Raw genomic sequence first — 144,179 nt, 5'->3', positions numbered from 1 at the left:
ACGAAAGCTGTGAAAAAAAAAAAAAAAAAAATCAAAAAAATAAATCAAAAAAATCAAAAGTAATCAAATGTAATGATATAAACTCAGCTACAGATTCTGGGATTCTCATGCATTTCATCACATGCTTGCGCCAGATGCTTCCTTTTTCTGATTGTTTTGGGTATTTCATGTCTTTTGCAAATCCTCGGTGTCGTTTAAGAGATACCAAAGGCAAGACTCAAGGCTTTGTGTGCGTTTAAGCCAATAGTTTCAGTTCATTTATATTTTTTCCACAGTAACAAAACATGCAGGTGAGATGCTAAACAGTGATATGGTATTGGACACTGAATTCCTCATTGCTTTGAATGTGTTTGTCTGTGAGTGTTTCCTTGTATTTTGCCCAAAATGCATGCTGGGATTTGTTCCAGCCACCTGTAACCCTGTAAGGGAAGAAGTGCTTATGGAGGGTGGATGGATGATTGAATAATACAATGATAAATTAAAATAAAAAAGCGGCAATTACCAGTGTAAGCAAGAGAGGAAAAAAAATGTTATTCAAATGCGGAGACGTGTGTTAACAGCCGATTTCACAGGTGGGAAATGTTACAAACAGATCCATAAAGTGACAAAATGAATTTGCACCAATGCAGGAAACCATATAGGGAAGTTACTCAGTGGGAGTGTGTGTGTGTGTGTGTGTGTGTGTGTGTGTGTGTGAGTGTGAGTGTGTGTGTGTGTGTGTGTGTGTGTGTGTGTGTGTGTGTGTGTATGTGTGTGTGTGTGTGTGTGTGTGTGTGTGTGTGCTGGCAATGTGTACATGTGCACATGGAGAACATAGAATTATTGAGAGATAATTAAGAAATGCAGATTCACTGGCAGTGTTGATGCAACTATTACATCATTACCCTCTATATTTTATTCAGAACTGATAGTTTGTGTGTGTGTGTGTGTGTGTGTGTTCCTCCAGCAGGGTTTAAAGTCTACACACTGGTTGCAGTGAGCTTCGGCCTGCTGTGCATCTTGCAGTCCATTCTCAACATTTCCCTGCGGCTGGGAGTGTGTGAGTATCAGCCTGAGTTTCATGTTTCACACCACAGACCAAAGGAAAACCGCAGTTAAACAGCTCATGACCGATAATAACCAACAAAGTCCTCAACATTCAGAAACCACACAGCTGATGATTGGCTGTGGAAAGCAAAACGTTTCCCCGCTTAGGGACTATTTTCCCTGGCGGAGGAGGAGGAGGGAGCGTTTCAGTTTGAAGTCCTGAAAAGCCAACAGTGCTGCTGCTTTTAGGAAAACTCATGTGGAGGACTTTATTCCGCTGATGGAAAACTGGAGTGAAGAAAGTTCATTTTCATTTCATTGTGGAATCAATGCTAACAGCTGGATAAAAGGGAGGAAAAATGATACTGGATTTCTAAAATACCACTGCTGAAGATTAGCAGTATGCAAAGTGTATATATTTGATTGATTGATTGATTGATTCTTTTATTTAAGTGCCATGCTTCACTTTCAGAAGCCCAGCCCATATGGACTTACAAGACACTGTTGTACACATTACAAACCATGCTCAAACATACAACAACAACAACAAAAAAAATAAACATCAGAATAAATCAGGAATACAAAGTCAAATCCAAATCCAGGCACTTCCAAAATATACCCCTCAGGTTTTGCATTAATTAAACAAAATATGCTGCCTTCTGTTCCAGGCCTTAGAAATAACATTTGCAGTCTTAAAAACTTCAGAGCCATTTCAGTTTCTGGCCATCATCTGCCCAGAATTGCTCAGGTTTTTGGTTTTGCATGGCCTCAAATAAAGGGACCCTCAAGTCGTCATACAGTATGTATTTTGTAGATATGGAACAAAACATGCAAAGATGTTCACGAGAACAAGAATTGTCCACTTAAAGCGATGAACCACAAAGAGGAACCTCTGTGTTTTTTTTTTATTTGCCTTCACAGACAGAGGGTTTGACGGCACCACCCAGATGTCGACTGATGAGCTACAGAAAACATGCAAACAGCTAAATGACAGTAACATCGCCCTGACTGAGGACATAGAGGACTTGCAGAGCCGTTACTATGAGTGCATCAGTGCCCTGGACAACATGTTGCCCAATGTCTATCGGCAGCGCATAATGGCTTTGACCAAAGACAAGATGATCTTGGAGAGAACAGCCAGCCGACAAGAAAGAGAAATTAAGGCACTTCAGGAGGAAAGAAGCAGGCTGCTAGAGAAGATTTCTGAACTAGGTGAGTGAGTGTTTTTTTTCTTCTCCCACTAAAAAAGTGGAGTTCAATGTTCTGCTCAAAGGCGACTTGATGCTTTCTCCGACTCACGCACTAGAAGACATGCAACCTCAGCCATTCAATTTGTACATATTTAGTTCTTAATTTTTTTTTTCATCATCCCCTGCTTGCTTCTCTTCTTTTCTGTTTCTGTATTCGGTCCGCTCCTGTCACATCTCTTTCCTGTTCCATTTCATCCTGTTCTCTCCTGTTTTGCTCCGTCTTTTTCTGTAATTTTTCATCCTGTCCTGTCCCGTCCTGTCCCATCTCGCTCTCTCCTCCTGTCCTGCTCCTCTGCTCTGTCCTTTTCCTGAGCAGAAGAAATCGCTTACCTGACGTGTCCTCGTGGCTGGTTGGCACGCGCGTCCAGCTGTTACGTGATCTCGTCTGAAACAAAAACCTGGGATGAAGCCCAGCAATACTGTCAGGCGAAAAGAGCTCACCTGGTGGTCATTAATGATGCAGAGGAACAGGTGTGTGTGTGTGTGTGTGTGTGTGTGTGTGTGAGAGAGAGAGAGAGAGAGAGAGAGAGAGTGCACATACTGCATATCAAAATGTACAAATCTCTCTCAGCAGAAAATAGTCACGAATTTGGGTAACGCTCTGGACACCGTGTGGATCGGCTTAAGCGGTATGTCACAGATATTCAGGCCAATCAACTGGACATGGGTGAACGGAGACTTGCTGACATTCAAGTAAGATATTTTTAATGCAAGACTGCAAAAAAAAAATAATAATAAAAATTTAAAAAAATGCTAATGACGATCCTAATTACTTAATTGCGTTGTCTTAAGTGTATACTGTGAAAAAACAACTCAAAATCCTATGGAGTGTTTTATTGTTTCTTTAATATGCAATCAAACGGCACAGCTTTGCAATCAAAAAGTAGATCTCAGGGCAAAACTATCAACACGGCAATCAAAAAAGGGTTTTATTGCAAGAAAAATTGTGATGTGAATCCAAACGTTCTGTTTGTGAATGAAGAAGTTTTGTGTGCAGAGTTTTTTTTTTTGTTTGTTTTTGTTTGTAAATCCACAAATTATGTATGCAAATGTAAAAAGTCTGTTTGCAAATCCAAGGAGTTTTGGTCTCAAATCCAACATTTGTTGCTTGTTGCTGCACTCACTTTAATTCACGGTGGACACAGACGTCAGAGGTGAGCCTGACGTCAGCGTGTTAACGGGTCATGTCTTGCCGTGTCTTGCAGGCACTGGGACGGTAAGCAGACAACGAAAGGGGAGATCGGCAGAATCTGCGTCCTCTCGGACCGAGGGCTGGCGGGGATGTGGCGTGGCGCCGCCTGTCAGGCATCGCACCGCTTTTTATGTGAGAGAGAGCTGCAGGAACACGTCTAACGTCCCTGACACTCACACAGCGTCACACACACACACACACACACACACACACACACACACACACACACACACACGAAAAAACAACATAAAAGCACAGCAGGACATGGTTTTAGGTGGTGAGTGTGGATATGATCCAGACGTGTGGAGAAACCTCATCTACCTCATTATCCTTCATCTGTAGATCAAATAAAGTGTAAAAAAATGATTAATCAGCAGAGCAGAAAAAAGGAGTGTAGTTTAATTAGCATTATGATAAAAAAAATAACAGAAGGAATCAAAATAAATGACCGAGTTGCAACCTGGCAGAAAAAGAGGAGAAGAGAGAAACTGGCCTGAGTGAGAAGGGGAAGAATGAAAAAATGAATTCCCAGAGAATTAAAAAAAAAAAAAAAAAAAAAAAACTTAAAATAGAGCAAACGCATGAAATTGAGTCATGGGGGAAATGAAGTAATGTAATGGTGTAATGGCTGTGGGTGTGTGTGTGGGTGTGTGTGTGTGTGTATGTGTGTGTGTGTGTGTGTGTGTGTGTGTGCGCGCTATCACACAGCATGATTTTGGAACACCCTTATTGGTAACACTTTACAATAAGAGTACAACAATTAACGTTAGTTAAGGCCGTAATAAACATGAAGTAACAGGTAATAAACATTAAGTAACAGGTAATAAACATTAAGTAACAGTTAACTAACCGTTAACTAATGTGTCTAAGAATCATGTACTAATGCTGTTCATGCTAAGGTATTAATTTATATGTTATTTAAGAGTTATTGTAGATATTATTAACATTAGTAAATGCCATAATAATCATTAACTAACAGTTAATTAACCATTACGGCATTAACTAACGTTAATTGTTGTACTGTTACTGCACTTATTTTTCATTCTCTGTCTTGATTGTCTAGTTTGATTGTTGAACTTTTCTCTCATAAATTTACGACTGTAACTTTAATAAATTTGCCAGCTTTTTCTTGTCAACTTGCCAGCTTTAATCTCAAAGAATATCCTGCAGCGTAACGTGAAGCCTAAAAGAAATTTTAAGTGTGGTAATGAATAATCAGGGTGAATTCACCAATTTGGGTGCCAAACAAGCAATTAAACCTGTCAGTAATTACTCAGGGCAGCAATTTAGGTCTCACATGTTTTACTGAGAGATACAAATTTATGACTTTAATTTCAGAAATTCAGAGTTTGTTTCTCTAAATATTACCCCCTCTCTCAGCTCTTTTTTAATTTTTGTCCTCGCTACATTGGCTCAGGCAAACAGAGCTCATAAGTAAGTAAATTAATATGGAAGTAAATGAATGAATGAATGAATGAATGGTCAAGTGACTGAGATCTAAAGCAGAGTGGGTTCACGGCGATAAAGCCTGTAGTCTCAGCCTTTTTAAACTGGAACAACTCATATTCACTTCCTGGGTCACGGACTGAAATAACCCTGGATTCATCTTAATCTAGGTTTAAATTGTCATCATCTGACTCCCAGATTAGTGTTTGTCCTGAAGCAAATGAAGGTTAAAGTTAAATCTTTAGGTTCTGTGCATTTCTGAGGTTTTCTAGATGAAGCCCAGTTGTCATGAGCATCAGCTGGCTTTCAAATTTGACCAATAAAACAGGGAACGTGTGGATTATCACATTAAATCCCAGAGTCCAGAAGTAACTGAGGTTCAGATGTGTTTCAGAAAGCCAGTTTTTGGTGCATAATGTGCTTAATTTCCAGATTAAGGCCAAGTCCTGTCTTGATCAAACCCTGTCGAGGAAACTGCTCCTTAAGTTGTTCATACTGCACAGAATATAATCTTAAATGCAGTGGTGTATTAAACAGGGGACTAAATGCAGCTCACAGGATCATTTGAGACACCAAAAACGGCTCTTGTTGCAAGCCTGTACGCACCACCGATGACCACTAGAGGACCCCGTCGTAACACTTTTTGCTTGGTGAAACCAGCAGCAGAGAGAGAGACTTCGTTTTGTTTTGACACTTTGACTCAAGTTCATTTTCATTCTCACAAAAATCAGTTTGAATGTGCTTTTCAGGATTTAGACGCTACTATGTTTATGTTTATGTTTATGTTTATGTTTTGTTTTTTGTTTTTTTAATCTCCATACATGCCCCGAAGAGTTACATTTATAAGTTTACACATTAAAAAAATGTATGCAATATATTCACTTTTATAACCAGTGATGAATCAAATACAGCTGCTTGATTTCACTGTTTACAGATAAGCAAATGTTTTTTTTTTTCCTTGTAAGAAGAGAAACTGAGTGGTGCTGCAAACAACTTCAGGTGCACATGATTTATCTCCACTTGCATGTAAAAAAAAAAAAAAAAAAAAACCCGAAAATATAAACAATAAATGAAATATTTACTTGTTTCCATGAATATGTGTCTGTCCACTCTTTACTGCACTGTATGGTGAAGGCGATGTGAAGGGCATCATATTCATAATGAGAACTCATTTTTCCCAGTCACCTGAAAGCCCGTGAAGTGGTTCAGCGTGTGTTCAGTGTCCAGTTTGATCCCCGGCTCCTCCAGAGTGTGTCAAAGCTTAGGCTTCAGCCTACACCTTTTTGGTCTGTTCTCTCTATGAAAGTGAAAGAAAATTGTAGTGTATTAACTTACTCTCAAATGACCAAATAAAACTACTACTACTACTACTACTAAAGTGTCCTTGAGCAAGACACTGAACCCCTCACCGCTCCTGATGGACAGCTAGGCGCCTTGCATGGTAGCCTCTGCCATCTGTGTGTGAGAATGTGAGGCAAACATTGTAAAGCGCTATAGAAATGCAGTACATTTACATTCTGATCAGCTAAAATGTACACATAGATTACTATCAGATGATGTTTGAATCCATATTGACTCAGTAACATTGTTTCAATGTAAAATCAACTAAAATTTTTATGTAGATTCCCATGTAGATGATGGTTGAAGCAACACGTGATTCAGTGTCAGCTGTGGTTGAAAAGCCAACATTGATTCAACGTAAAACCTCAGGGACACTTTCTGTATACTTTCAATGTCGGGCTTCAACGTGGATTCAGTATTTCTTCCTGACCACATTTCAACAGTGTTTCAATCACATTTTGCTACCTGGGTATCTGGCTGACAGGAGAAGCATCTTTTTGTTTGGTGAGTTTATTTCCTGCCTGTGTTGTGTGCATGGAGAACTCGAGGCACACCACCAATGAAAGTGCTTGTTTTTGCTAATGACCGGCTCAGATGGTCACAGTCAGTGTCTGATAACATGGAGCTAAAAGCGCTTTGGAGTGTGTGGATGCATCTGCAGCACAAGCAGCCACAGCGTCAGTCAGTCCCCATCCAACCAGAGTGGACTGTGAAAGCTTTTGCTGCCACAACTCAGAAACGCACAGGCATGAACTATTGTTTTTAATCTTTTAAATGAAGCACTTTCTGTACTGATTTCTGTTGACGTGGCGCACACCTCTGTTTCTGCAGGGATCCTTTCCATGAGGCTGTCGCACACTTTGAACACCAGTCTGAGTCTGAGCACCCGGTTTCCTCTCGTACATCGATAAAGTATTTTCTGTTTCTGATTTTCATCGATGTAATTTCAGTTCCCAGAAAGTTTTGTCGGCCATTTGGACTCCAAAAGGTGGAAAATAACCTTTAACTGCTCCGAGAAATGATCTCACTCTGTGAATCCCAGGTGGATGAAGTGGACGCTCGAACGAAGACGACTGATTCTGTTTTCAGGACAAAGAATAAAGTTTGAATTAGAACTGCACTGATCGCAGCCACTGACTCAGAAATCAGACACACACACACACTCACACACACATACACATACATTTATACGTGTATTATTATGCATGCAATAATAATGCATCCTTTCGTTTTCTCCCAGCTGGATGCTTTGGCTCACACGTGACCTTAAGTGTGTGTGTGTGTGTGTGTGCATGTGTGTATACATGCTGTGTGTGTGTGTGTGTGTGACAGACAGAAGAGAGAGCATGTGATCGCACCTTAATGCAATCAAACTATTTTGTGGTGATCGCTCCTCGCACGTGTCCATTTTTATTCATGTAGATTGTGTGTGTGTGTGTGTGTGTGTGTGTGTGTGTGTGTGTACACTATACACGTGTAGCTTTTGTGTATGTATTTAGGGGGTGTTTGTATGGTTTTGCCTGTGTGTGTGTGTGTGTGGAGCGTGCGTCTGTGTGAACTTGCAGGATGACTCTGACTTCCTGTCACCTCGGCAGCTGCTGATTAGATTGTGTGAATGAAAATGTACGCCTGTGTGTGTGTGTGTGTGTGTGTGTGTGTGTGTGTGTGTAAGTGTGTGTGTAAGTGTGTGTTTGTGCATGCACACAAAAAAAACCCAGAGACAACTTTTATTTGATTTAAATTTTTTTATATTCAGATAAAAGGGTTCCTAAGCAATCAATTAAACTATTAACTTAAAAAATAATAAAATTAGTTTATAACAGCTTTAAAATGTCTTTTATTGCCTCAGATTTCATGACCTCGTGACGACTCGAAGCTCTCGGTTGTGTTATCGAGCTGCTGTGATCTGACCCTTGACCTCCGTACGACCGGTCGCCTGCCGTGTTGTGATCAGTGAACATAATCGTGTTCGACTTTCTGTATTTCAGGGCGAGTCGCTCTGGACGGGAGCGGAAGCCAAACGACCGAAATGTAAAAAAACGTCCCTGAAAAGAACAGCACGTCCCCGTTTCTACTTCCTGTCAATAGAAATCAGACAGGAAGTCAAACGAAAGGTCAGTGTCCTGCCCTTCATCAAGGCCTCGTCCATCAGCAGCCGTCCACCCACCTCAGCGCTGTGAGGCAACATCCTGAGCAGCACACACACACACACACACACACACACACACACACACACACTGTTCCCACCGTGGCATTTAGTGAGTCCTTGTGACCTTAAACAAAAAATGTCCCATGAGACACGAGCGATGGTGAATTTCAAATCTCTGAAACATTTTATAACGTCAATAAAGGCCGAATGAGTTCGATTTTCCAGAAAAAACAAAACAAAAACAAAAACAATATACAGACTCGTACACAAATAACCAGTCATGACCTGTGGGCCACTAGAACTGTGTGTGTGTGTGTTGGTGTGTGTGTCTGCATGGACCCTGTTCCCCGCCTGGAATTGCTTGTCTTGCTGAGCTCGGGACTCCTCCGGGCTCTCAGCCAATCACAGCGCCGCATCCAATCAGACGCTGCAAAAATCACAAACGTGAAAAAAAAAAAAAAGAAATCTAGCAAGTCGAGACACCCGGCGGACGAAGCTCGATCCACAGCGAGAGTGAATCCGGGTTGGCTTTCACCCGCCGCCGAGCACTTTTTTCCTAAGACGGCGATGGATGGGATGTTTCATTCCGTCGCCATCCTAGGAAAATAAAACTAGATAAAACTGGGTGCCAGCGGTTAGCTTAGGATTTTGAGTGCTATCCTCCTCATTCTGCCTTCAAACAGAAATATTTGTAATGTGTCAGGAGTCAGTGTTAGTGTTAAGGTTGTTACACACCGGCATGCGTAGCGAAATAGCGGAACGAAAGTGCGAAAAAACTCACTGGCGAAAATTTGGCCTTTAACTTTTCACACCAATCAGCGATGTGAATGTGCGTATTACGAAATATGAATCCCACAGAAAAAACATGGAGTCAACTTCGTCCTCCGATGAGGACCTTGTCATTATTGAATCGTTTACCCGTCCAAAGAGGAGATTTTGGCTACACCCGTTTTTACAGAGCAGGGACAGAGAAGGGGAATCCCACCTGCTGATACAGGAATTAAAACTGTATCATGACCGTTTCCTAACTTATTTTCGGATGTCTGTGGGATAATTCGAGACTCTCCTGGGTCTGCTGGCACCGCATCCAGAGAGACAGAGAACCAACTATGGGGATCCCATTGACCCAGAGCAGCGACTGACTGTCTGTTTGAGGTGGGCTGTCAGAATGTTTTAGTGGGCAACTACTGAGGAGAGACGCTGCCTCTCATGCAGGCACTGACCTAATGTTGTTGTTGTGAATGGAGACTGGTGATTGGCTGCTGCAGTTTGTTCACCTAGAAAAATCGAGCTTGTTGCGAAAAATAAATCTCTCGCATTTCGACTTTTCGTATTTCGCGTTCTATGTGCAAGTACTGATGGCATGTTATGAGTTTGAAAAAATACGAAATATTCGCACGAAAATACCGCTGTTGGTGTGTAAGGACCTTTAGTGTTACAGCTGGACGGGCTAAAGGTGTTAACATGTCTTGTATGTACATGTATTGTTGTCTTGAGGCCATGTTTCCACTCTGGGCATGGAGCCGTCACTTTCACAGCCACTCACACCGAGCAACAGAATCAGCTTTTAAAAGTCTGAGCAGACAGTATTCGTCTGCGCTGCCCCGGGTGCGGCCACAGCCTGACAACACACACATTGTTTGCGCCGCACATTCAATTACGTTTTGCATTTCAGGCATTTAGCTGACGCTCCTATTACCGGGGGCCACAGTGAAGTTAAGCTCCGTGTCTTAGATCATCAAGTTTACAAGCAAAGCACAGAGAGACAAAGCAGCAGCAGTGGCCCGACAAGAAAGAACAGAAAAGAAAAAAACACAAAATGAATTTCCATGAATCGGCTCTATCAGCGCAGTGCCACTTAGCTCGACAGAACGCCGTGTTTCCTCTGGATTAGAGGGAATCTGCTGACGGCGTCCTGTCGCAGCTCGTCCAACATGAGGGCTGGAGGAGCTCACATATGTGGGATATTGCATAAAACAAATATGATAAGAGGGATTATTCTGCATCAAGAAAGAAAACGTCACGCCTCCCTCTTTCTTTATCACTCCAAACCCCCCACAGAGTCCTCGTCTGTCCTGTACATTCACTTCATCTCTGAAAGAAGCTTACACACCCTAACCCACACTCCACATTCACACTGGGAGGATTATTGATCATTATTGATTATTGAGCTTCCTCTTCGATTTCCATTCCTTTACCTTCAGCAGCCACGTTTGATCACACTACACAGATTCAACCTGCTTTTGACATCTTTGCGTCTTCTGGCCGTGAAATTTGCAGCGTCGAGCCCAGATACGGACTGTGACCTTTTCCAAGAAGAGTTCCAGTTTCCAGGAAGAGTTTTTCTTCTTTTTTTTGTCTTTTGTTCCTCCACCATGTTTCCCGCCTGTCAGACGGTTCACTTGTTGCTCCTCCTCCAGCACCACCTGTGGACGTAGCGTGTACTGCACTGTCACACACACAGGTACAGCAGGAGTCCATTTCTCTCCCATAAGCTACAATTTAAACAAATGTCCTCCTGTGTGGCTGATTATTAGACCTCAAGGTAATTATGTGAACCTTTTGTCAGAGAAGAGGTCCATAAATGTTCGCAAACAGTAAAAGGTGCATATATATACCATTTACTGTAAATGTTAAGGTACAATATCAGGATGTTAGGCCAAATACAATGAATTAATACATACATATATAAATTAATATCTCAATAAATAAATAAATGATCTAAAATATTAATTTAACTCCGTGACCTTCCTTCTTACCTGGAGAATCCTCCATTAGAACAGCAGCCCACCAAGGTGTGACACACCTGCATGTTACACCCAAAACACAGCCAGGATTCATGAAGAGACTCAGGACAAGCCTTTTCAACCAGCCATTTTCCCTTTTTTTAAAAAAAATACACTACTCACAAAAAGTTAGGGATATTTGGCTTTTGGGTGAAATTTATGGAAAATGTAAAAAGGTCACGCTACAGTGATATTATATCATGAAAGTAGGGCATTTAAGTAGAAGCATGCACTGGTGATTTCCTCATCTCAAACAATTTCTTGAAACAAAAGCCAACAACAGTGGTGGATATACCACAACAAAAAATGTCAGTGTCAATAACTTGTCATGTGCCCTTGAGCATCAATCACAGCTTGACAACGACGTCTCATGCTGTTCACAAGTCGACTTATTGTCTGCTGAGGCATGGCATCCCACTCTTCTTGAAGGGCGGCCCTCAGGACATTGAGGTTCTGGGGTACAGAGCTCCGAGCCTCTACACGGCGACTCAGCTGATCCCATAGGTTTTCTATGGGATTCAGGTCTGAGAAAGTGCAGGCCACTCCATCTGAGGTACCCCAGTCTCCAGCAGCCGTTCCCTAATGATACGACCTCGATGAGCTGGAGCATCAAACACCTGATGTGAATTTTGCCGTTAAGCTCCTTGTTAGAGAACAGCAACTTGTGCAAAAAGTACTGAAACATTGAACAGTTGGACATGTGCATTCAAAAGTTTACAGAAGGTCACATTAAGTTCACCTGTAAAAGTTATAATGCATTTTAGGTTCATCCTGAAATTTCACCCGGAAGCCGAATATCCCTAACTTTTTGTGAGTAGTGTAGTCAAAGTGGGCTTGCACATGCACTAAATACACCTGCACTGATTGTTAGATTGTTAAAATAGAACCCAAAGTATTTAGAACAGACTGTAGCTATATGATCTGGACATCATGTAAATAATAATTGTTTTATATACATCAGCGACTTGGCGTAGCATGATGGACATATATTTAAATGAGAATGGTGCCACTTATTTTCACTGTAAAATAAATACAACAGAATTACCGAATGTCATTTCACCCACGGCTGAATTCTTCATTTTGTTTCCGGTCGCCTGTAATGCAATCTATCCTCCACATGTCACCTTGTCAATTTACTTTGTGAAGACAGATATGGCTATATGTCATGCTGACAGCAAGCCAATCATATATATACACACACACACACACATGCAGGGACACACAGAGGTGTGTGTTGGGGGCGGTGAGACGGGGGTTGTGACCGAGGTTTTGGAGGAGTGTGAGGACACCGGAGTGTGTTTGTTCCCCTGCTGGAATGAGTTTGACACATCCTGCTATTCAGACAAATCACCAGCAGCACAGAACATGCTGACAGGACGCAGGATATCCTTCAGGCCTGACAGGCTCGGAGACACACACACACACACACACACACACACACACACACACACACACACACACACACACACACACACACACACACAGGATGAGGTAGCTTTTAAGGTGATAGACATCCTGCATCTGTGTGTTCACCTTCACTCTCACCTTCACTTTCAGGTGGTGTTACTCACCTCTGCTGGTCCTTTACTCTTTGAAAGAAATTGCAGAAGTGAAAGTGTTTCCATCCCAGCTCAGAATATGGCACAATTACCAATATGACAATAATTAAGTGCATTTACTCACATACTGTATTTGTAAAATCATGAGGTGAGACTGACTCTGCTTTTCCTGAGCTGCCAGCCAGCAGGATGTGGAGCAGTTGGAGCTACAACATTAAAATACTTCTTACAGCTTAATGCATCAATGACTGAACTCTCTTTTTTTTTCCATTACGGTATTACAACTTCGACCTAAGTAGAGAATTTGAGTACATTTTCCACAGTTGCATTCATCCGTGCCACTCACAGTGAAATTACAAACGCAGAATATCCTGTTTATTAGCTGCTCTAATCCAAAGCGCATTACAGTTTTATGAGTGCGCGGCGTTTCAGCAGGGGGGGAAACCCCAAACACTGAGCCGCCGAACCACCTGTGTTGGAAGATGTGGCGGCTTTGATTATTTAAAGTATTAAGCTGTGAGTCAAATCCAGGAGGCTGACCTACTTTTCATGTGTCAAAAGCTCTTAAAGGAATACTCCAACGTTTTGGGCAAAATACTGTTTTCCAGACTTCCCCAGCCTGAGGCCAGATGTTGGACACCATTTCCACCTCTGTACATCCATAGGTTCAGTTCCTAATGGTAGCATTTCATGTTAGCTTAGCATAAACACTTGAAGTCTATGGGAGTTTTAGCATGGCCCCATCAAAGTGGAAGAATAAACCTTACAGCAACGCTAAAGCTCTGTCTGATTTACACAGCGGATCATGTTTATTTGAAATACACATCTTGGAATTGAAAAAAAAAAAAAAAGAATAAGAGTGAAGAATAAGAGTTTTAGGAGAAGTTAATTTGTGGTGGATCATCATGATAAACAGAAGGAGAAATGTGTTCAGCGGTTACAGTTCCAACATCTGTCTTCTCCTGAAACGCCTCTCATTTAAAAAAAAAAAAAAAAAAAATTCCAAGAAATGTATTTCAAATCCACATGATCCACTGTGAACATCAGACCCCTTCAGGGCTGCTGGAAGGTTTATATATTATATCTATCTAAAAAAAAAAAAAAAAAAAAAAAAAAAAAAAAACAATTTCCCTGGTTGGGATCAATAAAGTATATCTATCTATCTATCTATCTATCTATTTTTTCACTTTAACAAAGCCAGGCTAACGACTACCATTGAATTCATGTCTTTATGCTAAGCTAACATGAAATGCTACCCACAGGAACCAAGCCAGCAGACATACAGAGGTGAAAATGGTGTCGGACATCTTGACCCTGTTTCCACCTGGTATTAAGATCCGTCCTGAGGCTGCCACCTGTAAGTTCAGGTGGAAACAGCAGCAATGCGTCCTGAGTGATCAGATCTGAGGACGCGCTCGGAGGCGGTCTGGGACGCTTGTGTCCACATCGCATTAGAGGTGTAAACTGACACGTGTCCCAGGACCTGATGTCCTCTGTCTTGACCAGCCCAACACCCCAAACACCAAACAGACCACCACTGAACTGTCAGCTGATGGATCAAATCAAATTAAAGTGCAGCTCGGCTGTAAAGCAGCTGGTTTATGAAGAAAAACTCCCCTTAATGAAACATGAGCTCCACTAAAAACATGATGCAAGACATTTTGGGCGTCTCTAAACTATGTACTGACAACATGCATGGTGGTTTTTCCTCCCATATAAAATTTGGAGGCGAACACACATCAAATTTCGCGCCCCGGCAGATTAAACACATTCTTTCTAACCCCAGACGTGACAGAGTTACTACAGGAATACAACAGACATATTACTGGTTGATTTATCCCCGTTGGCGGAAAACCCGACCCTCTCAGAGCCGCTGGAGTAATTCAATAATCTGAGCGTGAAGGTGATCGGGTCTTCAGTGATTGACAGCTCATTAAAACAAGGCTGCAGTGAGCGAGGACGTCGCCTTTTGTTAAATACCTGCTGCCTGTAAAATGGCATTTTATTTTTATTTTTTGAGCGGAAAGAGTACTAGCAAATTGTTCGGTGTAACTGTCTGTTTGACTGTGCATATGACAATCACAGTCTCTCTCTCTCACTTTGCACTGAGAGCAGGAAAGTGAGATCCGGTCTCAGGTGGGCAGGGGAGTCGCAGGTGGAGACGCATGTTAAGGCCAGGTGTGGACGGATGGACTGACAGCTGTCCTCGTGTGTCCGGATCAACCAAGACACCATTTTAACACCAGGTGGGAACAAGTCAGGGGGAGTCAGAAAAAAAAGACTATTTTGGCCAGATCATGCACTCTGTGATTTTATCTGACCACTAGATGGCATCGAGAGCAGCAAGTTTGTATGAAAAGTCCCACATTATCATTGTTATGTATTTATTTGAGGTGGTTATGGTTAGGTACTGCGGTTAAGGTTAGGGTTACGGACAAGGAGCTCATGTGGGATGTGGTGGAATACGGGTAGGAATAAAACAACACCTCCCTCTGCCTGTCTGTCTCCAGAAGTCTGTCTTTTCAGCACAGAGGCCAGTTCAGGACAGCCTCTGCTAAGCCCTCTTTCTGCAGGCGAATAGCTAAAATAAACCCGATAAGTCTGGCAGGTTACTAATCTCGCTTTCCTGCGCTGTGAGTTTTGGACGCCGGGCCGCTGCGTCAGCCTCGGGCCTCCAGGCGAAGCTCAGGCTCGAGTTATGCAACCTGTCCAGCGGTCACCTCAGGTCTCCATCCCGCCCGCATCCACCTCTCCTCCCTCTGCTCTCGCCGCTTTCTCCTCCAGCGAGCAGGGGGAATGAAAACAAGATGTGACGTCTGTGTGTGTGTGTGTCTGCCTGAGCACATGTGCGCACACAGGCCCCGTGTCCCTCTGCCTATCTGAGATGATTGAGGGTGGATGGGAATGTTGATGTTTTCTTGTTCCATCTGACGAGGACTTTATGTCTTCAGTGAGGGAACAAAGTCGAGTTTTTATTTTATCAAGTTTTATTCTGAGAGGGAAACTACCAGCAGCCGCCGCCGCCGCTATCCAGATCCTGTGAAATCTCTGATAGGCACTGATAAATCAATCCTGTCTGCCAGCTGGTGGGAACGACGATAACATGGGGTGAAATGCAGTGAGAGTGAAAGGTAAGGAGTTTTTAGAGAAGAGGACATCGCTCCATGTGATCGCTCCCATGTAATTGTTAAAGGACGAGGGCGCAGAGTTCAAAGCAGATTCTCTGAAATGGAAAACCGAGAAATGACTCGAGAAAGGCGACTTCCCCCTTCCGCCGGACCGTTCCCTGGAAACGGAAACACAGTTTGTCAGTTCTCAGTGTGAGTCGCTGCGATTAGTTCCGTTCCTCCTTCTCAGATAAGCAGCGATGAGACTGTCTTTCTGTTTCCATAACGGGAGTTCATGAGTTTGCATTTGCATTTATACATTTAGTAAGAGTACAGTGTCATTTTTTAAAAATTATTTTACATACTAATAGGTGAAAATGTGAGACAACGACAACTTGCAGTAAATTGAGTAAATAATCTCTCAGTTTTGTGAATGGGACTAATAAAACTTACACAAACTACAATATGAAAATGAGGTTAAATCCCTGTTTCCACAGGATGTGAGCATGTTGGGTCATGAGTTACAGCTGATTTCAAGGTTGCTCATCAGAAACTGGCCACCAAATTTATTTTGCATTAAAAGTAAATGATACTCTAGATTTTACATGTATGAATATACAAGACATATTATAAAAACACTGGTCATTTTTCTTTTTTCAATTTTTTCATTTTTTTTCAATTTATTTCTCCATTATTTTTAAAACCTTTAAAACCTTTTTTTTTTTAAAACCTTTTCCCCATTTTTTTTTCAATTTTGTCCCTTTTTATTTTTTTCAGTTTTTTTTTTTTTTTTTTTTTTTTGTCAAAATTTTCCCCAATTTTTCCCCCCATTTTTTTTCTCTTTTTTTGGACTTTCAGTGATGCCGGTGTCTTACCATCACGCTACACGGTGTACGTTCAAATGTCAGCATGCAGCCCCGGTGCCACTGATCTACACTGGATACAAATATGAAGACTGTGTTGTATCTGAACACTAATATTAGTCCAACACTCAGGTGTTTCCTGCTTACCTGCCCCTCACGTAGACTTGCCATTTTTATCTTTTTACCACAGACTGCTTTACCCAGATCCAGATAGCGATGGGTTGAGATCCTTTTTGATGCTGTTGTTTCAACTTCAAATCTGTGCTGGGGCAACAAAGTGGTGATAACGAGGCCTCTGAGGTTTTAGCAGCAAGAGAAGAAGACTGCGATGTTTTGTGAAAGCAGGGAGGATTAACGGGTAAATCATGACATTAAAGGATATATCCAGCCTCAGATTCTCTACCAGCATCCGTTTGTGATGTCCAGTGCAGTCCAGGAGGGATTTAACTGAGGGGTTAACCCATTTTCCCTCAACCTGCCTCATCTACTTTCACTTAACTTTGGGATTCCTTACATTTCCCAGATTTCTTCTCAACTTCCCCCTCGAGAGCCAGCCTGAACTTGTTTTATGGAGTTGGACGTGGAGCTGGTGAAGTGATGGTGACTGTGATACCGATAAGAACGAGAGCAAGAGGGGACAGTTTTTACTCCCAACACAACAAACCCTGTGGCTGCAGTGCATTGTGGTCCACTGCTCCCTGAGGCGCTGACACCGAAATCTGATTTTTTCTGCTGATGTTTTAGTAATTTCCTGTCCATCTCTAAAGAAGGTGATGGAAACAGTTCTGAAATGATTAGTCAGCTCATCCATTAGTTGCTAGATTGTCTTATTTCTCTCCAGAATGTGCACTCAGGGTTTTTGTGGCTGCTGGTCAGACTCAGGAAACAATTTGAATCAGTTCTGCCTCTAATCGCTTCCCATGACATTAATCTATTTATCAGATAATAATCGGCTGATTGACAAATAATCATTAGCTGTAGCCCAACGCGAGATACCTGGATGTGGTGTTGCATTGTCTATGTTTGGCCAGCCATCTGCAGGAATAAGAAAAATACAGCAAAAACAGCAAAATGGTTCAGAAATATTAAAAAAACACAAACATCACTCATAGCTGGGTTTTTAACAGAGCTGAAGAATCGAAGGATTTTTTTGTTTTCTGTGAAACTGACAGGTTCAGGAGTTCAGTTTCCACCCAGGCCTCTTGTACTCAGTCCCAGCTCAGGGCAGGGGTGCAGCTTTGGGCTGGTAAGAGTTCACACCAGCTCTCCTAATGATGCCTTAATGATTAATGAGGCTAAAGAAAGTCTTTTCTAACCAAAATATTAGAAAGTCAATTTTCCCAGCAGCCATTTTATCCATCAACAACCATTTGTTCTTTTATGTGGAAGCCTTACATGCTCCCTTGTAAATAATAATAATAATAATAATAATAATAATAATAATGAAAAAACTTCTGCTAAATGTCTAAAATGTTAACATAAAATGAAATGTTGAAGCATTTCTCCTGCCCCTCCTCTCCAGATGATGCAGAGTATTTTAATGATCAGAGTGTGCGGTCTGCAGAGCGTGGTGCACGTAGGTCTGCTGTTTTAACAGACCAGGCTCCTGGTTCTAAAGGCTTTCACTGAGTCTCTTCATTAATCCTGGCTGTGTTTTGGGTGTAAACCAGAGCACCATCTCCCATCCCCTTTAAAAGCCAGGTGTGTCACACCTTGATGCGTTGTTGTTATAATGGTGGATTTTCCAGGTAAGAAGGAAGGCTTCTCTGCAGAAGAGACGGATCTGCTCGTGCACCGAGTGAAAGCTCACGAGCAGATCTGTGACTTTGCGGTTTCCACAACGTGGGCGTTGGACGGAGAAGTGACAACTGAGCCGCTGGAAAACAAGAAAAGACACTTGCGTTGTGCTTTGCATCACTTTGCACCGGGTATATCCTTCTTTCAGTCAATAACTCTTTAGATTTTTCCTGATATTTTTACTTATGAATCACTTTATTAATGTAAATCATCTGTCAGTCAGTCTGTGGATCGGTCAGCAGGTACTGATGGTCCTCCAAAACTGTGTGGTGGATCACCATGAAATTTGGTGTCACCATTCATGTCACCTGGAGAATGAAATCAGGCAATTTTTGTGACCTTATGACCTTTCCTCTAGCTCCACCAACAGGCCCAGTGGGGTATGTGCTCTTACAATAACACATTTGTTTCCTAAGTGTTGCTGTTGGCCAGGGAATAAAAGATTGTTTAGCTTTAGGTTTTATTTAATAAAAAAAAACTTTAAAGGAAGAGATTCATGAAGGCTGTCAGAAAAGAGGTAGGTCCTGACCGCAACAGCAGGAAGACTCCAGAAACTGCAGGATGATCTGATCTCTGTGTTGCTTGAAGCACCTCAAGGCCCACTTCAGCTTTCACTGAGCTAAACATGTGTTTAGGGTAACAGCACCTTTAGCTGCCTCAGTGTTAATGATGTGTGTTACAACTGAGGATAGAGAAACTTTGAGCCAAGGTGCCAGAGTGTCGAGAACAAAGAACCAAAACTAATTTATCATCCGGCCCAGACAGGCTCGCCTGGACGAGGCTGAGAGAGAAACATGACGGACAGAGTCGAGGTGGAGAACAAGGCAAGAGGCAGAGAGCGGTCGGTGTTATTGGTGTGAAGCAGATAAAGAAGTGCTTCAGAGAAACTCTTGCAATGCACCAATCAAATGTTCAGTATACAAATAAATAAAGAGATAAAGCTGTTAGCGATCTGAGCGGCCTGCGTGTCCGGCTGCCTCCCACAGCTCCCTGGCATGTGGCTCGTTCAGTCTCCAACGCAAATTAAAATGTTCCTTACATGCCGCCGCTTGCACAATGTTTCTGAGAGCCACGGTTACGGCATCGACGCCGTCTCTGAAGCGCTTCACTCTGACTTCAGGACAATGGGAGCTTTTCAGACGCAGATCAAGACGTTACATCACGACCGAGGCTGCGTTCAGGAATCAGGAGGTCTCGTGTCTAATTTCCAAGTACAATACATTTACAGGAATTTGTCTTCTTGGAAATCCTGCAGTTATATTTTGTTTACTTATACAGTCCCACAAGATACATCGACACACATTACAGGCCAACAGACCTCCAACACACTGAAGTGCACGTTATATTTCAATGAAATGAATCGACACTATTTGACTGCCTCACCATCGCAACTTTGCATCATGCGTATGCGAAGTCATGCGCTCTGATTGGTTGATCATAAGGGGATATATCCATATGGGAATGGGATCAATCATCAGTGCATAAGTATAAAACATTCACTGTTAATGCCACTGCCCTCTTTATATTTGCGCTTTACATTTATGCTATATTTCACAATAAAATGCACAGCAGTACAGCGCATTTTTTATTCATTTTTAACACAAAGGGACCAGGTAAGTCATTTTAATGACAGTGCACCAGAGCAGTGGTTCAAACTGTTTTCAATGATGTACCCCCTTTTTTTTTTTTCCCAGCCAGGTACCCCCTAACCAGTGGAAAAAAGCCAAATGTTGTGATATCTTAAGTTATTAAAGTGAAAGTCCATCCTGAAACTCTAATTAAAAACAGCTCTTGGCCATGCACTTCACATTTTGTTGTATTTATCTTATTCTCATGGATAAACAGGAGAACATATATGGGATAACAACATCAGGAGAGATAAGAAATATGAGAAATAACCATCAACACAGTCACACATTTTGATTTGTAGTTTCAGCCATGTAGTGCACTCTCTTACCCAGAGCAGCTAACTGCTGTACAAGTTATTTAATGAACGGATGAATCGTACTACTCCAAGATAAATCCTCTGTATGCTTAATAAAGTCAGTGCCATTTTATCCAGTTGTCAAACTCTCTCACAAGACGTTCTAAGTTATATTTTCTGTGATAATAGCGGTTCTCTGTGTGATGCTTCTTTGTACAGCTTTCTAGCCGATCTGCTTTGAATGCAACAGCAGAATAATTAAGGCTAATTTGTTTGATCAGCAACATTACTGTCAGTCCCATGTGGAGAGCAGCAGGTTCACAGCAGGTCCCGTCTTGGGAACGGGGATCAAGACATTAGTTGGAATAAAATGTGGAAAATTGTGATTTTGTAGCAGGCTCTTACTTCGTGGAATCGCCTGCTCTCTTATCTCTGAGTCGAAGGAGAGTCCATGCGGAAGACGGAGAGCTTCTTGGTTGTGAACTTGTTTCTTAACCCAAATTTGTCTGGGAAGGATTTCAGCTGAGCGTGTAAGCCGCTTTCCAGCATCACAACCACGCAAACAAGAGATTTGAACCGGCAACCTTCTGGATTAACGCCCATTTCCCCTAATCTATTGGCTCCCGCCGCACCAAATGGTGTAGAAATAATAGGATATTGTGTTGTGGCAGTTCAACTATTAAACCAAGCAGGCTCTGTGTGTCATGCACTGCGTGTTCACAGTTTCAGCAACACCTTCCTGACTTTGAGTTGCATTTCTGTTTGCACAATAAATGACGTGAACTGTGCAGAGGGATTATGCCTGACGTCTCAGTTTCTCAAGACTCACAACTCATAACAAAAAGGAAACACACTCAAAGGAAAGCGATTAAAACAAAATGAATACAATAAAATAAAACTCCCAAGAGGCACCGCAAGATTAAAAACCACAAAATCAAAGTCTGTAAAAGTGCATTTAAAATGTGATTCATAAGATGAGTCATCACATGATACTCAGTGCACCATCTGTAATGCAAAGTGCAGTCACGTCTCAGCTGCCAGGAGAGGGAGAGGAGGCTGGGAGGGTACGGGGGCTTGTTAATGCCACGGAGAAGCACAAAGACGAGACGCTGAAGTGTCACTGGATGGGAGTGAATGGATTTTATTAGGAACGAATAAAGAAGGAAAAGGAAAATCCAAATCCCACTATCTGAACAGAGATGCTGCTAAACAATAAAACACTTTGCATAATACAACCTGCTGGTTTTTGTCAAGTGTGTGTGCATTTGTTGTCCTTGTGGTTGGATGCAAATCATCGGGAGTCAGTCCAGCAGGCACATTTATTTTGTAAAATGTGTTCTGTTTTGAAATGGCAGAGCTATGGTGGTTTCTGTTTTTATTTTCCCTGCCTGTCCCGTTCACTTCAACGCTGTGATGTCTCAGCCTGGGATTTTTTAGAAAGCTGCTCTTCTTAAAAAGCGTTTATGGCCTGAGATTCTGAAATAACAGAGAATATGGCTCCATTTTCTCTGAGGCTAAAATGAAACAGAGCGGACTTATGGGTAGATACCGTCCTAACGAGGCCTGAACCCTCCACCAGTTCATCGTCTTCACCTCAGATTAGACATCGCAGGAAAATGTCATGTTAGCAGATTTTCCGTCGCACTGAAGCCGTGGCTGCTCAGGATGCTCATTGGTTCTTATTGCTGCATAGGTGTTGCTTCTTGACCTTTGACCCCACCTGCACCGCAGTGATCACGTGTTTGTTTTGAAGAGCAAGAAGAAGAAGCATGAGGATCTTTCCAAAGCTTTATCACAACTGAAGTCACATTTCAAGAAAATAAATTAGACTCAAACTCTAAAGTTGTTAAAGTAAAGTTGGCCCATTTTATTTTTTCACAGAATTAAATTCATGTCAGAATCAGAATCAGAAATACTTTATTGATCCCTGAGGGGAAACTGGGTCAGCTGCAGCTGCTCACATCCTCAAAAGAATTAAATTATAAGAAATACAAATAGAAATATAAAAATATGTGCCTTACAAATTGGTAAGAAGTATGCACCTTATGTATAAAGTTGTATCAAAGTATGTGCATTATGTACAATAAGTCTCAACATCTAATTGACTACGGAGCAGGCGAGTATTTGTGAAATTTGAGACTTAATAATCTCATTTAGTTTTTGTTTTTTCTCTCATAGATTTGTGATTTTAGAATCTCAGAATTTTCATGTTCTTTTTCATAAATTTGTGAGATTTTTCTCGTAGATTCCCCACTTTAATCTAAGAGAATAATTTTTTTTTTTTTTTCTCGTAAATTTACAGATTTACTCTCGGAATATTAACCTCTCTCTCCTCGGCTCTGTAATATTTTTTTTCCCTCCTGCAGAGGCCCTAATACTCAGCACATGACGCTTCTCCGCTTCTCTTTTTGTTTCTGCGGCACTCTCCGCCCCCCGTACCGGCTGCGGGCGGCGGGAGGGGGCGGTCCCGTCCGCAGCCCCGGCGCGGCTCCGCGGCGCGGCGCAGGCACTCTGCTGCTGGAGGGGAGCGGAGGAGGACGGCGCTCGGCTCCCGACACACTCCTTGGAACACCAACATGCTCCTCTAGGAGACACGGTGTCTTTGAAGCGCAGCTGAACTGAACAGGAAAAAGAGAGAAAGAAAGACAGAAAAAGGAGGGAATAAGAAAAAGGAAAGCCGCTGAAGCCGCTGAGTCCAGCTCGCCGTCAGGCTCCGTCTCCGCTCCGTGTGTCTGGACTGGCTTTTGTTCGCCTCTGACTCCCGTCCCCTGTCAGCATGGACCAGGCGGAGAAGGAGAGCAGGTCGGACGAGGAGGCCGAGTACGAGGACGAGGAGGTGGACCCGAGGATCCAGGTAAGCCGCGCTCACGGGGCTGATCAGAGGTTTAATTGATAAGGCAGCGGGGACTAATTGGGAATCAGCCCGCAGCCAATAAGAGCCGTCCGTCTGCAGCCACAGAGCGCGCGGACAGCAGCGTCTGCAGAATCAGCTTGTGCCTGCAGGCTTTTGCATGAGCTGATTCCTCTCACTGGGTCCTATGACTGGTCATAAACACAAAGTGGCTGAAATAAACTTCACTGTTTTCAGTTTACAGGCTATCGGGAATAATTGATCATCTGTAGTCTGATTGGCTGCAGTGCACGGGCTGATCCATCAGTGATGGTACTGGTTCAGGGATCCAGTTTAGACCAGTGATTTATTTAAAGAAAAGGAAGAGTGAAGTGCGACCTTCAGTTTGTCACCATAAAAAGACAACCACCAAAACAGTTCCAGCTAAACAAAGCACCACAACAGCAACAACAATAATAATAGCACTACATCCTTATTTTTATAGCACTTTTCAAAACAAAGTGACAGACTGCCTCCCAGTTGAGAAAAATAAAAGGCTGAAGGAGTGTATAACAGAAAGGAATCAGAAAGGAGAATAAGGCAACAGTGGTAAGAAATATTTAAAAAATGATTTAAATAGTCCTAAACCACAGAGGCGCAGAAATGGAATAAACAAAGAAAAGACAAAGCAATAAGACTCAAAGTGAGTGGAAGGTTAAGGTGACAGAAAGGTCTAATAATGACAGTGTTTTGTTTGAAGAGGAGAATTAAAAGATGAAGCTGATGAGTACTCTAGACACATATGACCAGTTTGAATGATGATTACCATCGAGTTATGTCATATTTTCAGCCTTTAAAACATGGCAAAACACAGTTAAAGTGGGTTTCCACCCCAGTCATCCACAAGTCCAGATTTTCTTTTATTCATTCATTCATTGTGGTTTTCACCGCAAATGGAAGCAAGAATTGGTCAGCTGATCTTGACCAATGAACAAACAAACAAACACATTGTTGTCTGTTAGTTAGCATAGTTTTGTCCTATAAAACCTTGCAGCAGGGTCATTTGCACAGTAGAAGCACCAGAGTCTTGTCTTTACTTTCTTTATTCGAGTCGACTTGGTTTTCAAACCCGCTGCTGCCCCCCGATGTGTTTTCTGGTCACGTTGTCTTGATTCACTCCAGATGTTGCTCCCCCCCCCCCCCCAACCAAGATATGGATTACATTCCTCTGTTCCACCGCTCCTCCTCTGTGTCCTCCTCATTTTCCCTCTCTTGCTTCATCCTCCCTAACACACTCTCTCTCTCTCTCTCTCTTGCAGGGAGAGCTGGAGAAACTCAACCAATCTACCGATGACATCAACAGATGCGAGACTGAGCTGGAGGTGAGGGTGCTGAATACACACACACACACACTCACGGACACACTGCAGCTGTGTGTGTGTGTGCCCCCAGCAGGTTCACTCAGACGGTGTGTTGACTGACAGTGTGTGAGATGAGGCTGACAGCTTGGCCGTGCTAACACAGAGCGCTGCATCACATGACAAGTCCCTCTGTTTTCCTCAGTTTATTGTTTTGGTTTTTGCTAGAGAGCAGACTTTCATGGCGCTTCAGTACCATCAGGTATCGAGAAGTGACATGGTACCCAGGGACGAGTCCATCGTCTGTTTTCTTCTGTGTCTTTGGAGGACAAGTTAGAAGTGAAAAGACTCGGGGCACCTCATCCAAATGATGTTCAAATAAGTTTTGTATCTTGGTTTCAAAGAAAGGACCGGCTAACGGCCAGCGTAGCCAAGAATTCACATTTCTGCTTCCCATGCTCGCTTTTTGGAGGCGAGGCGGCTTGGAGTCAACAAAGAGTTATGGATTTGAAATGGTGTTTTTTATAGCATTTGCTATAATAAGTATAGATGTATCATCCAGTGGAGCAAGAGCAAATCCCAACAGCGTCATTGAGCCAATAAGCATGCAGCGTGCTTGCAGTAAGATCTACTAAAGCTGGTGATTGGCTGTTATAGAAGCGTGCAGGAAAAGCACACAGATGTTATAGAATTGACTTTATAACGACATTTCATAAACTTGGTAATGGAAAAAAAAAGTATTGTTCAAGGTTTTGTTCAAATTTCTGAAAGACACCCAGCTCTGTTCCCAAGGCAAAGTGTTCAGACAGTTCATATCTTGGTCTCGGTCCAGGTGTTTGAATAATTGCTAATATCTGCTTGGTTCGCAGCATATTACCCAGAGTTCATATTACCCAGAAATCCCGCTCACAGTGCCCGTCAGTGTGTGCTGTGTTCCTGTGCTGGTTGGACTTCACTGACAGTGAAATATTTTTAATAGTAAGACCGTCTTTTGTGTTTGCACAGCCGGAGCCAAGGAGAGTCTGATTTGTTGTGCTGTCAGCTGGCAGCTCTCTGAAACCCGACACACTTTTATTTTATTGGCAGAGTTTACCGAGTGTTGTCGCAGAAAGCTGCTCCAGTTTCAGGCTGTGTGTGTGTGTATGTTTTTTTTTTTTATTTTTATTTTTATCACATGACAATATGGATCACACGGCAGGCTGTATTTTCATCTCGTCTTAAATTTCATGGTTTTATTTTTATCACGTGTGAGCTGTTGGTGTATAAATGCTTTTTTCAGCCAGATGAGGAATGAAACAGCTGCTGTTTTTACTGGTTAAAGTGAAGATCTGCAGACTCTTGACTTTGATTGCACCTGATTGAGAGCGAGTGTGCACTTTATGGATCATGGACATAAATTCCTGAGACTCAGCTGGTGTTTGTGTGCGGGCCAAACTGTGATTTTGGGCCATTGAGCCCATTTAAGTTGCATAACTCTGATCTTTGGATGCTGTTACATGCATGTAAAGGCCGGTGGCTTACATTTATGTAGGGCAGTTATGTTGTATGGAACTGTTTTATTGGGGTGAAAGTCTTCGCCAGGCTGCAGGGATCAAGTTCAAAGTGTCTCCACGCTCCAGTTGGCTGCCTGTAGAGTGGGGAAGATAAACTCCTGAGGTCAAAGTGAACCTGAGTTCATTAGTTGAGTAGAGTCTTTTGAAGGGTTTTGTTCCTTAATGACAGATTTGTTATTTTAGGAAAAAAGTGACAGCCACCCTGACAAAATGACTGACAGCTTAAAATCAACACAAGTTGCAGTGATAGTTGCTAAGAGGAATAATCGTTTGGTTAAAAACAAAATGGTGACAGATTTGAGGTTGGATCGTGTATTAATAGCATTCTGCTCCATCAGCACATGGCGATTTTTGCTAGAAAGTGAGAGGTGATTGTGCAAAGTTAACAGATTGTAATTAAAGGAAAGCCTCAGCCCGTGAGCTGCACTGGGTATAAGGTTGGAAATGCATGTGGCATCATTAATACTCAGTCCCCAGTAAAAAAAAAAAAAAACACAGCAGAGAAATGAATTATTCCTTGTTTAGTGACATCTTAAACATTTAGAAACAGGACCGGCTGTTGCCTAGAGCTGAGGCCTCCAACATGGCTGCCGGACAGTGAAATATTCTGCTTTTCCTGCCCAAATTTGATTCATGCCTCTATGGGACAGACCTTTTTTTTGTTTGTTTGTTGTGAATACAGAGACTTCCTAATCTCATTGAGGAGCTCTCCTCTCCGTCGCTGTGGTTTTTTGCAAGCCAGCAGGTCAATTAGGCTTATTTGCGTCCTGCCCTGTGAATCGCTGGCCGTGTGCCCCTCGGTGTCATCAGTGCATCTTTGAAGCTCGACCAAAACTGGATCATGGCCTTTCGTGACGGCTCCTTGGACTGAAAACAACACAAGTCCAGTTGTTTTCGTGTCTGACAGAGACGGCTGCTGTTGGGGACTGTGACAGAAAGAAAGACACAAAAACAGTCACAGCACCACTGGATAAATAAATAAAGAGCAACCCTTTGGCCTTTTCCACCAAAAAAAGTTCTCAAACTGGTTTGGTGCAAGATTCTTGGAACTGGCCCGCATTTCGGCCAGTTTTTGGAGTTAAACCATCTCATCATCGACGGTGGGCGTGCACAACAAAATGTAATACCCTGGCAGTGCTTGACCGTGCTGTTTTGGTGCTGGCAAAAACATTTTTAACCAGACTACACTGTTTCTCGGTGGTCGTCTCCATATTTCCTTGTAGAAAAATACACATCCAGTCGGTTCACCCTTGAGAACGACCAATTTCTGGTTCCAGCTGTGAACCAACTTTTCCGTTCGGGAACCGATCTGTATGTGGTGGAAATGCAAAGACGGTGTTTTCCTGTGCTGATGAGCTGAAGCTGAGAGTCGGACACAAACCTGGTGCAAAAAAAAATTTTCACCAGAAACAAAACAACTCCTTTTGGAAACAGGCAGGGCAGATCTTGGAAAATGATTGATGCCAATAACAACAACAAAAATTAATCTCACTTTTTAAAAAATAGTTGATAATTTAGAAGTCAACTGGAAAAAAAAACACTTTTTTTTTAATCAGATCCTGTTTGTTGTAAAGATACTGAAAGACAGAAACCATCTTGTAGTAATATTGTGATAATCAGGAAATTCTCTCTGTTTCCCCTCTTGAAGGAGGTTCAGAGGTCAGGGTCTGAAACTGGAAGGGATTCAGTTTCTTGCTCAAGGACACTTCAGCAGGTCTGGTGTTTGCCATCATGTGGACTTGTTGTTCTGTTTTTTTTTTTTTTTTCTGGTCTGGTCTGCTTGTTCTTTGCGGCCCTTACAGACACACAAACCTCCTCGCGGCGGGACATTTGCTCCAGCCTGTTCTCACATTTAAGCTTTTGAAAAAGGACGTTTGGCTGAGTGTCCTGTGGCGCTGCACACAGATTAGGGTTGTCTCGTCGTGTGCAGACATCATCCTGCCTGTCCCCAATCAGCTGTTTACTGAAGTTGTTTATCTCTGATGAGAGGCATGGGAGGGGAGGGCTGAGGAGCTGCTGACAATGAAGGAAAAAACAAAACAAAACAAAAAAATGATGAGAAATAGTCGCCGTCACCGCCGCACACTGATGGAGAGTGATGCAGGTAATATTAGATTCCAGGCGGTAAGCGGTGAGATGGAGACGCAGCGCTGCAGGGGGCTAACATGTTGACGAGGTGAAGTGCGTCACCGTGTGAGCGCTCGACCCCGAAGTGTGAGGACAGAGAGACTGCACTGCAGCTTCTGCATCAACATCATTATCCAGACACAGAGAGAGAGAGAGAGGGAGAGGGCAGAGAGGAAAAAAGGGAAAAGAGATGCAGATCAGAAGTGAAAGGGTAGAGACTTGATGGATAAATCCAGGGAAATGCAGCATTTTCCCGCTTACATCGAAGCTGTTTCTCTGATGCTCTCGTCCTGAGTGGCACACAGTTAATTCAACAGCAGAATAAGGTTCATTTCCAACTTCATAGTTCAAATTAGAGGTAAAAAAAAAAATGCTCCTGTGGCTCTTGAATATCCATGTTTAAATGCTAGAGAAGACCTGGAGCTTAAGATGGCAGCCAAACCTAATGATCCCACAAGAAATGCACCATCGTGTTGGAAATGTCATGTATCAGGGCCGAGTCACGGCTCTGTGTGGGCTCTGGTCTCAGATTTTACCTCATTTCCATTCTGAATCAATGGAATTTGGATATTTGCTGTCTCAAAGCATGGATCAATGAAATGATTTGGTAAATATAGGAGTAAGTTTTGGATTTGCTTTTTTTTCCTTGATGCAAGTTTTCAAATAAGACAATTTTTTGCAGATATATTACATAATGAATCTACAAATGTTTCTTCAAAATATGTGAGCAACCCCCAAACTTCCTCCAAGCAGGATGGACTGGGCTTAGATTTTCCATCATCTGTCCACTGTAATCCAAAGGTGGCAGGCGGTACACGATCAGTTAGCAGCCTGAAGGCAAATTCCTGCTTTGTAAATGTGAGGATTTATAGTCTTTCCAGTCGTGTTGGGGTCGGGTTCGGACAGACTTTTCTCAGACTTTGGTCAGGTCAGGTTTAACGTTTGGTTCTGGCGGTTGGGTTCAGGTCAGATGGTGACAAAATTCTCTCAGCCATTGTTGGGTTGTGTTCAAAATACAGACTCAGGCCCAATTCAAGCTCCACCGGGTGTGGAAATGGGGGTCACACAGAGCAGACAGACGAGAGGGATGTGTCTCGGAGGTGATGAAGACAACAGTCAGGGAGGAGGAGGATGGAAGAGGACGGATGCACTGGAGAGACAAGGACTGAAAGTCAAATTGGAGAGGAAAAGAGATCGATTTATACGATCGTGGAGGGCGGGATAAGATCAGAGCGATGGTGAAACAGAGATCAGGGGAACCCGACATCAGTGAAAACAAACCTCACAGCACCTTTGGTTTCAGGGTTTCAGCCCGAGGCCACGGGGCGAGCTCAACTGTGCTGAAGGCCACAGTTTGATGCACCGCTACACTAAAGACAGCCTCTCCATCACACATTTTATTGAGCTGTCATGTAGGAAAGCATCTCCCTAAGACAAAAGGATTTGTATATCTCGATATACGGCGCAGGCTGTTGATGAAATGCATAGCTGCTGCTTGTGAATTCCTGCATGACTGACAGTGCAAGGCGAAAAGTAAAAACACTTTTATGGAGCAAAACAGAATAATTTCCATCGTCCCGTGCGAGCAGAGACAGAAATATGAGAGAGGACTCGGGGAAACAGTGTGTGATTGTCTGCGTCTCACACAAAGCTCTGCTGATGCTGTCGATGAAGTCGAGCGCTGCGTGTCCTCACAGCCCTTCTCTCTCAGCTGTCTGTTTCCTCTTTTTTTTTGTTTTGTGTGGCTGTGTCCCGCTGCTTCGATGAAATGCTAATGCTCCTCGAAAAACAGGGAAATTCAGCTTAAGCTTTCATCTCAGAAGTTTTTCGGTATCTATAGTGCTGTCGGTCTCTTTGGCAGCTGTATGTTAAACTGAGTCTTCAAAAGTTTTTCAAACGAGTTTAACTTGATTTTTTAAATACTATGACTTAACTGTTATCTTTTTATATGAACTGAATTCTGCCTTCAGAAGTTCGTTCACATGCACACGCTAATAATTCTTGGACTCTTGGATCAATTAAGACAATAGTTGGACGTTGCTGAAATGAATATTTTCCTGTGCAAGTAACAAAACACATCAGATTTCTGCTCAGTATTTGTTTAATATGACATGTTAATGCCAGCATCAGATTTTTTGTAGCTTTTCAGTCGTGGCAGGTCAACCCAGATGTCGATTTACATGAACCATGTAAGCCCTATAATCGAAAAATATCATCTTATGCTGATGATATCGTATTTATGTGCATGTAAATGTCCGACATTAAAAATCCATCTGTTCCCACTTCACTGAGACGTTTTCGTGGATCTTTATCCTGAAAGACCCCGAGTGTCTCCGTCTTCTCCAAACACACACACACACACACACATCCTCTCCATAGTCTTGTTATGTTTCAGAGTGAAATAATGAGATTCAGCTCCTCTCCTCTCAGCTTAGAAGTTCATCAAAAGGTTGTTTTTCCACGGTCGAGAGACGTCCTGTCTTTCAGCCACATCGACAGTAATCTCCTTAGAAATTCACATGAGCATTGTGCGGTAAACAAACACCGAGTTGTGCAGGAATATAAATCACCGCAGCACCGAGGTCGCTCTGCTTCCACCTGATTATTCTCCTGCCACGTTTAAAAATCTGTTTCTTCTCTCCCGGCTCATATTTATTTACCGAGCTCTACCAAGCGCTTATCTGTTAGGCGTGAACTTTGTAGATGCACAGGAATATGGGTTTAATCTCTTTTCAAAAACCATTGCTTTCTGACCTTTAACCTCCTCACTGCTGGTTGTTTGTAGTCCTGTAAATGAAAAATGTAAAATCTATCAATCAGTCTTGTGTTTGACTTGAAGGTCCTTTATGGCTGGAGATTTTAGACAAAACTGTCTTTATTGGCTATTTTTTTAGTTGCATAAATGCTGTACAAATACGCTGATGTTCTTAAGTTATAAATGGAAGTTGAAACACCAGCAATTCAACGATAATAAAGAGGAGTTGAACCACTCTGATGTTCTTGTTAGAAAAGGCGTGATAGAAATGCCGAGAGTCGATCTTTTAGTCTTGGATTTGCAGAGAGCGCAGGAAAACCAGACAGAAATGAGAGGATTGATCCACTCGCTACAGGAATTACAGAGCAGCTAATCCAGAAACTATAATATCGGAAAGACAAAACAAAGTCTGTGATGATATTGAGCTTGTGTGTGTGCTGTGACACATCAGCACGGTGTACAAACTTCCTGAAAATGGTATTTCACTTAATTATAGGCACAAGTATAGACAAGCAAGCATCTCTGAATTGAAGAAAACCTCTCTCAGGTCAAACACAGCCATATTTATTTATTGTGAATGTTATTCTCTAGATTAGATTGTTGGATTGCTTTCATTGCAAACATTATCTGCTGTATGAGTATTTTAGCCTTTGGTGTCTCAGGTTTTAGATGCTGCGGTTCTTCCCTGCAGTGACTCACAGTGAAGGAAACGCTGGAGTAAAGTAATGTTGCTGAGATCAGCAGTGTCACCAGCGGCCTGGAGGAAGGAGGTCAGAGGTCGCATGTTCCCGTGTCTCACAGCTGTGACGATCATGACCCATGGAGAAGTGCGAGGGGAAATGAATCAGAGCTGTATTTTTAAAGCAAGATGATTTCTAGGAGTAGAATAGGAAGAAAGGGGAAGAGAGATTCTACAGGCAGGAGGTGGGAAAACCAGCGGAGGATCGTACGAGTGCAGCACGAAGCCGAGACAGACCTCCTCTGTGTGTCTCCTCGTCCGGGACAGTCCCGCTCTCCGTGAGGACACACTAATGAAGTTAATGCAGTTGTTGAGCGTCTGGGCCTCGGACGGAGGGCTAACACGGGGCAGCTGAGATAAAACTTTTATTAGATTGATGGAAAGCGAGGTAGAAGTCAAACAACAAGCATCAACGAATGTCATGGCTGTCTGTGTCGACCGCTTGACCTGGCAGAGCGTCGGGAAAACATCTAGCTTTCAGTCAGTGTTGTTCCACTCACTCCACGTTAAGCCTGAACGACATGATGAGAAAATCATACGGCAGTTAATTTGACAGACGTTGCAATTGCAATATGGTTAATAATTTTGGTAGGAATGATCATTTGTTTGCATTATAATTTTCACTTTCACTGAAAAAGCTGTTAAAATGGTGATGGCAAGATTTTTTTTTATTGTAATTTTTTTTTTTTGGCAGGGTTCTGTGCTTAAAAAAAATATGTCTTCTTACGTCTGAAAAATACAATTAGCAATCTAGGGTGTCTCTCTAGCATCATATTGCACCTATTGCACTTGACCATATTGCGATTTTAATAATATTTACTTTAATTGCGCTCATGTGTTACCACCGAGCCAATGGCTTCAGTCTTTGAGTTGACTGAGTCGGCATTTCAAAGTGTTTCTGTCCAAGTCAAAGTGAAATGCATTCATGGATTCTGTTTTTTGCCCAATTTTTTTTTAGATGTAGAACTCTTTGAAAATCTCCAGAACACACAAGTGAGGCCGAAATGCAAATGCAGTCTTGTGTTATTATTCTGTTTGCTGTGTTTTCCCAGCGATGGCTCTCTCTCTCTCTTTCCCAGCAGCGTCACTTTTCATGCACTTTGTGCTCTGGTCCCAGCTGGACCAGAGTCCTGTGCCGAGCAGCTGCCGCGGCGTTTAGTGCCGCTGCCGAAGGAGCAGAGGGAAGAGAGGGCATCTTGTTCTCTATCCAACTGTGGGTGTCGTGAATTACTTTTCATGCCACATTCAGCTGCGGCACAAAAAAATTATTTGGATGGAACTGACCTACATTTCATGGCTCATGTTAAAAAAAATCATTTCCAAAACACAAATCTGCATTTTGAGGTTGGAAAAAAAAATAATTGCTTGAAGATGATCACTCAAAATCTCCAGTCTGTTTGTCGTGTGTGTTTTGTCAATGAACAATGTTAGATAAAAGATCCACATCCAGACCATTTTATCTGTCTGTTAAAATATTCTGCATATGTAACTGCAAACGGCAGATAATAAGGCACTTTGGCCTGCATGTAAAGATGCCGTTTATTCAGGAAAAGCTCACATACGCCTGCAGGACGGTGTGGGCCTTCAGCATCGATCTGTGTCGGGGAATGTCTCATTTTATGGCAGAATGCTCCACAGATTGCATCGATGTGAGTTTCTGAAGCATTTCCCTCTTTCCCTCTTGTCTCTTTTCACCGTCAGGATGCGAGGCAGAAGTTCCGCTCGGTGCTGGTGGAGGCCACGGTCAAGCTGGACGAACTGGTGAAGAAGATCGGCAAGGCGGTGGAGGAGTCCAAGCCTTACTGGGAGGCCCGCCGGGTGGCCAGGCAGGTCAGAGCCCAGGGCTGGGTGGGCTTTAAAACAAAAACAAGAGATGATGAATGGCGTGAGAGTGAGTTGTGGGTGGTTGATATTGGAATGGTTGGATATGAATGGATGAATGGATGGCCGATGGGTTGATGTGAAGGTAATCGATTAGCTTTTGTCGCCATGTTTTGAAAGAAATCAACTGACTATGCTCAAGTTTCGAACGGTTATTTGCATCCTTTTTTGAGTTTTTTGCCCCCATGGTAAATTAATTTGACTGCCTCTTATCTCAGGCATAAACTCTGCAAAGCAAACACAGAATTGTTATGTTGTCCTCTCACCCCTTCATTAAATAATCTGATTTTCTTTGGAGTTTATTTGGCTTTGTCATGCTGGCATCATAGTGTCTCTTGACCTGCCATTTTTCTTGACCCGAAAAATCTACCTGCCTCTGCATATGTTCACCTGCATTTGACCTGATTACCGAGCTACAAATTATCCAGAGCTTTCCTTGATTTTCAAGCGCGGCGGCTCATGGATTCTCAAGGTTTTTGCATGGCCCGTTCTGATTGGTTTACACAGTCGCCACCTCTTGCTGTTGGCTGAAACTACAGAAAAATAAAGAAACTCTGACACAAATTTACACCTGATTAGTCGCCTGTCTGAAAACACCTCTCCAGCCTCTGTATGCCGCGAGTGGATAAAAGTGAATTACCTGCATGACCTTTTCTCTAATTGGCTGAACACAGCCGGTTGCCGGGGCTTGAGAACGGGTTCCGAGGAAGGAGGCAATTATTTGAGACTGATCTCCCTGTTCAGCCTCGCCTGACCAACTTTGTGTGTGTAAATTAATGGTTTGCAGCCGGCTGCACATCTAGATAAGGGCCGCACTGCTGCAGGCGCACACCCGGGAAGCAAGGGGACTGACTTGAGTTTCAGAGGGATTTGTTCTGTCCTTCCTCTCCTCCCTCACCGGCGGCATCGCTCATGCCGGACAGCTGCCGATACGTTCACCTTTTCATGAGCGCATGAGGAATCAGTGTAACCGGGCTGTGCGGGTTTCTGTGGCGTGCCGAAACACAGTCACATTGTGAAAGCGCTTCTGTGAAATGACAGTGCACTTTGACTTCCTTTTTCAGACCCATGCCCTGCTTTAACCCAGCTAAGCCACATGAAGTCTTCTGAGGCCACAGCTGCTGTTGTGTGTTATGATTACCAGTAACGCAGGGATGTGAATACGGTGTATGATGAAGCCTTTTTCCTGAATATTGGACCTCCATATTACATTATCGTCTCATTTTTCCATATCAAAAACCACATTCAGCATCATTAGTACCTACATTTTTAGCATCAGGGGTCCAGTGGGAAACAGACCCCTAACCCTGTCAGAGGAACCGCCTCGCTCTATCCGTTGAGTTGTCTAGAGACGAGCAGAAATGTCCCGTGTGGTTGTGGTATTCCAAGCAAACCCCGACTCAAAACCATGAAGTTCCTCAGGGGAACTGAAACGAGGAAGTTGGCGATTGCTCTAGTTCTCTTCTACCTGTCAGCTCACCTGCTGGTCCGGTTTATTTCTGTCGCTTCGTGACATTGAATTTCACTTTTTTAAATGTATGTATCTGGAGTGACTTTCAAGGAGTTCAGCGGTAGAAAAGGTCAAACCTCGAGACTGACAATTTGGTGTAAAGTGAGGAATACAAGGCTTACAACATCCAGGCAACAGATAGATTTTAAAAAAAGAGAGAGAGAGAGAGAGAAAGAAAGGTCATGACTGGTAGAGAGGTAATTGGTTAGGGCATAAGCGCCAGGAGGAAGACGGGGAAGAGGAAGGGTGTAATTTGATGGGGGAAAAAGAAAGTATAAATGCAGAAGTGGGGCAAGGAAATCTGAGGTGGATCGCAGGTCAGGCAGAGTTCGTGCTTCACTCCAGGGAGAGGGAATTAAAGTTTTAAAAGCACCACCATTTCCAACCCCCCTGCAGCTCTTTTTCCTCTGTAAGGGGAACTACACAGGTTAGTCCATTATGAACAGTGTGGAGGGTGTGGAGGATGTCTGTCATGCTGCGACTACTTGAGTTCAGAAATGACCTTGCTCGTCATTGGACCCTCATAGAAGTTAGGTTCAGCTCACTCAAACCCTTACAAACTTTGGTTTCTCTGTTTGGTGGCTTTACCTCTCACATCCAACCTGCCTACAAAGTGCTTTGAAGGTTGGAAAGTGCTTTGATGATGAATTTGTCCCCTCGGTTTATCAGTCAGTCTTTGTTCTGAACACCACAAACTTTGTTTATTCACTGAAGGAATGAGAAGTGGCTGCAGTGAGGTTCGTCTCAGTTTCTGGTTCAGGTAGCCGGATATTCAGACTGAATGATCGTTCCTGTTTTCACTTCTTCGTTCAGTCTGAAATTGCCCCCATATTCGCCAATTTCTACTGGTGGTGGGATTTGAGTCCTGCTAACCATGATAGCTGCATTAGCCAGTTTATCGCATATTATTCTAACTTTGAAATGTCAGTTTGTTGGTGAAAGAGCTCTATATTTCCAAATAACTGATGAAAAAACTTTTGGACAAACGATTCAGTGAATTTGGGCCCAGGGGACTTTTCCAGTGCGGGGTAGTCGATAAAATAAAACATCTTCTCTTCTCAGAAATGCCAATGATGCTCTGCTTTGAGTGTTTTAAGAAGCAGCACTTGTAACTTCCATTTACTCCGTTTTGTCATGTCCGCTAATATGCTGTAATCTATGAAAGACTGTCCCACCCAACAGCAGCGCTGATTGGCCCGGTTTGGCTTTCAGTCGAGGTGTCACCGGACCCAGTGAATCGGTCAAAAACTTGTTTAAAATGAAGTGATTCGCAGATCTGGAGTCAGCCTAAATGTGAGGGCGAGGCGTTCCAGCGATCTTGGCGTTGAGCAGCTGGAAGAGAGCCCAGTTCAGGTGGTTCAGGGCACCTGGAGGCCCCTGAGTTCATCTTCAGAGGTGTTTGACTGCATCTCCCAGCATGCCTTGGGACCCTTCAGGGGCATTTAGAGAAGGTTATTACGGGTGAAAGGACATCTGGGTGGCGCTGTTTGCCCCTTTCGCGATCCTGACTCTGACCCAGATAAGTGGCTAGAAACTGGATTTATTGATTGGATGGACACACAAAAGAAATTATAAATACTCCAGAATGTGCAGCGCAGACATCCATGGCTCGTTCTGAGTGAATGTGCACTTGATTGCCCGTTATATTATTTAGTGAGCACAGCCATTATCTCTCCATTTTCCTCTGATTGCTGTTATCTTAGTCGATGTTTCATTGAACTGAACTTCTTCACTCCTGCGATGACCAGAGCAGAAACAAGGTGCAGGTCTGCTGATGTTGGCCTCTCTCTGAGCAGCTGTGGGTTAAGCTCCTTGCTCAAGGGCGCCTTGACAGGAGTTGTTTATGAAGGTACGGGAGGTTGTTGCTCATTGACCCCCCTCCAACACCTCCACCACACCCAGGTGTTTCCAGCTGATCTGGGAATTCAGACCATGTGACTTTCCGGCGACAGCCACCTTCCGCAAACTTTAGTCTGTTACCACACCATCGCTACAGCCAGTGACCTAATTCAACAGTATATGTCGTGTATCTGAGCGTTTCCACTGCTTTGTAGGTTAGAGTCGGCCTGTGTTATATTGCACACCAACAGAGAGGGATGATGTAATTGCCGGTTTTCGTAAGCTGGCCTTGTTCTGCTCTCAGATCTTGCCTATTTCTCTCCCTGTTCCTCCCACTTGCTCGCTCTCTCTCTTTGTCTTTCCCCCTCTCTGTCAGCTTCAGACTGCAGTGGAGTTTTTATCAGATCTCTCTCTCTCTCTCTCTCTCTCTCTCTCTCTGCAGTCGCACACTGCAGCAGCACCCGAGCCGCTAAAGCCGATCTCACGCTCGACTCTCACAGCGGGTGTTGCTTTAGTCTGTGATGCTCCAGATGAGATTGCTTGGCGGCTGCTTGTTCTATAGACGAGCCACAGTATTTCCCAACTTGGCGGACATTATGGGAGATGTGCTCCTCTTCGCAAAACCAGTGACCTTGTAGTCCAGTCCTTTTGCACAGAGGTCTGAACAGGACCCCGAATCTCTAGCAGCTCCAGTGGCTCACTAATGAAGCCGATCCTGCAGGCTTACCTTGCCGTGGAAGCATGGAGTGAACAGAAGTGGCTAAATACAGCATTAACCACACTATTGACCATTTGAAACCTGTGAATTCACCCGATTTCTGTCAGAAACACGGGGGAGGTTTCGCAGAAAGATTACCAGAAAACAAGCAATAAATTATTCAAAAGAAACCGCAGCCAGACAAGAAAAATTGCAAAAAATGAAAGAAATTGTAATTACAAAACCAAAAACACGAGTCAAGAAAACAATAACCCAAGACCAAGCTCTCCACCCAGAGAAAGATGGTTGATGGTTGAACCTCCTCAACACCTCCACCTCCACTTGGTACGGAGAAGACGTCATTTCGTGATTTCTCGAGTTTGGAGCGACCGGAGCGCAAAGTTTCCGAATGAAACTTTCACAACAGCTTGACCTGAAACCTAAAACTCTGGGTGTTGTGATACTGCAGGGCGCATTTCACCTCTTTACTCGGTTTTATGAGATAGATTATTCCCGTTTGCCGTAAACGTAAGGCACATGTGAGGAAAAACTGTGTCAAGGTCATTACCGTATAGCTGCCAGGAATGCGAATCCAAAGTGCACCACTGGGACTGGTTGAAGAATAGCGTCGTCGATTGTAGTCCTGAAGATATGACTGAGATTTCAGATTACCTTAATTTGAACAAATCAGCCTGTACTTCCCCCCGTGGAATTATGAAGTGTCATTTGGGATGGGTAATCATCCGCTGTATCTGTGTGTCCATCAGTGTAATGGGGCTGTGTATCTGCCCCTTGAAGGCACTCCAGTTATCAGAATGAAGATAAGAGGCCTTTGCCAATTTCCTGGTTAACACTGCAATTTTTAGAGATTTACAAGAGGGCAAGAGCGAGAATTTTCTGAACAGATTGAAAATGGAAATTGGTTCGTGTCGGTCCCAAACTCCCAATTTCCTCCCGAGGTTTGTCTCATCTCGTCTTGTCTTGTTTTTCTTGTCCTTCTTATCTAATCAAGCTCGAAATGAGCCACTACAAGGCATTGTCGTCATGACAAAGACGATGTAATCCTGCCCCAACTCCCCGATTAGCTCTGCGCTGCTTGGGAGGTTTTTAAGGTGGAGGATGAAGGATAACATTTCCTGAGCAGATGGAAGAAAATGGGCACCGAGCCCCAAATAGCAAGAGCGGACCCAAAGACAAACAATCGCCTGTTAGCAGCTGGGAGTCTTGTTTTCAAAAAGAGCAACAGTCACGTTAATGGCGTTTAATTTCATTAGCGGAGCCGCCGTCAGCTCGTGAGAATGTAGTAAATGACCCCCGACACAATTAGGAGAGCTCATAAATCCCCATAACGTCATTTAACTTTAATGAGCGATCTAAAAATAACTCGACAGACAACAGAAACAATGGCTGCTCTAATGTTTGCTGTCTTCGTTTCATCGCTTTGCATCGATCACACCTCCTGCCGGCGGCTCCCGCTCAGATGGTCGCTGCCTTCGCTGCTCGACTTGAGTAGAAAATTTGATTATGTAAGCAGAGATTTTCTTACTTTGCGCTTTGTTATTGACTCAGCTTGAAAAAAGTAGCCTTTCTTCCTTTTTCCCCCATCTTTCTTTTTTCTTCCCTTTCTTTGTATTCTTTCCTTTCTTCATTCGCTCCTTCCTTTTCCTTTCCTCACTGTGTTCTTTATCTCGGCTCGGGCTCGGCCTGCTCTATTGTTATGTCGTCTTTGAGTGACACCGTGGATGTTGCTGATATTTTAGCTTGAGTCATTGTTAAATTGCCAGATTAGAAAAAAAAAAAATCCCTCTCTGTGGCTTCGCCCCTCATTTTGATAAGAAACACATTATTTGCGGTGGCAGATAAGCAGCGGCGCCCAGGGGAGTGGCGTCAGGCGAAGAAAAAGGACTTGGCTTAACCTTGACTCCCGATAGAAGATAAACTGCAGAACTATAGCTCCGTATAATCTGCATTTACGTATCAGGCATCGAGCCGGCAGCTAATCCAGGGTGATTCATGAAGAAACAGTGGAATGAGGTGTTTCCCTGCTGGGCGCCCCTGGGCACGGCAAGAGAAAAAAAAAAAATCCTTGAAAGCGCGCGGGCTTTACAGAGATAAAATAAGGCCTTTCTAAAGGTTTTTCAGAATTAATGGATGGCCTTGGAAATACGTGAGTTTTGTTTACACATCCTGAGGAAAACCCTGAGATGGATATTTGTGTTGGTTTCGCCGCCATGTGCAGTTTTACAGTCTTTAAGGAGTGATGTCACCATCGACAAAACAACAACAAAAGGAATAAAAAATTAAAAACAAAATCTGTCCTTTAATTTGATAAACAGGTGAGTGTGGGAGCCAGGTTTCCACCATGAGAAGCAGCCAGTAGTCAGGAGGTCAGAGGTCAAGGCGCCCACAGTGACAGAGTGACAGAGAGGTGCGATGAAAAGAAGTAAAACGAGAGCAAGAGAAGTACCGTGGAAGGAATTTTTCGAGAGTGAGTGGAGGAGTTTGGAGATCACTCAGATGTCAAGTGCCGCTTCAACAGATGAGCTTTCAGTCTGCGACAGAAAAAAACCCAAAACAAAACAAAAAAAAAACAAGGAGCTGACCGGAGCTGAACTGACGTCTCATCGCATCTGCGCTCCCAGTGACTTCCCGTTAACCTGATGTTCAGGGCAAAAAAAGAGATGTAGGAGAAGTCACTACATTATAAATCACGGCTCTTCAGCAGGCGAATGAGAAGATTAAACTGCCTGACATGAAAATAGCCACCAAAAAAAAAAAAAAAATAAATAAAAAAATCCATCAAAATAATACAATTAAATAGTTAAATAAAAATAATTAAATGAAACAATTAGTAATAGTACAATTAAATTAAATTAAATAATAAAACACAAATAATTAAATAAAACAATTGAATAATATAAATTAAAATAATTAAATTAAATAAAGACAAATAATTACATAATTACATAAAATAAAATAAAATAAAAAAAAAAATTAAAAATAAAATGTGTTAAAGCCTGTTTTTGAAAGTAATTGAAAAAAATTGCTCCTGCCTTTTCCAGTCGAGGCTCCTCAGGCAGGTCAACCAGAAGTTTCCATTATTCAGTGCAAATGTGTCAAATACAGAACACATTAGTTTTTATGTTTAGGCTGTGATGCCTGTGTTTTGGCTGTTGTGAGGATCAGACCTGAGACCTTGTGATTACAAGACAGTCACGCTTGCATCTCAGTGGGTCTATACACTTTATAATTCTCTAAAAAAAACTTGTGCTTAAATAGAGAAGCTGAGAATGACGGGGCAGATGGGAGTCAAGTTGTTTTCCTAAAAGCCCAGTGAGTCACATGGATCCAACCTGGGACTGATTTAAGTCACAGGTTTTTAAAAGCCCTTCTTTTCCCCTTGATCTCCCTCGTGGAGCCACGGCAGGCTCGGGCACAGAAATGAAGACTTTCACCTTGCAGGCGGGTCGGGGTGACCGGGTTAAAAAGTTGGCGAGGCAAAGATCGCTCGAGTGCGCTTCAGCTCAAACAGGTTTGTAAGTGCCGACTCAGCTGGGAGGGAGCTGGGTCACGGTATCTGAAGCCACAGCTAGTTTTTAAACTCACAGAAGTTTTTTCTGACATCATGAAATATGGATTGCATCCGTTTTTTTTTTTTATTGCACTTCACCTCCTCAGCCTCAGCTAAGGCTGCAGAGCAGGCGGTCGGGGGTTTTCCGGGGGGTTGAGTGTGTGTGGGTCTGCGGAGGAAATCGAAAGCTACAGCATGGGCCTTGTTTTTGCATAATCTTGTGGCACTTGTGGTAATTCTGTTCTACAAGCAAATGTGAAAGGCATCTGACAGATGGAAAATCCTCTCTCACTTTCACTTCTTCGCCTCCTCCTCAGTTCACCTTCTTAGTGTATTAAAATGACAGACACGTTTGAAAAATTCCTCTCCAAAAGGCTCTCTATAAAAACAAAAAAAAAAAAAAAAAAAAAGTGAACACCTGAAGTTTAAGGGAATCGCTAAAATGCAGTGGATCCAGATGCTAAATCATTTCATCAAACATGGTTTTTAATACAGCTAGAATACGTTTTCATATTGGATCTCACATTTTGGAATGAAACCACCTGTTTTCCCTGGTGACTCTTTCTTTTTTAGCATACGGGGCAGAAGATTCAATGTTAAATAAATAACAGTCGCATGTTGTGATGGAAAATAAGGGCTCACAGAGCGGAGGATGATTATAATTCTTATTTATGGCATCTTCAGCAGCAGAGAGGGGGGATTCAGGGACAGGGAGCACACAGGGATGAGGAATGAAGGAAGTTTGGAAGGAGTTTTTGGGGTGAGTGTGGCGGCTGAGTCTGACACAATGATGCCGAGATGCAAAACAGGCCCAGTTTCTGGAAGCGGAGGCTGACACGGCCCAGCAGCGGAGAAGGAGGGGTGTTGGAGACGTACTGGAAACTTAACCGGGTTACGAAACTAAAACCAAGATCGTCCACCTGGCATGAAGGCATCACAGCAAACAGTTTGACGTTGGACAGGTGTCGATCCGACCGCCTGCACTCACAATGAAAACCAGTTTCGATATGATGCTGGAACAAAAGACGACATCATGTCATCGTCTGTAGCGGCTACCTGCATCGTTTTGGTAAATCTGGACATGGATCTTGCTCTGGTTTGTGTTGTAAGTGGTTTCCAAACCTCCTTTAGTATGAATTCTCACCATGCCAAAGCATCAAATAGTGAAAAATTTGTTTTTTTTTCTGTGTTGATGTTGAACTTTCCTCTTGCACATGGCTGCCCCTCAAGTGATGGTTGTGAAGCTCACCAGTGACCGTGACCGTGGCCTGTGGTTACATCAGCGGTTTAGTGGAGACAGGAAGGAAGGAGGGGAGAGGAAAGGAAGAAAGGAAGGAAGGAAGGAAAGGGAGAAGCAACAGAGCAAACCCCCGACCCTTGAGAGGGTGTTACAGGACGGTGGATTGGCGGGTGACGATGTGATGCAGCTGGAACAGATCGCTGTCAGGAGGGAGGGGAGGGGACAGACGGACGGGTGGAGGACAGACGGAGACACGCTGGACTTGATGGATGGGATGGTCGCGGCTCGGTGTCGGCGGGCAGGCGGGAGCCAAAAGCGCCGCCGCTTCCCTGACGTCCAGTCAGACAGCTGGCGCACGGAGGGAGGCGGAGCCACGCTGTCACTTTCTGCCATGAGACCAACAAAGATCCATACAAGGTGAAGCTCACCTGCCTTATTGAGAGCAGTAGAAACGGCACCGCAAAAAAAACAAACAAAAAAAAACGTCCTAACAAAGACCAGTGAAAGTCCTCCAGACGTGGAGTCAGCGCTTATGAAACCCTGCAGCATCAGACTGAGAAACAGGTTGAATCCCAGGAGAGAGAGGTGGCTATTCTCTGTATTATAGCCGTCCTGATATCAGATTAAAACAAGAATTCACAATAATGATATTACTATAACATCTGTTGAACATTTGAAGGGGAAGAAAATGCCATGAAATGCATTTATTGTTTGATTATTGTGGGTTTGGTCTCTTTCTTGGCATGAAAATACAAGATCAGCGAGGTAATGAGAGTCTGGAACCATGTCAGGTGTGTGTGTGTGTGTGTGTGCGCGCGCGCGCTATTAGGGGAGGAAGAGAAAATGAGAACAGAGAAACAAATGATTTAACAGGTGCATGACATGAATATTTCAGTTTTTAAATATCACTCTTATCATCAGTACCAGTATTTCTCCACACTCCTCTACATACTGATATTTGGGTTATTAATGCATTGGTTTGATGTTTGCCTGCACTGATTCTTAGCATGAATATGTTTATTGTTATCCAGCCTTTATTTGTGTGTGTGTGTGTGTGTGTGTGTGTGTGTGTGTGTGTGTGTGTGTGTCTTTCCACCATGACAAGAATAATTTCTGCACAAAATACTAACTTCTTGTGATTCTTTTCGGAAACCATTTTACTCTTTTATTACAAATATTAAATCTAAACATTGGACTCATTTCTGATGAACTGTCATACGTCCATAGATTCTGCAGAGACGGGACTGTTAACTTTATTATTAACGAAATCATACACTGTGCTCGAGAAAGAGGGTCCAAATACACAAAAAGCCTCAAGCATTTCTTAATAACAGGCTGCACATTTGACAACAAATCTCACACCTCTTGCTGAAGTGGATGTAAATGTAAATGTAAAGTAAATCTGGGGACCTTAACACATCTGTGAGTGAGCTATAAAAACCATAAAAAAACAAAAAGCCACACCATTTTGCGCCGTGAAAAATTGCACCTCCAGATTGTGGCTGGTCCCGTTGGTTTTAAAGGCTAATGAACCCCAAACATGTTCAGCCAATCAGCAGCTTCAGTCTGCTGTGAATGTCAAACCCTAACACACACACATGCACACGCCACATATGAGCCTGTTGCTCTTTTACACCGTAATCTCTCCGTTCATGTCAGTGTTTAGCCACCAAGCTGTAAATGCGTCCACCTGCCAGCAGGAAATTAAAATCATCAGTCCAGAGATAATTTAGGTTTGAAGGATGTCACGCTGCTTCACCGCGGAACGTTCCAGACATGAGGAGCCGCGTGCCAGTCAGACGCTCGGAGGCTCCCTGCCCTGTTTGGCGGAGGAGCGGCAGAGCGGCCCGTCTGTCGCTCTGCGGGTCGCGTCGACTGCCGCTGTGTCGAGCCGCCCCCGCCGCTAAGTGAAGGCCATCTGCGACCTGCCGTGCTCTCTGCTCCTCTCGTGCTGCAGAGCCTCCGTCCGTCCTGCATGCGTTCTCATGACTCTCATTTTGTTTATTCAGTCTTCACATCAGGCTCTTTGGTCTTGTTTCTGCGCGGGCTTGTGCCGCTAAAAGCTCCGGCCTCGTTTCCTTCTTTGGGCGCCGGCATCAGGGCATCAGGGATTTCTAGCATCATGCTCATGAATCATGAAGCAGAAGTTGGTGGTTTTCGATCGGCTGGCTTTAAACATCGTTGTCTGACATGTTCAGAGAAGTGAGATTTGACGACGTGAAGTCCAGAATTTTATTTTATTTTTCTTTTGTCCCACTAGTGCCACAATGCATTCTCACACCCAGGGCGTCATATACCAACCCTGTAACCAGAGATGGGGACTTGAGTCATTGCGACTTGGACTTGAGTCGACTCAAGTCGCTGTTTTAATGACTTGTCACTTGACTTGACAAAAAATAAAAAACTTGAGACTCGACTTGGACTCGGAAGTTTAAGACTTGGTACTTGACTCGACTTGAGACTCGATGACTTGAATGACTTGATTGTTGTTCACTTCATGTTTTCAGTTTGAATATAAAATAATATCTCTAGCCTGTAATATTACCCGATATTAGAGCGCACGCTGGGAATGGTGTTGTAATGATTGGATAACGACCTTGTCAATCAGTCATGCCCTCTCCACTACCTACCTTAGGTTTTGGAGAGACACGCCCCTCATATCAGACAGTCATCATCATGTTGGCGGTCCGTCATTTGAAGAGCCGCTCTGCCCAGTAAGTGCTTGTAAATTAGCTAACAGCCTATTACCCTGTTAATTGATAGTCAGCTTAGCTAACGTTAGCTTGATACAAGCATGGGTACGAGATGGTTTGCGTGTGATTTACAGTCTCTTACTGACTATTGGCGAGTTAGTGCATGATGTAGGGCCTGATTGACGCTAGGAAAGCAGATCAATAAAACAGAGCAATAAAGCAAAAAGTCATATTTTATAAACAGGTTAACTAAATTGGCCGATGATATTATTTGATAGTTACTAATATCTTAGATTTTCTCTTTATTAAGACCAGATTCTGCAGGTAAGATTGTAATAATGTGACTTGACTTGATCTATTACAGGATTTGACTTGACTTGACTTGACTTGACATAACCTGTGACTTGACTTGACTTGACTTGCCCAAGAAAAATTTACTTGGGACTTACTTGAGACTTGAAGGTTAAGACTTGAGACTTACTTGAGACTTGCACATGGGTGACTTGATCCCATCTCTGCCTGTAACGGTCCTTCACGTCTGATGGCGATGTGCACTGAGCTTTCTTGCCTTTAGTGTCTCGTGGTTAGGTTTAGCCTCGGTGAAGGTTCGGATAACGGAGGAAAGGTTTAGCCATAAAAACGGAAGCGACACAGAAACTAGACGGTCTGGTTCGTGGTCCTGCTCCAAGGCCGAAGCCGAAACTTGACTCAGACTGGCGGCTCGTGCTTCGGGCTCCTGCGGCTTCTCAGCCTCACGCCGCAGACGCTGCCGCTCACCGTGTATCAGGATTTCCTTGGATTTTCACCAGGATTTCCTCAACACTAAAGTTTCTTTGTTTTTTTTTTCCTCATAAATTTACCACTTGAGTCTTAAATTCTTTTTTTTTTGTCCCCACAGTGACCCTAACATTGTCACACAGGTTGGGGCATTTATTTTATTTATTCATTTATTTTATGATGTTCCCACAGAATACAAGCACAATACAAGCTTTTCTCTCCTACTTTCTGTATTTTCTTTCCCTTGTCCTTATCCTTCTCCTGCTCGGTCATTCTTTACCTCCCTCTCTCCCTCTCTCTCTGGCTCGTTCTCCCCTCTTTTCTCCCGTCTCATTTTCTCTTCCTCTGTGCCGCCCCTCCCACCCCCCGTGGACTGAGGGGGTTTTGGCAGGCAGAGCACGACACATCAGACAGTGGCCACCGGGAATGGCGCTGATGGATGGAGAGAGATGGATGGATGTACAGATGGAGGGATGGGGGGTGGGATCTGGGGGAGTGAATGAGAGGAAGCTGCTGCAAGCCTTCTTAACGCCATCTGATTATATTCTGGCTTCCAGGGACGCGTGTGAGTGTTTGTGGGTAAACTGCAATGTCCTACAGTGTGTGTGTGTGTGTGTGTGTGTGTGTGTGTGTTGACATTGGTTAGCCCATTGTTGCATAATAGCTCTGACACAGTGTTATGTGACTGGGTGTGGGTTTCCTATTGTACCCATTTGTATGCATGACTCAGTAAGATTATATGTGATTTGTGTGTGTGTGTGTGTATGTGTGTGTGTGTGCTCAGGGCTGTGTGTCTTTCTTATGCCCGCTTGGTAAATTATGCAAGTATGTTTGTCATTACAAACTCACAGCATACATGATATTTACATGATATTTACATGATATTTTGAGATTTTTAGCCTCAGGTTTTTGGTTTTAGATTTTACAGTTTTCGTTCTCTGATGGACGAAATAATTTGCGGATTGAGTTTTTGGATAGATTTGCCTGAAATTTAGATTTTCGATCCATCCGTTGATCCATCTGAACAGGGTTACAGATGAATTCCTGCAGTATAAATGTATGGAGGGTTGGGTTCAACACATCAGGCCCGTTTCAAGCTCTGGTGTGTGTGCATGTTCATTTTTTGAGTCTGTTTCTCCTCTCGTTTACTGTGTGTACACACTTGGTCATGTATTTGCGTCTCCATGTGTTTGTGTGTGTGCCTACAGTCAGTCTGTTTGGGGGGGATTTTGGAGGCAGATGCTGATATTTTTGCACTGAAGCTGCCAACATTTCAAGCCAGTGTTTATTATCTTGAAATTTAACCAACTTCCTGCCCAAAAATAATGGATTCAGTGTTTTTTTGTGGCAGAATTCAATTCTTGTGACAATGGAAAAGCCTCTGAAACAGCATTCAGCCCATCATGGGACACTAAAACTCTCCACTGGACCCAGACTGATGAAATTCTCCCAGGTTTAACAACTCTTTAAGAAATGCTCTTACAACAAGGAATATTATTGCACCATTAATTGATTGCACGTCACGTACAAAGAAAATCATGTGTCTGATTTTAAGAGGCTGCAGCCGGACGTTGGTCTAATTGAATTTGTGCTGTTGAACACGTGTCTGAGTTTGCTAGGATTCTGTGTACGTGTGCAACCAGCTGTAGCCTGGGAAACGACCTTTAACCTCCTGCTGCCCTGCACCAGACTGTACTGCAGGATTTACAGTACTGACAGCAGCAGCCTGGACTTCCTCTGCCCGTTGGCCCCCAGTAAGTTTCCAGCAGGAAATCAGAGTTACACAGCAGACAATTTGCAGATGCCTCATGTCCTCCTGCGGCTGCTGACTCATGACTTCAGAGAGTCGAGAGGCAGCTGCTGACACGATGGCACAGCTACAAAAATCATTGTTTTATTTTTAGTTTATTTTAACTTCATTTTTTTATTTTTTTATTTTATTAATTTGATTTAATATAATTTTCTTATTTTATTTTTATTTTATATTTTCTTATTTTTTTAATTTTTTTTTTAATTTAATTTTTTATTTTCTTGAAAGTCTGCCTGTTCTTTTATGTGTTGAATACATTTCATTTCAAGTCTTGGGCCCTTGAAATGAATGCAAAGCTCCACTGTAGGAGTCCATGAGAAAATTAACAATCTCATCATCCTCTTTGAAAAGCTTTCCTCTCACTGATTTGTGATTTTTTTTTTTTTTTTTTTTTTTTTCTCGGCTGTTGAGTGTCAGCAGGGCTTGAATGTGGCGGCGGCCTTCAAACCGCAGCAGTGAGTTTACTCAGAGGGAGAAGCAGCCGCCCTGCGCTCGCTGGGCTCCAGTGTTGCTCAGCACTGCGTGGGCTGCTTTCAAACCCTTTGCATGTTGTGTTTTTTCCCCGATGCAGCTGGGCCTGCTGCTGCTTCACTGGGGGAGCAAGTTTCTGCAGAAACCAAACAAATCTGGTTCCAGTCTCTTTAGCTCGACACGACGCTCTCTGCTCCTCACATCAGATTCACACAGAAACAAATGAACATCATCACTTCACGCTTCCTGTTGTTGTGCTCGGCTTTTCTACCCTGAGGAACTGCTGGCTATCAGATATAAACATCTGCCCCTTTTACCCAACAGCCCTTGCATGTTGGTGTTATTTCCTGTTTTATAAACTAAATCTGTTCTCTACAAAAAAGTTAGAGTCTTGCATGTTTAGGCCTCTCAGCTCGGTGCACATCAGAGCTGAGTCTGGCTGTCGCCTCTCATTTTAGTATTCAGTCACGTCATGCTGACATTTATAACAGAGACTCGTGATGAGAGTGACAGCCAGTCGCCACCAGAGTGACTCCACTGGGCAGAAACCTCCAGATTAACAGGATATTTGGCTTCATTTTCAGAGTTAAAATCTTGCTGTGCTTCAAAAAAGGTAAAAAAAAAAAAAAAAAAAAAAAAATACATGATAATCCAGAACAGTTTCACTTGTTTCAGGTATTTTTCTGGGAAGTATAAATCTGCTGTAAACAAGGCAGAAGAAGACAGAGAAGAAAATTCAAGTGGGATTATCTCATCCCACTGGCAGATTTTTTTTCCTCTTCTTTCGAGGAAAAACAGGATTTAAACACAGAGTATCAGAGTAAATGACCTGTGAACACGGACATTTTGCAGCATTACTATGCAGACGAGTGTGTGTGTGTGTGTGGAGAGCGTGAGTGACTCTTGTTTAGTGGCTCTTGACCTTTCTGATGCACATCAGAGCTCATTCTCATGCATCCTCATTGGACTAACTTACAGTTCATGAAATCATACTGAAATTAAAATATTCCCTAGTTTTCTAGGACCCTCTGAACCTCCTCAAGGACCTCTGGGGGGCCCTGGATCCCAGATTGAGACCCGCTGATCAAGTTAATAACTCTGATTGTCAAACTCCAGGATGCTGGTGTTTGTTTGTTTGTTTTTTTGATGCCCATGACATTTTATCAGCATTATTCTCACCTGGAAAAATGAACCAAACATGAAAACGTGCTTCCATTGAACTGGGACGCGGCATCGCAAAATTTAACGAGGGTCAGTTAAAGTTTGCTGTGTTGCGGTAATCATCAGCGGGCTGGTTAAAGGGGCATACCGCTGCATTTCAGATCCCGTCCAAAGGTGAGAGATGCTCGCTTGAGGCCAGAGCCGTCACATCTCAGCCGCTGCTTGTGCGTGTCGACTTGTGTTTGTGTTGACTTCAGTTTCATAATGTCTTGTTCGCAGGATATGCACCATCAACTTCTGTTTTGCCCTGCATCTATTGTGTGTGTGTATGTGTGTGTGTGTGTTGTGTAACTCTCCTGTGTTGCATCAGCTGCAGGTATCCAGGTCAAGCTCCTTCTGGTTTTCTTTGCAAATGACAGCACCTCTGGTTAATATGGAAAACCCGTACGGAGAGAGACATGATGAGTTTGGGGTGTAAAACAGTTGAAAATAATGCTCGACAGAAACAAGAATATTTAAATAAATCCCCACCACATCTGTTATGGTTCTCGTGCCTCGGGCTGAAACACGCCGCTGAGCTTTCTCGCTCAGCGATACCAAAGCAGATCCTCTCCTGCCGCCTTAACGGGGAGAAATCAGAATATTTTTAGTTTTAGATTCGAGAATAAATTCAGTTGAAATGATAACATCTCGTTTTCGGCTTTCGTCATGAGCAGCCGCGCCTCGGTGGCGGATGTCGTGAGCTGTGATTTTAAGTGTGAAAGCAGCTGCAGGGGTTGACAGGGTGATGACTGGGAACACTGGTTTTGACTGGAAACTCTTACGTTGTGTGAGAGGATGAGTGATTTTTGTGCAGCGAGTCTCGGGGGCTCATATTTTTGTACTGAAGTTGCCTGTAATCGATATTTTGCACTGTTTTTCAGCCTCTGTGTATTCGAACAACGTCAGACCCAAACAATTATAAGGATTCAGTTGTTGTCATCCTAAAATATTATTGTTTTCACGGTGAAAAAGCCTCTGAAACAGCATTTGGACCATCTTGGGACACTAAAACTCGTCGTGCTCCAGCACTGAAAGCTGAATGAAATCAAACCCCTCCCGGCTGTGGCGAGTGAGGAGCCATCATCGGTCCAGCCCCGGCGACTCCGAGCCTTAACTCGCCCTCTTTGCGGATAACCAGTATAAAGTGCAGCAGTCCTACTTCTAAGGGCTTATCTGGGTTAATTTGCCCAAGAAAAACACCGTGAAGCAGACATGAGAGGCAGAGCGAGCGAGCGAGCGCCGGCCGGCCTCGGGGTCGTGCGCGGTGCGTTCAGGCCCCGGGCGCTCTCACAGATCTAGGCCACTTCCTCCCGCCTCTCTCCTGGAATAAACAGGCACTCAGACCCGGGCCGGGCGAGGGCCGCGGTCAGCCGAGCATGACGGGACAAAGAGGACGGCGTGCTAACAGCGCCAGAGCCGGCGACCTCCATCTGTAATGGACGTGCCTGCCTTGCTGCATTTTTTTTTTTTTTTTTTTTTTATTTCAGCTAGTTAAAAGCCGGCTCCTTCTCGTGGAGCGTTATCCGACCTGGGTCACTTTTTAAGATGGAGGCTCTCTTTTAAAAGGAAAAAAAAATATATTGTCTGGCCAATCTCATCTAGATATGGAAAGGGAAAAATGTAAATGCCAAAGAATCAGGAGGAGATTTGGTTGATCAGTCTTTCAGCCTCAGAGGTTTTGGTCATCACCGAGGTGTTTTCCATTTGTCCTCCTTCCTCCTCCTCTCTCTCCTTCACTCTCTCTCTCTTTCTTTATGCCTCAGATTTCAGCCGGTGTGAGTTCTTGAAGGCCGACGCTCATTTACTCTGAAGTTTCCAAAAGCAGATGTTCAGTATCTTGAAATCAATGCGACGTTGAATTTTCGGAGGCTTAAAATTTACAGTAAAACAAAACTGAGCGATATAATGGAGGAAGATGAAAGTGTGCAAGGAAAAATAAGTTCCACTGCAGGTTTTCCAAACTGTTTTTTTTTTTTTTTATTTATTTATTTTTTTTACGTAGCTGTGGATGTCATGGATGTCAGCGAACAGCCGCCATTTACGAAAAAGTTAAAGTCCAGCCCTGCTGTTGTGCTCACGTCTCTCTTCATCTGCCTCCTGTTTCCCTCCTCACGTTAAACCCCCCACATCATGTTGGTGTCTGATCACAGCACAGAAACAAGACATAGATCTGGTGTAAATGTGGCTGCACAATGTGATCTTATTGCCAAAAAAAAGGGAGCACACGGGGAGAAGAAACGTCTCCTCCATCTTTTCTCTTCCTCCCGCCTCCTCCTCTCGTCTCTCCTCGGAGAGCAGCGCTGGCTGTTGCGTAATCCCGCTGTTCATCTCGCTGTTTGCCGGCTAACGAGGTGTGTTTTCTCCGTGTAAGAGTCTGCTGAATAATTGAAGCGAGCCCGCAGAGTCAGATCACCTTTTCTGCCGCTTGCAGAGAGAGAGAAGAGAGAGAGAAAAGAGAGAGAGATGGGGCTTCATTTTATGACTTGTGCTGGACTTCTCCATCCGCTTGTGCTGCTTCTCGTTTAAAAATCGCACCGGCGGCATGCACGGTGATTAAAAAATGAAGGGTGAAGCGAGAGATAAGAGACGGAGTGATGCTGAGGAGGGCCGTGATGGAGAGAGAGAGGAGAGGAGAGGAGACAGGAAAGATGAGAGCAACATAGAGAGACAAACACAGAAATGATAGATGGATTAAGAGAAGGAGGCGGTGGCTGGAAAAGGAGAGAGACAGATGAAGACAAATGAAACTAACAGAGAGAGAGAGAGAAAGGAGGAAGAGATATTTCAGTTTTGTCTTAGTCGCTTGACACTGACGTGTGTGTGTTTATATTCTCTATTACGATTTTTAAAATTTGTTTTAATCCTCTGCAGCGCTTCAGGACTTTGTTGGTGCTGTAGAAATGAAACCTTTTACAGAAACAGAGAGAAAGATGGACGGAGACGAGGGTGAAAGAACAAAGTTCAGTTCCAGTAAATTCAGCAGAAAGGGAAGTAAGAGCCGAGCCCAGCTGCCACCTGCTCGGCCTCAACAAGGAGCTTTTAAACACGTTAAGAAGTGAAACTGTACATAAATAGTAGGATTAAGACTGAACTTTATTGTCCAAATTTGTTTTGCGACCAGCAAACAGACACATCTCATAGAGTCTCATATAAACCAGAGGAAACAGTGAAGCCCCGTCTCACACCACCCACTGTGCAGGAACGGGGACATTTTTATATAAATATACATCAATTTATAAAATAAAAAATAGTAATAATATAATTTGGTAGTGATAAACAGTGTGTGTCAGAATACAGCTACATTTGCCTTATTATTAATAATAATAATAATAGAAACTAAAATCATCCACGTGTTGCTGGTAGGTCATCGCTAACAGTTTAGCGTACATGATAACTTTATCTCCAAAGTGAGAAAAGAACAAATTATAGCTGCTTTACAGCTCAGTGGTGAGTAATTCTGAATTATATGCAGCAAATTCTGGAAATTTACATGCAATATAAGACTAAAACATCACAAGCAGGGACTTGTTTCCTAGTTTTGAGTTTTATTAGGACGTTCTTTTAGCCAGCGGCCGCTTGTAGAGACATAACTCATCAGTATAATGAAAATCAAAAGGTGAAAAATGTTAAAGTTAAGAGAGGAAGGTTTTGTGGGCAACAGGCTAAAATAATAATGATAATTAAAATATCACTGTGGTGGATGAATCCGTTTCTTACCTGAAGTAGCTCCAGAAACAAACCTGGATACATCAGCTGCTGTATCAGATATTGACTTAAAATTATCTATCTACTATTTAAAATTTGACACGGACTATGTTTTATTACTAAAGGGTGTGTCTTACTTTGAATAAAGTTGATTGGGCGGTCATCACAGGTGTGTATTGTACCGTGCAGCAGGTATGATTGGGTTGTTTATGTTGCAATGATTTTTATTTCTTTTTAATTGTCATTTTAGGAAAACCGGGCTGGTTATTTCTCCATCTCCTCGTTCATCTTTCTCTCTGCCTCTCTGTCTCTCTCCCGGCTTGGTCCAGTTTTACCGCGTCGTGACTCTCATCTCTCCGTCTCGGCGTTTCTGTCCTCCCATCCCTCTTTCCCCCTCTCTCTGTTCTTCCTCCTCTTGGCTCTTCACATCACAGCCGACTCTTTCATCCTCTGCTGCGGCTCCGGAGGCTCCGACTGCCAGCCGAGCCGTGATGGGCTTGATGTTTTCACTCGCCTTCGGCCGAGAGAGAGGGAGAGAGAAAGAAAGAGAGAGAGAGAGATGGAGCTGCAGGAGAATAAAACAACAGTCCCTCTCTCTCTCTCTTGATGGGTTGATGAGGCGGAGGAGAGAAGCAGCGGGACTGCCCGTCCTTCAGAGCTCGGCTGTTCACTCCTTTTTCAGAAAAGCCTTGCAGCCGCTCTCTTATTGAGCTGTAAAGTGTTTTTTTTTTTTTTTTTTTTTTTAATTCTGTGCCTTTTGGCTTTTCATTTGCAGTTTGTGTGCAGCTGCGTCAGTCCTGCATCTCCCAGCAGCCACAGCTGGCTCCGCCTCCGACCGCGTGCAGATAACGGAGAAAGAAATGAAAAAGATAAAGAGGAATGTTGGCTTTTCACTGTGAACAGAAATGTCAACTCATGAAAACATAACATTTTTTAATCAATCAAACCTGCCTTTTTCCCTCTAACTGATCACTGATTGGTTTTCACGCCCCTCGCCGTGTGTGAAGCCCCGCCTCTCCAACCTGCTTCAACAGGAAATACATCAAATTAAAGAAGTCCTCATATGCAAATGATGCTTCATTTAGCCTGAATAAACAGGCTAATTTAGCAACGTGTTGATGTTACCATGTGACAACCAGCCACTGCTACCATTAGCCTTTACAGCAGGAATGTTAGCCGCTGTGCTAATCAGACGGTGGTCAGCTGATCAGATTTATCAAAAACCGCGTCTGAACCAGGGGCGGAGCTAAAGCGGTGGCCTGGGCTGGCAGCTGGGGTGGCCTGTTTTCAGGGTGGCAGCTTGGGCAACCCGATAGAAGATCGCCGTGTCATCTTATGCTGCATTCACTTGCACTCGGACAGGCGGGTCTCATTCCTCTCATGTTGCAGAGCGATTTCACCAGAGATAGACAGAATAAGATCATATTTACTTTTCAGCTCTGAAGAAATTAGAACAATCAGAGCTGAGTCAAGCTGGAGGTTCGGGATTCAAACAGTTTATGGCGTTTTCTCATTAGCAAAAGTGATGATTTCCATCCAACATGGCCCCCAAAGAGTGTGTTATGTATTTTCCACCGAGTTCAGTCGTCATTGTAATGATTTCTGAGGTATTTTGGAAGTATTAGATCACTCTTTTGCCAGAATCAAATCTCTTACTGATAAGACAATTAACTGTCTATGATTTCCACAAGTAATCACTGAATTTTGGCACTGAACTTTGGTACTGAAACCTTTTATATTTTGTCTGATGTGGCTTCAGATGAGTTTTTCCCTGCGTCACGAGTCCAGACGTTATGATAGCAGGAGGTCCCGGTCACAAGATCGAGCCAAATAATCATCATTTTCACAAACCCTGCAGCTCTGTCACTTTACCAGGACAGGTAATCATTAATTTAAGTTCTTCCCAAAGCCCCGTTTTAAAGAACAGAAGTACCACAACCAAAGCGCACACGTCGAGATTAAGACATAATTAAAGAAGGAATAATAAGAGCAAGAGATGGAACAAGTACAGTAGAGCAGATGAAACATTAATGATCGCTGTTGGGGAATTGGGACGCGCTGTGCAGCAGCGATTTTATGAGACAAGAATACAGATAAGACCCGAGCTAAATACCGAGTACAGATGATAATACAACAAAGATTAAAGTACATGACAAACTGCAAAAGTACGCTTTTCCAGATCTGCTTGGATTTATCTTTCCCTCGTTCACAGCAGCTGAAGGTCGTTCAGCGCCTGCCGCCTGCTTTCTCTCTCGGCTGTAAGTGGGTTAGTTTTCCCGTGCCGCCTGAATCCCTGCAGCGGAGGACCGAGAAGCGCTTGTTCCTTCAATAATCCATAACATCAGGTTTTTTTTTCCTGAGTCCAGAGTTTACATTTTACATTAACCCCTTTTCTGTGTAGCTCGCTTTTCTGTCTGTATCCACAGTGACTTTCCACTGAGACAATAAACCTTTAACACGGACGTGTCAGAGCTCATAATAAGGCCGCTAAATCAGCTCTGAGAAGAATGGAAGATGATAAACACTTTCTTCTTCAGAGCCTCAAAGTATGCAGAGTCATACCAAAGTCAAACATTTGTGTAAATGAACATGAAAGTCTGGAAAAATGTGGATGTTTAAACTGGAGGATATCCCGAAAACCTGTCTGTACTGTTTTTTTTGGACCGTTTGGGTACTGACATTATGAAAAAAAAAACCCTGGCTCTCTCTCTCTCTCTCTCTCCCTCCCTCTCTCCCTCTCTCTCTCTCTCTCTCTCTCTCTCTCTCTCTCTCTCTCTCTCTCTCTCTGTCCCATTATTGTGAAACCCCAGTGCTCTGAAAAACCTCATTAATCTGTTGGCCCGCTAAACCGAAAACCCCCTGTAGAAGGAAAACCGTCCACTTGGTGAGTTCGGTAAAGTCCGGGCCGGGGTTTCCTCGGGTTGCGGCTTAAAGGGTAAACGGGGCGGATGCGTTTCTTGGCACGGAGGCAAAACTCAGATTAACTCGGGCCGTCACTGAACCGCAGCGACTCCAGAGAGTGTGTGTGTGTGTGTGTGTTCAGAGCGAGGGGGTGTTTGTTTTCAGACTAATGGGCTCCCAGCCCAGCGGGACGTTTGGTCAGACGATTGGGGTTTCGGGGTAATGGGCCGTCACACCCGTTTGTATGGCACCCTCTCTCTCTCTCTCTCTCTCTCTCTCTCTCTCACTCTCTCTATTCTACATATATTCATATCTGTATATCTATATCTGTATATACCCATAGTAGTGCCTGTTCTTAGCTAAAGCAGATGAAGCATAATGCCAGATGAATTTGCTGATGGAGTGAGGAGGGGAACGTAGGGATAGGGAGAGAGAGAGAGGGGGAGAGAGAGAGAGAGAGAGCACGTGCGGGATGGGAATCTCGTGGCCAACGTGACATGCCGACCCACTTCTTGCAAGAGAAGGAGGAGGAGGAGGAGGAGGGGGAGGAGGAGGAGGAGAAGAAATGACTGCAGTCACTCGCCTCCTCGTCACACCTCCTCCAGAGAATATGGAGAGAAGGCCTGGATCTTCTCAGCACACACACCGGCCTCCCTGCCCGGTCCATATGCTGTGTGTGTGTGTGTGTGTGTGTGTGTGTGTGTGTTTAATCACCGAGTATGAAAACTACTCAGCAAGTCGTCTGGGTGACAGAGTTATATCGAATCCATGTGACTGTCACAAGGAGTCATTTCAGTATTGATGTGCTGTGATTCTCATTCTAAATCATTCAGTGGCTCTTCACTGCACTGAAAGTCAGATCACACTTTGTTTCAAGGGTTATATTTGTATTTTTTCTAAAATGATGCACTGAAAAAATCTTTTGGGTTGGCAAGTATAAAAGTTGGTGGAATCGTCGAGGAAAACCATGATGGTAAATCGTTAAAATACTTCTTAATAAGCAGTTTTCTGTTGTAATAATAACTGTGGTGTTTTTCAGACACATTAAACTGAAGTAGGCGTATAAACAGGATGAAGATGAGGTTATGTGTCGTAGCTGACTGTCACACAGACGGTCTCCCTAACCTTAACCACGCCCACATTTCAGGAGCAGACTCTGATTGGACGGTGACTCCGCTGGCATTCCATTGTGGCTCAATCGCTGCTTTGTTTTGGTGGAAATACAATGAGGAGCTCTGTGGCGTCTGGAGAAACGCAGCTCAGCGTTTTGTTTGGTCACGTTCAGGCCGTCACGCAGCGGAAGGCAGTGAAGCTCCGCACGCCGCCGCATCTGAAAACACAGAGACCAGGTGACAGTGCAACAAGGATTTAGCTTTTCACCTGTTTCCTGCACGTCACCAGTGGAAAGTCGGTTCTTGTCCCAGGATGCAAACAGCACGCCGAAAAGCGCAACCCGCTTTTTTCGTGGCCATTTGGGTGACTTGTGTGAATCATGCAGATCCGGTGAGTATTTTCACTGGCTAACAGCAGCACACTGGCTTAGCTTGTCTATTCAGAGAAGAGGTATCACTTCGGCTTATTTTTCAATCTGTGTTATCACAGGCATACTACTGCTCATTCATTGGCAGCTGAATTGTTAGGTCTGTTTTGATAAGTAAGTTTATTTCTTGTCTATTTAGAGTTAAAACAACAACTCACAATTTAGAATTTCACAACAATATTTTTATTTAAGATTTTACAGTACGTCCACTGTAGTGGATTTTACTGTAAAAAACATAATTTTAAATTTAAATAAAAAAAAAAAAACAATTCAGAACAATCAATTACAGACAATCAATGCCATTAACAAGAAAATATAAAATTTTCATAAGTAAAAACCAATAGCTAAACAGTATTTGACTTCCTGTTTCTTTTTTCACGACGTGTGCGTTTTTCTGCAGCTGCCATTTTGCTCAATAGAAAGTGGGTGTTCCCCTCATCCCACCTTATCACATGAGGTATCATTGGAAAGGCCTGGATGTCCTCTGTACACCAGGACTTGATAGGGGAGCTCAAATGAGTAAAAGGATATAGACGATCAACTGATGTCCACTACAGACGACATATAGGCTGGGTCTCAGGAGGATAAGCAGCACAGCTCCTGGTTCGGGGCTCAGATGATCCTCCTGCTGCCGTGTGAACTTCCAGCTGACAGTTTCCATGACAGATTTTGCAGATTCGAATCGAAACTCGCCTCGCCGCCATGTTTGGTAAACTGGTGTCACGAGGAGGGAGGGAGCGCCTGAGACTCCGATGTTAAATCTCTGCTTTGAAAACACAATCTCAGGAGCAGCTGGAAATCAGCTCAGCAGCGACGATAAAACATTTTCCGCGGCTGAGTTGTTGTGTTTTGTTGCTTTAGAACGAATGAAGGTCCATCAGCAGAGCAGCCGTTCATTTATCATGAAAACCCCAACGGTCAAACATCTTTAAAGTCTTTATGATCCCAGACGATATCAAGGCTCATATCACGATATTGATGTAATATTGATACTCAGCAGAAATAACCTCACATTACATTTAGTCACATTTAATTTAATAATAAAAGTGAATAAAGTGTCGACACACCGGCCCACAGTAGAACACACAGAGCAGGGAAACACTGCAGGGCAAAGAGGGGGAAGTGGCTTTCTGTGCGTGTGTGCGTGTGTGTGTGTGTGTGTGAGAGAGAGAGAGAGAGGAGACAGGTAGAGAGAGCAAGACAGGCACCTGTACACCGAAACTGGGTCAGGACTGTCCACTTCTTCTTCCTGTGAGCGGAGGAAGGCCTGAGAACCTGAGAAAAACTTCAGAGACGGAGAGAAAACTTTGTGATGAGCAGACACACACACACACACACACACACACACACGCACACCGAGAGAGATGAGCTGGGATTTGCTCCAGCACAGCAGTGACAATTTGTCGTGTTTGCATTAATGTTTTTGAGACGTTCGACATCGTGTGTGACGGTGTACATTTGCAATCGCACACGTTCACGCACACACACACACACACACACACACACACGCACGCACGCACACACACACACACACACACATGCAAACAAACACCTTAGTTTGGGTTAAATCCAGCACTGTCGGCTCCAACTGACAGATTAGCAGAGGGAAGGATAGGATTAGCTAAGTGCTGTTAACACCATCCCACACACACACACACAGTCCTCCAGCTGAAAAGCCTTATTTAGCTGTTGCGCTGCTGTTTCTGCTGCAGGGCGGTGATGTTACAGAAGGCAGACGTGAATGTGCTGTGCTGACACGCCGCAGCGCGCTGAAACACACACACACACACACACACACACACCGTTCGTTTTTCTGTCGGCGACGTCCAAACCCATAGAACACAGATCCACCAGGAGTTTACAGGCCCTTATTTAATGAAACTGCGGAGGAATATCAGAATATCCGAGTTTAAGCTCCTTACTGTGGCGTTCAAATCATAAAAAGTTGTGTTTTTTGTAGAGAAAGATGCTTCATGCCGCCTGATACACAAGGGCCGGGTCTCATTTTCAGGACAGTTTACTCTGTAGGGAGAAAAAGATTACAGAGCCAGTGGAGCGGCAGATAAAATCTCAAGGAAAAAACTTGACTTGTGAGAATTTCTGAATATTCTCTGAGATTAAAGTCACAAATTTACGGGAAAAAACCTTGAAAATAACCTTTTGACAATATAGCAAGTACATATAGTCTTCCTAGTAATAATCACTTCTGTAGATATTTGCAAATCCTGCTGGTTTGAGCCCAGAACCCCAATCTCCTCCTCAGCATCTGGACTCTGAAGAGACGTTGCTGTGACTCGATTCAGAAGAAAACAATCTGCTGATTCTGGGCTCAGATCAGCAGGATCTCCTTGTTCCTAAATGCCACTGCAAAGTAGAATTTGATCATCAGCTGCAGGCCTGAGACACAGCCAGCTTTTCTCATAAATTTGTGATTGTTTTTTTTTTTTTTTTTTTTTTTTGTGAATTTATAACTTTAATCTCGGAATTTTTTTGTGGCCCTAAAACGTCGTCATATTTGTGGGACATCCTGATGTTTCCTTCAGATGTCAGTGAGAATGTGTGATGCACTGAAAAGGGGAAAAAAAACAACATATATTTTTATTTGTTTGGGTGGGACTGGGGGGTCATAGGTTAGGGTTAGGTTAATATTGAGAAAAAAAAAATAAACAAACTGCGATCTAATTCCCCTGAAGTTGTAAACAAATAAATGACATTATCATGACATTATACATCAGTATCAGTGCATAACACGGCCCTGTGCTGCTGTGCCAAATAAAACTGGACCTTTTCCCAGTTTAATTTCATACTTTAAGGCTGCACACACACACACATTCACCAGTCACACACACACACACACACACACACACACAGCATGTGCTCCTTTACATTGTGAGGCACCGGCAGCCTTGTCTCGTGTTATTAGCTGCTCTGCTCGTGTGGCTTCACGTTAATTAGCCAGGTGATGTCTGTGTGTGTGTGTGTGTGTGGTGATGCTGCAGTGGGACACACACCTCACACACCCCGCGGTGCAGTTTGTCCTTGAGGTGCACATCGTCCTCAGACGTTCCCAGTTAGCAGACGTTACCGGCTGCTGGCTTCCTGCTGCTTCTTGTTGTTTTGATGTGTTTACATGTAAGACCTGTAGGGCTGTAGTCTGCTAGTCACTGGTCGATTTATTGGTCAATATGTTCTTAGTCGACCAAAATCTGATTGGTCGATTATTTGCCGTGTTCATTTTATCAGGAGTAAAGCACTAAGTGCTGATGGGGGTGTTTTCAGAACAGCCTGTTTCACAGGTAACAGTCTGTCTTCAGAACACCCCCCTCGTTTTCACAATTTTGGATTAGCCCAACCCACTGGAGACAGACAGGCAGGCCTGTATGTTCTGAACTGAAGAAAAAATTAGGCCTGGTTTTCCGACTATTTGCTTAATTAAGAGCATTTAATGAACATTTAGTCCTCTACCCTGTCAAAGACGTCGTCAGTGTGGCAGCATTTTACCAAAATAGATCTAACTCCGTCAGTTTTGAGTATAAACATCAGAATGGGCATATTTCAAAGTTTTAGTCTAATAATTGTTTTATAACTGCAGGCGACGCCGGCAGCTTGACATAGTACTATTTTCAGAAATCACAGGCTATGATGTTGCGTAGGTGCACGTGATGCAGCGTGTCAGAGCCGACTGACTGGAGTGTGTCATTCAGTGCAAAATAATTAGGTCAAAAACTATTTAATATACTGCAAATACTAGTTGTTTATGATTATTTATAATTTATTTAAGCGGACAAGGCTACCAGGTAGGCTACTGCCCAGTGAATTAATCTAATAATAGTAACTTTTTTTTTTTTTTGGATTCCCACCGCCCCCCGATTAGTCGACTTTTGGTCGAAATTTCAGGACTTTAGTTGACCAAGATTTTCTCTGGTTGACTACAGCCCTAAACACCTGATGTGTTTACATGTATGATCTCTTTTACACGCTTCCCTCGCTGATCAAATCGAAGCGGCACGTCCCTCTGGTTTACGTGCCGCGGTCCCGGTTCATTTGAGTCGCGTGTTACTTTGTTCATCCTGTTAAGTCGCTCTCAAAGAATCAAACTTTGTCAGTCCGCTTGACGCAAACGCAGCCCTGGGTATGAAAGCCACCTAAGCTGTTACTCTCACAAATCTGATGGTGTTATTTTTGGCCCAGCTGGTCGATTGGGGTGTGTGTGTGTGTGTGTGTGTGTGGCTGTAATATGGACCTCCTTACATGTGAGCTGCATCCAGCACAATAAAAGATAAAGAAGAGCTGAAATGACACCGACACAAGAATTAATGTCCATAGATGAAAACCATTAAAATCAATAACTGGAGCTTTTAAAGTGACAGACGATGGTTTCAGTTTATTTTCTGGAGAAACTGCGATCACTTTCAGAGACTCGACTCTGTGAAGTTATTAATGATCAAGGCAACCTGCTTTCAATGGTTATACTCCTCATTTAACAGTAATAATTATAGTCATAGTAATCTTTATCTAAAATCCACCTTACAAAGTGCTTCACAAATGCTTGAGGAAAGCTCCTAGCTTTGTGCTGTCAGATAAACCTGCTTGATAGTAGGGGTGGGGAAAAAGTCAATATGGGATAGTATCGTTATCAATGCATGGACGCCAAGTATTGATACTGCATCGCCAAGAATCGCAACGTTTATGACAGGTTGTTGTGGCCGTCAGACTCTTTAGCGCCTCCTGTGGAGAGTCAGAGGGTCAGAGTTAACAAACTGCATAACTGCACACTCTTTAAACTGTTGATTTAACCATTTAACTGCAAAAAATCATACCTGTAGGACTTGACAACAATTCAACCCTGTGTGTGTATATAGGGAGGTGAAGGTTTTTTGTAACGCTGGTGTGACCGAAACCTAAACCGGTGTCCTCTCCTCTGTCCTCAGGCCCAGCTGGAGGCCCAGAAGGCCACGCAGGACTTCCAGAGGGCCACCGAGGTCCTGCGGGCGGCCAAGGAGACCATCTCCCTGGCCGAGCAGCGGCTGCTGGAGGAGGACAACCGGCAGTTCGACTCGGCCTGGCAGGAGATGCTGAACCACGCCACCCAGCGGGTGAGGAGCGGGCGCCAGGGACACTGCATGTTCGATTGAGATTTGTTTTTCATTATCCAGTTGAGCTGTAACTCGTTTTTGTCTTTGCTTTTGGGTTTTCTGTTAGCCGTTTGTCTTCCTATTCATGCAGACAAAATTTAACACACCTAGTCACCAGGTGCAGTAATACCTGTGCTGTCATTAGAAACACGGTATACAATAAATGCTGACATGCATGCATCATGAATCAGAGGCAGATCCATATTTCTTCAGCTGTAAACATGATGGAAACTTACCACATCTTACAAAAAGGTCAAAAATAATATGAATGTGATATGAGGTCGTCTCTTTTCAACTGTCACCGGTGTTTACGGAGAGTTTGAATCAGAACATTTGTTGGGACCCGTGCACACACACATGTAAACGTGCTCTCTGATTGGCTGCCGCAGGTGATGGAGGCGGAGCACACGAAGACGAGGAGCGAGCTGCTGCACAAGGAGACGGCGGCCAAATACACGGCAGCCATGAGCCGCATGAAGCAGCTGGAGAAGAAACTCAAACGCACCATCAACAAGTCCAAGTGAGTTCCTCCTGTTTTTTTGCCACTGATAAACATTTAGACAACACCACCTTTTTTAGTTTGTTACCCAAAGAATCTGGTCTCCTGAGGCCTTCCTCCACAGCCAAAATACCAGCAGTCACCAGATGTTGGACTGACTCAGCTGGAGGGGAAATTTGACAAATCGCCCAAACCCTCGTGTCTCATGAAACACTTGGACGAGTTACTTTACATGCATGATAACTCTGACTGCTATCAGGAGTCTGAGATGTTAAACATAATCTGAAAAAAAAAAAAAAAATCCACCAAAATATCTGGAAAAGTCTGGAATTTTGAAATGGAAAATGTGCAGGTTCATCTTGGCCTTTTCCCAGAATCCCTCCAGGACGCTGATGCAGATAAGAAGGTCAGACTGAGTGAAATGTTGGCATATAGACTCCCTGACTGTGTGTGTGTGTGTTTCCACCTTGAGTGTTTATTTGAAACTTCTCAGAGTGCCAGGTGGGCGGGGTTTTAACCGCATTTCTGATAATGTCAGGAAAGTTGTTACTCACACACTGGAGTGACTGAAAAACTCACTTTTGTTCTGCATGTGGCTCTAACACACACGGTTCAAACACACACACACACACACACACACACTCATCTGACAGGTATGTGCACACGCCGCTCGGTGCACACGGGGTGTTTCTCTCTGTCATGTGCACCCTGTTTATTTATTTTCAGCCGCACAAAAATAAAAATATATTTATATGCATCACTGTTGTGTGTAAACGGTGGAGCTCGTTCACATGATCCCATCCAGCAGGTCGGTTTCCCTCCAGATAAAACCAGGTGTTGAAGAGGAAGTCCGCCTGTAGACGCTGTTTCACAGGTTGAACGCGCTGAAGCGTCTTTGCCACAGCGTGATCTCACACTGAGTCCTGTTCCAGCTGACGTCTGCCCTCACACACGCCTACAGAAAACATTCATAGACATGTCTTACAGTCTAATTTATATTTTTACAAACGTTTTGGTGACTAACCAGTTCCTCCTCGATGGATCACAAATAGATATGAAACACAAAATGCTTTATCATGCCCAGTAGAGGATTTTTTTTCCCCAGGAAGGAGCCACCAGTGTTTGAAATATGAAATGGAAATGCCTCTGTGAACCGAATATAGTTGGAAGTACATCATTATGTAAAGCTGTGATAGAGAATGGGGAAATAGTTCATGCCTCTGTTCAATTTGAATTTTATCCAGAGAGGAGTTTCCTAAGCAGAAGTGCCTTACAGTACCTTACAGTGCCTCGCTCACTCCACCCGACTTTGCTTATTTGTATTTTTCTATGATGTTTTTTTATGCTATTTTTCTATGATGTTTTTCTTATGCTGTTTTTTTCTGCTGTTGCTGTATTTTGTATTTATTTTTACTGTAAGGTGAGCTTGAGTGCCATGAAAGGCGCCATAACAAATAAAATGTATTACTATTATTATTATTATTACCGCACAGTGTTTGTACAGTAACACACTGTGACACCTCCAAGCTGCCAAGTCCTGCTCGTGGCGCTGAGCAGCTTCGTCCCAAAATAAAATAAAAAAAAAAATTTAAAAAAAGAAAGAAAGTAAGAAAGAAAGAAGGAGAGCTGTTAGCTTTGCAGTGCTTGACGTGAGAGCCTGAAACACTCGGGACTCAGAGGGGGATGTCCAAACTGTACGTCACCAACACACACACACACACACACACACACACACAGCACCTCGACCTGCTGACAGTGCATGCGAGGACTGTTTTGAAGCCCAGGAGTGATTTTCTGAGTTTAACCGGGCAGTAAAACATGACTTCAAACCAAATGTGGAAATCACACAAGAGCCGCCCCGCATCCCGAGTGTGCACCTCACGAAACTGCAGGTCACACCTCGGCGCACTTCACCGGCCAAGTACAGCAAACGGAAAAAGAAAAAAATATCACATATAAATGTAGATATATTTGGAGGATTAATGTTCTGAATGGTCTGAAGGCGAAGGTGGAACGTTTAAATCTTAAAGTCTTAAATGCAGATATTAGAGGGTTTAATTATTTTCATTTGCACCACGTCCACTCTTACATCAACACAGTTAATTTTACCGTGTGAAATCTTACTTTTGTGTGTGAAGTCTTACTTTTCTCCCTTCATATTATTATCAAATTACAGTAATACTTCAGGCTTGTCAGATTAAGGAAGCAGTTTGAGCTCTGCTGACTTCTCAAGGTCATTTGTGGTTATTTTGAACTCTTTATATACTAAATTATTAATCAATTAACACTGAAAATAATAATTTGTTGCAGTGCTGTTTGAAATGTAACCTCAGAAAGGCCATAAAAAGTTAAAATCTTATATTTCATTTTTTGACTGTCCTCTATCACTGAATCCAGTTCTGGTCACATATTTTGGTGACAAATCCATACTAATTATTTCAGCTGGTAAAAATTAGAGCTTTTTTTTTTTTTTTTTTTTTTTTTCAGTTTAGCTGGTTTTGGTGTGTGGATCTACCTAGGCTGACCTTGTGTGTGATTCTGGTTTGTGATTGGCTCCTCGTGGATCGTGCGGCGATCCGAGCGGCGGGCTTGCTGTGTGTTGCCTCAGCTGCGACTTAATCCGTCCTGCGTAGCTCGCTCCTTCAAACGCCACAACCCCTTTATCTCTCTCTCTCTCTCTCTCTCCCCGCAGGTTGCCATGGTGATCATGTAGCGATGGCTCTTTTTCTGGGTTACGTGATGTTTTATTCCCCTCTGTTCTAATCCTTTTCTCTCTTTTCTCTCTCTCTCTCTCTCTCGCCTGCCTTGACCTCCTCCTCCTCCTCCTCAGGCCTTACTTCGAGATGAAGGCGAAGTATTATCTGCAGCTGGAGGTACGTGACGGCCGCTGAGCTGTGATTTACTTCCCTCCCCTGCTCTCTGATAGCCTCTTAAAGCGACGAGGAGTGTGTTAGTGCACAGCTCGGCCTTCAGCGGGCGGCTGTGGTTTAGTGGAGGCTCACACACCTTGACTCTTTGTTTGCACCATAGGCGGTTCTAGGGGGTGGCAGGGGTTGGCAGCTGCCCCCCTAGAAAAATGCCTTGCCACCCTAGTTGCCACCCCAATTTCAGACAATTTATTTATTTATTTTTTAATTGTGGCTGTTACGAGACTCAAATGTCCGAGTGCAAGTAAATTCAGCAAAAGATGACACTCCCACTATTTAAGGGTTGACAGATAGATAGATAAATAAATAAATATTTCTAATGCCACCTTTTGGTTTTCTATTCAATGCTTTACTCATGTGCCACAATAATAGAATGTTTTTGAGTTCAAATATCCTCATTTGGGGGTTTTCCAAGCAAATACTGATATATGTGATCGTTTGGTATTAAATCAGCATATATATTTCTGCCACCCCTTAAAGTCTCCATGCCACCCTCTTGCCACCCCATGAATATTTGTCCAGATCCGCCCCTGGTTTGCACACACACACACTCCCTGGGCAGGAATGTTAATTTTTCCAACACGGCCACGCTGTAGATAATCTGGTGTAGTTCCCATTGCTGTTCATTCACCCTACTCAGACTTGTGCATCGCTTGTTTCCAATGTGTGTGTGTGTGTGTGTGTGTGTGTGATCACCCGTCCCTGAAACGAGCGTGCCCCAGGCCGGGATCAGACAGGAGGCTTTTGTTCTCCTGCAGCTGCGAGCGTCGCCGCCGACAGACAGACAGACAGACAGCGCCGCGTCCAAGGGCACCGGCGGCATTACATCATTCGCTCTCCTCCTCCTCGCTACGCGGCGCAAACTGTGACAGCATCTTGCAAAGCTGTCTGATCGCAATCAGCCGCTCAGCCTGAACCTGAGCTGACAAAGGGAATGATGTGCAAAGTAAAATAAAATAATAAAAAAAACAGGATGGAACAGATGTACCTACACCCTCTGTTTCCCTGTGAGGATGCAGGCACATGGCAGGTTTATCAGCTGGTGGGAGAGCTCAGGCGCCGACACTAAAGGATGAGGCGATGAGGCGTTTTGAACTTGAACCACAAAATGCAGCGTCCAAAAAGTGCTTCATTTCAAAATGCTAAAAAAAAAAAAACAGCACTTGAAATTCATCATGCTGTATCTGCTGGAGTCCTGACTTCTGCACTTCATGTGATTGATCTTCATGCTTGCGGCTGATATGAGAGAGTGGGTGTCGTTTATGTAAATGATGGGTATCTCGCTTCAGATAGACATGCTTCATGAGTCTTCAGAAATTCTTCTTCAGCTTAAAGCACAGGCACCGTCTGTTTATTGAGTTCATTATTTTAAAAACAGAGTGCAGCACGAGTCAAGCCTCTCTCTCAGTTATTCAGTCTTTAGATTCTTATATGAATTTAGTTTGAGAATCTCAAATCTGCAGCCCCCTCAGCTCCTCAGTCCATGTGTGTTTCTCCACTTCCTCTCTCTCTCTCTCGCTCACATCTGATGCCCCCCTCTCCTCCTCGGCTCTCCTGCAGCACCTGAAGAAGAACGTGGACGAGCTGCAGGCCAAGCTGTCCCAGGCCAAAGGCGAGTACAAGACGGCCCTCCGGAACCTGGAGATGATCTCCGACGAGATCCACGAGCGACGGAGAAACTCCGCCATGGGCCCCCGCGGCCGAGGAGTGGGCTCCGAGGGCGACAGCGTTGCCGGGGACGACATCTCCAGCTTTAAGTTGGAGTCGGACGGCATTTCCAGTAAGTACAGTGAGTCTGAGTGATGTCAACAGAGAAAAAGTACCATGCCTCATATTTTAGAGAGTCCAACTCTTTGCTGAAGTTTTCCTCACCACCGTTGTGCTCCAGCTCCCAGGATAAAATGTGGAGAGATTTTTAAATGTATAGAATGACTTGCTGGCCATGACCAAACCAGGTGAGATGCATAAAACTATACTCAAAGGGATCATGCAGATGCCACACAGTATATTTATTATAACTTATGGTACTGCACTATGGTGCTTAATGGTATTTTTTGGTACTTGGTAGTTCTTGATGACGCTCTTCGTTTGGACGGTGACCTTATTTGGCACAAAGGCTCACCCAGGCGACGCTTCGGGTGTGTGCAGTGGCTCGGTTAGATTTGGATGAGCTGTAATTGGGAGTTCTCGTGGTTCTGCTGACCGTCCAATAAATCTGCGTTAAGAAAGGATTAGCTTTGCCGTTTAGCTCCCACTTAACCCTGGTAAAGCCGTTTTCACATTCAGTGGTTTCAGTTGCAGGCGGCACACAGGTGGCTTTGAGGCTAATGCATTTAGTATGAGCTGCTGTAGTATTTTTAGGGCTAGGGAACACACACACACACACACACACACACGGTGAGTCAACATCTGCCCACAGACAGGTTTTCCAAGGCTGCCAAACAAAGTGTCTCTGGGTTTAATGGAAACAGGAACGACTGTGCAGAGCCGGAGCTCTGATAAGAACAGCAGATTAAAATCAGTGCGCACAAAAAAAGCTTTTAAAATGTTTCCCTTCAAGTAAGCAGGGAACCAAACTAAATTCAAAAGAGAGGAGAGGATTGATATTGAGAGGAAAGCCCACTCATGACTCATACAGACCATAAAAAATGATAATACAAACCCACTTCATGATTTTCAGTGGATGTTCTCGAACCCCAAACGGCTTTGCACTGTACAAAAGTTGCATTTGAGTTGCATCATGAAAAGCCAATCGAAATGTAAACCTCCGCACTTCAAACTGAACCTCAACCCAAAGCTTAATCCTAAAGGAGTCCTCTTTTAGAAGGGCACCAGCCAAAATAACCCCTTTAAAAAAAAAAAAAAAAAAAAAAAAAAAAAAACAAAGCACATGAAATAATACCGACTTCGTTAAAAATTGAGATCCTATAGATCTGTGGTTTCATAGCCTGAAGTTTTCAGCGGTTAAACATTTGTCAGTTAATGTTTCTTTCATTGTTTTAAAGTGGGAATCGTTGAAAATTTTGTTTTGGCTGTGGTGTTTCTGCACTGCCCTTCCCGGAGATCGCCTTTCAGTCAAACAAAGTGAGCAGGACTTAGATTTATCGATGCAGCTCGACTCGAGTTTTTCATCCCCTCCTCTGCTTATCGCTGCTGAAACGAACTGCCCAGTTCTTCAAACAAACTGGGAACATAAAATGCATCGCTTCCTGTGCAGCAGCAAAGACACAGACAGTGGAAATGATTCATGAGCTCACTATTGGCCGGATCGCTGTTAGATTTTATTGGGAGAGCAGCAAAACGAAGGCCGTTCCCTCGCTTCCTGCATGGTGTCGTACAGTGCGTTTTGCAAATCCTTATCCTTAAAGTCTGCAAAATGTGTGTCTTTCCACTTCCATTTGGCCTCGGGTATAGGATATATAGGGTGTTGTCACCATGGTAACCGCAGAGAGCCATGGACGTGACCGACCCGAAAACACACCAGATGATCGCTGTTACAGCTTAACCTATATTAACCAGGAATGTGCTGCGCTGGCTGGTTTATAGTTGACCTGGTTATTCTGTGACTGTTCTGTTGATTTACTGCATGTTGTAAAGAATAAAAAAAAAAAAAGAAAGCACCTGTGATGTGCAGGAACGGGAGGGTTTGCACGGCTGCAGGGACGAGAGAGGAGCTCATCTCCATCTCAACTTGCTGTCTTGAATATTTGGAGTTCACCTGCTCGTACGCAAGACAAAGACACGTCTCCGCTCCCAGTGTGCACACACAAACACACACACACACACTTTAAAACACACAGTACACACACCCCAACACTCTTTTGTTCTCTGACTCTCGCCCATCTCTCCTCCTCCTCCTCCTCCTCCTCCTCCCAGCTCTCTATTTATATCGGCGTCTTCCTCGCTCCGAGTGCCGTCTTGACGCTGAGCACAGGCTGTGCTGGAGTTGTTGCACGTTGTCGACAAATGTGAATCTCACTTTCTTCCCTGTCTCTCTGCTCCCTCCCTCTCCCTCCACCTCCCCCCCCCCTCCAGTGACCTCGGTGTGTTTCGATGACGACGTGTGCGGCGGCGGCAGCATCATGTCGGAGGAAGACTCGGAGACTCGCTCCACCTGCAGCCTGGGCTCGTCCCCCAGCAGCCCGCAGGACCTCCTGACCGCCTGCCACTTTGCCAGCTCCTCCCCGTCCTCCTCCTCCTCCTCCTCTTCCTCCTCCTCTTCCTCACCGTCACCTACCCCCTCCTCGTCCTCCTCCTCCTCCTCCCCGGCTCCTTCGTCGAGGCCCTGCAGTCTGGATCTCCCCAGCACGGTGTCGCTGTCCGACTTCGGCCTCATCTCGCCGGTGCTCGGCCCTCGCAGTGAGTGCAGCGGGGCGTCGTCGCCTGACTGCGACCTGGAGAGAGGTGGGTGCTGGGAAAACTCCTGTGTGTTTAAAGGCAGAATGAGCAGGATTTGACGTCATGGTTTGTAAGCACCACAGTCAGAGTTGGACCCAAGGAAACAAGTTTTCGTTTCATAGGAATGGCGATGGCACGAACGCCGTCGCCATCCTACGAGGAAAAATTTGGCCCGCTGGCATCTACCTGCTCAACAGGGTGAAAGCCAGTTCAGGAGTGCATCCTCGGTGCATTTTCACCTGGATTAGATGCATAATGTCTTTCCATCCAGCATAAATACATACACACACATACTTCAGCAGATAAATAGCTAAATAATGTATGTAGAAATTACAGCGCTGTGTGCAGCTTCGTCAAACGGGTGTAAAAGTTTTGGGAGATGGATGGTATGTCAGTCTATTTCCTGTTTTAGATTTGTGCATAATTCGTGTGGACACTGAAACATGACATGGGAAAGCTGAGGGTGATTGTGTGCAGATGAGAGCTGTGCACCATCAGCCGTAACTGAGTGCACATGCTGTTGCACAGGAAAAAAAAAAAATGTGGAAGTGAGATGGATGGTGCCTGAGAATCTATTCTGGGTAAGACATATGATCTCCCGTTACCTGCCCAAGTCGCACCTGCACCACAGGAGAGAACTATTAGTCACGATGACAGCCGACTGCGAGCACATGCCAGCTTTGCATCTGGAGCTGCAAAACAGGCTCTACGCAGTCTGCAAGTTCCTCTCCTGTAGATGGAGGAAAATTCTGGAAATGGGTCACGATACTTCAGTCGCTCTTGATGAGTAACTTTCTACTTTGGTTCAACGGAAAAAAGTCACTTCACGTTTTCTATGTCAGTCAAAATGATCTTTCTCTGTGGTTTGCTGGTTTTCTTTGCATTTGGATTTTCACAACGGGGAATTTCCTGCAACACTTACCATGATATTTACTACATCTACTTACATACGGTGATTACCAACACATGTTCTGCGTGAGAAAAAGGGTTAAATCAAGAGAAAAGGAGAATGACCTCAAAGTGGCCAGAATTAAGAACAGGAACCGCTCAGAGCTGTTTCTATTTTGTGACTTGACATCCTAGTGCCATGTTAATTTACAGTAAATTTAAATATCTTGGCTAATCAGAGCTGAGGAATGATCTTTCTGTTTTACTTCTTTATGGTTCTGCTTGCTGAAAAATAACCTTTCCTTCTTTCTTTCCTGTGGCTCAGGAGATCGGGCAGAAGGTGCTGAGGGGGATTTGGATAACGCACCCAACAACAACAACAACAGTTTGGCCTCCAACACCAAGAAGACCCTGGGCCTGGAGGGACGCTTCAGCTTCCTGAACCTGCGTCGCCCGCGGCCCGACAACATCAAAACCACAGACAGTTGCTCCCAGAAGGCCAACCCCAGCCAAACCGTGGTCCTGGTTAAAGGAGTCTGAGAAACAATGAGGTCTTCATGGAGGAAGGTTTTTTTTCCTGCCCTGCCCCAAACTGTCTGATAGAGAAAACAGTGAACTATTATCAGGGGCTGCCACGCTAGCTCCCGCCACCGCACTCCATTTGCAAAGTCCATGGACAAAAGGTGACTGTGAATGTTAAGGTTGGTGTATGAATACAGTTCCTGTGGATCACGGCTAAGATACAACTAAGGACCCTCTTCGTTTGAGGACTGGCAGTGTTGTTCTACTCCACTTCCTGTATGAAGGACCTTTCACATTGCACAAACAACGTTCTGTTGGACACATGTTGGTGAAGGGTTTTGGAGGGGAAGTTGCTCATGTTTTTTTTTTTTTTTTCTTTTCACATTTCCAGTGGCAAACTGCACTAAAAGTGAAAAAGCTTGTCGCAGCAGCAAAAGTACACTACTAGCTTTCATACCTTTGACTTAAAGTCATTCTTAAAATTTATTTTGAAATAAAATAATCGGGATCATAACCTTCAATCAAAATGGAGAAGTTAATACTTTCGAATGCCACTCAGCATGCTCTGAACCATGCATAAGCAATGTTTTAAGTGTTATTTTTAAATAATTTAAGTCATAGATGTTAATGAATAACCGTGCCATGGTCCATTTTGATCTAAACCATCTGTTCTACACTCCTACACCAGATCTGTAAATATGTTCTTGTACTTTTTGAAGATATGTATGTGACATTATGTATGTATGGACCTGTCCTGCCTCAGTTTCCGTTGAGGATATTTAATTGACCACCAACATTTCCATGATGAGCCCAGGCATGGATCCAAAACTAGATCAAGCTGCACAGATATGGGACGAATTGGACTGCAAACTGGATATCTTTAGGAGAGCGAGTTCTCACGGTGGACCACCATGGATTTGAGTTATCCCTCCTTGCCCTAATTTGTCTTTTATCCGTTCTGCTTTCATGTGGCATCAGAAAAACGAGCATTATGAGACAGCATGCACACCGTCTTGTTATCCCTCTCCTCTGTGTGGTGTCCCCCAAGGCTCTATACTGGTGTCCCTAACTTTCCCCATAGCCCCTTCCTCCTGAGGACTGTCCTACTGAAAGACAAAGCAATACAAAGACAGAAATTGTACACCGTATCCTCTGATGGACATATGTAAATAGGGAATTTACGGAATGAGACATTAACAGTAAAACAACGGAAAACATTTTAACCGCAGGGCTCCGAGCGCAGAGGGTAAAGCGGCTCGATGAAACTGATGGATTGTGTCGGTGGACTGTGTTCACGGGTGAGGTAATTTATGTAAGCTAACAGAACGGTTGCTGAGTTGTTGAGACATCCTCTGCCACAGTGTTTGGTCAAGCTATTTGTTATATAGATACATGTCAAGCCAAATGTATCGTACTGGTGTGTAAGATGTTTATGAGGCTGGCACAGTACTGTTCAAAGGTATACGTTGACATTTCAAAGTTCATCCTGTTTTCCTCAGATATTGTCATATTGCAAGAAAAAGAAGTATTTACATTTGGTGTTTATTGCTCTGCTGGGTAGCATACATCATTAAAACTAATCGTGACTACTAACTAGAAGGTAACAAATAAGCAATTTCAGCGAGGAATTTGAACTAACTGTTCGCAATTGCGGAGCCACAGGCAGAATTTATTTTTATTTTTTTTTCCTGCAATGTGAGCAGTGCTTGGCGGGGATAAAAAGGCAGGCTAAGATTTAAAAAAAAGTCAGCGTGTACCTTTTTCAGGGTTCCTGTTGTCTCAGCTGCTTTTGTAGTATCCTTAAAGAGCATGTTTGGAAACGAGGGTGTTAGGAAAGTATTGGTGTGCAGCCTTTTGCTTTGTGTGATCTCTCTTCTGTCTGTGTATTACAGTACGTACGTGTGTGGCCAAAGCGTAACGTTATCTGTTTGTGTATGTGTTTCTGTGTCACTTTTTAATGTGGAATTAAGGATTTACCCAGGACCAGTCCTCTCTCATGAGTCTTTGTTCGCAGTGGGTCGTGTTACGGTAGTCCTCTCCATCCTCTCTCCACAGCTCATGTGCCTGTTTTTCAGATAACAGCAAAATAAAACCGGCGTTCACTTCACTTGTCGTCTTGCTTTTCTTTAAGCTCATTAGTTTCATGGTCTCCAGAAACCAATGACATGATTTGCCGGTTTTTGAATGTTGTGAAGGTTAGAGTACTTCAGTCTAAGTAGAGGGCAACACGCTCAATCCATTAAAAACAAAAATCAACTGTGACATTTGGCTCAGTGATGCAGATTGAGGAGGCATTAAGTGGCATCAAGCATACTTCAAAATTCACCTCTCTATTTAAAATTAGAGAAGTTCTGTGTACTTGAAGCTTGAGTTTCACTCTCTCTTATGACCTCTGTCACATGTCACTTCCTGTCACACATCACCGCTGCGCTGTTTACTGAAGCCGAAACGCCGTCACACTGCACTTAAATGTTGTTTTGGAGACAGGAGAACATGCCCAGCTGAGGCAATAAAGATTAGTGGTTTTGAAAGACTACCAGTCAGTGACAGAGTGACTTGTCTCTCTCTCTGAGTCCTTGACCCATTTGAATCTGCACACAATGTGATGTAATTGACCACCGAGCTGTTAATCTAGACTGAATGCACACCTCAACACCTGAGGCCTGCTTTAAAGGTTCTGTGATCCCCTTTGATGGTGCTTGTTGGTGTACACATAATCATGACAAAGTGATTGTATGATTTGTAAAACTTCAAACAGACGTCTGGTTGACAAGGTTCAAATGCTCAGGCAGGTTTATATTTTACGTCCGCACATTACTTGCAGGTACTTGAGGTATTGCAGCCTTGGGAACCATAACAGCAGGCTTTAATTTTTTAAGATACATATCTTAAAAAAATGAATTTAATCTTTAACAGCTGATAAAATTATGAATTTTACGGATTAAGGGTATTGTTGGTGTGCAGGAACTTGTAACTTTGAGGCACCAAGAATGTGAGATTCACTGCCAACACCAAAGTGTTATAGATTAAAAACAGGAAACAATATTCTGTGACTAGCTTGCTGCAAGAAGCAAACGGTCATTAAACCACGGATGCACCGGCATTTATTTATAGGACGGCAGCTGAAGTGCATTCATGAGGCAAAGTAATTGCAAAAGCACGCTCACGAGCCATGTGCACAATACCGTACCAATACTGTATGAGCCGTTAATCAAGCATAAACAGCTTTATTTAGCCTAATATTTTGATAAATCAGGCGTTAAGCACGACTTTTAAACAAATCACTTGAAGATCACGGTATTGCATTTTTCCAGGATGTTAGAGGAAGTTTGCAGGGGTGCATGAGGGTTAGGGGCTCAGTACCTGCTGGTGTCGCTGAGGTTACATTTTTTGACCTCTTAGTGGAGTAAATCTGGATAAAGGCCATCTGTTTAGCTGTGGCTGACACTTCTCTAGTTGGTTAAGAGCAAAAGAGAGCCATATCTTTAGCCCCACATGATGTTTGTTTACTACAGCCCAGCTCCTGATACGCTTTTAGCTCATTTGTCATGGTTGTGTTATTTTTATATGAATTCTCCCCTTTGACTGCAGTCATGGGCTGACCATTAGTTACGAAGGGTATTTACTTGATGCCATGTGAGAACAAGAGGACAACAGTTTTCAATAAATAACCAATTTGATCTTAAGATCTTGAGGTTTTGCACCAACACTAACAGCTGAGAAAGCCGAGAAAATTGGAAATTACAAAAATGGCCAAATTTAAACCAGCTTGGTCAAGCTAATGGTTTTCTGATCATATTTTTTGTGTTTGTGTTAGGGCCGATCACTCTTGTAAGAGCCGAGGGAGTTTGTGCTTTAGTTTAGTCGTGTGTGATACTTTTCAAGGTTACAGTAAGAAAGCAGCCCTAAAGGGACGGGTCATGCTGAGTCATACTCAAATGCCTCTCAAGGATTTTGGTCATACCGGCCTAAAAACTGATACACAACTTCAAATTTGGTCGTCCATGCCACTGAAAGCAAGTCATTAACATTCCTAATTCATGAAAGTGCATGTCCGTTTCAGAGGCGGTGCTGAGCTGAGTCAGGCCAAATATTAATTTTCATGCCGTCAGCATAGAGAAGTCTGCCTAGCGACAGAGGCCGAGCAAACCGCCTGGTCAGCTCTCACAACTCTGCCCTTGTGTTTTCCTCATGACGCGTCCTTCGCCTTCACACACTTAAACCTACTCCTCCCTCCTCTTTTGCTCCTGAGTGTCGCTGACAGGATGGGGCATGGGCACTAAATGAGGTGGGACGCTGAAAACCAAAGACGGCAAATTAATTACACAGCAGTTTCAGTGCCCTTTTCAAGACGATGAGTTCAGAAACAAGAGGCAACAGACAACTGATGGATGTTATGAGCTCTATCCAAATGAAAAATCAAAACAGACTCAAGTACAGATGTTGACATCAGGTTTTCTGTATTCCTTCCATTCAAAGTTTGAACAGATTACCCTACCAAACATTTAGTGCAAGTTCTGCCAATATTACACCAGGATGCTGCAAGATTGTCTTCCTGCGTGTTTACGTGTCGGCTGGCTGCCCGTTGAGAGGGGCTACTGAGAATAGTAACCGAAACATGATGATTTATCACCAAGCAACAATAAACATTTGACAAATGCGTCTGGAAATGGATATTTAAAGCTAAATTTCATTCTGATGTAAGATTTTAGCGGACACATCTTAGTATTACTTCATCACAGTCAACCACCAGCCACCACTGGCACTGAAGCTTTATTATCATTATTATCATTATTATTATTATTATTTTAAAACAATGCTAATCTCTTATTGGAAATTGTAATTATAGCTTCAGAAACTAATACAATTACTATGAAGTGATCCACATTTATCCATAAATTAATGTAGTGTCTCCAATGTGCCACATTTTACTGAACAATACTAAAATACAGACTTCCTCACCTGGTCTGATAAGTAAGTTTAATGTTTTTTTTTTTTTCCTGTGGTTTTAATGATATATGTTGTTTATCACAGATTTTGAAAATGAAAGGAAATGAATGGATATGGAGGGCAGCCTGGGCTTGTGGTTAACATGATGAATGACATATAAAGGAGGGTGAAACTGTGTGAGCGAGCGGTTAATTCTCGAGTTTACAGTGAGTGTGGTTTACACACAATGACTTGGTTTGTGTGGCTTGCAGCCTTAATTAATACGACCCTGTGTAGTCCGCTGTGTGCAGGCGTCAGATTCACTTCACTGTGTTCAGACTGCTGGCAGCCTCAACCAGCTACCAGCCTGTTGTCATCATATTTGAGCTCTTGAGCACACGATGTGGCAGCCATATTGGATATCGGATGAGTCAGTTCTTGGGTAACAATAGCTTCAGTGACAAAATACATCGCAATATCTTTTCTTTGACACTACACAAAATGAGAAACGGTATAAAAGTGCATAATATGAACCAAGAAGTGAACAGAAGGTGTGAACTTGGCAATACATTTTTCTTCCATGAACAGGTCAACAACACGCATTTAGACTGACATGCACGCACACACGCACACACACACACACACACACACACACACACACAGATTGTGTCATACCTGTCTAAAGCAGTTCTGAGTGCCGCGGAGCCACCTGTCAGAGAAAGGCGGGCTGATATTTGTCAAGCAGCCGTCAGTCCACAGACAAAATAAAGAGACATCATTCATTTGCTGCCACACTGGATTCCCTGCGGTGTCGCACGCTACACTGCTCCTGAGAAAATAAAATAACCCTTCATGGTCAAGGGGGGGGGGAACAAACTCTCCTGTCCACCGGCCACAGCAGCTGACAGACTCCAAAATCCACCTTAAACTTTCACTTTCTAACTATATTTATTCAACTGGCTGAACCAGAGCCAGACCATTTAACAGCTACTGAAGTGAATGACAAGAAGACACTACACAGCTCCAGCTCTGCAGCAAATAATACTTTGAATAAATGTACTGGATAAAATAACAGGGCGTGTGACAGCAGACTGTGAAGGAGACATTCTTCTGCTGGAATATCTTCCATTCCATGTAGTATAGTTTTTTGGGGTTTTTTTGCATTGTGGTTGCCAGCGTGCAGCCGCTTCGTGTCATTCAACTTCTTTTCTTTATGCTAATGAGCACCTCAACAATTAAATAAGTGTTCTCTTTAACACCCCAGTAGATAAAATTAACCAGCTGTGATTTCGCAGCATGTCTCTGCGGTTCAGGCACGAGTCTAATCCAGCATGTGGTCAAGCGATGCAAAATTTTGTTGGGACAGTTTCCCAGAATGTCCTGATGTAAAACACCTGAATTTTTCTGTAGTATTTTTATTTAACCCTCCTGTTATGTTCAAATTTACAAACATCTTTTATGTTTGGGGTCAATTTGACCCCAGCAGTTTAAACCTCCACAAAATTATTATAACTAAAATTGTTACCAAAGTTTATGTGTCAGGTACTTCATGTTTCTTCGTTGACGACCTAAATATCCCTTTAAATAAAACATAACTAAGTATTCCTATTACGCCACTATGGAAAAATATGCAAACCGCCATAAAATCTCACTGATTGACCTAAAAGAAATATAAATTTTTGGTGTTTTAATGGCTTTATATTATTTCTAAGTACAGATTTTTGTTATTTATAACCGCTGCGTTACAAAGTAACATATCATCATGTGAATTTCATGTTTACCCGGTAGTACCCATTACATTAGGAAGCAAAAAAAATGATGTTAATCATTTATTTAGAGACGTTGGACCCCAAACATAATAGGAGGGTTAAAAAAAAAAGTTGGAGACAGCTTTGGAGAGCTTTCATGGCTCAGAAATCTGACTCCTTCCTGATTTGTTAATCAAAAAGATATTATGTGCACTTGCTCCTTGTGTAATATATCCATCCAGGTAGTTTCTGTGCGATTTTGGCAAGGTTTCCATTGTCTCTTCCAGCCTCACTGTACTGGGGTGAAGGGAGACAGACTGGAAACTTCACCAAATCAAACAGAAACCATCTGAATGGATAGACTGCCCTATATTTTCATTGGACTGTTCCTTTAAAGTTATAATGAGATAAGCAGTCCGGTTTTCACTACAGCTGAGCTTGCTGTTGAGCAAATTCATAAAAGCAGCCGAAAACCACCCAAAATCCCTTCACTACCTTAAAGGAGCAAACAGTAATATGGACTCTTCAGTGACATCTAGTGGCAGCCGACAAAACTACAACATCAGGCAAACCGTATCTCTTCCTGCACAAGCCTCAGCCTCAGCGTCCAGATCAGAGAATAAACCAAACCTGTAGAAAACCTGTAGAGAGAAATATTGGATATGCAATCTTGTATTGTTGAGATGCTCATCGTGAGGATTTTTTTTTTTTTTTTGGGGGTGAATTTAGCTGCGTTTGGCCAGTGGCAGGGGGTTCGTTTCTCAGCCTGTTACTCGTCCACATTCAGTCAGTCCAGAATATAAAGATAAATCTGTTATTACTGCTGCTGCTCGACGCCTACAGATCAGAACAACGATGCCGATGCTTATTACTGCATCTGGTTGTCATGAGCTCAGTTCTATATGGGTAATTACTGTGTTATTATTATGGCAAAGGAGGTAAAGCAGCCCTCCGAAAGGTAGTTTGTCCTTTGGCAGTTTTTTCTTTTTTTTTGGTGAAGTTTTGGTGGATTTGTTGCACTCCAAACATTCGTCCGCTCCAATTGCTCTGGAAAATCTTGCGTGATCGCTCTACCAGTAGTATCACGTACCAATGATTCAGCATCATACATCAGCCTCAGAAAGTTTTATAGATCAGTCCGGTTCACACAAACTCCTGAAAACAGATTTGGCGAGAGGGGATGGCGGGGAGAGGCTGTTTGTAGCGCTGAACAGCCAGAGCTCCCGGTCACATCCCAAACTGTCAGTCCAGCCCAAGTCCAGCTTTACGGGGATCCCACGATGACCCTGCGTGCCTCTCCCTCTCTCCCAATCCCTGGGCTCCTCATTGGAGCTGGGAGACCTTGAGGGGCGAGGAGCTGGAGAAGTCCAGGAAGAAGGGACCTTCCTGTTTGGGCAGGAAGGTGGTAGGGGTGATGTTGTAGATGCCTGCTGGGACGTGGTCCACTTCCAGGTAGCAGAAACCACACCTGAGGACGAGGGAGAGGAAAAGTTTTGGACTCTGGATGTCTTTAATGTTGTCTGTCTTTCATGAAACATCTCGCAACAAAACACAGGCTTCAATCTATAGAAGTTACCGGGTATGAGCGGGAAGCAACCCAGTCCTGCACATCTTACCTCAGTTTGCATGGAGCCAAAACACACTAATCTAATCTACAGTAAGAAAGGGCAAAAACCTTGAAGCACGCAAGATACACAACCTAATTATGTGACATCCTTGTTCTGCTTATTAGAGTTGTCTTTCTCAGTGAAATGGACACAGCAGTCCAGTCTTTCTGGACTGGCTTGTCAACTTCCTACAAACAATTCCCATTTTAACTATTGCATTTTTTCCTGGTTAACAAAGGTGTCCATCTACTACTGAGCCTTATAAAATAATCATACTTTTCCTTGATTTGTCTTTGTAAAAAACTGCCCATGATGAGGTGAGTAGATTTCAAATGAAATCTAAAATCTGCATGAAAATCAGCAGGTTTCAAACAAAGATCAGCCTATTTCCAACAGTCATTTCATCGACTTGAGAGTTTTAAAATGGCCTTTATTTGCTTTTTTGTTTTTGTTGAACTGTGACAAATTCTTACTAGGAAGAAAAGAGATTTCAGCTCAGATTCCTGAATTACTTAACCTATTTCAACCTTTTTCTTTCATCAGATGGCAAGGCGGGTGTTGTACTGAAAGACATTTATTGTCTCTTGTCTGCAGAAAATTCTGCAAAAGTCCAAGGAGTTCAGAGAATTTACCCTTTAGCTGCGACAGAATTCCCCTTTTAAATTAGATGCATTCAGTTCAATGACCCATGAAAAGAACAGACAAAAAAAAAAAAAAAAAAAACTACAGTCAATAGGTTTGTTCACCCCTCATCAATCTCTCAGCTTCAACAAGCTTATTCAATTAACTTGGGAAGTGCAGAGTTTGACATCTCAGGCTCATTTGATTTGCCCTTTGACCTTTTCGACAGGATGTTCAAACAGAGCAGACACTGTGGCTCTTCATTTCATTACAGAGAAACATGCGCCTCTAATATACAACGCTAAGAAAAGTCCTCCCCTGGCCTACTGCCCTCACCGCATGTCTCTGTGTTCTTTTTCTACAAAATTATGTTTGTCATGTTGCCGCTTTCTAGGACAGATCACTCTAGAAAAACAGTTTCAAAAGCCAATGGTACCCAAAGTTTAATTGATTTTATTTTTACATGATTAGTATTAGTCATGGAACATTACTACAGTGCTAAAAAGCTAATGGTGAATTTGCCAGGAGATCAAAAACCCAAAGAGTTTAGAATGAAAGACCTCCCCTGCTTAAATTAAGAATTAAATAGGAAATATTAAGTGCTAAGCTGAATGAAGCTAACTTTGCACCTGATCTTTGAACTTGTGGGAAAGTGCGAAGCAGAAGCAAGCTGAGACTCATTTAACAAAAATAATTTGTTCAACTGAGCAGGTTTTCTACAGAGCCTCTAAAGGGACATGAGGGAGGCAAAAAATAGATGTTGGAGAAAAATACATGTCAGGAAAAAATAGAGGAACTTCTTGCAATCTCAGACAAAGCTTTTACAGTCTCCTGAGACGCTTTTGGGTCAGGTGGCCAAGTTTTGAAATACTTCGCTGTTTCATGTCCGTGATTTGCTAAATTACGTTACAGCCAGCCGGCATCACGGCTGTTTCAGGGTTATAATACACGACTGTCGACGACGTCTGACGATCAAAATGATGCCAGAAAAACAGAAAAATGTGTGGCCCTACGGCGTCCTGTCCAAAATGGAAATGGAAACTGTGTGACTGATACAGGAAATAAAAATATTACGGGTGAAAAGTTTTGCTGGCTGTAAAATAGGGGATGAAAATGGATGGAGAGAGACTGCAAGAACAGGTGAGGAAATATCCTCAGGTGTGTGACTCATCATGCAGGGACTTCAAAGACACGACGAAAGAAAATAGAAGAAAGACGAAGCAATCGACTCCTGAGATGAAATTGCAGCAGCAGGTTTTCTTTCTCCTCCACCGTAACAACAGTTTTAAAACGGACCGGCTGGTAACCATGGAGACGACAGCCGTCCTCCGGTACAGCTGTGTTTCTGTGTTTCCTGTGTCGGGGCGGTGTGTGTCGTACCTGTAGTCTCCGCTGCTCTTCTTCTGGAAACCCGCTGGTCCCGGGTCTCCTGTCGTCGATACCGTCACCAGCTCAAAGCCCACGCTGTACTGCCTACACACACACACACACACACACACACACACATACACACACACACAGAAAACCACATGGGAAGTGGGATTTACTAATCATTACTAATCATGACATCATCATTACTAATTACTAATCAATCATCACTAATCAAAAAAAACAACAACAAATAACTTCCACATGGACTAATTATGCCCACGCTGTAGTCACGCTTTTCATTTCAATGTGATTTTACAGATCTGCTTTTTTTTTTTTTTTTTTTTAACTGCCAGCTGTATGCCCAAACTTGTCTTGATGACGTCTCGACTTATTTATATCTGTGTCTTCATTTATTCTTCTCACTTTCAACGTGCATCTCTTTACTTTGCTGTGCGTGCACCATCGCTGAAGTTGAAGCATGTAACAGCAATGACGACAAAATCGGATTATCTTGTGCATCCAGATCTGGCGTGATCACAGAGAGAAGTCACTGTAGGAGCCTTTTATTATGTGCCTGTTTTTTTTTTTTTTTTTTTTTTTAATTATTAATATTATTTTAGGTTATCACACTTTCCTCCATGGCATTACATAACACATGAAGAGTGAGATGGTCAGAGCGACAAAGCAGCAAGAAAACACAGCAACATGACAAACCGAGTCACAGAACGAAACAGGAGAACAGAGTTTCAACTGAGCAGATTTTTTTTTTTGGAAACCCTAAAATCCTTCTATCACCTGACAGCTTCATCACGTATATTTTTACTCTTTGTTTGTGCTTTCCGTGTGGCGTAAATGCGATTTCAGTTAAACAAATTTTCCCTAACACGACCGCAGGGCGAGAAAAGGAACATGACCAACTTCTTCGCGAATAAGCTCTTTGATCATATCAGCATTGTGCAAAGAGACGACTGGTGTTTATTTTCATGGATTGAACCTAAGACCTTTAAGACAAAAAAAAAAAAAGACAAAGATTCAGTGTTGCCTTTTCTTCTTGTCGGGGTGGAAAAGCCTCTGAAACCGAATTTAGACCATCACCGGACACGAAAACTGAAACACAGGATGATAAAAGTATTTCAGTGTCTGACCCACAGGATCCCTTCACTGAGGGAAAATAAATACACATTATTTACAAAAACATTTTAAAAAAATAGCATATTCATTATTTTGATGTTCTTCTTCAGCGGCGACATTGAAATTATTTTCCATCTGTGTGTCCAGCATGTGTTCAGTTTTACTACAGTGTAGGCCGAGGCTTTGGCACATGGTTTGATAAATTTGCTATTAAAGTCGTTCACACACCCTTGGCTTCCTCACTGTTGGTTTGTGATGTAAGAAATTAAAGTTTATCCTGCAGCTGCACTCATTTGTAAGAAACCGTTGATAAGACTGACGGGGAAACAATGAGGGGAAGAGAACAACATGAGGGAGAACAGAGAGTCTGTCAAATCACCGGCGAGCCGGAGGGAGGAACCGAACAGACACTGCAGTGACTGAGTCATGCTGCCTGCCCCTGTGTGTGTGTGTGTGTGTGTGTGTGTGTGTGCCAGAGAGAGGGAGGGAGAGAGAAGAGGCCTTATCATTATGGCTGCTAATGACACAGCGTGGGCCGGCTCAGGTCAGTGAGTCATCCCATCAGCGAGTCTTTTAATTAGCCGGCCGGATCAATTAAACCCGAGTGGAATGAGAAGAGAAGCAGCGCCACCGCTCTTCTGTTTGAATCGGCTTTTTAACGCGACTGCACAAGCACAGTAAGAGCTGGAAGTGCAACGGCTGTCAAAATAAAGTGATTATAAGTTGATGTAAGGTTTTGAAAGCCAAAAAGAATATTTTTGTAGTGAAGCTGCCTTTATCTGATATTGCGCCGATACTCTGTGCACAGACTTTTGATCACTTTCAGGACAAAAAAAAAGGTTAAAAAAAATTCAGTGTCAGTTCTGCTAGAATCTTTTTCTTGGCAGGGAAAAGCCTCTCAAAGCATTTCGATCCACCTAGCCGTGGAGTAGGATTTTTTTTTTCTTTTTCGATAGCCCATGAACGCCTCATTCCTCTCCAGTATATATAACAGAATGTGTGTCTCTGCCAGAAAATAGTCCCTCAGGAAAAGATTGAATTAAATTTAGCCAGAGTCAGCAGGAGCAGCAGAGAATTTTAGGGCTTGTTTATCAGCATAATATTAAAATTAATGGGGAAGAAAAATAAAATGCAATGCAGTCAAAACACTGACAGCTGTAAGTCTGAGTGAGACAGACTGCCACCCCCCGGAGCGAGTTGTGTTAAATCTCACCTTCGCCTCCTTCACGTGTCAGCTGTCTACAACATCGACCGGCTGATACCTGATTTTCATTCAAAGATCAATATCTTAGCAAACCCCAGCTGTGATGTTGTGTCTGCCGCCGTGTCGGACCGACCTTGAGCCTCGCAGCTCGACGAGCAGCGGTCCCGGCCGCTCCACGCTGAACTGGTAGATGGGGTTGTGTTTGTACGAGTCCTTGTAGTTCCCACAACCCCCGGCGCTCGGCCCCTTCCACTGGCCGTTGATCTGCGGACGGAAAGAGAGAGAGAGTCACGGTTTCCAGATCGCCCGCAAAAGCAGCACAATGCAGAAAGGTACCTGTTTTTCTATGGCACCGAAGATACCAGGTGTATTTATCTAGATTTAGTATTTATCTAGATTTAGTATTTATCTAAATTTTGTATTTATTTAGATTTAGTATTTATCTAGATTTTGTATTTATTTAGATTTAGTATTTATCTAGATTTAGTATTTATTTAGATTTAGTATTTATTTAGATTTAGCATTTATTTAGATTTAGTATTTATCTAGATTTAGTATTTATCTAGATTTTGTATTTATCTAGATTTAGTATTTATCTAAATTTTGTATTTATTTAGATTTAGTATTTATCTAGATTTTGTATTTATTTAGATTTAGTATTTATCTAGATTTAGTATTTATCTAGATTTAGTATTTATTTAGATTTAGTATTTATTTAGATTTAGCATTTATTTAGATTTAGTATTTATCTAGATTTAGTATTTATCTAGATTTAGTATTTATCTAGATTTAGTATTTATTTAGATTTATTATATATCTAGATTTAGCATTTATCTAGATTTAGTATTTATCTAGATTTTGTATTTATCTAGATTTAGTATTTATCTAGATTTTGTATTTATCTAGATTTAGTATTTATCTAGATTTAGTATTTATTTAGATTTATTATATATCTAGATTTAGTATTTATTTAGATTTATTATATATCTAGATTTAGTATTTATTTAGATTTATTATATATCTAGATTTAGTATTTATTTAGATTTAGTATTTATTTAGATTTAGCATTTATTTAGATTTAGTATTTATCTAGATTTAGTATTTATCTAGATTTAGTATTTATTTAGATAAGTATTTATCTAGATTTAGTATTTATCTAGATTTTGTATTTACTTAGATTTAGCCTTCAGACGGCCATAATATATCCTTCCTGAACTGACAGGGGCAGTATACAATTTCAGTGAATTTGAGTGAGTTCACAGCCAGAGTCGTGTCTGGAAGGGTTTTTCACTCAGGGAATGATAATAAATTTGCTAAACAAAATATGCAGACGGTGCCGTCAAAGGTTGCAATTAAATAGTTGTTTCTATTTCTAATTATGTATAGGCTGAGCTCATGATGCTGAACGTTTTGGTGTGTGGTGTGTGGTGTGTGTGTGTGTGTGTGTGTGTGTGTGTGTGTGTGTGTGTTTGGTCTGGTAGTTGGTGAATAATAAGTTTAGGGTTCGACCAGGCGAGGCGGCCCGCCGGGATCAGCTCTCAGCCCGACTCAGTGGGGGGGGCATAAGCTTAAATGATTTTGGGGTGTGTGTGTGTGTGTGTGTGTGTGTGTGTGTGTGTGTGTGTGTGTCTGAGTGAGTGAGTGAGTGAGTGAGTGAGAGAAAGAGAGAGAGAGAGAGAGACAGAGAGAGAGAGAGAGAGAGAAAGACTTCAATCAATATTAGGTCAATATCAGTGGGGGACGTACCCTTTTGGTGTGAGTGAAGGGCGTCGGGATCTTGGAGAAAGTGAACTTGCATCCCGAGTACACCTGCAGAAAAAACAAAACAAAACAAAACAAAAAAAAACTTGACTCTGGACCATCTGTCATGAGGACGAGACAATACAGAACAAAATATATCTGACAACATAATATAAATCTGACAACAACTACGACGGGGCAGAAAAAAGACAAGTGATATTTCACCAGCTCTCCAACAAACTATATTATTTTCCACTTTGTAATGATGACATTTTTAAATTGTTCACCTTCCACCGAGCCGCTGCCACTCAAAAACAAATATATTTCTGCAGACAGACTTTCATCTATTGTTTTCTATTTCTTTATAGTCAATTTCCACATTTTTCTCAGTAGATATTTTCCCCCCTTTCTTTTCAAGGGGTTTGTAGGTATGTCAACATGTTTTATTATTGTCTTTCTGCCTTTACAGTCATTTTGTTTTTTTCCCCTGCGTATCATTTTCTGTCTTGTTTTGTTTGTTTTATTTGCAACTTTTTTTTTTTTTTTTTTTACTTCTTTTTGCTGTTTGTTACTGTCTGAAGCACTTTGGCCAACTGCTGGTTGGTTTTAAATAAAGTGACTTAACTATTAAACTGCACTGTGGTTGTATCACACTGTTTAACCCCACATCAGACACAGAATCATATTGTGAGATAGAACTATCAATAAACCCCTAATCCATCATTTCTAACACCCAAATTCAAATCAATTACCATTTGTCCCGTGAATAAGATTTCTAAAGCTTTGTGAGATTTGTGACCAAGCAATTGTCAAGTCACTAATATTGATATATTCCGGTCATTTTGTGCTGTGGTGCCGTAAAATCTCACGGATCGCCCCTTTAGGTGAGTGACTGCTCTTTAAAAGGCACATTTGTTTGTTTTAGTTTCGGGCTAACAGCCATTTCACAAGTCTCCTCTCAGCGCGACGCGTCTCCAAATGGTGGAGCTCTCACTTCGGAGCGAAGCTGCTCATTTATTCATCAACACTCACACATGAAATATAGATGTTAGATATCTGGGGTGGAAAAATATCAGGGAGAGAAAATGATGTTTCCTGCTTCTGGCTTTGATCTGCGGTGGGAGCTCTTTGATGAACTCCAAGAGTCACGTCGCTTATTTTCAGGATTACTCTCAAAGAGAAACGCTGATCCGTGCTGAGAGATCACTTTCACTGTCAGCTTGGCCGACGGGGAACTCGCAGGGGATCTGGCAGCCGTGTTGCTGTTATGTACGCACACACACACACACACACACACACACTCTCACACACACAGACATCAGGGTGCATGCTGTTTTGGCAGCGAGAGGAGGAGTCCAAGAGGAGTGCATGAAACATAAATAAGTAAAAAAAGATGTATGTATTTGGGTCCCATGAGTGTATGTGCATTCATGGGGCGAACGCACACACACACATACACACACATATACACACACACACATAAACACAAGAACACACAAAGTCCCACTGCTCCCAAAACTGGTTTCCCAAAGCTCTACGTTTTGGATGAAAGTGAGAGGTGAATTTCAGATTATAGGGGAGTGGAGGAGAGAAAGGAGGACAGGAAAACAGGAGAGAGAAGAGCTAAAGAACAGGAGGAGAGGAAAAAATAAAAAGACAAGAGGAGGGAGAAGAAACAAGACAAGAGGGAGAGGAGAAAGAAGAGCAGAGGAGGGAGAGCTAATATTAATCCGTGTAAAAGAAAGAGAGCTGGTCGATCCAGTTTGAACTTCCCGGAGACTGTACGTCTGGTTTCTTATTTTATTTTTTTTATTCCGTCTGGACACTTTAGACACTTTACAAGTTCGCCTACGTCAGCGTCGTTTCAAACGCAGGTTCAGGCAGGAGAACAGCTCTGTCCTGCTCGGGCTCTCCTCTTCCCGTCACCATCTGCCCCGGTTTCCCACGGCTTCGCTCGGAATCCTCCCTCTGTTCCTTTCAAGGCTCTTCCGTCTTTCTGCTCACATCTCTGAGATCCAATCAGATCGTCCGACTCCCACTCACCTCGCTGTGCCGCTTTGTTCCTTCAGAGCTGACTCAGCATCGTCATCATCATCATCATCATCATCATCTGCCCCTTTCCAATGGCTCTGCTCTGCCTTTTGCGCTGATTCTCATTTGCTTCATAAATGCAGTTTCTCGCTCAGCAAGTCTGTCGTTTATTTTCGTCTAAGTCTTTCCCGGTTGAAATTCAGAAATTTACCCTCGACGTCAAACAGAGGTGATGAGGTCTTCACGGCTTTTTAGCTTGAAGACCCCACATGTAGCGGTGTGTTTCATACAGGCACAGAAAGAGTCTGATTATTTAACCCTCCTATTATGTTTGGGGTCAATTTGACCCCAGCCAATGTTTAACATCTCTAAATAAATGATTAACATATTTTTTTTTGCTTCATATTTAATGAGTGTTCCTAATGTAATGGGCTCTACCGGGTAAACATGAAATTGACATGATGTTTTCAATGTCCTGTACACACTTTGTAACGCATCGCTTATAAATAACAAAAATCTGTACTTAGAAATAATATAAAGCCATTAAAACACCAAAAATTAATATTTCTTTCCAATTTTAGATCAATCAGTGAGATTTTATGGTGATTTGAATATTTTTCCATTGTCGCGTAATAGGAATACTGGATGTATAAGTGGGGGTGGTGGGGAGTTATGTTTTATTTAAAGGGCTATTTAGGTAATCAACAAAGAAACATAAAGTACCTGACACATAAACTTTGGTAACAATTTTAGTTCTAATAATTTTGTGGAAGTTTAAACTGCAGGGGTCAAATTGACTCCAAACATAAAGGATGTTCAAAAATGTGAACATAACAGGAGGGTTAAACTTGATTTTACATGATCAGTCGATAACGGACGTACACGACCTTTTGCTGGAGTTTGTGTCATCCTCTTTTCTTCTACAACTCTGTTTGTCTTCCAGAAACTTCATACAGACACCCAGAGGACTATGACTGCACTGCATCCTGGTCTACGAGCGATTTCTCCCTGCATGTTTGTTGCGTACTCGTGCAGAACGGCGGCTCTAGAAAAGAAGAAGGCCTCGCTCTTTGATTGTGAGGGACCGACACCAAAACCTGACGATGTTTCCGATCGCTCAAACATTTTCTGATGCCAAACTCCACTGGAGCTGCTAGAAATTTCTGGATGTGGCGTCACCTCGTCTACGATTAGCACCAGACGAGCGCACGGAGCCATAAATGCAAAGTGCATCATCAGTAACTGTGTTTACGAAAAGAGGGAGGCTCTCCTTTAACCCTCCTGCTTCCTGCAAATTTATGTTTTTTTATCATCAACTAAAACCTCCTGAAAATTATTCTGATAAAAACTGTGGCTCCAGTTTTTCAGTCAGGTACTTTGTTTCTTGTTGATGACCTAAATAGCCCTTTAAATAAAACACACCCGTACACACACACACACACAAACACACAAATGTCACATTAACTCTCTGTGTTTCTTACACTACTACAGGTGTAGTTATGTTAGGTTAGGCTCTTAAAGCCGAGGGAAGATTTTTGATGATTATAAATGACATGTTATAGTTCCTCAGTGTCCAAAACAACTGAAATAAATGTGTGTAAAATGTTGATATTTCTTCTTATTATTTTTTATTTAACAGCCAAAACAGCCTGGGGTCAAATAGAGAAACACAAGTGGGTCCAAAATGTGTTCAGGACTGTGAAAACTTATCATCATGTTAATTTCATGTTTACCCACTTTTTCTCATTAAATTGGATAAAGTCATTCAAATATGAAGCAAAACAAACAATGTTAATCAGCGTTATTTAGAAATTTAAACACTGAAAGGTGTCAAAAGATCAAACCATCTTCAGTGGGTCCTGAACTAAAAGTTGAGCTCACAAGTACAGTAGGAGGAGTTTGGACTCTTTTATGTGCGTGCACAAACACACATCACACACACACACACACACACGCACACACACACACACAACAAGGGACATCAGACATTCAGACGAGCTTGGATCTCTCTCGCTGCTCTGACATCTCTGGACTTTCATCCATCTTCCCTTTGTCTTTCTCACCTGACAGCCTCAGACAGTTTTCTCTTCAAATTGCCGTCTTTCATTCAAATTTGTTCGTGAGACTTGAGTTAATAAATAATAAAGACTCGACTAAATGAAAAAAAGAAAAGCGAAAGTGTAAGAATCTGAAGGTGAAACAGCACCTTTTTTTTTTTTTTGCTTTCAAAAACATTTTTCCTTCAAACTTTTCCACTTTCAAAAACCTTCACCTCCAGTTTTCTTTTTTTTTTTTTTTTACTGTCAAGAACTTATTTTGCATCTGCACTTTTCTCTCACTTCCAAAATAGACTCCAAATGTGACTCTACACTAACTTTATCAATTAGCTGACTGACAGAAAACTGATTAGAGTGACTGATTAAGGTATTTATCAAGTAAAAATACCAAAACTTCTCTAAGTTAATTATTACTTTTCATATCTTTATAGAATTAACACTTCAGGTTTTTCTTGGGTGCTGGTCAGACTAAGGATTAACTGATTAATCCAAGCAATAATTGTAATTTGCTAATACTCACTAATTGCAGTCATACTCAGTGAGTGTGTGTACACATCAACAAGTGCGTGTGTGTGTGTGTGTGTGTGTGCAGTGGAAGCCGGCCTCACCCTCAGTGTGTAGTTGATGGTGTTCTGCTTCTCGTACTGGGAAACCACCAGAGTGAAGGTGTGTGTTCCCGCGCTGGTCAGCCGCATCTTGGTCAGGTAGTGCGGGCTGTTGATGCGGATGCCGTCGATGTAGGGGGGAGGGTCCGCTGTGTGTGTTTAGGGGGGTGGGAGGGTGAGGGTGAGGGGGGCAGTATGGTTACACAATGCTTTTAACAAACAGTGTGCTTTAGATAAAACAAAGGAACAAACAAGATACACAAAGCAAAAGAACAAGTACCTCGCAAAGTCCGCCAGAGCCTCTGTGTGTGTGTGTGTGTGTGTGTGTGTGTGTGTGTGTGTGTGTGTGTGTGTGTGTGTGTGCGCACATGCAGGTGAGTGACTGTGCATGTGTGGGATTAGCGGTCAAAAGGAGAAGTGGGTGAATAACAGACTGCAGCCATTTAGTCTTGCATAAATTTGGAGTACATCGTCCTGCGTGGCACCACAGCGGTGGACATTAAGAGAGGTCGGGGTCTCTTCGGGCCAAAAGCATAAATTAATGCTTTTACGAGGATATGATTTCCCTTTTTTTTTTTGTCTTTTTTTCCTTTTTTTTTTTACACAGTTTGGTTGGCAAACTTTATCATTTACCGCTACTTGAAAGAGCAAAGTGGCAAAGTGAAGATGCTGAGGAAAATGACCTCAAAGTTCATCTCCTGCTGCACCAAAACTAGATTATATAGAATTTAGTCCAATTTAAGGGCATAAATTCTGCTGGTATGAAATAAAAATTTGCCGATGACAAGGTTAAAGCTCCCGCAAACAGCCGGCAAAGTGAGCCGAGGCGTGAAAATTCAACAGTTCTCAAACAAGGCATGGAAATTTAAATAAATAAGTAAAATCACCATGCAGGTTATGACTTGTTAACACCTGGTTTGGACATTTATAAAATCCATTTCAAGATGTACTGTATCTTTTTTCATGGCATCTTGCAGTGGCCCAACATCCTTTAAAATGACTTTATGCTGGTTTCCATACAGACAGGACAGACAGGCAGCCCAAAAGGTTGCCTGTCTATCTGAGTCTTAAACAACTTGGATCCAAAGTGTTTCACTGGTTATGCTGCACTCGCAGTTGTTTGGAGAAATCTGAGCTGTAAAAAGTGACTCCATTAACTTCGACAGTCTCAGCAAAGACTGAGATGGAACTGTGGGCGCTGATTTTCTGTGTTTGGCGCTCCCATAAAGCCTCAGAGGAGTTTTAAATGACACTGAGACAATCACTGAATTTTCATTTGGAGGTGAACTGTCCCTTTAAATGCCAGCGCTGCCATTAAAACCCGGCAGGATAAATTTCACCTTGGGTAAAGCTTCAGTGCCAGAGAGAGAGAGAGAGCTCCCACCAGCGTGTGTTTGCCAAGGGACTGACGGATCACACTGTTACAGCTTAATCGTTTATCAAGACGGAGAAAAAAATAAAAAAAACTTACCTGGGTAATAAACTTTCTTTCCATCCGTCTTGTAAACAACAAGTGTGATGAACTCCCTGTTTTGAGCAAAGTCATCCTGGGCAAACAAATAGAGCAAAAATCACTGGATTAGACTGAGGTGTTAGGATTAGATAAGCCTGAGGTGTCAGAGTACCACCAGATAAGAGCCAGGATCAAACCCTGGGTCTCCACAGGCCCGCTGAAATTTATTTTTTAATTTAAAACTACACGTGTTTTGGTCAAGCCACAGTCTCTAAACTGGATTGGAAGACTTTGGTCAGTGTTTTGAAACATGCGCACCGATAGTGACCGAGCAATATGACCGTCAACTAGCTCATATCCATCTAGACTTAATTTCTCCACACCTGAAATACAGTTTGAAGGGACAGTCGGACTCCAATAATGTGCAAATCCACACTTATCAAGGCACTTCTGATAACATCCAAACTATTCGACAAGACTATTTTACAAAACTTATCAATGTTAAGATCTGGTAATAGTAAAGGACAATAATACAAAATACTGTGCTTAACTCTACATAGCTGTGGTGCAACCAATCTCTACGCGTTGTTTTGGGACAGATGGGAGGCTTTAAACAGCTAAACTTATCATATTTTGTCCTTGTTAGGCCCTGATTAATACTGATCTTGACAAAAAAAAAAAAAAAAAAAAAAAAAAAAAAAACTTGACATTGATAGACAAAAAGGGAAAAGGTTAAAACAAACAAACAAAAAAAACAAAAAACAAAACTGATGACTGCTGAGTGACAGTGTCGATGAAATGTTATGCATCAGCCAAACCACGAAAAATGCAGAAACATACAAAAAATTAGGGTTATTTCGAGGGCTGGGTCATTATCCATATTTATCAGATATCATGGTATGAAACACGATGTCGTCTGGGATTTCAGATCTTGTAATATTGTGATGTCTTCTCCCGGTTTTAAAGTCTGCATTACAGCAGAAATGAAATGCTCTGAACTTATTAGACTGTTCCCGTAGATTTTTCTTTTTAAGGACAAAATTAACATACACCAGCTGATAAGGCACGTCACCACCCGACATTCTGGTGACGCTTCTGATGAAGGCGGAAGATTCACGCCGAAACTGTCAAAGGAAAGGTAAAACAATTGTTTTCTTAATTTTGTCCTTAAAAAGAAAAATGTACAGGAATTTACTCAGGACATAATGAACTTACACCACCTATTATTAGCCTGTTGTAGCTGTTAGTATTTGTTTTTTTTTTACCTGCTCGGTCATCTGCCCTATGAGGTATTTGGTCAAAGACACCGTGCATATCGCGCAACGTCATCGCCCTTGTGAACGCCCACCTTGTCAGTGATGTGTCTGGTGAGCAGCACCCAGACCGCAGCGCCCCCTGCTGGACACTGCACCTCCAGTTTGTACTGTGGGTTGTTGGCCAGGCTGTACACGTCCTTCACCGGGCCCTGCTTCCCATCCCAGCTGCTGCAGGCGGCAAAGAGGCAGACACACAGTTCGGAGCATGTCTGTCTACTACAGTACTACTAGTGGTAGTAGTAATTTATTTTTCAAGTGTCATGCATCAAAAGATGCCCTGCCCGCAAGGGTTTACAAGACACTACAGAAAATGAGTATCGAGCAGCTTCTTTCATATGAAACAGTTTCCAAGTCAGACATGAGTAACAGGCCGGACGAAGGCGCAAGATATAATAATAAAATACTAAAAGAGAGGACATGGTTAGAAGTGAGAAAAACTGAAATGAAAGGTAAGGTATCAAAAGGGAAACAATTCAGAAAATAAAAGGATAGACAAAGCGGGAAAACAGGCTAAAATGCATAAATAAATATACAAATACAATAAACTACTATATACAATATACAATACACATAAACTACTACAGGGTGTAAAAAAGAGTGAAGGAGAAGAGCAGAAAAAATCCAGAACAGCACGCCTCGAGACTAATGATATTTGGTTTTGAAAATTATTAAACATATTTTTTAAAACACACAGACACACAGACACACACACAAACCTGTGGATGCAGGAGGATTCTCTGAACAGGCCGGGGTTCCAGCTCAGGTAGATGACGTCGTAGTACTGACACAAATCCTCCCACACGATCCAGAAAACACCTGCAGAGCAACATGATAAATAATAACTGCACTCGGCGATATCAGTCAGTCAAGATGTTAATTTAAGAAACAAAAAGTGACATAAAATAATCTTTATATGAATGTGAATGATAATATTGATCATAATATCCAACAGCAAATAAAAACTAGACTTCATGACAGTAGTACAGGTTACTAATCACATATCTGATGTACCAAAGGTGTGATTCTCTGAGTGTAAGGTGATGCCTGTAATATATCCTGTTGCAAATCTGTTTCCTGTGTGATGAAAACTGAACTCTGACGTCACAACTGGGATTTGGGGAAAGAGTGCGAATACCGTTGTCAAACTTCTGCGCCGTCTTTGGGTCAAAGTTGAGGTATTTGAGGAGTTCGGGGGTCCAGTTCTTCTCGTCGCGCTCGCTGAAGCGGCCTTTCCATCTCAGGTGACTCCACGGGTTCTTCAGCTGCAGGAAACGCATCCCCTGCAAGACACACACACACACACACACACACACACACAAACTCAGTGAGCACAGACGGAAAACAACTGATTTTTTTAACCAGCCACTTCCACCGGTTTCCTACAGATAAAATTAGACCTCCAGATGATGTGTTTACCTGTCAAAATGAAGCAAACTGATTTAACAGCCACCGCCTAAATAAAACAGCATCTCGGCGGTGGCTGGTGTGTTTTTTTTCCACACTGCTAGAATGGCACAATTATTTAAAAATATTTGGAAACAATAATAATATCGCCTGTCATTTAAAACTGACAAGAGCCTGTGGTTGTCACTCAGAGAAAAAGGTGTATCAGACAGCTGTGTGTGTGGAAAATAAAAAACTAGATCATTACTTTATTAAACACTTTTTTGTCTTAAACATGCACATATAAAACACACACTCAGGCTGCTACGTATAGTATGCATTCCTTCAAATAGGTCAGAGTGTAGGATTGCCTGCAGTGCATAGTGAAGAGGATTTTAAAAGATTTATCTGCTACCGAGAGACTGCGGTAGCACAGAAATATCCTTTTTTTCCCTCTTGGTGTTTTGCAGGTCCCTTCTGGCATGAGCATCTTCTTAAGACAGACACAACCGGCAAACATATGTATGTATCACGTGTACTTCCTGATACACTGTGTAAGTAAGACAGCTTTGGAGATGCAATAAGGTTTATTTTTCCACTTTGACGGAGCCAGGCTAACGACTCCTATAGACTTCAAGTCTTTAAGCTAAGCTAACACAAAATGTTACCCATAGGAACCAAACCACTGGACGTACAGAGGTGAAAATGGCACTGAGCATCTTTGTCACAGTCTGGGTATGTCGGAAAAAGGATATTTTGCCCAAAACGTTGGAGTATTCCTTTAAAGAAATAATTTTCATTTTCAAGGACTCACTCAGTGGCTTACAGGGTGTCCACAAAGTCTCTTTACAATTTAAAAAAAATCTATTACAAAAGCAATTGATGAGATATGTTAATCAGATTTGTTCTATGTACTCAGTGGTTATCAAAGTCTTTCAATCACATTGCATTTGTGTATTTCAGGTACCCTGCTGATGAAATAGGTTCATGTTAAATAAACCCCTAAAAAATGGCTACTCCAACCACAGACCGGTGGATTGGAAGGGACGGCCCAATTCCCTGGCCACCTCGTTCACCAGATCTCCCTCCACTGGACGTTTTTATGTTAAAGATATGGAGTATGGAACAAAGATACGGGACGTCAACGACCTGAAGCAAAAGATCACTGATGCCTTTGCCACCATTGATGAGGCTCTGCTACAGCCAACATGACAAGACATTAAAGAGTACCGCCTTGATGTGCTTTGTGCAACTAATGGTGCCCATATAGAGGTGCATTAAATGAGGCAAAAAAAAAAAAACTTCAATATCTACTCCTCATTTTGTAATAACTTCCACAGATTTGTCTATTCATTTGCTTTTATAATAAATTTGTTAAATTGTAAAGAGACTTTAGGACACCCTGTATATCTGTCAGCTGCCGCTCACGGGTCACCTTAAAGGATTCAGTTTGGGCAAAGTGGTCGGACAGCTCCAAACTGTATGGAAATATCAAGCTGTCAACATGTTTTTGCCTTGTATGCTGCTTACCTGTAAAAAACATCAGCATGCTGACAACAGGCTAAGGATGTGCAAATGCATTTTGTTGCATTTTTCAGTTTTGGCCTCCAAACAAGCGGTACTATAGTGCAGCAAAAGACGACAGCTGGGCATCAACAGGCGCTGAAGTGGCATTAAATTTGATACTTCATGAATTACATGATGGTATGTAATCAGTTTATTGCCTGAAAATGGCAGTGATCATTCGCTGCAGCCGCACTGAACCACACAGCCCTCTCTCTTTCAGAGAGCCGATGAAGTCACTGCCAGCCTGGCTCGCTCACCTTGTGCTCCCTGATGTCAAGGACGGCGTAGGCGTGCGTTGGCACCAAACCCCACCGCTCCCCTTCCTCCTCTGTCATCACGCCTGTTGCCGTGGTGATGAGGACATCACCCCTGTGAAACCTGGAAAAGAGAAAGAGAGAGAGAGAGAGAGAGATGATATAGTATTTTAAAGGTGAATGACTCCTAGTAATGTGTGTGTGTCTGTGTGTGTGTGTGTGTGTGTGTGTGTGTGTGGGTGTGTGTGTGTCACCTCTGGTAGAGCATGCGGAAGGTGTCGTCCTTGCTGAATGACTGATTGTCTGAGTGCATGGCGATGCGTTCAGGGATCCACCCGGTGAGCGCGTGCAGATCAATGTTCTGCAAAACACACACACACACACACACACACCGTGTAAAACAAGGAGAGCAGAACTATGTTTCTACTTAGTTTCAGACTAAAAGGGAAGAAAACAGACTGATAGTTTGACAGTTTGATGTGCACTGACTGTGGCGTCACCAAATCGCTCTGCAGCTGAATATTAAACCGTAAACTACAAATAGTGTCACAATGTATTTAAAGCCCACGTGTTCACATCTGCAGTGCACGTCACGAGTCAAACGTGTATCAGGGGAAAAAAATATTTTCCACACTTTACCAAATTTTGTGCAATTATTACACTCACTTGAGGTGGATTTTGTGATGTGTGGATAAAGACATTATAATCATGTGGGAGGCATCTTCATGTATCCGGGTTGGGATTCCCAAAATTGTCACTCAACAGCCACATCTCCTCTCATACTGACTGAAGCATTTTGTCCTGCACTTCCTTCATATTTGAACATTTTTCATCTTCTCAAAACGTCACTTACAATGAACACAAAACCTGAATAAACACATCTCTCTCTCTCTCTCTCTCTCTCTCTCTCTCTCTCTCTCTCTCTCTCTCTCTCTCTCTCTCTCTCTCTCTCTCTCTCTCTCTCTCTCTCTCTCTCTCTCTCTCTCTCTCTCTCTCTCTCTCTCTCTCTCTCTCTCCTCTCTCTCTCTCTCTCTCTCTCTCTCTCTCTCTCTCTCTCTCTCTCTCTCTCTCTCTTCCCACCTACCGAGTTGGAGCCGGGGAAGTCGTAGCCTCCCATCACCTTCATGTAGGCCTTCTCTATGAGGGAGACCCACAGCTCGTTCCTGTTGCTGGAGTACGAGCACAGCAGCTCTCCGTTGCGATCCACCGGCAGGTAGTCGTCTATGATCACCTGTGCAGGGGGGCGGAGTCAGGTTGGCAATTCAACCAGTTCCAGTACAATTTAAAAACTCAAAAATGCCTTTTAAAATAAATTCCTACATCCCATACTGAACGGAAGAAGATCTGAATCTGAGAAGAGAATTTTTACTCTGCATTTTGAAATGAACTGAAATAAGACACAAATACACACTGAGTAACGAGTAATGATGGCCCAAATCTGAGCCTCTTTAAAATATTTTCCCGGATTTCTTTCAAAGGGGAAATCCAGAATCTGCTATTATTATTTTCTCCTCCATCTTTTCAGACTTCCAGTCAAAGCGTAGCTATGTTTTTTTCCAGGCTGCACACCCTCCTACAACACCTCTTTTGGAAACTTTCTTTTACATTATGATTTTTTTTTTTTTTTTTTAATATTAATATTCTGCACTTATTTTAACTTATTTTATCCCGTGTCTATTTCAATACCAATGTGTATTGCTGTCTGAGTGGAAGTGTGGTTGTTGTTTTTATGTTTTGATGAGCTACTGGATATTTGAATTTCCCTTTAGCGATGAATAAAGTTTGATCTATCTGTCTGTCTAATTCACTGAAATTAAAATATCTGAGGTGAAAAAAAAAAAAAAACATGCAGTTGCTGAATCTGTTTTCATTTTAGATCGACAATGGTTCATTTTAACGTTTCTCATGAGTTTCCAGAGGCAGCGAGTCGGAGGTGGATGCCCTTAAATTTGCATCAAGTAGCCTAGACCTTAACTTTATGCAAATGAGGAGGCGCCAATGTGACGCACCGTCTCTGGAAAGCCCTACAAGAATCCATCACTTTCAATATCTGACATGTTTAAGTGTGTGAGTCGGCTGATTTGTCTTTTACCTTCCTCGGTACTCCGTTGATGTGAAGTTTGACCATGTACTTCCCACACGGGTTGTACTCCGGCTCGCCTCGTCTGTTCTGAGGGTAGATGATGCTGCGACACACACACACACACACACACACATACACACACACACACACAAACACAAAGGTACACACACATAATCTAAGTCTGTCGGGTTGAATGGTCCAGATGCTGCGGCTGCTGAGTTTTGGATACATCTATCTGTTTGCTGATACGTCAGTCTAAGAAGGCCTACATCAGCCATCAATCATCACATCAAACTCTTGCGGCTGCATACCTGGTGATAAGTTTCTTGTTGTAGCGCCTCTCGTAGGCCGCGCTAATGGCTAGAGACGCCACGAAGGAACAGTCGGACACCACGGTCTGAACGCCGAGAGACAATCACATCGGTCATACATGTCAAAGTCAAATAAAACTGCTGTTAGTCCTCTGTACATGGCAGGGATACGAGTTAGGAGGACACGACCATATATATATAAAAAAAAAACTAAAAAAAACACAGGACTGCATGCACAGAAATACAGGTCAACAACTAATCATCAACTAATGCACAGAGAAATAACAAACTGAGTGAAAAGCAAAGAAAAGATCATGTCATCAGATTGATCAGGTTGAGTTTTACATCTGCAACTCATTTTTACCAAAAAAACATTTTATGCTTGCATCTTAATTATATTTGTCATCCATGTATTTGGTGTAATCCCAGGTAATATAGCTGATGGTAATAATTGGTAATAATTAGGGGGGGCTACTGTGATGCAAGATGTCAGGGCAGAAAAATTGGCCACTGTGGCCAATAAAATCCAGAAGTTTAACTCTAATTATCTTGACTTTGTTTGACTTGACTTTCACTCTAAATATGTTGACCTGATGGCTGGCAGAGTAGATTTGCAGTGCCGGGTTGGGGTTATCTGTGGTGAAGTGCTGCCATCTGCTGGCAAAAAATATAAATGTACACCTCCACATGTATGTTTCTAATTATTTAAAAAAAAAAAAAAAAAAACTCTTTTCTAATAATGATTTGCCATTACTATAAACTCTTAACATATCAAGATGCCCAGTCTTCCACTAAAAAACATAAGAGAACAAACCTAACGGAAAAAAACACCTGACTGATTTCCAAGTAACGTCAGCTGAGGTGTTAAACCGCACAACGGAGTGAAAAAAAAAACTCTCAAACTAACGTCAAAGCACCACCGCTACAAAACTGACAGAGACGACACAGCTGAAAGATTCGGTGGCTGGTTAGACTCTGCTGGTCGCACCTGTTTGATGCTGAAGCTGGACACAGACAGGATCATGGTGGGGTTATTGCAGATCTCGTCTGGCCTCACCCAGCGGGAGAAGATCGCTTTCTGCTTGGGCGACAGCGCCAGCTTCCCTGTTTTGTCCCTGATCAGGAGAGTCAACAACAACAGAGCGGGTCACAGAGGGTTCAGCACACTGCGATCAGACGGACAGACACTGAGCCCCGAGAAAATACAGAATGAACAAATAGTTACATCAACTATTGACTGACTGTTCAATATCAGTCAACTTTTGATCATTTAAATAAACAATACATTTTAAATGCTCTGCCTGCAGTGAAATGGCTGCTATGGGGGCCAACATCATCACACAGGAATCAAATGTGGCTCCTTGAATCCACAAGAGTCTCAGCTTTCCAGTCAAAGCCAACTGATGCAGCTCCAAGACTGTTTAGGCCCCAGTCTGCACACACACACCATTTTACAACAGGTGAAAATAAGTAACACACACACACGCATTTGTACTGTGTGCACAAAACTGCCAATGACAATCAATGGATTCCTTAGGTCTTCTTAGGTCTACTTTCATATAACACCAGTATCTTTACTTGAGCTGTAATACTGCCTGCTACAAACATTATTATATCAGTGCATATCAGTCAACATGTGCCGATACCAATATGACACCAATCTATCGCTATTCTATATCTCAGCAGCACTTATCCTAATTTGACTTTCATTAGAAATTACGTTAAACTTTGTATTATTGAACCGGAAATGTATAAAAATATCAAACAACAGGAAGAAACTCACGAGAAAGGGACAGGAAAGGCAAACCTCTCCTTCAGGTCCACACTCATGAAGGGAACATACGCTATGCCGTTGATTGTGGACGTACTCCTGCAGATGACAAAGAGATGGATTATTTGGTAAAACTTATTAATACCTTGGCTTATAATATAGAAAAAAACAAGGCCATACAGAGGTTCCTCCAACACAGCTGGAGGGGTGGTTATGTTTTCACCCCATCCCTTCTGTTTGGCTGTCTGTTTGTTTGCTAGCAGGAACAGATTTGCGTGAAACTGGTCATGAGTCAAGGACGCACAGATTAGCTTTTCACACCGACTGGCCAAAGGAGGTGTGACGGTGGGCGCGATGAACTTAACCCACAACTACGCGATTTGTGACTAAATAGAAACTATCAAATTGATTTTTGAACAACACACCTGAGCACCTCGATCTCCTCAGAGGTGTAGCGCTGGCCCTGAGGCTCGCTGGACTGGACCGCCCGGACCGGTTGAGGCTGCGGTCGGTCATGGAGGCTGAAGTCCGGCCCGAGGGGGAAGAACTGACGGACCGGACCTCCAGGAGTGCCACCGCCGCTGGGTTTGGTCCCAGAAGACCCCGTCCTGTCCTGAGGCTGGGCTGGAGTCAATTTGGACTGAGAATCTTTCAGGCCCTCTGCCCTGAAAAAACGTAATACAGTAGAGAGACAGGAGTTTATTTCAATGTAGGAGGTTTGGCAACAGAGAAATCATAACTTCAGGAAAAAATACATCTCCATGATGTCACAACTAAAGGAATTTTAAAAAATATATTTTTTTTCTTTTTCTTATTTGCAACAAAAGGGATGAAGCTCATAAGCAATTTTTTTAATTCAGGAAAGAAGCAAGTTGAGTTGAACTGAACTGAAAAAAAAAAAAAAAAAAAAAAAAAATCAGCACTTGTTTTGAAAGGATTCATTTTCCTTGGTCAATGGAAAGATGTGGACGCTGGGGAACAGGTATGCACCGATGTCACTGAGGTCCAAATAATGAATGACCAAAAATATCAATCATACCCAAACCACTAAAATCTGATTTAAAAAAAAAAACAACTCTCTTACTTGATCACTCATAACCAACGCATAAATGAGCCTACAGCTTCTCCTACAAATAACAGTCATGCACGGCTGCAGTCTATCAGTTTTTCTTTATAGCGTTTTTTTTGTAAACACACAAATACATTTCCATTTACAAATTAGGAAGCTGGAGAAGAGACACTAGCACAACTGAAAACAGGTTTATTTAGCTCACCCAGGTGCAAACACTCAGAAACACTCACCGATCCAAGGCCTGACGAGCGAGCTGCTTCAGCTTGGCCTGAAGCGCCTGGTCCGACGTCTCATTGGACTGTTGGGAAACAGAACGAGAAACCGGCGTGGACGTGAGTGTGAGGCGTGGGAGGAAAGATGAAGTGAATGTTAGTCAGTGTGACACAGAGGTGATGCCCCCAAGCCAGAGAACGAGGGGGAGAGAGAGACTGGGTCCTACCGTCTTGATGCACAGCTCCACAGCCTGCATGTACAGCTCAATGGCCTCGTCGTCGTTCCCCTTCTCATCTTCGTCGAAGGCCTGGGTGACCAGGAAGTGGGCGCGCTCCAGGTCCACCTGCTGCCGGGACTTCAGCGGGTCGCTCCTCTGCGCCTGGACTGGGGGCAAAGGTCAAGCCAAGGTTCAGAAGTTGCTTTGCTTGCTGGCAGAATCGATGTGATCCAGGCTTTCCCGTAACTGTGAGATCACATCTTCAAGCAGTGAGGAAGAACCTGAACGCCTCTGTTTACATGAGCCAGTTAAATTCTTTAATACAAGACTGCTCCGAATGCCACTGTTCACTGTGATTTCTCAATACTCATTCAAAATTGGATTCATAAATATGACTTGACTTTTGACTTTGTATTAATCATTTTGCCTCATGGATTCTTCTTCACCAACAATTACAAAACTTGTCTTGCCCCCATGGTGCCAAAGTCTGCCCACTTCCTCAGTCTGTTATTGTAAATCTAGTTTCATGTGACGCCAATATCTGCCCTTTAATCACGATATAAACACGATACTTATGTGAATTAATTGTTTTTCCCATCCCTACTGTATCGGCTAAGAATAAACCATAACCATAGAATAAACTCTAATAAACCAACCAAGCCAACTGGGGATACTCGAATAAATCTGTATGCAACGCTGCTTAAGTGTGTGTTCTACAGTAAACTTCATTTCTATGGCAATTTTCAAAGTGTGTTATAGTGTACGCCTCACACTGGTTAGGGATTCAGTGTCTTGCTCATGGACACTTTGACATGCTCTCTGGAGGAGACATAGATCGAGTCAGGACCAAACAAATACCAGATAGTCAAACAGTCTGCACTACAAATGTAAAAGTAAGAATAACCTGATGCAGGGCCATGTGTAGCTGTGGAGGTGATACTGATTTTGTGATTGGCTTTTATTTGGATATGCAGAACAAAATAAATTGAAAATTCTTTGACAACAGCAACTCGGTTCTGTTGATTATTCTGGGTGGATCGATTTTCATTGTAGACACATTTGCCTTGCTTTATAGGTTTCTTTTTATTTTTACTTTTGTGAAAGGAGGGATACCAACAACACTCACAAAAATCAACGCACGATTGCAAAAGAGTCTATTCAACACCTTTTGTTTTCCCCTCTCGGTGAAAGCAAATGAAAAAGTTTCCTTCGCCGTCTGTTTACAGCAGCGTTTACTTTCCATTTCACAGGAAACCAGCAGCACGTCAGCCTACAGTAAAGTGCATTACCACACCTAGTTCACTGGGAGACACACCCACTGGCTGCCCTGACAAACACACGGCCATGCTGTATGTGGTCGCATGCATACACACCCACTCTCTCTCTAGCACACACACACACAGCTCGTATGAGGAGAGCTGTCCCACAAGTCATGGAAGAAATGAGTCAGGAGGCAGACACAGTATTTCCTAAAGCTCGTTCAATAACAAGGCCTCAACATCGCCTTCGCCTGCTGATCATTAAAACCTCACCAAGGCAGAACGGAGGAGAATGTTTCGCATGTCTCCAGGAGTTTCCCAACATTTACACAGTGGCAGAGGCCTCCGAGGTGCCGGAAACATTAGAAAGACGCCCTGAAATTATCATCTGGGCTCATGCTTACAGTGCCATCATCCCAAACTGTGAGAGAAATATCCAAATGTTTTTGAGAGCCACTGGTGGAGCAAAGTTTGGAGTGAGAAGCTGGAAGAATCTGGATAGGGAAAACACACTCTCCAATTAATCTACAGTGGCCAACAGTATTAGATCGTGTTTGTTTATACATAGCAGCTGGGAATGAATTTTACTGAATACATATCAGAATCAGAATCAGAAGCCTTTACTGTCATTGTAAACAAAAGCATACAAAAGCATACAACGAAATTCAAAATGCTCCTCCTGCTGGTGTGTTTAGAATGTTAACATTTAAATACAATAAGATAAAAATAAGTATATTTCAATAGATAAAATAGTGCAAAATAAAGTAAAATAAGAAAGTAAATTTTAAAAAAGTAAAATAAGCATAGTGCAGTGTACAATAGTGCATTGTGGATGTAAACAAGTTATTTTCACTTTGAATTCAGTTTCACGGGAAGTCAGCTTATTGCACATGTTCGGTTATATGAAGCGAGGAAGCCGCCAAGGAGTGGCAGGACAGCCTAGCCACCAGAGAGGCCATCTCAAAACACAGGTTTGATCCCCAGAGTGTGTCCTGTCTTTGTAGACTTATCTTTGAGCGAGACACTGAAACGTTACCCCCGTTCTGCTCAATCACCGTCAGTCTCTCTGGACAGCCACGCCGGCTGAATACAGGAAAACTGAAATATCACACTGGATCCTGTTTGTGTGCGGTGTAAGGTGAACTCACCTGCATTGTGGAGGGCCTGGACCCGGTCCAGGTATTCGTTCACTTTGTCCTGGATTCCCTCCAGTTTGGACCCTGCCATGCCGGCATAGATAAGGGCCTGGGCTGCTTCCTGCAACAGAGAATCCCAGAGGAAGCAGAGCCTTTACAATCCAAGGAGGGAGGTAACAGGTTAACAGAGGTGGGGAAGAAAAAAACATTCTCCTAAGTATCCTGATACATTTTTTATCTCTTTTTTTTTATTACAGAATGAATCAAATTGGTATCATATGAAACTAGACCACCTTAGGAATCCGCTGGTATCATGCAAGTCGACGAGGGGATTAAATATCACTCCAAGTTGGGTTAAATTTATGTAAGGCCATCCCTTGACCTCTGACCTCCAGATGTGTGAATGAAAATGGGTTCTCTGGGCAGCCACGGCTCTCCCCTTTGCAGACACGCCCACCTTCTACTAATCCCATGCAGTTTGGGCCACGAAGCCTGCAGTCCACATGTGTTCTTGTGGCCTGTTGTAAAATGGTGTGTGTGTGCAGACTGGGGCCTAAACAGTCTTGGAGCTGCATCAGTTGGCTTTGACTGGAAAGCTGAGACTCTTGTGGATTCAATGAGCCACATTGATTCCTGTGTGATGATGTTGGCCCCCATAGCAGCCATTTCACTGCAGGCAGAGCATTTTGTCAAACTGGAAAATGACCTGTAGTGACCTCTAGGAGAATCACAGCCTCATCAAACTTTACACACACAAACTAGAGGAGGATTCAAAACACAAGAATCACAATAAAGTATAATAATAAAAAAAAATCGCAATACATATCGGAAGATAGGCATCTCATCCCATCCCTAAAAGTTACATTTTCTTGCCTTACTGTAACTACATACTTTGTGTGTGTGTGTGTGTGTGTGTGTGTGTGTGTGTGTCTTATACGTTAATACAGCTAAAAAAAAAATAAAAGCCAAAAGATCAAACTGATCCCAAAGAAACACCGATGTGTATAGGACATTGCAAACATATGATCATGTTAGTTTTATGAATGGTTGTTCTATTTTTATGTTTTGTTTTATGTTTTTATGTTTTATGTTTTTATACTTTTTGTTTTATGTTTTTACACTTTGTATGTTTTATGTTTTTTTTTTTACATTTTTATGTATCTACGTTTTCTTTTTATGATTTTATGTTTCTTCTATGTTCTGATGTCTTTTATCCCTATTAGTCCAGTAATTTTAGGCCAAAATTGGGGTCAACCTAGGACAAATTGCAAGAGAAGCAAACTCAACTGATTTTGTATCCTCAGTTTGTCCTGAGTGAGGGGAAAAAAGTCCCAGGAAATCCCATTGGTGGAAAGTTTTGAAAATCACCTATTTATGACCACATATTACCAAAAAACACTGTTTTTAACACACAGGGGACAGGGGTTCAAAATTTTACTTTCAGATATCACTATAAAAATTCACAAGTTGATTGCACACACAAAGACAAGAAAAAAAGTCAATTACAAGTTCTTTGAATTATTCTGTTTACACATGCATGTTACACATTATCTGATTTGATATGCGCTAATAAGGAATATCAGGAATAAATGCCAGAACAGACATTTAAACAGTAAATTAAAAGGTTACTATATATACAGTAACCTTTTAATTCACTGTTATGTAGTAACCTTTTAATTCAAGGTTACTATACTATAAATATGTGGTCATAAATAGGTGATTTTCAAAACTTTCCACCAATGGGATTCCTTGGGACTTTTTTTCCCCTCATTCAGGACAAACTGAGGATACAAAATCAGTTGAGTTTGCTTCTCTTGCAATTTGTCCTAGGTTTCATAAAATGACTGGACTATATGTACAGCACTTTGATCAACCTGGTTGTTTTAAGTGTGCTTTATAAATAAATTTGGATTGGATTGGATTATGAAAATCCAATGATGTTAATCAGGTAGTAAGAGTCTTTAAACACTGATAAGGGTTAAGTCAAACTTCAGCAAGGCAGTTGTACTTGAGCAAGGGGTGTGTGTGTGTGTGTGTGTGTGTGTGTGTGTGTCTCAGCAAGCCATAAAGCGAAAGCACACGGCAGGTGGTGAGAGATGAGCACCAGAGAAAGCGAAATGTCAACTTAGTTGTGTCTGAGCTAGCCGTGGCTGCTAACGCTAACAGGTCGCTGTTCGCACCTGTCGGGGAAAGTCTCCGCTCACCTACCTTGTAATAAAACACGGCCTCGTTGTACTTCCCATTCTGGTCGTAGGTCACAGCCGTTTTGGCAAATTTGACGGCGTCGTGCTCCAGAGCCGTGCAATCCATAACCGACTAACTTGTCCAAGTTAGCCAGCTAGCAGGGCGACGTCAGCCGAATCAAAGACGTTTATCTCTCAGCCGCGACGGAAAACAGTTTCATTAAATCTCACATTTCATATTGATTCTAACCGCGAACCGTGTCTGAAAATCTGTGGTTAATTTCCGCCCTGTTGGAGGTAAACCTGCCGCCGTTTGACAGATGACAACTAGCGGATATCACAACAACAACAACCATGTCGCTTCCGGGAGTGGCCCGCGCAGCCGCAGTACGGACCGTGTCAGTACAGTAACATGCTGCATTCATGAGGAAAAAAAAAAGGGACATAAGGGCTTCCAACTTTTACTGTCCTGCTGGTTGTCGAGCAGATTTTCTAAAAGGTACACGCCGCTACAGCTCACCGGCACCCAAACCTTCTCAGATTCCTACAGAGTGCAGTGTGTCTTATCATATTAAAAAAAACAAAAACAAAAACCTGAACCCGCTGTCTGTCCTTTCTCCTTAGACAAACCAAAAAAGGACAAACAGAAAAATAAGTTTGAAGTTTATTTCGGCCAAAAATAGCAACAGGGATACAGAGTCCATACTAGCACATTAAGTGAGATTTGACTAATGACTATCAAATAAAATAAATATACATGTTTAATAAATAACAAATGAAAGGCCGAAACAGGAATAGACGGAAGCCAAAGGCTTATTTTAGCCTATCCTTTATCCTCTCAAATAAGGTGGATTCTAGTGCTGGGCGATATGACCAAAAATTCATATCACGGTATAAATTGCATCCCTCAAGGTAACGGTATATATCCCGGTATAAATGTTGCAGTGTAAAACTTATCATGGAAGTGTTTCTAAATGGGTTTTTTAGACCCTTTTAGACCCTAAATTGATTTAAAAAACAATAACAACAACAAAAAAAACAAAGATATAATCTAATTTTTTGAGCATTTATTGTCCAAAGAACAAGAGAGGTACAGATTTAGAAGTACAAAAATTCTCACAAAAATAAAGTGAATATTGTAAACAGTTCTCTTGTGCAAAAAGTGTCACAGAACATTTGGTTTAATATTTAAAATTAGCTGCAAACATAAACACTGAACTTTGGTTCCTCTACTCCAAAGTGCAAAATTTTGGACTAGAGGACTTTGGGGGGTTACGACGGATCTTTTGTAGCACAGAGGAGATACGTTGCTCAAACACTCGGTATGTAGTATTATGAGTTGTAGAACATAATAAATTATCTTGCAGGAGTAGATGTTTACCAGTAAGCTTGACTCCAATAATTTAACAATATGTTAAATTATTATTTGTTTTAAAAATGCAAATTACTTATCAAACAGACCTAACAATTCAACTACCAATGAATGAGCAGGAGTATGCCTGTGATAACACAGATTGAATATGAAAAATAAGCCGAAGTGATACCTCTTCTCTAAATAGACAAGCTAAGCCAGTGTGCTGCTGTTAGCCAGTGAAACTACAGCAGAGTGGCACCTCTTCGCTTTGTTTCACAATCTATGTCAGTGCGCTGCTGTAGCCTCGAAAGTTTCTCTGCCTTTTGGCTCGTGCGGTGCCGGTGCGGTTGTTATTATGTCAAATTCCGAGTTAAAAATAGATTCCGTTTTATTTGGCTAATTCCGCGATTCCGTTCGCAATTCCGTGATCGATAAGATACCACGGTAGAGCACAAATCTCTACCATGGCTCAATTTATATCGTTTCTACCATCATACCGTGTATACCGCGCAGCACTAGTGGATTCCCCTGTGTGTGAGTCTTTCTGCAATGTCTGTACTGTCCCTTATTGCAATTTTTCTACTTTGTATTTATTTATTTATTTTGCTGATTTTTACACGCTTGAACTTTGCACTAAGAATGTCACGTTCAATTTGTTGTATATGTACAATGACAAAGATATTGAAATCTATTATGGTATTTTTGTCTGATAAATGAGACTTACTAGGAGATGTGTTGATGTTGATGTTATCAGTGTATGTTACCTCTTAATGAAGTCCAAAAAAAAAAAATAAAAATAAAAAAATAAAAAAAATGGTGATGATGATGATGATGATGATGATGGGGAGAAAGAGATTAAAAAAAAATGGATAGCACCATAGGCGGCGCTAAGGCATCGGGAATGGGGAAGCTAAAAAAAAAACTAAAAAAAAAACATTACACTCAAAATTACAATAATATTTCATATACTGTAGGCTAGACTGATATTATTGCTGATGTCGTCAAACTGAGATGGCGCAGCAGAATAATTCATTCATTCTTTACACAGATTAATACTCATTATACTGTAGTAGCCCATATTAATTAATTAAGTAATTTCCTACCTTAATGGAGCAGCATCCGTTGCGGGGATTTTGCGTCGTAGCAATCAACAATCTCCTCAGGTTGAATCCTCTTGGTTATGTCGCTCTCGATGTAGAGCAGTGAAAGAGAGGAAAGTCTCTCCTGGCCCATTGTTGTTCTCATCCAGTTCCTGACCCGGCGCATTGCTGAGAAGGACCGTTCACATGTCGCTGTCCCCACTGGAAGCGAGAGTGCCAACTTAAGCACTTTGGTGAAGTTTGGGTAAAATCCGGTCAAAGCAGCGGCTCTGAGATTTTCTAGAGTTACATCACGCATCACGCTCATTTTTACCATGACCATTTCGGCGTGAGCAAGATCCGCATTGATGGAGAGGGTGGAAGAATACTGCTTAATCAATCCTGAGGCACCATCAGCATCACACTTTAAGACAGCATCTACACTTTTTGCAATTTGCATTGCTTCCGAACCGTTTGTTACATGCTCCAACAAGCGTATCGATGACCGGATAAAAGAGGTGTTTAGCCCATCTGTCTTTGGGGCTCTCTGGACCAGGGGATTCGGGCTCCCTTTGCCCCAGCGTGCTCCCCACAAGTGCAGAGGTTAACGTAACTGGCATTAGTGCAGGGCGCTTGTGTCGGGGCTCCTCTTCTGTGACAGAAATGTCACTAGACTCACAGAAAGTGAGTACCTCCTTCCACATCCCCTCCCAGTTGTTTCTCATTTCTTCAAGCCCCTGTATGGTGGCCTGTAGAACACTGGAAACCTGAGCAAGTGTGGTGTCTGTTTTCTGAAGGGCCTGAGATGCGCAGGGCATGAGAGAACCCAATCAAGCACACACAGAACTGTAGTCCTCCCATGCTGTGAAGCAGACCCGAAGCCTCTGTAAATCTGCGGTATGGTGGTACAGAAAACTCAGCAAGGACTGTCATGATGGGCTTGAAAGAGTTTTTCACAGCTGACAAGTTATGCCACCTGCAGGCCCATCGTGTGTCACTCAAGGCAGATAGGTCCGCTTTCACTCCCAGCTGTTTTTGCATCTGTAGAAAGGCATGGTGAGTTCCCGGCTGACCGAAAAAAGTGTACAGGCTTTCCATGACACAGAACAAACCAGAGGCCACTCGGTTGACTTTGCACGCTTCAATTAACACCAGATTCAGCTTGTGTGCCATGCAGTGGATATAGACTGCGTTGGGGTGATCTTGGCGCATCTGCTGCTGCACTCCGTTAACTTTCCCAGCCATAACGGCGGCACCGTCATAACATTGCGCAACCACAGGAAGTTTAGAAATTCCGCGTTCATCCAGGAACCGTTTAATTTGCCCATGTATTGCTTCTGCATCAGTCTGTTCAGAGCAGTCCACAAATCCAAGGAAACGCTCTTGTATTTCCATATTATGTGTGTAGCGAACGCAAACGGTCATTTGTTCGGATTTGAAGCTTCGAGCTTCATCAACCATGAGAGTGAAAAAACCATTCCCCTCAGTCTCTTTGATGATTCCTCTAATCACCATTCCAGAAGCTATTTCTATGAACTTGTTTTGGGTGTCATGACTTGTGAGAGATGTCGTTTTCTGGTGCATCATACAAAATGACGCATCTCGCTTCGCACGGAAGCTGCACATTTCCAAAAAGTTCCCACGGTTGCTTGAGCCTTCAGTCTCATCGTGTCCGGTGTGTGGAGAGCGGGAGCCGTCGAAGCCGGTGTGTGGAGGGCCGGAGCCGTCGAAGCCGGGAACTTCTTCATTGTTGGTTTTGACATTAAAAAAATTTCTAATGTCCGTGACCACCTTATCGGTTGGGTATCTTCTTTTCATTTTTGCAAAACAGCGCGGTAGGTAGCTGGGCTGTAACTAGCTTCCTTTTTACTCGCTCTGTAGCCTAAAGGAAATAGCCTAACGCTGTACAGAAATGGCGCAGGTAGCCGAACAAATATCTACGGAAGCCCTAACGGGACATACATTTTCCTGTGATAACGAGATAATTCCTCCGAAAACGGAGGACTAAAATTTATGTATGTATGTCCCTTTAGGGCTTCCATAAATATCTGCCACATATATCAATATTAAAAAACAAATAAATAAATAAACAGTACCTTAAAATGTGTGTGTTTTGATGTCTAACTTAAAAAAAAATAAATAAATAAAACAGAACAAAATAAATATATTTTTTAAATTTTTTTTATTTTTTATTTTAGTGACAATTTTGGGGAAGCTAAGTTTCCCCTAGCCTCTTAATAGCGCCGCCTATGGATAGCACCTTTCAAACAAGAAATGATGCTCAAATCGCTTTACAGTGCAGAAATGACATGAACCAAGTCCTTCACATGTAAAAAAATAGAACTAATACAACTAATGAACATAAACATGGGGACAGAGTGCCGTAAGTAATGTAGCATAAGACAGAAAAACAGTATCTATCTTAATAATGTCATAATGTCCTCAGTAATGTATCATTTAACAACAAGGAAGGAGACAAAAATCATTGACAGTACTGTCACACTTCACTTTACAAACTGGGCAATAGATAGATAGATAGATAGAGAGCATTCAGAGAGTATTCAGATCCCCTTCACTTTTTTTTTTTTTACTTTTGTTATGTTGCAGCCTGATACTACAATCGTTTAGTTCATTTTTTCTCTCATTTATCTACACTCAGTATCCCATAATGACAAAGTGAAAACAGAATTTTAGAAATGTTTGTCTAATTTATTAAATGTCTAATTTATTAAAAAGGAAAAACTGAAATATCACACTAAGATAAGTATTCAGAGCGTTTGCAACAACACGTGAAATGTAGCTCAGATGCCTCCCATTTCTCTTGATGGTTGCTGAGATGTTTCTACACCTTGATTAGAGTCCACCTGTGGTTAATTAAATTGATTGGACTTAATTTGGGAAGGCACACACCTCTCTATAGAAGGCCTCACAGCTGACAATTCATATCACAGTAAAGACCATGAAGTCAAAGGAGCTGCCTGCAGAGCTCAGAGACAGGATTGTTGATCTGGGGAAGGCTTTCTGCTGCACTGAAGGTTCCCAAGAGCACAGCCCATAATTCTCAAATAGAAGACGTTTGGCACAACCAGGACTCTTCCAAGAGCTGGTCGCCCAGCCAAACTGAGCAACGGTGGAGTGCCTTAGTAAGAAAGGTTACCAAGAACCCGATGGTCACTCTGACTGAGCTCCAGAGATCCTGTGTGAAAATGGGACAAAGTTCCAGAAGGACACCCATCACTGCGGCCCTCCACTGATCTGGGCTTTGTGGCGGAGTGGCTGGACGGAAGCCTCTCCTCGGTGCAAAACACATGAAAGCCGCTTGAAGTTTGCAAAAAAGCACCTGAAGGGCTCTCAGACTGCCTTCATTTCACAGATCCATCGGTTTTTGCCCACACATTCCTCGGCTCTCCATCCCTCAGGTGAGCTCCTTTGGACAGAAGCTGCACAGTCTGTGCTGTCATAAGGCCGATGGATCCAGTAGCTGATGGAAGACGATGATGGTTAGAAAACTGTTGACTGATTTTATGACTCATGGTGCTTAGAAATGTGTCTTACCTTTCAGTCAGATCACTTCCATCGACCCACTTCCAGACCCCACTTGTTCTTCTCAAGCCAATCCAGTAGCTGTATGGTCTTCTGGGAGTGGACCCATAGCTGATTCCACGGATGAATTCCTGGTGAATAATCAGAGATGTTTCAGTACCACATTCAAATGGACACATTGCGACTTTTGGACTCTTTTTTTACTGTTTCAAGCTCAGTTTGTGACATCGACGCTCCTCTCTGTTCCTGTCATGTTCCCTTTACCTGCTCCTGTCCATTTTCTATCACAACCAAATCTGCATTCCTCTGCCTGCAGTCTTCTCCAGCTTCTTCCCAGGTTTTCTTTTCATAGTAATTATTTGTTGTTATAACCAGATAACAGCTGGAATTGGACGGGGAGAGAAGCCAGCCCCTCTGACAAGGATTACACCGTCTCTCTGAGAGAAATCAGAGAGACAAATCAAAAAACATTATTATTGATTTGTGATTTCAGTATTATCACTACAATCATGATATCATTGTTGTGACCATGCTGAAGTGGTTTTCAGATTACCTTCCTTGTCCCCTGTTTTGGGGCAGTAGGCATCAAGTATCCTCTGTGTCCGAGTCAAGCTGAGCTCAGTCCTCTCTCTCCTCAGTTTCTCCACTTGTCTCTCTAAGGCGCTCTTCTCCATCTGCAGCTGCTGACTTTCTGAAGTCAGGATGCTGTTGTTTTGTCTCAGGTCACTAATGAGGACCGTCTGATCACTGAGAACCCTCCTCAAGCTGTCATTGGCTGAGCTGAGGCACAGTACGTTCTGATTGGCTGCTGCTGCAGCTGTCTGGTTTTCTCTCAGCTTGGCCATATTGTCAGAAATGAGAGAGGTAACTGCAGAGAAGGACACAGAAACACCTCGGCTGTCAAATCAGCCACAAAATAGGAGTCTGTTGTTCTGTCACTGTGGAACATGGTATTACAAATCATTTCAGTTCAACTGGCCTTCACAAAAAAGTTATTATCACTTTTGATGCTACGAGTCCAGCCTCACTTTATTTTACAGAGTAAAGCTGACAGGACTGCATCTAAATATTAATTAGGACAACATGTCCTGTCTATGTGACAGAATAAATGTTGGGTCAATACTCACAATAGAAACGAAGGGCCATGATGACTAAGAATATCAGCCAACACACCAATACCAGTGGAAAAGACGGAGAGAAGGAGGGAGTCTTCTCATCTAGCAGAGACAGAGTCCAGTCAGATCACCTGAACAGCTGATAGAAAACACTTTCATGTGTCATAATTGTTTTTTTTTCGCATTAAACCCACATCCTTTGAAAAATACTACATATTGTGTCCAACTCTTAGCATTACCCCAAATATCATCTTTTTTATAGAATCATAATCATAATTATAATCATAATCATGTGGATTTCAAAATTTACCTGAAAAGTTTGGATTTTTGTCAGCAGTACGTTCCACTGCATGAACAGAGTCCTCCCCTTCCTCAGTTGTCTCTGACAAATCATACATGATGAAAAACTGAACATCAGAACAATGTACAGGGAAAATACATCAGCAACATAATAAAATAATAATGGTAGTAGTATTTGTTGTACTTTGGTAACTTCATTATTCAAACACGGAAACATCTGCATCACAGAATCAGTCAGATTCGTGGTAAATCATCTGGTTTTGTGTTCAAGATGAGAACTTGTGCAGATTAGGTGTAGAGAGCGCCTTACCTGCAGACAAATAAACATCAGGATTTTTGAAAAGAACAGCCTGCGTGTTTGGTTTTCTGTTCATCCTGCTCACATCAGAGGGATCGCCAACAGTCTGATAGGAAGCTTGCAAGTTAATTATTTATGTTGAGAGTGTGCCAGTGTGTTATTTCTCACGGAAACTGCTCAGTTATTTTTCACTTCTGCTTTGAGGTTTGGACAGTCCTGTTCAGGTGAAGCAGTTGACCTCATTTCAGAAGTTTCTCTAAAGTGGTTAAACCTTGTCACTACATGTCCTCCTTTTTTGCCTGAAGGTCTCACTCTTCTCTCTCATCATGACCTAGAATCTGTTCTAGACTTTGAAAGGTTTGGTGCTGCTCACAAGTCACAGTGAGAAAAGTGAAAAGCTGAAACTTGCTTAACAAGCGCAGTGCAGAGAAGTCTAACGCCTCAACTATGATTTTAATGCCAAAAATGGAGCGAACTCAGAGGGAAATTATGCACTCATCCTTAACAATCATATATCTGCTTATGTGTATCATTAAAATCATGTAGCCACTTTTATTCTATATTAATGTATGTTCTGTGTTTGCATTTTGTTATGCGAGCTTGTGCCAGTGTGTAGTTCAGTGTGTGTGGTTCAGTGTGTGTGTGTGTGTTGGTGTGCAGTGTGTAAAGGGGGGGACTTTCCCCACGACCTTTGAATTAACCAACACTGAACAATAAATAATTCCATGACACACCGAAACGTCTCAAATTAATGTATCACCGCAAGTTTGGCCATCATGGTCAAGGGAACTGTAACCGGATGCACAATCTCTCCCATCCTCTTCGTCATGGGGATGAACCTCCTCATAAAAGCTGCTGGGAAAGAAGCCCGAGGATCAGTGATGGAATTGGGCATTCAACAGCCCCCAACAAGAGGTTACATGGATGATATCTCTGTAATGACCACGACCCATGTGGAGGCGAGATGGGTGCTAACAGTTCTGGACCACATGGCAACGTGGGCCAGAATGAAGTTTGTAGAAAATCCTCCCACCTGCCCAGGTAATGGTGGGCGGGACCCACACACATCAGCCAAACAGACCTCACCTGAGGTGTTAAAAGCTTCAATCAGGCATTGCTCTGCCTCTTTCCACTGTTGTTGAAGCATGCTGCCTGGTTGTGGAGCTGCAAATTTCCTGTTGATTGTTCATCTTGATGCATTGTCTGAGTGAGTTCATGCTGGTTATTTATATGCTGAAAAATAAGTATTTCAATAGATTCATTCCTATATTGTTGGTGATTTATTATTGCTCTAATTTGTTTGTAGCTGTTGAATCATCATCACGACCATCTGTACAACAATCAACTTTATTAAAGAAGAGAATAAGTATTGAAAGGCTCTCCTCTGGTCCTCATATTTTGACTGATATGCCGATGTAGAAGCTCAGTGTGCAACCCAGCCAATAGCAATCAAGTTTTTACAAAGTTTAAGCCCAAGAAATCTCGGAGCATGGTGATCCGAAAAGGTAAACTGATGAACAGGTTCAGGCAGCAAGTGCAAGGAGAAGTGTTTCCATCAGCTGAGGAGAATCCTATAAAGTGCCTTGGAAAGTGGTTTCACAACTTGGTAACTGAACAACATCATCAGTACAGAGAAGCAAACAGAGGAGTGGTTGAGGGAGTCGAAAAGTCAGGGCTCCCTGGAAAATTCAAAGCATGGCTTTACCAACATGGACTCATGTGGCTGTTGACAGTGTATGAAGTCTCTTTCACGTGTATAGAAGGAGTGGAAAGAATGATCAGTAAGTACCTCCAAAAGTGTCTGGGAATCCCTCCATGTGTTGCATCAGTAGGCCTCTAGATAAGATCAGGACAGCCCCAACCCCCCTTGCCATCTGTGGTGGAGGAATTCAAGGTAGCAAAGTGCAGAGTCTTAATGACATACAGAGACTCCCAGGATGAACAAGTCAGACATGCAGGCATCACCACCAGATCAGGATGCAAGTGGACAGCTGACGCATCTGTTGCACAAGCAGAGAGCAAATTGAGGCTACGTGACATCATAGGAACACCATGCACAGGAAGACAGGGTCTCAGAACTCCCCATGTCCAGCAGTGGAGTATGGCAGAACCCAGGGAAAGAAAAGCAATGGTCCAGGAGGAAAATATGGAACCTTGAAGAGGAAGGTCGAAGGTCAAGGGCAGTGGAACTAGCATCCCAGGGAGCCTGGACCAAATAGGACCTTCCTAAGAGAAAGATTACATGGGCAGATCTATGGAAGCTGAAACCATTCTGCATCTCCTTCCTGCTGCAATCAGTGTTTGACACTCTCAGCTCTAACAAACTTGTATAAGTGGGACATGAGAGGGAACCCCCTGTGTAAGCTTTGTAGGGAGAAGGGCACCATGGCACACATCCTGTCAGGGTGTAAAACAGCACTGCCCCAGGGGAGGTACACATGGCACAATGGCAAGGTGCTCATGACACTGGCTAACACCCTGGAGCAGCAGAGATGCAAGAAACATTTACCTCCCCTTTTGTTTCTTTGAACAAAAATCCAAAAGTGTGCCTTCATGTAAGCTGCTTTCTTTCTTATCCCTTATTTCAAATGATTACTGTGGCCAGAGCGGAATGTTTGGCACATTGTGGTAAAAATTTAATTACAGTAAAAATAAACTCATACACACGTAGAATATGGTAAGAATTCAGCAGGTTTACTTGCAGAGATGTTGAACACAGTGATCAGGTTGGGAGGTTACAGATTACATTTTAACATGATAACAGTGATGTGATCACAGGAAAAGACACTTCTTCACTAAATCAACAAAATAAACATTGTCATTAGAATACAAACTGCTTCAGACAATGTTGGCTGATGCTGATTGTGTTGGAAATGATGTGAATGACAGTATTTCAAGTACAGCTCTGCAATAAAATGCTCTTTTACAGTAAATGATTATGCAAAGAAAACCAAGCAATTTTAAGTGAAACTCTCCATGTTTTGTTGAGTATGAGCAATCCAGCTGATTTCTCTACAGGTGGATTCAATAATCACAACACACTCAGCGATGTCTAAACAGACAAAGCCTTCATTTCACAGATCCATTTGTTTTTGTTAGCACAGTTCTCAGCTCTCCATCCCTTGGGTGAGTTCTCCTGGACAGAAGCTGCACAGTCCTTGTTGTCATAATGTTGATATATCCAGTAGCTGATGGAAGAACATGATGGTTAGAAAACTGTTGACAGATTTTATGACTTATGATGTTTAAAAATGTGTCTTACCTTTCAGTCAGATCACTTCCATCGACCCACTTCCAGACCCCACTTGTTCTTCTCAAGCCAATCCAGTAGCCGTACAAACTCCTTTCACTGATTTTACAGATAAATTCCTGATGAATAATCAGAGATGTTTCAGTACCACATTCAAATGAACACATTGTGACTTTTGGACTCTTTTAAAAAGAGTACTGTTTACTGTTTCAAGCTCAGTTTGTGACATCGATGCTCCTCTCTGTTCCTGTCATGTTCCCTTTACCTGCTCCTGTCCATTTTCTATCACAACCAAATCTGCATTCCTCTGCCTGCAGTCTTCTGCAGCTTCTTCCCAGGTTTTCCAGTCACTATATGTACTGTGTACAACCAGATAACAGCTGGACTTGGACGGGGAGAGAAGCCAGCCCTCCTGACAAGGATTACACCGTCTCTCTGAGAGAAATAAGAGAGACAAATCAACAAACATGATTATTGATTTGTGATTTCAGTATTATCACTATAATCATAATACCATTTTTGTGACCATGCTGAAGTGTTTTTCAGATTGCCTTCCTTGTCTCCTGTTTTGGGGCAGTAGGCATCAAGGATCCTCTGTGTCCGAGGCAAGCTGAGCTCAGTCCTCTCTCTCCTCAGCTTCTCCACTTGTCTCTCTAAGGCGCTCTTCTCCATCTGCAGCTGCTGACTTTCTGAAGTCAGGATGCTGTTGTTTTGTCTCAGGTCACCAATGAGGACCATCTGATCGCTGAGAACCCTCCTCAAGCTGTCATTGGCTGAGCTGAGGCACAGTATGTTCTGATTGGCTGCTGCTGCAGCTGTCTGGTTTTCTCTCAGCTTGGCCATATTGTCAGAAATGAGCGAGGTAACTGCAGAGAAGGACACAGAAACGTCTCGGCTGTCAAATCAGCCACAAAATAAGAATCTGTTGTACTGTCGCTGTGGAACATGGTATTACAAATCATTTCAGTTCAACTGGCCTTCATAAAAAAGTTATCACTTTTGATGCTACGAGTCCAACCTCACTTTATTTTACAGACCAACTGTAAAGCTGACAGGACTGCATCTAAATATGAATTAGGACAATATGTTCTGTTTATGTGACAGAATAAATGTTGGGTCAATACTCACAGTAGAAACGAAGGGCCATTATGACGAAGAATATCAGCCAACACACCGATACCAGTGGAAAAGATGAAGAGAAGGAGGGAGTCTTCTCATCTAGCAGAGACAAAGAGTCCAGTCAGATCACCTGAACAGCTGATAGAAAACACTTTCATTGTGAATTTTTTTTGTTTTTTCACATTAAACACACATTCTCTGTACTTTACCCCAAACATCATCTTTTTATAGAATCATAATCATGATCATAATCATGTGGATTTCAAAATTTACCTGAAAAGTTTGGATTTTTGTCAGCAGTGCGTTCCACTGCATGAACAGAATCCTCCCTTTCCTCAATTGTCTCTGACAAATCATACATGATAAAAAACTGAACATCAGAACAATGTACAGGGAAAACACACCAGCAACATAATAAAATAATAATGGTAGTAGTATTTGTTGTACTTTGGACACTTAATTATTCAAACACAGAAACATTTGCATCACAGAATCAGTCAGATTAGTGGTAAATCATCTGGTTTTGTGTTCAAGATAAGAACTTGTGCAGATTAGATGTAGAGAGCGTCTTACCTGCAGACAGATAAACATTAGGATTTTTGAAAAGAACGGCCTGCGCGTTTGGTTTTCTGTTCATCCTGCTCACATCAGAGGGATCGCCAACAGTCTGACAGGAGGCTTGCAAGTTAATTCTTTATGTTGAGAGCGTGCCAGTGTGTTATTGTTCACGGAAACTGCTCAGTTATTTTTAACTTGTGCTTTGAGGTTTTGTCAGTCCTGTTCAGGTGAAGCAGCTAAGCTCATTTCCGAGGTTTCTCTAAAGTGGTTAAACCTTGTCACTACATGTCCTCCGTTTTTGCCTGATGAAGGTCTTGCTCCTCTCTCTCATCATAACCTAGAATTTGTTCCAGACGTTTAAGGGTTTGGTGCTGCTCACAAGTTGCAGTGAGAAAAGGTAAAAAACTGCAGCTTGCTTAACAAGCGCAGTGCAGAGAAGTGTAACGCCCCAACTATGATTTTATTGCCAAAAATGGAGCGAACTCAGAGGGAAATTATGCACTCATCCTTAACAATCATATATCTGCTTATGTGTATCATTAAAATCATGTAGCCACTTTTATTCTATATTCATGTATATTCTCTGTTTGCATTTTGTTATGCGAGCTTGTGCCAGTGTGTAGTTCAATGTGTGTGTGTGTGTGTGTGTGTGTGTGTGTGTTGGTGTGCAGGAAACACAAACACTCCCAGGCTGCACTGTCCTCGCTGCTGAGTTGAAGTGTTTCTTTGAACTCATCACACTCACCTCTTTGTATCTAATGAGCTGATGAGGAGACAGGAAGGCCTTGTTTTCTGCTCGGTGACAGTCCTAACCAGTCAGAGTTTAACCAAGCCAAATGATATGTAATGATATGTGACCAGGAGGTGTAAAGGGAGGGATACTTTATACCCTCCAGCCCTGCTATATAATACACCTCTCCATACATTATGATATCCCTCTCTGTGCTATAATGTCAACTCTTTGTATTATAATATCCTATATGGAAATGTAATATATGACACATATGCTGCTATATGAAGAAGGATATTGACAGCGAGTAGTCTGAATGACTACAGGCCAATTGCACTCACTCCACTGATCTCAAAATGCTTTGAGGGGGTGATCCTGGTCCATATAAAGTGCACCATCCCTGTCACCCTGGACCAGCACCAGTTTGCTTACCGAGCGAACAGGTCGACTGAAGACAACATCAGCATCACCCTACACACAGCCCTCCAACACCTGGAGAAACCTAACACATATGTTAGGCTTTATCTATGAGCAGGATAAGAAAAAAAAAAAAATCATTACTTTTGCTGCAAACAAGGCCAGAGAGGAACGTTTGGCAATTGGAGGTAAAAATTTAATTACAATAAAAATAAACTCATAAACACATAGAATATGGTTAAGAATTCAGCAGGTTTACTTACAGAGATGTTGAACACAGTGATCAGGTTGGGAGGTTACAGATTACATTAACATGGTAACAGTGATGTGATCACTGGAAAAGACACTTCTTCACTAAATCAACAAAATAAACATTGTCATTAGAATACAAACTGCTTCAAACAATGTTGGTTGATGCTGCTTGTGTTGGAAATGATGTGAATGACAGTATTTCAAGTACAGCTCTGCAATAAAATGCTCTTTTACAATAAATGATTATGCAAAAAAAATCAAGCAATTTTAACTGAAATTCTCCATGTTTTGTTCGTGAGTATGAGCAATCCAGCTGATTTCTCTACAGGTGGATTCAATAATCACAACACACTCAGCAATGTCTGAACAGACAATGCCTTAATTTCACAGATCCATCGGTATTTGTATGCACAGTTCCCAGCTCTCCACCCCTTAGGTGAGCTCTCCTGGAAAGAAACTGCACAGTCCTTGTTGTAAGAAGGTTGGTTGATCCAGTAGCTGATGGAAGAACATGATGGTTAGAAAACTGTTGACAGATTTTATGACTCATGGTGTTTAGAAATGTGTCTTACCTTTCAGTCAGATGACTTCCATCGACCCACTTCCAGACCCCACTTGTTCTTCTCAAGCCAATCCAGTAACCATACAAAGTACTGTTACTGATTTCCTGTATGAATTCCTGATGAATAATCAGAGATGTTTCAATACCACATTCAAATGGACACATTGTAACTTTTGGACTCTTTTTTTACTGCTTAAAGCTCAGTTCGAGACATCGATGCTCCCCTCTGTTCCTGTCATGTTCCCTTACCTGCTCTTGTCCATTTTCTATCACAACCAAATCTGCATTCCTCTGTCTGCAGTCTTCTCCAGCTTCTTCCCAGGTTTTCATTTCATGAAAATTATTTGGTTTTTTAACCAGATAACAGCTGGACTTGGACGGGGAGAGAAGCCAGCCCTCCTGACAAGGATTACACCATCTCTCTGAGAGAAATAAGAGACAAATCAACAAACATGATTATTTATTTGTGATTTCAGTATTATCACTATATTCATAACATAATTTTTGTGACCATGCTGAAGTGGTTTTCAGATTACCTTCCTTGTCTCCTGTTTTGGGGCAGTAGACATCAAGGATCCTCTGTGTCCGAGTCAAGCTGAGCTCAGTTCTCTCTCTCCTCAGCTTCTCCACTTGTCTCTCTAAGGCGCTCTTCTCCATCTGCAGCTGCTGACTTTCTGAAGTCAGGATGCTGTTGTTTTGTCTCAGGTCACCAATGAGGACCGTCTGATCGCTGAGAACCCTCCTCAAGCTGTCATTGGCTGAGCTGAGGCACAGTAAGTTCTGATTGGCTGCCGCTGCAGCTGTCTGGTTTTGTCTCAGCTTGGCCATATTGTCAGAAATGAGCAAGGTAACTGCAGAGAAGGACACAGAAACGTCTCAGCTGTCAAATCAGCCACAAAATAAGAATCTGTTGTTCTGTCACTGTGGAACATGGTATTACAAATCATTTCAGTTCAACTGGCCTTCATGTAAAAGTTATTATAACTTTCGATGCTCCGAGGCCAACCTCACTTTATTTTACAGACCAACTGTAAAGCTGACAGGACTGCATCTAAATATGAATTAGGACAATATGTCCTGTTTATGTGACAGAAAAAATGTTGAGTCAATACTCACAGTAGAAACGAAGGGCCATGATGACTAAGAATATCAGCCAACACACCGATACCAGTGGAAAAGACGGAGAGAAGGAGGGAGTCTTCTCATCTAGCAGAGACAAAGAGTCCAGTCAGATCACCTGAACAGCTGATAGAAAACACTTTCATGTGAGTCACATTTTTTTTAGACATACATTCTTTGAAATATATCACATACTGTGTTCAACTCTTTACTTTACTGAAAATGTCATCTTTTTTACAGAATCATAACCATAATCATGTGGATTTCAAAATTTACCTGAAAAGTCTGGATTTTTGTCAGCAGTGCGTTTCACTGCATGAACATAGTCCTCCCCTTCCTCAATTGTCTCTGTCAAATCATACATGATAAAAAACTGAACATCAGAACAATGTACAGGGAAAATACACCAGCAACATAATAAAATAATAATGGTAGTAGTATTTGTTGTACTTTGGTAACTTCATCATTCAAACACAGAAACATTTGCATCACAGAATCAGTCAGATTAGTGGTAAATCATCTGGTTTTGTGTTCAAGATGAGAACTTGTGCAGATTAGGTGTAGAGAGCGTCTTACCTGCAGACAGATAAACATTAGGATTTTTGAAAAGAACGGCCTGCGCGTTTGGTTTTCTGTTCATCCTGCTCACATCAGAGGGATCGCCAACAGTCTGATAGGAGGCTTGCAAGTTAATTCTTTATGTTCAGGGTGTGTCAGTGTCTTATTTCTCACGGAAACTACTTAATTATTTTTAACTTGTGCTTTGAGGTTTTGTCAGCCCTGTTCAGGTGAAGAAGATGAGCTCATTTCTGCGGTTTCTCTCAAGTTGTTAAGCCTTGTTTTTGTGACTCCTGCATCTTGTCTTGGTGGTGAATTCGTGAACTTGCTATGAATTCAAGCATGTCCCTTTTTTCATGACAAATTCAGGGAAAAACCAACATAAATCATCTTACAGTAAGGTGTGTGGCCACCAGGAGCCTCCCAAGCAGCTTCAATACTCTTCAATGCCCAAAAATGGAGCGAGCTCAGAGGGAAATTATGCTCTCATCCTTAACAATAATATATCTGCTCATGTGTATCATTAAAATCATGGCGCCACTTTTATTTTATATTCATTTATATTCTGTGTTTGGATTTTGTTATGCAAGCTTGTGCCAGTGTGTACTTCCGTGTGTGTCTGTGTGTGTTTGTGTGTGTGTGTGTGTGTGTGTGTGTGTGTGTGTGTGTGTGTGTGTGTGTGTGTGTGTGTGTGTGTGTGTGTGTATGTGTGTGTGTGTGTGTGTGTGTGTGTGTTGGTGTTGGTGTGCAGGAAACAGAAACACTCCCAGGCTGCAGTGTCCTCACTGCTGAGTTGAAGTGTTTCTTTGAACTCATCACACTCACCACTTTGTATCTAATGAGCTGATGAGGAGATAGGAAGGCCTTGTTTTCTTCTCGGTGACAGTCCTAACCAGTCAGAGTTTAACCAAGCCAAATGATATGTAATGATATGTGACCAGGAGGTGTAAAGGCTAAAAGCTAAAAATGGCTAAATAAGAAGAAAAGCTGACCTAATAAGGATGGTCACTCAGCAGGTGCAGTCAGAATACAAGAAGCAGCCACCGCTGGCAGGTTTGTAGATCCTGGTGGTGAAAGGTGGTGTCCACATTGCCAAACTAACAACCAAAGCAGGGACAAGAGCAGCCCCCACCGTGCCATCTCTTCTCCACTTCTCCCCTCCAACACCACCAACACCACCACCACCACTGGGGCCTGGCTCACCTTTTCCACTACCAGCAGCAACAGAAACAGATGGCAGGTGTGCATCTGTTGGCGGCAGCCTCTCTCCCAATCCTCATCTTGGAGAATCCAGCAGTGTAACTCCACACGACCTCGGGGTTGATAAACCCAAACAGCTCCTCCTGGATCGTTTTCCAGTTCAGCTCTTCTCAAGGATGAAACTTTCAGCAGCGCATGGTACCAAAACAGAGCCTGGCTTGAGCTCTCTGTGAAAGGCGATGCTGCGTACTGTTTCCCTTATAGACACTTCAGAGCTCATGCATCTTTTCAGTGAATGTTTGCAAATCTCGAGCAGGCCTGACAGTCGATGAGAGAGAGCAGAAGAAACGCTGACATAGTTCTGATTGATGTGTGGCGCTGTCCACGGTGCTGATGCATCTGGCACCATGTGGCTGTTTGGTGAATTTGTTTTGCACTAATGAACAAATTAGGCCTCAGACTGTTTGTGTGTGAACTGTAAGGTTAAATGGGTTCAGACCACATGACTTTAGTAGGCCGGCCTATACTGTGCCATCCTTGTAATAGGCTGCACTATCGGGGCGAGATAATTCATAACGACTGAACTGAAGTGTCATCATTACAATGTCATCATTAAGTAAATGAGAATGTAATTTCATTGTAGTCCTTTACCATATGAACCTATATACCTTATTCCACATAAATCATAGTAGTAAACTATACAGTATGAATCTGTAATCGCATTGAATGGCTGTGATTGTCAGGGCCCGCCCATAAAAACCAAATGCCCAATCATCAAGTTTCCTCTGGCGCCTGGTCTGGTTTGGCATTGAGCTCATAGTGGCTCTATCAGACTGGACTGAAGTTTGTTGAGAGCTGTTTCCACTATTTTTTCCTCCCTCGTGTATATAAACAGGGGGGACAACAAAATTAGAAAAACCTCTCAATGTAATGTAGTCCAGTACAAGACCTCTGCAAAACTACAAGCTGATGTTGTAGTACAGTAAACATAGAAATGATACATTCTCCACAATGTCAACAAAAACTAAACATTATGAATTTTGTTAAAAGGTAGAATTTATGGCAGATGTTGCACTGAACTACATTATATACAGGTGGACGTGATAAATTGGCCACTGAGCATAGGTTTATAACATATATGAAATACCCAGACTAAAATTTATACAACGGGCAGCCAGGGTGGGTCAGAAGGCCACAACAGGCTGATTTTTTTTACCATCAGGGTCAAAGCATAAAGCTTTTTAACAAAGTTACAAATGGAAACCTCTTGCTGCAGTGGTGCAGCGCTCCAGTCAGGCCAATTCACAGGAAGTACACTGTGCTAAAACCAAAAACTGAGAAAACACCCCCACCCCCCCAACAGAAAACCACTCACCAAAACCAGAAGCAGAGCCACAGCAAACCTTCAGCTCACACTGCACCAGCCGCTGCTGGAGCTGCAGGCCAACAGCAGCCACAGCACTAAAAGATTAAACTGTGAATTAAAACTGCACTGAATCTCCTACAACATCAGTTAAACAATGAACGTCAATCAGAACTGAATTTAAATTAAATTCTGGAGGCTCATGAAGACCTTACGAAGACACGTTTTGTCCTTTAAAGGTCCCATGATGTACACTTAGTTTTAGTTTAACTGCTGATATCCCTAGCATGATGTATTTGTGGTTTTGAGTACCTGTGATCTGCTAAATATAGTTTTACAGCTCCTCTTCCTTGCCTTTATCCCGGAGCTCTGTCAGCACGGTTCATTTAGCCAATCAGAAGAGAGAATCAGCCCCTCTCCACTGATTGGCTGACTGTTTTCTGAGTGACATATGGTTGAGCCAATCAACTGACGTCACTGCGCAATGCATTCTGGGACGTAAACAGTAGAGCTAGAGAAAAATGGAGCCAACGAGATACAGTAACTATTTGAAAACTTGTCGAAAGCAAGTTATCATCTTACGTAAGATTGTCATGGCTACCACCAAGCGTGATGTTATACAACTGTACGTACTTGAGCCCAATTGCGATCCCGAACCACAGACGAAGCCAGCATTGTGTTGCTATGGTGATGGCGACAAGCATGGACGCAGCGGCCTTGTCAGCCAGCCAACTGGAGCTTATCATGTTTTCTAGACATTGTGTTTCCCCAAAATTGAATAAATACCACACATAGCAACATAAAACTGCTTTGCTAGCTCAATCATGTTGTTACTAGAATATCCGCTGGAATTTTTTTTTTTTTCATGGACTGATTGTTATACTTCTGCCGACTTCTCAGTCATTTTTAAGCTAACAGCTGCAGTGACATTGACTCACCAACACAGCTGATTTTTATCTACAACCAACTTATATTAACAGTTATATTTAAATACAGGCCACTGCTTTCCAGTGTCAGCGCCAGTTCAAACATCTGTCTTTTAATAAACTCACCAGCAGATGTTTTATTTCATCTGGGGGGGTGTCACTCCAATTTAACATCAGCTCCGATTGATGTGGCTAAGCAGCAAAAGTAACGACAGTAAGCAGTCACATTAAGGCTGAACAGAGTTATATAATTTCAACCCCACCTTTTGGGGGCTTTTGCTAATCACCTTTTCAGGCTATTATCAATTTACCTCTGAAATAAAGACGACAGTTTTCACAAATGTGTTGATTTATTAAATGTTCATTTCAATGTACAGATGCAAACAAATTGACATTGATTAAATCAATGGCCTAGGAAACTCATAAAGACTAAACAAATTAATAACGATTAATAGGCTAATTAATAACTGATATCAAGAACAAAGTTATAGCCGCACATCTCTGTGGAAAATCTGACAGGTACTGTCCGTGGTGCTGAACCTGCCTCAGAGGATACTTTCCGTGTTGCTGACTCTGCCTCAGCGGGTACTGTCCCTGGTGCTGAATCCGCCGAGGCATTTACTGTCCGTGGTGCTGAATCTGCTGAGGCAGGCACTGTCCTTGGTGCTGAACCTGCCTCAGCGGATACTTTCCGTGTTGCTGATTCTGCCTCAGTAGGTACTGTCCATGGTGCTGAATCAGCCTCAGCGGGTACTGTCCGTGCTGCTGATTCTGCCTCAGCAGGTACTGTCCTTGGTGCTGAATCTGCTGACATGGGTACTGTCCGTGGTGCTGAATCAGCCTCGGGTACTGTCCATGCTGCTGACTCTGCTGAGGCATTTCATCCTCTTTATCATAGAAATTAAAGCTGCATAAAATTCACAGAGGGTCTTGTTTAGCTTTTCTTTCCTTAGAGGCTTTTGATGCGGGTTCCAGTGAAATGTTTCGTGTTGCTATGGAAACCACACAGACTATGGATATAAAATATAGGTGGAGTAATATTTTCAGTGATGAGGTATTTTTCATTTTTCATGGCTAGCTGTGCTGTCATGCTCATTTGAGCACATTCTAAACGTCTGATTGACCAATGAGATTGCTCGGTTGGATCTATGTGTTGTATAATAGATATTTCATATGCATTCACTATGCAATTTGAGTTCTGCTGCGTTAATTGACTCTTGGCCATGCCAAGGACCCCACCACACGTGTCTGTCCTTCTGTCTGTCTGTCTGTCTATCTATCTATCTATACAGACAGAAAGAGACACACAGACAGAGACAGACAGACAGACAGACAGATAGATAGATAGATAGATAGATAGATAGATAGATAGATAGATAGATAGATATACTACCAGTCAAAAGTTTGGACACACCTTCTCATTCAATGTTTTTTCTTTATTTTTACTACTTTCTACATTGTAGATGCGTACTGAAGACATCAAATATATGAAGCAAGATATATGGAATTATGTAGCAAAGAAAAAAATATTAAATAACTAAATATGTTTTATATTTTAGATTCCTCAAAGTAGCCACCCTTTGCTTTGTTGACAGCGCTGCAAACCCTTGGCCTTTTTTCAGTGAGCTTCATGATGTAGTCACTTGAGATGGTTTTCACTTCAGAGGTGTGTCTTGTCAGGGTTCATTTGTGGAATTTCTTGCCTTCTTAACGGGGTTGGGACCATCAGTTGTGTTGTGCAGAAGTCAGGTTGGTACACAGCTATAACAGCCCTATTTGACAACTGTTAGAATTCATATTATGGCAAGAACCAATCAGCTAAATAAAGAGAAACGACAGTCTAACATTACTTTAAGAACTGAAGGTCAGTCAGACCAGAAAATTGCAAAAACTTTGAATGTGTCCCAAAGTGCAGTCACAAAAACTATCAAGGGCTACAACGAAACTGGCTCACATGAGGAACCCCCCAGGAAAGGAAGACCAAGAGTCACCTCTGCTGCTGAGGATAAATTCATCTGCGTACCCAACCTTAGAAATCGCAAGTTAACAGCACCTCAGATTAGAGCCCAGATAAATGCCACACAGAGTTCTAGTGGCAGACACATCTCTACATCAACTGTGCAGAGGAGACTGTGCTAATTAGGCCTTTATGGTCAAATAGCTGCTAGGAAACCACTTCTAAGGAATGTCCATTCCTTGTGTTCCTCGGCCCAGACAAAGTGGAAATCTGTGCTTTGGTCTGATGAGTCCAAATTTGAGATCTTTGGTTCCACCCGTCGTGTCTTTGTGTGACGCAGAAAAGGTGAATGGATGGTCTCTAAATGCATGGTTCCCACCGTGAAGCATGGAGGAGGAGGTGTGATGGTCTGGGGGTGCTTTGCTGGTGACACTGTTGGGGATTTATTCAAAAATGAGATGGACCGCAGAGTGAAGACAAAAGGGCCAACAAGTAGAGTTCTCATCGGGCCTGAAAATTAAGACCCGACCCGACCCGGGCCGGACTGGGCCAGCCCGAGGCCCGACCCGACCCGACTAATTAGCCGAACTTTAGGCCCGACAGCCCGATAAAGCCCGAAAAAAAAAAAAAAAAATCGCCAAATTTGCCATTATTTAGCAGAGCCGGTCGGCCGCGGCACCGGGGCACCATCAGTCGGTATCAAGCGGGCCGGCCGCGGCACTGGCCAGCATCAGGCAGCTCACCTGTCAGATCCGGCAGACCTGACGGGTGGGTGCGGTATCGGACGGTGCCGCGGCCGGCCCGCCTGATGCCGACTGATGGTGCCGCGGCATGTGCGGGTCAATACGGTAGTCTAGAAAACTGGAGATTTTTTTTTTTTCCCGTGCGCCCCCAGTTGCACTGCCCATCGCAAAAACCGTCCCTGCTGCCGAGTCTGCCAGCACAGTGGGATACTGCTGCAACTCTCTCTCACTTGTTTGCTCTGCGCTCGCACAGCTGATCGTCTGTCTGTCACTGAAAGTTTAGCCTCCAAATCCAATCCAGTCTCTCACTCTCTCCACCAGTCACATAAAAATGAAACGTCATAATCAATAACACAACACATAGCCTAATTCTATTTTTTATTAAAAAAAAAAAAAAAAAATCCCCCACAGAACCCGAAGCCCGACCCGACCCGACCCGCCCAATTCACGTAAATTTTAGGCCCGACCCGACCCGAAAATGTCGGGTCGGGTCGGGTCGGGTCGGGTTCGGGCAGAATATGAGAACTCTACCAACAAGTGCTCAGCATCTCTAGGAACTCATTCAAGACTGTTGGAAAACCATTTCAGGTGACTACCTCATGAAGCTCATCGAGAGAATGCCAAGAGTGTGCAAAGCAGTAATCAAAGCAAAGTGTGGCTATTTTGAAGAATCTAAAATATAAAACATGTTATTTCACACTTTTTTGTTACAACATAATTCCATATGTGTTCATTCATAGTTTTGATGCCTTCAGTGAGAATCTGCAATGTAAATAGTCATGAAAATAAAGAAAAAGCATTAAATGAGAAGCTTTTGACTGGTAGTGTATGTCAAAAACACAGAAGTAGGTGTGGTGAGAATTTAGAATGAGAATCATGAGAATGAGAATGGCAGTGAGAAATGAGATATCCCTCTAAATCTGGCTGAAAAAAATGGCCTAAAATATTTTCACTGACCCCCTGTCAATTCTTTCTGGATATGGGTCTGCCTTGAGCTTCATTGTCTTTTCAGCCACGCAGTCATTTTAAAGCTAACGTTAGACATAGTGTAGCTTTGTGGTGTCTGTAAATGGACTGCATTTTCTAGTCTACTGTCCATTCAAAGCGCTTTACAATGTTTTTGCCTCACTCATTCACACACTGACAGCAGAGGTGCCAAGATGTCCATCAGGAGCGATGAGGGGTTCAGAATCTTCCCCAAGGACACTTCGACACACTCTGGGGGAGCTGGCGATCGAACCGGGAACCTTTCGGTTACCGGATGATTGCTCTACCTCTTGGGCCATGCTGCCCCTGAGGCTACTGGTTCTGTCCAGACAGAAAACGAAAGGAAGTCCAGACCGTCACCGTAATCTTGCATTATAGACAACCAACTTCAGATGTTTATTCCCTGCCTCTTTAGGGCTCACTCAAAGCTAAGCAGCTGGCATTGTTCTTGCTAAAATAATTTAAAAATGGTTTGGCATCCATATTTGTAATTAATTCACTCTGATCAAATTTTTTTAACAGACTAACGTAAGTCTTGCTCCCCTCCCTCACGCAGCACACGAACATGAACGGTGCATTCCTTGGTTGTGATTGGTCAGGTTGTAGGCCAGAGGAGTTCAATTGGTTAAAGTAATATCAGGTAAGCTAATAAGATGCAGAATAGCCTGGGAGTCATCACAGAGAGTTACTGTGATGTAGATTTAACTAAAGAGAAAGAGAGAGAGAGAGAGAGAGAGAGAGAGAGAGAAGGATTTAACTTAAAGAGACAGTAGTACAACGTTTCTTGTCGGAAAAAAAAAGAAAAGAAGCTTTTTGTTGCTTTTTATTCAGGTCCGGCCCAGCTAATGATCAGGGTGGGCACAGCCCCATAAAGTCCGCCTTTGAACACGGGTCGGTTCATAATTTGCTCCCTGACGGAGCTGCTTTACCGCTGGACTGAAGCCTTTATGAGTGCTGATGCAGCAAATTTGGACTCGGATATTCACTGTTATGAGAGTGTGATGTGTGTTTAAAAAAAAAAAAAAAATCCATGCTGCTCTCTTAGCCAGGTCTCCACTGAAAAAGTACTTTTTTGTGAGGCACTGAGACCAAATGATGAAATTAATAAGTAAACTAAATAAAATAAATTAGGGTTGGGTGGCCAATAAACCCTCAAGTAATGTCTGAGACAGAAGATGCTGAAGGGAGGATGGAGATGTGACAGGAGGGCCTGTTTCAGTCCCAGGCCTTTTACACATCTAACACATTTCACACTGTTCAAAAGTAAAGCAGTTTGAATTTACCAGCAGGAAGTACAGCTGCAAAATACAAGACATTATTATAAATAAAAGACATGTGCAAACGGGGGACTCTAGGACTCAGTTTCACCATTTGTCTAATGAAGGTGAGAGATCACCTGGACCTTTAAAGAGCCCGTGAGTGGACTCTTACTGTCTTGATTTGATGTATTTCCTGTTGAAACAGGAAGTTTGGGCGGGACATGGTGCAGGGAAGGATCATTCAGAAGTGCAAACCAACATGATCTCAGTTTGGGAGAAAGACAGACTTTTATTCTGAATGGATGAGGTGGATGAGAGAGGATGTTTGAAGACTTGTGAAGGTTGTGCCAGTTGAAATTTGACTTTCCAGCCACTAGTACAGGGTGCTGTCACTATATGAGATGCTCTACTTTACAGGAAGTGGAGGTCATGTGAGGTCATTTCATGGAGACAGCTTCATCCCTGCTCCTGTGAGCGCTCCTCATGCTGTTGGCAAGGCAAGCCAACTTTTTATTGTGTGTTTTAAATCACATAAGGAGAGGAAATGTTTGCTGCACTGCCCTCTAGAGGCTGATACTGTCGGTCACGTTGCACTGGTGGCTGCACCGAGTCAGTGATGCAGCAGCAGGGAATTTGAGCAGCTGTCAGTGGTAAAATACCTGCGGCTGTACCTTTTATGCCCTTATTCATGACCTTTACATTAGACCATTTTCATCCAAAAACACTAAGGGCTCTAGTTTCCCGGCGCAGCGCAGGGTGGCGCAGTGAGGCGCACCCTGCGCAGAGCTAGTTTCGACCAGCGCAACGCGCGAGGCGAACGGTTTCCAAGTTTCGCAGACGGATCTGCGCCGAGATGGGAGTGGCGACGCAGCAGGGGGAGGTGTCGACAGATTCATCTTGGCGCAGTGACAGTTTCGTGCCAAAAGGCTTCGCCGAGGTGCGCCAAAAGCTCGCCTCCTGAAACCACGTCTACTTTCGGCGCAAGGCGCAGCGTGGCTGGCGCAGTGGAAGTTTGGCTGACAGGCGGGCAGTGCGCACAGTCACCACAACCTCACAGGCAGGTTTCCAGAATGTCAGGCACAGTAACAATGCAATAAATACCCACAGAAACCACTATTCAATGCTACTATCTCAGTCAGCACATAAACGTACCTCCATATCGACTGTCCCGTCACATCTGATGTCAGATCAAAGGAGACTGGCACCGTTTGGCAGCGTAATGGAAACCCAACCTGATCACCTGTCAGTCAAACAATGTAGCCTATCCAGTACCGTGATGTCTTTTTTCCAGTCATGGTGTCTGGCGCTGCCCCTGTTAACTACACAGTTTTTCTTCCATATATATTTAAATATTCCACTCTGGGTTTTTGTTATCCGGTAATCACCGGACTATGACTGGTAAAATCTGCCAAAGTCCGGTAATTTTTAAATGTCCGGTGAAAATATTCACAATTTGAATTTTATTAAAACAGTCAATTTCCACGTAATTTTATTTATAAGACTGCGTGATCCCTGTCTCCGGTGTACCAGAGGGAGAGAGAGGTTTTTTTTCTGCAGATCGGATCAAAACAGCACAGCGAAGTCGCTGAGAACAAGGTCACAAGACTGATGCGCATTGCAAGTTGCGGAGAGACACTTGAGACTTTTGATTTTAATTCAGCTGATGAATTAAGTTTTTATTGCATCTATTTGATTTCAAGTTGGCAGCATGCCGCGTTATTAAAATGATATGAGCCAGTTTTTTTGTTTGCAAATTGTAGTTGCAATTGTATGCAACGTTCATGTTAAAAGAGCACAGGCTTGTGCAATATTTCTTTATTTATTTTAGACGTTACGCACGTGAGTCAATTGACGGCACTAATTTTATTTGATACAGCCTGCTTTTCAATAAAAAGATTACGCTATAAATTGACATGCCTTGATATCATTCTTATATAGCCTGCATATAATTTTAAGCTCAGTAAATTCAGATAATATTTGACCGGAATTTCAAACATTTGTCTGGTAAATTGAAAACCTGCCGGTCACGTTGTCCTGTGCCAATTTATTCTAACGGAAATCCTGATTCCACACATATCGAAAATGTAAAATGCATCGGTTCCTTGCCAGACACTGGGAGTTTAGAACAGCAAATGTAAAAGCTTTCATGAACCGGATTTTGTTTTAATCTCTAGTGTGTTGTTGCATCAGTAAGTGATGGAGTCGAAAGTTGCAAAACAAACATGTAGGCTATTTATATGAATATGGAGAGGATTATCCTTTGAGGTAAAAACATTCATTAAAAATGGGGGCTTCACAGTAAAATTTATATTTGCTCGTAAAAATCAATAACTTTAACAGACGGTGACAGAGCTAGAAAAAAAGAGATGCGAGGCAGGTAGGTAATGGAAAGACAGGGGACTCAGGAAGACACATTTAAGGATAGATGCATGGATGGATGGGTGGTTAGATGGATGGGTGGACAGATGGATGGCAGGTAGCTCCAGCAACATTGCAGCATCCAAGACTGGCCTCAGTGCGTGTGTGATGCGGCTGCTCTCTTCGTCCATGTCAAATGTGTAGACTACCACTACGCCTTCACGCAGCGCATTTTAAAGGCCAGGACAGGGGCTCATTTGATTGGTTTAAAGTGAATCGGCTGTGTCAAACCCACACCACGCCTTCTCTCCTCCCTTGCGCCGGTAGGAGGAACGGCGCAGTAGTTGCGCCAAGGCGCACGGCGTGCCAAACTTGCAAAATCCACTTGACCACACCCAGGTGGCGCAGCGCAGCGCAGCGCCCGCGCCTCGCCAGGTCTGCGAAACTAGAGCCCTAAGACACTAAAAGACAGACTAAGAAAATCTTTGGAGATTTTGACCCCTCCACTCAGCGGTGGAGAAACTTTGGGACACTTCCTTTACATCAAGAAGTGATGTTAAATTATGAATAATTAAACACAGAAAAAAATGTGTCAGTGTGCTTCTAAAAAAAAAAAAAAAAAAAAAAGACCACTGATATTGTCTGTCTCCCAAAATCAACAGTTACTGATCTATTATACATAAAAAGTTCAGTTAACTGTGAAATTGTGCACTGTTGGATATGTCTACCTTTTCATCAAATCTTCAGAGAGCTGAGCTGATGTCCTGCTGTGATCTGTCACTATCTGCTGCAGTGTGGGGAGACGGCCACCAGAGGGAGGCACTGAGGTCAAAATCCAACACTGCCCTTTAATGGAACCACCAATACTTTCAACAGTTACACCTCTAGAATATGGTAGATATGGGTTTGAGAATCCTGATTGAGATTTTGTTTATTATTATATGGTAAGGTAAGATACTATAGTAAAGTTTCAGTTTTTTTTTTTAATTAATTAATTTATTTTTTTTTAAAAAGCTTTTCTCTTCAGTGTGTGTTCTTCTCACTCTCCTGATGTGTTGTTCTATGCAGTGAGTTGATTTGTTTCTGAAACTGGTTTTGAAGAGTGTTCACTTCTCAAAGATCACTTTCACTCAATAAGACTGACAAAAATCAACACAACATTAAACTCAAGACTTGCATTTAGGACTCGCATTGTCCTACAATGAAGAATACATATAAATCACTGTAGTTTTTCATCAAGGTTTAAGTGAAATAATTTTAAATGATATAATATTAGGCCAATGTGTGATAGACTGATTTTTACCCGGGGTTTTATTAGATGCGGTACCAACAGCGTCAAACAAACTTGGCAGCAAATTTGGAGCGAGCATAAAAATGAAATTCAAAGAATCATGTAGCTGCTGTGGCTTATTATTCTGGTATTATTCTTGTATTTTGTGGGTAATATACACTATATTACCAAAAGTATTCGCTCACCCATTCAAATGATCAGAATCAGGTGTCCTAATCACTTGGCCTGGCCACAGGTGTATAAAATCAAGCACTCAGGCATGCAGACTGTGAAACAAGACATTTGTGAAAGAATGGGCCGCTCTCAGGAGCTCAGTGAATTCCAGCGTGGAACTGTCATAGGATGCCACCTGTGCAACAAATCCAGTCGTGAAATTTCCTCGCTCCTAAATATTCCACAGTCAACTGTCAGCTCTATTATAACAAAATGGAAGCGTTTGGGAACAACAGCAACTCAGCCACGAAGTGGTAGGCCACGTAAAGTGACGGAGAGGGGTCAGCGGATGCTGAAGCGCATAGTGCAAAGAGGTCGCCGACTTTCTGCACAGTCAATTGCTACAGAGCTACAAACTTCATGTGACCTTCAGATTAGCCCAAGTACAGTACGCAGAGAGCTTCATGGAATGGGTTTCCATGGCCGAGCAGCTGCAGCCAAGCCACACATCACCAAGTGCAATGCAAAGCGTCGGATGCAATGGTGTAAAGCACGCCGCCACTGGCCTCTAGAGCAGTGGAGACGCGTTCTCTGGAGTGATGAATCACGCTTTTCCATCTGGCAATCTGATGGACGAGTCTGGGTTTGGAGGTTGCCAGGAGAACGGTACATTTCAGACTGCATTGTGCCGACTGTGAAATTTGGTGGAGGAGGAATTATGGTGTGGGGTTGTTTTTCAGGAGCTGGGCTTGGCCCCTTAGTTCCAGTGAAAGGAACTTTGAATGCTTCAGGATACCAAAACATTTTGGACAATTCCATGCTCCCAACCTTGTGGGAACAGTTTGGAGCGGGCCCCTTCCTCTTCCAACATGACTGTGCACCAGTGCACAAAGCAAGGTCCATAAAGACATGGATGACAGAGTCTGGTGTGGATGAACTTGACTGGCCTGCACAGAGTCCTGACCTGAACCCGATAGAACACCTTTGGGATGAATTAGAGCGGAGACTGAGAGCCAGGCCTTCTCGACCAACATCAGTGTGTGACCTCACCAATGCGCTTTTGGAAGAATGGTCAAAAATTCCTATAAACACTCTCCTCAACCTTGTGGACAGTCTTCCCAGAAGAGTTGAAGCTGTAATAGCTGCAAAAGGTGGACCGACATCATATTGAACTCTATGGGTTAGGAATGGGATGGCACTTCAGTTCATAGTATGAGTAAAGGCAGGTGAGCGAATACTTTTGGTAATATAGTGTATGTTACAGGATCCTGTGTAATGAGATCCTTTCCTACTTGATTAAAGTTCATGTTAAATCTTCATGTGGCAATTTGAGTTACAAAATAAAATACAATACAATAAACTCGTACATAGAATATGGCTAAGATTTCAGCAGGTTTACTTGCAGAGATGTTGAACACAGTGATCAGGTTGGGAGGTTACAGATTACATTTTAACATGATAACAGTGATGTGATCACAGGAAAAGACACTTTTTCACTAAATCAACAAAACAAACATTGTCATTAGAATACAAACTGCTTCAAACAATGTTGATTGATGCTGCTTGTGTTGGAAATGATGTGAATGACAGTATTTCAAGTACAGCTCTGCAATAAAATGCTCTTTTACAGTAAATGATTATGCAAAGAAAACCAAACAATTTTAACTGAAATTCTCCATGTTTTGTTCATGAGTATGAGCAATCCAGAAGATTTCTCTACAGGTGGATTCAATAATCACAACACACTCAGAGATGTCTAAATAGACAAAGCCTTCATTTCACAGATCCATTGGTATTTGCCAGCACAGTTCCCAGCTATCCATCCCTCAGGTGACCTCCACTGGACAGAAGCTGCACAGTCGTTGTTGTCAGAAGGTCGGTTGATCCAGTAGCTGATGGAAGTAAATGATGGTTAGAAAACTGTTGACAGATTTTATGACTTATGGTGTTTAGAAATGTGTCTTACTTTTCAGTGAGATCACTTCCATCAACCCACTTCCAGACCCCATTTATTCTTCTCAAGCCAATCCAGTAGCTGTATGAACTCCTTTCATTGATTTTAAAGATGAATTCCTGGTGAATAATCAGAGATGTTTCAGTACCACATTCAAATGGACACATTGTGACTTTTGGACTCTTTTTTTTACTTTTTCAAGCTCAGTTTGTGACATCGACGCTCCTCTCTGTTCCTGTCATGTTCCCTTTACCTGTTCATGTCCATTTTCTATCACAACCAAATCTGCATTCCTCTGCCTGCAGTCTTCTCCAGCTTCTTCCCAGGTTTTCCATTCATGGTAATTATTTGTTACAACCAGATAACAGCTGGACTTGAACGGGGAGAGAAGCCAGCCCCTCTGACAAGGATTACACCGTCTCTCTGAGAGAAATAAGAGAGACAAATCAACAACCATGATTACTGATTTGTGATTTCAGTATTATAACTATAACCATAAAATAATTTTTGTGACAATGCTGAAGTGGTTTTCTGATTACCTTCCTTGTCCCCTGTTTTGGGGCAGTAGGCATCAAGGATCCTCTGTGTCCGAGTCAAGCTGAGCTCAGTCCTCTCTCTCCTCAGCTTCTCCACTTGTCTCTCTAAGGCGCTCTTCTCCATCTGCAGCTGCTGACTTTCTGAAGTCAGGGTGCTGTTGTTTTGTCTCAGGTCACCAATGAGCACCGTCTGATCACTGAGAACCCTCCTCAAGCTGTCATTGGCTGAGCTGAGGCACTGTAAGTTCTGATTGGCTGCTGCTGCAGCTGTCTGGTTTTCTCTCAGCTTAGCCATGTTGTCAGAAATGAGCGAGGTAACTGCAGAGAAGGACACGGAAACACCTCGGCTGTCAAATCAGCCACAAAATACGAATCTGTTGTACTGTCACTGTGGAACATGGTATTAGAAATACTTTCAGTTCACCTGGCCTTCATGTAAAAGTTATTATAACTTTTGATGCTCCGAGTGCAACCTCACTTTATTTTACAGAGTAAAGCTGACAGGACTGCATCTAAATATTAATTAGGACAATATGTCCTGTTTATGTGACAGAATAAATGTTGACTGAATACTCACAGTAGAAACGAAGGGCCATGATGACTAAGAATATCAGCCAACACACCGATACCAGTGGAAAAGATGGAGAGAAGGAGGGAGTCTTCTCATCTAGCAGAGACAAAGAGTCCAGTCAGATCACCTGAATAGCTGATAGAAAACACTTTCATGTGAGTCATATTTGTTTTTAGGATTAAACACTCATCCTTTCAAATATACCACATATTGTGTTCAACTATTTACTTTACCGCAAATGTCATCTTTTTTACAGAATCATAATCATGATCATGTTGACTTGAAAATTTACCTGAAAAGTCTGGATTTTTGTCAGCAGTGCGTTCCACTGCATGAACAGAGTCCTCCCCTTCCTCAATTGTCTCTGACAAATCATACATGATAAAAAACTGAACATCAGAACAATGTACAGGGAAAATACACCAGTAATATATAATAATAATGTTTGTAGAATTTGTTGTACTTCTGTAACTTCATCATGCAAACACGGAAGCTTTTGCTTCACAGCAGTCAGATTAGTGGTAAATCATCTGGTTTTGTGTTTAAGATGAAAACTTGTGCAGATTAGGTGCAGAGAGCGTCTTACCTGCAGACAGATAAACATTAAGATTTTTGAAAATAACGGCCTGCGCGTTTGGTTTTCTGTTCATCCTGCTCACATCAGAGGGATCGCCAACAGTCTGATATGAGGCTTGCGAGTTCATTTTTTATGTTGAGGGCGTGCCGATGTGTTATTTTTCACAGAAACTGCTGAGTTTTTTTTTTTTTTACTTGTGCTTTGAGGTTTTGACAGTTGTCTTTAGGTGAAGAAGACGAGCTCATTTCCGACATTTCTCTCAAGTTGTTAAGCCTTGTTTGTGTCACTCCTGCATCTTGTCTTGGTGCTGAAGTTGTGAACTTGCTATGAATTCTCAGAGGAAAATCATGCTCTCGTCCTGAACAATCGCATACCTGCTTATGTCTATCATTAAAATCACTTTTATTCTATATTCATGTATATTCTCTTATTGCATTTTGTTATGCGAGCTTGTGCCAGTGTGTACTTCAATGTGTGTGTGTGTGTGTGTGTGTGTGTGTGTGTTGGTGTGCAGGAAACACAAACACTCCCAGGCTGCACTGTCCTCGCTGCTGAGTTGAAGTGTTTCTTTGAACTCATCACACTCACCACTTTATATCTAATGAACTGATGAGGAGACAGGAAGGCCTTGTTTTCTGCTCGGTGACAGTCCTAACCAGTCAGAGTTTAACCAAGACAAATGATATGTAATGATATGTGACCAGGAGGTGTAAAGGGGGGGGGGATACTTTATGCACTGCAGCCCTGCTATAATACCCCTCTCCATACATTATGATATACCTTTCTAGGTGCTATAATGTCAACTCTTTGTATTATAATATCCTATATGGAAATGTAATATATGACACATATGCCGTTATATCAAGAAGGATATTGACAGCGAGTAGTCTGAATGACTACAAGCCAATTGCACTCACTCCGCTGATCTCAAAATGCTTTGACGGGGTGATCCTGTCCCATATTAAGTGCACCATCCCTGTCACCCTGGACCAGCACCAGTTTGCTTACCGAGCGAACAGGTCAACTGAAGACAACATCAGCATCACCCTACACACAGCCCTCCAACACCTGGAGAAACCTAACAAATATGTTAGGCTTCTCTTCTTGGATTTCAGCTCAGCCTTTAACACTGTCATCCCCAGCAGTCTGGGGTCCAAGCTGTGCTATCTCGGCCTAAACTCCTCTAGACTTCCTGATCAACCGGCCCAAGACTGTCAGGCTGGGAAAACACACATCCTCCCTCATCACCACCAACACCGGTGTTCCTCAAGGATATGTGTTGAGCCCCCTTCTGTTCACCCTCTTCAACCACGACTGTCAGCCAGCCCACACAACAAACACCATCATAACGTTTGCGGATGACATGACAGGTGTAGGGCTGCTTACCAACAAGGATGAGTCAGCGTACAGAAGTGAAATCCAGAACCTTGCAGCCCGGTGCTCCACCAACAATCTCATCCTGAACAACAACAACAGCAAGGAGATTGTGGTAGATTTCAGGAGGTCCAGAAAGACAGCGCCTGCTCCTGTCACCATTAACGGAGTAGTGGTGGAGAGGGTCCGCAGCCTTAAATTCCTAGGGGTCCACATAAGCGAGGACCTCTCCTGGACCACACACACCACCTACATTGCTGGAAAAGCACCACGACACCTCTCTTTCCTGAGGACACTGAGGAAGGCTGGCCTGCCGCAGAACCTCCTCAAGAACTTCTACCGGTGCTCAGTGGAAAGCATCCTGACGTACTGCATCACGGCGAGGTTCGCTGGATGCAAGAGCAGCAGGTGCTCATCAAGGCAGCACAGAGAATCACGGGGACCGAGCTGCCAACCATCAATGACATCTTTGAGACCCACTGCAGGAGCAGAGCTACCACCATCACCCACAACCCGTCCCACCCTGCCCACCATCTCTTCAGGCTTCTGCCATCTGGTAGACGGCACCAGAGCATACGGACCCACACCACATGCCTGAAAAACAGCTTCATCCCCCGAACTCAAACTGCCCCAATAAACAGCAGCCCTGGACTGCTGTTTATTGAGATGTGTTTCCACTATTTTGTCCCCCTGATGTCTATGAACAGGGAGGACAAAAAATAGAAACACCTCTCAATATAATGTAGTCCAGTACAAGACCTCTGCAAACAACTGTTGGGAAAGTTCTAAAATGAACAAAGAGTCACCAAAGTCAAAGCAGTTGCGTTTATTTTTCTTGCAGCAAGGAGACAAGTCAGTACAATAGTACAGTTAACTGAAGAAAAAGTTGAGCATGTGAGTCTTTATGTGCATGATTGTTGCCCGGTCATACACGTCATTGTTGCTATGGAGACTCACCTAGGAAGTGAAATAAGTTGGGTGCAGTGCAAGATGCTCCGGTGCAAGGTGCTACAGTTGCATTCTTATGGTGAGAGTGAACATGAGCAACAAGAAGATAGATGAGAACGCTATGTTCGAACATTGTGCACTGGCACTCTTAAGAAGAAGCATACTTAAGAAGAAAGAAAGAGACATAAAACAAAACATCATAAACTTTAATCACACAAAAATGTAAACCACACAGAAATCATCAAAAAAGTCAATAAGGCAACACATCATGGGAGTCTGAGCAGTAGATAATAAATGCAATTTCTTTCCAGTCTCTCCCATAGTTTTTTTTTTTTTTTTTTTTAGGATGCCATTGTGTCTTTCCATTAAGCCTGCAGACTGGGGGTGATATGCACAGTGGTTTTTTAAGCAGATTCTTGGGGGGGGGGGGGGGGGGGGGGGGGGGGGGGGGTCGTATTAAAAAATAAGACACCCTCCAATAACGATATGGGATTTTCGCTCCTGGTTATCGGGCTGATGAATGCCAATTTCATTGAGTAGGTTTGTGCTTTGTCGCGTTATTTATTTATTTATTTTTATCATATTTATTATTATTATTATTATTTTTCTTGTTTGAATACTTATTCTTGCAGATTTGCACATGTACAAGGTATTGCTGCTGGGAAACCATTACTTCAGCTGATTCACTGACAATTGAGAGTTGAGTGTTAAGAGTCGTATGTCTAATGAATGATTGTTGGATTTGTTGTGCTTTTATTTATTGATCTGGAAGCTGTCAACTGAATTGCCTGTATGGGATAAATGAAGTAATCTGAATCTGAATTTCTGGTTGCTCTTCATTTAGCAACATGAGGGGCTCTAGTTTCCCGGCGCAGCGCGGGGTGGCGCAGTGAGGCGAACCCCGCGCAGAGCTAGTTTCGACCGGCGAAACGGGAGAGGCGGACAGTTTCCAAGTTTCGTGCGCCGAGATGGGAGAGGCGGCGCAGCGGGGGGAGGTGCCGACAGATTCAGCTTGGCGCAGTGACAGTTTCGTGCCAAAAGGCTTCGCCGAGGTGCGCCAAAAGCTCGCCATCTGAAACCACGTCTACTTTCAGCGCAAGGCGCAGCGGAGCCGGCGCAGTCGAAGTTTGGCTGACTGGCACACATCGCCAAAACCTCACAATCAGCACAAACGGTGCCAATCTCCTTTGATCTGACATCAATTGTGATGGGACAGTTGATATGGAGATATACAGTACAGGCCAAAAGTTTGGACACACCTTTTCATTCAATGCGTTTTCTTTATTTTCATGACTATTTACATTGTAGGTTCTAACTGAAGGAATCAAAACTATGAATGAACACATGTGGAGTTATGTACTTAACAAAAAAAGGTGAAATAAGTGAAAACATGTTTTATATTCTAGTTTCTTCAAAATAGCCACCCTTTGCTCTGATTACTGCTTTGCACACTCTTGGCATTCTCTCCATGAGCTTCAAGAGGTAGTCACCTGAAATGGTTTTCCAACAGTCTTGAAGGAGTTCCCAGAGGTGTTTAGCACTTGTTGGCCCCTTTGCCTTCACTCTGCGGTCCAGCTCACCCCAAACCATCTGGATTGGGTTCAGGTCCGGTGACTATGGAGGCCAGGTCATCTGCCGCAGCACTCCATCACTCTCCTTCTTGGTCAAATAGCCCTTACACAGCCTGGAGGTGTGTTTGGGGTCATTGTCCTGTTGAAAAAGAAATGATGGTCCAACTAAACGCAAACCGGATGGGATGGCATGTCGCTGCAGGATGCTGTGGTAGCCATGCTGGTTCAGTGTGCCTTCAATTTTGAATAAATCCCCAACAGTGTCACCAGCAAAACACCCCCACACCATCACACCTCCTCCTCCATGCTTCACAGTGGGAACCAGGCATGTGGAATCCATCCGTTCACCTTTTCTGCGTCTCACAAAGACACGGCGGTTGGAACCAAAGATCTCAAATTTGGACTCATCAGACCAAAGCACAGATTTCCACTGGTCTAATGTCCATTCCTTGTGTTTCTTGGCCCAAACAAATCTCTTCTGCTTGTTGCCTCTCCTTAGCAGTGGTTTCCTAGCAGCTATTTGACCATGAAGGCCTGATTGGCGCAGTCTCCTCTTAACAGTTGTTCTAGAGATGGGTCTGCTGCTAGAACTCTGTGTGGCATTTATCTGGTCTCTGATCTGAGCTGCTGTCAACTTGCGATTTCTGAGGCTGGTGACTCGGATGAACTTGTCCTCAGAAGCAGAGGTGACTCTTGGACTTCCTTTCCTGGGTCGGTCCTCATGTGTGCCAGTTTCGTTGTAGCGCTTGATGGTTTTTGCGACTCCACTTTTGCAATTTTCCGGACTGACTGACCTTCATTTCTTAAAGTAATGATGGCCACTCGTTTTTCTTTAGTTAGCTGATTGGTTCTTGCCATAACATGAATTTTAACAGTTGTCCAATAGG

The 144,179-nt window shown here is 42.8% G+C and overlaps 2 protein-coding genes and 1 long non-coding RNA gene across 3 annotated transcripts; 2 read left to right on the top strand and 1 right to left on the bottom strand.

Moving 5' to 3' along the window:
• Window positions 1–2,644: 2,644 nt before the first annotated feature.
• LOC115374516 (uncharacterized) lies at window positions 2,645–3,603 on the top strand. Its single transcript, XR_003929621.1, has 3 exons — window positions 2,645–2,747; window positions 2,851–2,969; window positions 3,482–3,603. It is a non-coding gene; the product is annotated as an uncharacterized LOC115374516 (long non-coding RNA).
• Window positions 3,604–22,933: 19,330 nt separating this feature from the next.
• Window positions 22,934–74,116, top strand: sh3bp5b (SH3-domain binding protein 5b (BTK-associated)). Its single transcript, XM_030072156.1, has 9 exons — window positions 22,934–23,294; window positions 24,590–24,652; window positions 33,504–33,632; window positions 62,572–62,736; window positions 63,165–63,295; window positions 66,105–66,147; window positions 67,762–67,981; window positions 70,237–70,605; window positions 71,813–74,116. The coding sequence occupies exons 1-9, from the start codon at window positions 23,217–23,219 to the stop codon at window positions 72,025–72,027; spliced, it is 1,413 nt and encodes a 470-aa protein (XP_029928016.1). The 5' UTR covers window positions 22,934–23,216; the 3' UTR covers window positions 72,028–74,116.
• A 4,694-nt stretch (window positions 74,117–78,810) lies between these two features.
• capn7 (calpain 7) lies at window positions 78,811–107,627 on the bottom strand. The gene is made up of 21 exons (XM_030072495.1): window positions 107,296–107,627; window positions 105,100–105,208; window positions 102,702–102,859; window positions 102,493–102,560; window positions 101,616–101,855; window positions 101,203–101,289; window positions 100,408–100,534; window positions 99,420–99,505; window positions 99,118–99,211; window positions 98,110–98,256; window positions 97,280–97,386; window positions 97,029–97,149; window positions 94,958–95,102; window positions 94,539–94,638; window positions 93,855–93,990; window positions 92,525–92,600; window positions 91,057–91,202; window positions 86,367–86,429; window positions 84,754–84,884; window positions 82,295–82,387; window positions 78,811–80,154 (listed from the first exon to the last, which is right to left on the bottom strand). Exons 1-21 carry the CDS (start codon window positions 107,395–107,397, stop codon window positions 80,010–80,012), a joined length of 2,481 nt encoding a protein of 826 aa, XP_029928355.1. The 5' UTR covers window positions 107,398–107,627; the 3' UTR covers window positions 78,811–80,009.
• Between the last annotated feature and the right edge of the window lie 36,552 nt (window positions 107,628–144,179).

This window comes from Myripristis murdjan, chromosome 16, assembly GCF_902150065.1.
Source record: "Myripristis murdjan chromosome 16, fMyrMur1.1, whole genome shotgun sequence".
Taxonomy (NCBI): Eukaryota; Metazoa; Chordata; class Actinopteri; order Holocentriformes; family Holocentridae; genus Myripristis; species Myripristis murdjan.
Note: the sequence above shows the minus strand (reverse complement) of the source record. Positions and strands in the feature narration are given on the sequence as shown.

What these genes read in the sequence shown, in the direction of transcription:
- sh3bp5b (XM_030072156.1), top strand. Translation starts at nt 23,217, where the DNA reads ATGGACCAGGCGGAGAAGGAGAGCAGGTCGGACGAGGAGGCCGAGTAC. An exon ending in CGCACCATCAACAAGTCCAA is followed by an intron (nt 63,296 to 66,104) that starts GTGAGTTCCTCC and finishes CCTCCTCCTCAG; the next exon opens with GCCTTACTTCGAGATGAAGG. An exon ending in GGAGTCGGACGGCATTTCCA is followed by an intron (nt 67,982 to 70,236) that starts GTAAGTACAGTG and finishes CCCCCCCTCCAG; the next exon opens with TGACCTCGGTGTGTTTCGAT.
- capn7 (XM_030072495.1), bottom strand. Translation starts at nt 107,397, where the DNA reads ATGGATTGCACGGCTCTGGAGCACGACGCCGTCAAATTTGCCAAAACG. An exon ending in TTGACATCAGGGAGCACAAG is followed by an intron (nt 95,103 to 97,028) that starts GTGAGCGAGCCA and finishes TGTGTCTTGCAG; the next exon opens with GGGATGCGTTTCCTGCAGCT. An exon ending in GTCGAGCTGCGAGGCTCAAG is followed by an intron (nt 82,388 to 84,753) that starts GTCGGTCCGACA and finishes GTGTGTGTGTAG; the next exon opens with GCAGTACAGCGTGGGCTTTG.